A 144,179-nucleotide genomic window follows, 5' to 3' on the forward strand; every position below is an offset into this window, starting at 1 on the left:
TTCCACCTGGACGGTCAGACTCCAAGCTTACATTTTAGACCACTTGATCCCCTACATCTGTCTCTTTCTCTTCATTCTTTTCATCTCTTTTTCTCTTGTGCTACATTTGGAAGAATTTCTTGGCTTATTCTTCCAGCTTGCCTTCAGCTGTGTCCATCCAGCCTCTCTTTTGAGTTTTAGCTTTAAATAATGAACATTTAAATTTTGGAAAAATTTTTTATATGCTATCTTAAACAAATGAAATGCCTCTTTGCCTCTCACTTGATGGTATTAAAGATAATCATTTTAAAGTCCTATTGTGCCTCTCTTTCTCTCCCTCTCTCTCTGCCCCTCCCCTGCGCTCGCTCTCTCTCTCTCTCTCTCTCTCTGTCAAGATAAATATACTTTAAAAAATAAGGGGCTCCTGGGTGGCTCAGTCGATTAAGCATCTGAATCTTGGTTTCGGCTTGGGTCATGATCTCACGATTCGCGAGTTCGAGCACCACATCAGGCTCTGTGCTGACAGTATGGAGCCTGCTTGAGATTTTCTCTCTCTCTCTCTTTCTCTGTCCCTCCCCTGCTCACTTGCTCTCTCTCTCTCTCTCTCTCTCAAAAACAAATAAATAAACTTTTAAGAAAATAAAGTCCTGATGTGTTTGATTTACTAGCTCTTTTCTCATCCATTTGCTGGATTTGGTACCACCTGTTCATGGAACTGGTGATTCCTGGCTCCTGTTAGTGTATTTGTGACTATCGTTGTCTGTTACCCACTGCCAACCTTGAGGGTTTGACTGGAAGGAAACATTACTGCCAGGCTGGCACACTACAGCGTGTCCTCAATAACTGGAGTGATGAACTGCAAGGGAGGTGAGTCAGTGGCTAGTTTCCCAAGAGTGAGGGCTCTGGATCCCCCTCCCACTGCTTTTAACCCATGTGCCCACATTATCTCCTCCTGTATGGTGAGCAGTTGGTGATGACGGGTAGAACAGCCAACCTACTCAGTGCCCTGAAAACCATACTCCAAACCAACACACCCTATTGTCCCAGACCCCCTCCTGCTCAGAGTGCTTACCATCCCCTAAGATGAGGAGCCGCTCCGTCTCTTGGCAGCTACCATCCCCTGTTTGTATTTGCTTCAGATTTCCCTCTTCAATCTGCAATGCATCTTCTAAGGATTTCTCCAAGTGTTTGACCATTAGCCTTTTGTTTTTTCCTTTAATGAACTATTTGTGAATAGTTCTATTTGTGAATAGTCTGCCATTTCTAGGGGTTTGGTGGAGAAGTAGGTTTGGGAATGTTCTCAACCCACCTTTAGAATTCCTGCTAGCTTTCTCTCCCTCTCCTTTCTCACTTGGCCATATTTCCTGGTGACACCAATAACATCTTTGGATCTTTCCATGGAGATTGTTTTTATACATATTCTCCTCAAATTTGTCCAACTATTACTCTCCTCTCTTTCTTCACCTGGGTTGGGCCATGTTTAATGGAATATTTTTAATACCCCTCTTTACTTCTTTCTTGATAGGACTCCTTCTTGATCAGAGCTACAAATGTGACTTAAATTAACAGTTTGCAAATGTGCTCTCAAAGTGAGGAGGCAGAAAAGCAGAGGTGCTGGTATGTTTTACAAATGAGACTGTTTCCTAACATACTTACGGGCCTTATCATAATTAACAATGACAGACCTTTCCTGGCTGCAGCAATGTTGAAATTTCCATTGGTTCTTAAAAAGTTTTGTATTAAAACTCTTCCTATTCCTACACTCCCCCACCTGAGTGAACTTTGATATTTTCTGGCTATTGTATAGCTCACTTCCAACTTAGTTTATGGTGCACTTTGTATGTCTGTATCCTCATAATGTTCTTGTGTTTATGTAAATATAAATATAGAAACCTGGAAACAAAACCCGTGTTGAGTGTGGCTTTTATCAGTCACATTCTTCTGAGGAAAAGCCTTGGAAACACAAGCAGAGCACAGTCAACCTGAAGATTTTGATAAGACTAAATTAAATGATGTCTTTGCTCATTATCTGCTGTCATCTGAAGTTTTAGAGTAGACCGATAGCATTCATGGTTTCTTTTCAAAAACACAAAATAGTTTTTTTTTTAATTTTGCACTGTTGATTGAACATGAGAGCTTGAGAATTCAGACTTCAGATAAAACATGACCCAAATGCAAAAACAAATTCTATCACCCTTCATAAGTACTATTCTTCCAGTACCGTAAGAGTGAAGAAAAAATTATCATGTAAGTCAGATCTTGTTATTGTTGATGTAATGGATTAGCTCTCATCTTCTAGTTTTTAACCAGCCAATAGCAGTGGGTTGTGAGAAAAAAGTCTGAGGCAATCCCAAGTTTACAGTGTGTCATCCCCTTGATGACAGTGCATCCTCTTGGTGAGACCAGGTTTCCCCAGTTCACTCCAAGCTAATGAAAATTCATTTAGCTTCTTTGAGTGTCCAGTTTCTCATTTCTAAAACAAGTCTACAACTTAGGTGGACTTCAAAAATTCTAAATGTTCTGCACCCAAATACATTACTTTAAACAAAGATGCAGGGGCACCTGAGTGGCTGAGTCAGTTAAGCATCCAACTCTTGATTTTGGCTCAGGTCATGATCTCATGGTTCATGAGATTGAGCCCCACATCAGGCTCTGCACTGATAGCATGGAGCCTGCTTGGGATTCTCTCTCTCTCTCTCTCTCTCTCTCTCTCTCTCTCTCTGCCTCTCTCTCTCTCTCTCTCTCTCTGTCTCTGTCCCTCTCTCTTCCCGCTGTCCTTCCCCTGCCAGACACTCTCAAAAAATAAGTAAATAAAAATCAGTCAATAAATAAAAATAAAAGATACAAAACTTGACAAATCTAGAAGAGGTGATAGAATACCCCACTACTGTAGTTCAAGATTTTAATATTCTTGTCTCAGTAATTATTAGAAGAATAACAGAATAAGAATAAATATCAATAAGAATATAGAAGATTGGAAGAAGTCTGTCAACCAAATAAACTTGACATCTGTGGAACTCTGCCTCAACAACCACAAAACATGCCTTCTTTTAAGTGTATGATGGACCATTTCCCAGGATACACCATCTGCTGGGCTGTAAAGCAAGTACTAATACATTGAGAAAGAGTATACTCTCTGACCACAATGGAATTACTTTAGACATCAGTAAAGGAAAGATACCTGGAAATATCTGGGATTTAATTAAGCACTTCTAAATAATCCATGGGAAAATCACAAGAGAAATCAGAAAATATTTTTGAGTGAATGATAATGATAGTGCAATATATTTATGGGATTTCTCCAAGTTACTACATGTGGAGAAAACCATGACTTTAAATAATGGTCTATATTAGAAAAGAAGATTTAAAATCAGTGATCTAGGCTTTCCCCTTGAAAAACCAGAAAAGGAAAACCAAATTAAGCAAGTAGTAAAAACAAGTAAAAGGAAGAAAATAAAGCTAAAAGAATAAATTGATGAAACAGAAAATAAAAAATAGAGAAAATCAGGGGGTGCCTGAGTGACTCATTCTGTTAAACCTCTGACTCTTGATTTTGGCTCAGGTCATGATCTCTCGGGTCATGAGTTCAAGCCCTGCATCAGGCTTTGGGCTGATTAGTACAGAGCTTGCTTGGGATTCTCTCTCCTTCCCCTCTCTCTCTGCTCCTCCCCTGCTTATGCTGTCTCTCTCTCTCAATATAAATAAATAAACTTAAAAAAATAGAGAAAACCAGCAAAGACAAGTTTGAGTCTTTAAAAAGATTAATTAAATTGATGACCTCCTGGCAAGACTAATCAAGAAAAAAAGAATAACTAGACCCAGGAAAAACCTGCAGCTAAAGTTATATCTAATGGTGAAGTACTACTTTTCCTTTGTGATTGATAGCACAAGGAGAATATCCACTTCCACTCAACTTTCGTGCAATCGCATAAGAACCAGAAGGCATAAATATTGGAAAGGAATATGTAAAACTGTCTTTATTTTCAGATAACATAATTATATAGAGAGTAAATCCAAAAGAATCTACAAAAAATGTAAGAGCAATTAAATCACTTCAATAAGTTTGCAGGATACATGTTCAGGGTATAAAAAATCAGCCGTCTACAAACCAGTAATGAACAAATAGTAAATGAAATTAAAAAGAATATCTTTCCCAATAGCATCAAAAGTGATGAATTTATGTGGCAATAAACTTAATGAAAGTATGTAAAATATATATACTGAAAACCTCAAAACATCATTGAAAATATTTACCATCTTCGTGGTATGGAAAACTGGCTATTGTTAAAATTTCAGTTATTCCCAACTTGATCTAGGAATCCAACAATCTCCCAGTTAACATCCTAATAGTCCTATCTTTTTTTTTTATTCCAATATAGCTGACATACAGTCTTTTAAATTAATTTCAGGTGTGCAATATAGTGATTCAGCAATTCTGTACATCAGTCACCCAGTGCTCATCATGATAAGTGTGCTCTTAATCCCCATCACCTATTTCCCCCACCCCCCACCCACCTCCCCTCTGGTGACCATGAGTTCTCTATAGTTAAGAGTCTGTTTTGGGGCGCCTGGGTGGCGCAGTCGGTTAAGCGTCCGACTTCAGCCAGGTCACGATCTTGCGGTCCCTGAGTTCGAGCCCCGCGTCGGGCCCTGGGCTGATGGCTCGGAGCCTGGAGCCTGGAGCCTGTTTCCGATTCTGTGTCTCCCTCTCTCTCTGCCCCTCCCCCGTTCATGCTCTGTCTCTCTCTGTCCCAAAAATAAATAAAAAACGTTGAAAAAAAAAATTAAAAAAAAAAAAAGAGTCTGTTTTTTGGTTTGTCTTTTTTTTTCTTACCTTGTTTCTTTGTTTTATTTCTTAAATTCCACATATGAGTGAAATAATGTGGTATTTTTTCTTTCTCTGATTTGTTTCACTTAACATTATTCCCTCCAGATCCATCCATGTTGTTGCAAATGGCAAGATTTCCTTCTTTTTTATAGATGAAGAATATTCCATTTTGTATGTATACCACTTCTTCATCCATTCATCTGTCCATTGATACTTGGGCTGCTTCCATAATTTGGCTATTGTAAGTAATGCCACAATAAACATAGGGGCACATGTATCTTTTCAAATTAGTGTTTTCATATTCTTTAGATAAATACCTAGTAGTGGGATTACTAGATCATATGGTAATTCTATTTTTAATTTTTTGAGGAACCTCTATTCTGTTTTCCACACTGGCTGTACCAGTTTGCATTCCCACCAACAGTGCATGAGGGTTCCTTTCTATCCACACCCTCGCCAACATTTGTTGGTTTTTGTGTTTTTTTTATTTTAGCTATTCTGACAGGTGTGAAGTGATATCTCATTGTAGTTTTTTTGTTTTATTTTGTTTTTAAGTTTTTATTTTCATTCCAGTTAGTTACCATATAGTGTAATACTAGACTCTGGTGTACAATATAGTGATTTAACACTTCTGTACAACACTTGGTGCTTATCACAAGTGCACACCTTAATCCCCATCATCTATTTAACCCATGCCCCACCCACCTCCCCTCCAATAACCATCAGTGTGTTCTCTCTCACTGTAGTTTTTCTTTGCACTTCCCTGATGATGAGTGATGTTGAGCATGTTTTCTTGTGTCTGTTGGCTATCTGTATGTCTTCTTTGCAGAAATAGCTATTTGTGTTTTCTGCCGTTTTTTAATTGGATTATTTGGGGTGTTTTGGTGTCGAGTTGTAGAAGTTCTTTTCTTTAAAAATTTTTAATGTTTATTTATTTTTTGAGAGAGAGAGAGAGAGACAGAGTGAAAGGGGGGAGGAGCAGAGAGCGAGGGAGACACAGAATCCAAAGCAGGCTCCCAGGCTTGGGCTGTTGGCATAGAGCCCAATGTGGGGCTCGAACTCGAACTGTGAGGTCATGACTTGAGCTGGAGTCAGACGCTTAACCAACTGAGCCACCCAGGTGCTCTGAGTTGTCTAAATTCTTTATATATTTTGGATACTAATCCTTTATCAGATATGCCATTTGCAAATATCTTCTCCCATTCAGTAGGTTGTCTTTTAGTTTTGTTGATTGTTTCCTTTGCTGTGAAGAAGCTTTTTATTTTGATGTAGTCCCAATAGTTTATTTTCACTTTTATTTCCCTTGCTTCAAGAGACATACCTAGAAAAATGTTACTACGGCCACTGTCAGAGAAACTACTGCTTGCGTTCTCTTCTAGGATTTTTATGGTTTCAGGTCTCATATTTAGAGTCTTTTTTTTTTCTTTAATAAAAATTGATAAGCTGATTTTAAAATGCAAAGGACTTTGTATAGCCAAAAGAATTTTGAAGAAGAATAGTGTCAGAAGACTTATTCTACCTAATGTTAATGTTTACTATAAAGCTATAGCAATCAAGAGATATAGTGGTGCTAACATAAGCATAGAAAATCAGTGGAACAAGACAGAGTGCAGCAACAGACACACTTATACAGTCACCTGATTTTTTTTTTAACATCGTTAAATTATAATCAGCAAACAGAATTTTAAGATATTTAAACTATACAGTGTGATGGTTTGATATATGTGTGTATTATGGAAGGACTCTTCCCATATAGTTAATTAACATGTTCATAACCTGACATACTTAATTTTTTTTTTTTTTTTGTGGTGAGCACACTTAAGTTCTACTCTCTTAGCCTATTTTAATTATATAATTCAGTGTTATCAACTATAGGCATCATGTTATACATTAGAGCCTCAGAACTTATGCATCTTACAATCATCAGTAGACCCCTAAGTTGTTTCCATACCTTGGTTATGGTGGTGAATAATTCTGTAACAAACAGAAGAGTACAGGTATGTCTTTGAGATACCAATTGCCTTTTAATATATGCACAGAAGTAGGGTTCCTCAATCATTTGGTTCACCTTTTTTTTTTTTTTTTTAACTTTTAAAGGAAACTTCAGGGGCGCCTGGGTGGCTCAGTCAGCTAAGCTTCCAACTTTAGCTCTGTTCACGATCTCACGGTTTGTGGATTCCGGCCCCACATCGGGCTCTGTGCTAACAGCTCAGAGCCTGGAGCCTGCTTTGAATTCTGTGTCTCCCCCCCACCCACCCTGCTCTTTCCCTGCTTGTATTCTCTCTCTCTCTCAGAAATGAATACACCTTAAAAATTTGAAAAAAATAAAGGAAACTTCATGCTTTTTTCCATCGTGGATATACCAGTTTACTTTCCCACCAACAGATAAAAGAATTCTCTTTTTTCGACATTCTGATCAGCATTTATTATCTCTTACATTTTTGATAATGGCCAGCCTAACAAGTATGAGGTCATATCTCATTGTGATTTGATTGCATTTCCCAAATGGTTAGAGATACTGAGCATTTTTTTCTTGTGACTGTTGTCCATTCATATGTCTTCTTTGAAGCAATGTCTATTTAAGTCTTTTGCCTGTTTTTTGTTGAGTTTTTTTGTTTGGTTTTTGGTTTTTTGCTTTTGAGTTTTTTTTTTTAACGTTTAGTTTTGAGAGAGAGAGACAGAGTATGAGTGGGGAGGGGCACGGAGAGAAGGAGTCATAGAATCCAAAGCAGGTTCCAGGCTCCATGATGTCAGCACAGAGCCCAACGCAGGGCTATAACCCACAAACTGCGAGATCATGGCCTGAGCCTAAGTCAGACGCTTAACTGACTGAGCCACCCAGGCACCCCTGGTTTTTTGCTTTTGAATTGTATGAGTTTCTTGTATATTTTGGATATTAACTTCCTGTAGGATATGTGGTTTGCAAATATCTTCTTTCATTCTGTCGGCTGTCATTCATCTTTGGATGGTTTCATTTGCTGTGCAAAAGCTTTTTAGTTTGAATCATGGCAGAGGTGCCAGGAATATACGATGAAGAAAGGTTAGTCTCTTTAATAAATTGTGTTGGGAAAACTGGACAACTGTATCCAAAGAATGAAACCAGACCCCTATCTGATACCATCCACAAAAATCAACTCAAAATGGATCAGATTTGAATTTAAGACCTGAAACAGTAAAAATGACACATATATAGGGAACCCCCCCCAAATATACTTTATTGGTTCTCTGAAAATTAATGTGGATACCTAGGTGTAACAGATAATTTTCTAGCAAAATATAAATAAATCCATCTAACCCAGAAGACATAGGAAATCTAATAGATAATTGCTAGTATTTAAAAAAAATGTTTTGGGGCGCCTGGGTGGCGCAGTCGGTTAAGCGTCCAACTTCAACCAGGTCACGATCTCACGGTCCGTGAGTTCGAGCCCCGCGTCGGGCTCTGGGCTGTTGGCTCAGAGCCTGGAGCCTGTTTCCGATTCTGTGTCTCCCTCTCTCTCTGCCCCTCGCCCATTCATGCTCTGTCTCTCTCTGTCCCAAAAATAAAATAAACGTTGAAAAAAAAAAAAAAGAAAAAAAAATTTAAAAAAAAATAAATAAATAAAAAATAAAAAATAAAAAAAATGTTTTAATGTTTATTTGTTTTTGAGAGGAGGAGACAGAGCATGAGTTGGAGAGGGGCAAAGAGAGGGAGACACAGAACAGGAAGCAGGCTCCAAGCTCTGAGCTGTCAGCCCAGAGCCTGATGCGGGGCTTGAACTCATGAGGGTGAGATCGTGACCTGAGCCGAAGTTGGATGGTTAACCGACTGCACCACCCAGGCACCCCACCAATTGGTAGTCTTAAAAAAAAACACTAGCCAGACGATATTGCAGATGTGTTCTATTAAATCTTTAAGGAGCAGATAAAATGAATTGTAACTTTCAGAGCATATATATAGAAGGCACTATTTATTAGATTACTACTTTTAAGAATTTATTATGAAATCCATCATTACGTTAATTCTAAAACCTGAAAAATATAACTCAGAAAGAGAGGAGCAATCACAAATGAATATTGACATAAAAATCTAAAATTAAATAGTAGAAGTTAGATTGCAGCCCTCTAACCAACTGATACTCTTGATAGGAATAAGAGGGCTGTATTAGAAACGCAATTAAAAATGTGGATAGTAGGACATCCACTGATATCATTAGGGCAAAGGAAGAGGTGATTAATGAGACAGGTGCCAACAATGTCTTTGATAAGTTTTGACATTCAGTCTTATTAAATCAAGAATGGGTGCCATTTCCTTAAATGCAGAAAATTAACATCTGAGAATCAAATCAGCATGATGCTGACAGGTAACAAATTAGAAGCAGGAATCAAGTCAGGAATAAAACAAACGCTTCATTCTCCTCCTTAGTTAATGTCATTCTGGCTGCATTAGCCAGTGAATGGAGATAAAAGAAAGAAATAGGAAGAATAAAATTTAAAAAGAAGAGGCAAAATTATATGCTTTTTATAGACGACCATTTTACCTTTGGAAAGCTCAAGAGAATCAACTGAAAAATTACTCAGTATCGAAAAATTCAAAAAATTGTGACCAGCTCTTACGTTAACATTGAAAAATCAAAAGCAGCCCTCATAAATAATCATGTGGAAAACAGAATGGGAAAAATATCTATTGGGGCATCTGGGTGGCTCAGTCAGTTAAGCGTCCGACTTCGGCTCAGGTCATGATCTCAAGGTTGGTGAATGTGAGCCCTGCATCAGGCTCTGTGCTGACAGCTCAGAGCCTGGAGCCTGCTTCAGATTCTGTGTCTCCCTCTCTCTCTTCCCTCCCCTGCTTGTTCTTTCTCTCTCTCTCTCTCCCCCCCTCTCCCCCCTCCTCTGTCTCTCTCAAAGAATAAATAAACATTAAAAAAATTTTAAATATCTATTTAGAAAGAGCAGGAATCTACTGACCTACATGATTGGTATAAAGGATACTTCCAAACTCTACCAAAAGTCCTAAAAAAATCTCAATAAACAAAAATGCATCCTATTCTTAGAAAACAAAATCTCAGTATGGAAAAAAATATATATATAAATTTTCAGGAGATTCAGTCATTCATTTATTCAACAAATTATTATTGATTACCTACTATGTTCTAGATAGTAGAATTCTGCTCTCTAGGTAGGCTCTTGGGTATGCCAGAGAACAAAAATAACGTAGTGCCCAGTCTCTCTGCAGACTGAAGTTAGAAATTTCTGAGACTAGTGTGCACGTATGCATTAGGAGTTTTCACATAACAAGAAAAGATTTAGGATTTGTCTTGCACAGTGAACAAAGCATTTATTTAAAAGAAATGCATCCACGTATTTATCAGATGCAAGGGTGGAGGTAGAAATTGATAGCAGTTGGACGTGAAAAAGGAGGCATTAAGTCACATCCAGGTTTTGACGTTTTAAAACTTGCTCCAAACCGATTTAACAGGTGTGGCCGGTAAGCACAGGGAACAACGAAAAGGCATTTATGGCTGGAGGGAGTGCAAAGTGGTGCAAACATTTTGGAGCTCTGTTTGGCAGTTTCCTATAAAGTTAAATACACAGTCACCATATGACCTGGTGCTTCCACTCCTAGGCATTTACCCAAAGGAAATGAAAAAGTTCGTTAAAGAGACAACTTGGACCCAGAGGTACTATGCTAAGTGAAGTAAGTCAGTCAGCAAAAGACAAATACCATATGATTTCACTCATAGGTGGGATTTGAGAAACAAAGGAACAAACAAAGGAAAAAGAGACAGACCAAGAAACACTCTTAATTACAGAGAACAAACTGGTGGTTACACTGGGAAGGGGGGAGAGGGGGAGGGAGGAGAGGGGTGAAATAGACAAAGGTGATTAACAGTACACTAGCCTTAATGAGCACTGAGAAAGGTATACAGTGTCTGAACCATTATGTTGGACCCCTGAAACTACTGTTACACTGTATGTTAATTATACTTCAATAAGTAAATAAATGCCCTATAAATTGTGAAAAAACAAAACCGCTTGTACACAAATATGATTAGCAGCTTTATTCGTAATAGCCCCAAACTGGAAACAATCCCAACATCCATCCATAGATGAACGAATAATCAAATTATGCTATATTCATCCTATGGAATAATACCCATAGAAAGAAACTACTGATATATATATACTTTTTTAAATGAAAGGTGATTCTCAAAAACAGTTATGTTCAGTGAAGTGAGCAGGACTCAAAAGGTATACAATGCATGATCCCCTTTGTAGGACACTCTAGAAAACATAGAGCCACTCCCTACTGACAACAGAGACCACTGGTTGCTTGCAAACAGATAGAGGGAACTTTCTGGAAGTGATGGAAATGTTCCATATCTTGATTTCATGGCTGATAGTTTCATGGGTATACACTTGTCAAAACTCATCAAACTGTAAGCTAAATATGGGTACATTTTCTTGTATGTAAATGATACCTTGGTAGGCTTGATTTAAAAAGAACATTAAGGGGCACCTGGGTGGCTCAGTTGGTTAAGCGTCCGACTCTTGGTTTCAGCTCAGGTCATGATCTCACAGTTTCATGGGTTCGAGCCCCATGTCGGGCTCTGCACTGGCAGTGCAGAGCCTGCTTGGGATTCTCTCTCTCTCTCCCTCTCTCTCTCTGGCACTCCCCCGCTGGTGCTATGTCTCTCTCAAAATAAATAAATAACCTTAGAAGAAAGAAAGAAAGAAAAGCATTAAGTAGGATAAAAGACACCATATAAGATTCTCTGTTTGGGAGGAGATAATTAAAACTACTCACAGTCCTGGCCTCCTCTCAAGAAAAGGAAGTACAAAATTCGAGTGGTAAAATTGGAAATAAGCAGGAGATAAAATACATTACATTCAAATGGCCCAACTCTCCACCAGTAACCGAGGAGCTGGCACCACATGAAGGATGAATTCCTCCATGGCCACGACTGGCTCTGCTTCTGGTCCCGAAGTGGAGGATGTTGGTTTTTCTGAGGTCCCATGCACTTATGGAAGCTCACTACCTACTTACACACAGAACCTCACACATACTGACAGGACACAAAGGGACCCGAGACACAAGACCGTCTGATGTGACTGTATGCAGAGGAAGAGACTGGGGGCCTGATTAATGTCTCCATCTGCTCTGGGCTGGCAAGAGCCTTAGTGAGAGATGTGCTCAGCGGCCCAACTGTGCTTATGATTTGTAAATAAAACGAAGTCAGGCAACTGCAGTCAAACAGTGTGTGGCGTGTTTTCTGCCCAGATTCAACCGTAGAATCCGTGAAGGCCGGGTGTGTTGGGAAAGCGATTGTCTCCGAGGTCAGCATAGGCTTGTAGTTTAGAAATCAAGGACCCTGGTATTCCCTTTGAAAATGAAACTGCTCAGCGTGCAGAATAGGACTTAATATAAATAATGTGGCAGGCTTCTCCAATGCTGGTGGTCTCTAAACAGTCACTGTCTGGCATTTCACGTTGTGTTTCAAACCCAGAATCATTAGAAGCCACATAAATCTGTCACTTCGGTTGAATTTGTACATCGTCAACTCCCCGACTAATTTTTCAAAGATGACTGCCTGCCCAAACGACGTCTAGGCTCTCAGATCCAGTGGACTTTCCTGGGTTGTCATATCACCGATGTCCTAGCTCGTATTTTTATTATGTGAATGAAACTTCTCCAGAAATGTTGGACGGAGGTCAGCATTACAGATACTCCATAGAATATTTAGACAATCAAATTATATTGGAGATTGCTGTAGAACTTCTTCCTTGCAACAACACGGGCAGAAAATCATGTTTCTTCCATATTGGTTGCCACTGTTATCCTAGTTAAAATTGAGGGACAATCTTACTTTGTACTTCCATTTTGGGGAGCATCTCTCCATTCTTTTCCTTGGAGACTCAGATTCTCCTTACTTCCCTCGGGTGATGTAAAAATCTCCTTGGGTCCATCCTTCTGATTTCCCCACTTCCCTCCAGTTAAAAATCCCAGTTTCCTGGATTCTATTACCAGCTACTTGATTTTTTTAATTAATTAAATTATTTAAGTGATCTTTTAAAAGCATTGCACACTAAGGAAGAATTTAATGTTTACTTTTTACTTTTTTTGGCTTTTCTTAATTTTACTTATTTTGCGAGAGAGAGAGACCGTGTGAGCTGGGGAGGGGCCGAGAGAGAGAGAGAGAGAGAGAGAGAGAGAGAGAGAGAGAGACTCCCCAGCAGTCTCCACACTATCAGTACAGGGCCCAATGTGGGGCTCAAACCCATGAAACGTGAGATCATGACCTGAGCAGAAATCAAGAGTTGGACACTTAACTGACTGAACCGCCCTGGCGCCCCCAGAAGAATTTAATTTTTAAAGGAAAGGAGGAAATTTTCCAGTGCTCCATGATTAGTCTCTTGGCTTTTACATTCTTCTCCTCCAGTCACCTCACTACAAGTAAAGAACGTTCTTTAACTCACCTTCACCCTTTCTTCCTGCCATCTTCTTACCCACATAGACTTCAGGCCCCAGAAAATCTACAAGTATGCTGCCTCCAGTGGTGTCTCTCACGTTTTCATAAATAAGTCAACTGTCTTGTTAAATCCCACACGGAGCTTGCTTCTCCTCCCTATTCTTTCTGGCCCCATCTCTATGCCTGCCCTTGGGACAAGACACATCTAAGAAGATGGGCACTGTCTTCTGCCCATCTGCTGAATGTCATTAGTTCCGTCAGGCACAGCTTCAGTACCTGCTGGGCTACCACGCGGAAGCATCTCCGGCCGAGCTCTACTTTCTGCCTCTTCAAGGTGCTGCACTGCCCACGGTATGTATGGAAGGGGACGGAAGGTCTGTCTCTCCTATGTATTGTACTCTGTTGGAAGGCACTTGGTCTAATACCATCCGTGCCTCATTCTCTTAAAAAGTTGTATTGGACTGGCTCATTTGGGTTTCATGTATTATCCCCTCTTCAACAAAGGACTCACACACAGGCCTGATGGCTTACTTGGCTTGACTGAGTGACAGAGGTTCTACTAAACTCACAATGGCCCTACCTGCTGTAATGACTCGGACATTTACAGAAACTTGCACACAGGAGCCTATTTCCCTGGTTTCTTTCTATCTTTAGAAAACACCCTCACTCAGAGCACCTGGGTGGCTCAGTGGGTTAAAGCATCTGACTTTGGCTCAGGTCATGATCGCACGGTTCATGAGTTCAAGCCCCACATCAGGCTCTGTGCTGACAGCTCAGAGCCTGGAGCCTGCTTCAGATTCTGTGTCTCCCTCTCTCTGTGCCCCACCCCTGCTCACATTCTGTCTGTCTGTCTGTCTCTCAAAAATAAACGTTAGGAAAAGAAGAAAGAAAGAAAACACCCTCACTCAAAGGGTTTTCCTCAGCCAAACTGACATCTAGTTAACCTGCAATAGAATTCTGACACGCATGAGTTCTGGGAGTCAGTACAGCTTAGGCTTAAAAAAATGAGGTAGCCATGATCCCTCTGACCAATGAAACTTTAAAAATGTGTGAGTTTTTACTCAAACACATTATGAAATTATCTTGACCCAAAGGTGGGTGATATTCTATTTTCCAACTGCATTTAGCCATTTTTAAGCATTTGAGTAGTAAGACTCATTCTAGGGGTGCCTGGGTGGCTCAGTCAGTTAAGTGTCTGACTCAGCTCAGGTCATGATCTCACAGTTCATGAGTTTGAGCCCCGCGTCAGGTTCTGTGCTGACCGCTTGGAGCCTGGAGCCTGCTTCGGATTCTGTCTCCATCTCTCTCCGCACCCCCACCCTGCTTGCGCTCGGTCTCTCTCTCAAAAATCAACATTAAAAAATTTTACAAAAAGACTCATTCCAGAACTTTAGTCCACATTTGATAATTTTAGTGGGAGAAATCTCAGGATCTCTTTTTGTTCTAAGAGTGATGGGAAGTCTGACATTCTGAAGGCATGGGGTTGATGATATCAGATAGATGGTCTCTCATGGTCTCTCTGGCTGCCTGTGTGGCGATCTGATCGGAGAGGAGATGGGCAAAGGAGGGAGACCAGTCAGGCGGTGTTTGCAGTTGTCCAGGAGCGATGATGGTAGATTTGGCAACAGTGATAGCAGTGGAAGTGGAGAAAAGATCCAAGAAATTTAAGAGATATTTTAGAGATGTGAAATAGACTTCCTGTGTGTTAAGTATCTTAGCTCAGCTGCCGCAAGAGAGTCCCATAGAGTAGGGGGCTGAAAAACAGACATTTCTCTTCTCACGGTCCTGGAAACTGGAAATCCAAGACCAGAGTGCCAGCCAGCATGGTCAGGTTCTGGTGAGAGCCATCTCCTTGCTTGCAGATGATCACTTCCTCACAGTGTCCTTATATGTCAGAGAGAGAGAGAGAGAGAGAGAAAACTCTCTTCTTTCTACTTATAATCTAATAATTCTACTAATCTCATCATGACTCTATACCCATATGGCTTCATCTAGACCTGATTATGTCTTAAAGACTTGATCTCCAGATACCATCACACTGAGAATTAGGGCTTCCACATACAAACTTGGGGTAGACACAATTCAGTGCATAGCAGCACACATCCACACAATGTGTGTGTGCACACGTGTGCATATATAGAGTCCAGACCTGGAGTCATGGTAACCTGAGGAACCACAGACTCTTTACTCATGTAGACCCAGGAGAACTTGTCGTTCAGGTTTGAAAATCAACGTGATGGACTGTGGTGGTGGTGGCGGCTATAGATTCACACATAATTAGCAAGTAAAGGTACCTCTCTTTCAGGTTTCCCATCAGCGGAGTGAGATTCATAAAATGACCTTAAAGAACTTTAGAAGTTGGAAATAGAGTCTACTGAGGGCCTGGTTGAGAGCCTGATATATTGTAAGATATAAATGGATGTCATAGTATAGAGCTGACATTCTGCATGTCGTCCAGAAAATGGGAGAGTCAGAGTGTAAGAATTTATTAGTGTTTACCCAGCATTCTCTGCAATTCACTAGACATGAGTCATTAGAAATGTACTCTGCATTTATACCTGCATAGTGTCAATAGCTTCAGTTTTAAAAACAGCCAAAGCTATGAATTTAGTCATGAGCCATATATATTAATAGCCAGCTCTATGCCAGACAGTGCACTGAGGACTGGGGACCACTAGTATTGAACAAAAACACATGGTCTCAGCCTCCATGGGGCTTCCAGTGCACTTGTGAATCTAGAGTTTGACTTTAGCTGTTGCATGTAAGAGAAGTGGTATGAAAAAGAGGTGGGTGGGAGCTCATAATTCAGGGTCAGGTAAGTCATCTTTGAACAGCAGCCACTGGGCTGAGACTTGAAGAGTGAACAGGGGAGATTCCAGGGAGAAAAAAGAACATTTCTTAAATATTTGGAGACATGACAGTATGTGTCCTTAGAGGAGGTCATAGAAAAACAGTGTGACTAGAGAGTAGGAAAGAGAGAGTGGTCCAGGATGAGGCTGGGGAATTGGATACAGAAGAGAACAACCGAGGGTCTTGTCAACGAATGTCGGACATTTCTGAGGGCAATGAAGAGCCGCAAGCCTGGGATGTCACACGCAGGTGGCTGATTCACAGTCAAAGAAGGGTAGTGACAAGAAGTAGGATAGGGTAAAAACACCTAAGTATCACGGAGAGTGGTGACTGCCTTGGGCCCTGGGTTCTGTAGGGTTGGGACAGGGTCTCCTTTTTTTAAACATATTGCTAGGCAGTGACCTGAAGAGGCAGCTACCAAGAGAGATCAATAGGAAGAAGAGGGAAGAAATTCTGTCCAGATGTAAAGTTTTTAGGACTACAAATAAATAAGACTGACACAAAATCCTATGATACTTTTCATAAGCTACATGGAACAGGAATATTTCTATCAGTTAGAGATCTCTATGTTGACGATAACGGAAAACCCAGTACTCTAACTGGCTTAAGAATAATTAAATTAATGGGCTCAAGTAATTGCAAGTTGCAGAAATAAGGCAGTGTCCAAGGTTAGCTGAATCTGTGGATTCTGTCTCTGTTTCTCTGCATGTGTCTTCATTGTACCTTTCTCTGTGCTGGCTACATTTCCTCCTGGCTTTCCTTCTGGTGACAAAATGGCTACAGCACCACACATCCTCCAGGAGAAGAGAGAGTGTCTCTTCCAGTGGGTCTCGATTAAAAGTAGAGAAATTTATTTCCAAAAAAAATAGAGCGGTCTTTTCCTCGTATGATTCCAATTGGATTCCATACGTGTTTCTTGAAACATTCCCTGTGGTTGGGGGATTTCATGTACTGGTGGTCTTAGACCTGGGCTCTTGCTCTAATTATCCTGGCAAGCTTGATGGGACTGTGTTTGGACAGTCAGAGATAGAGGAGGGTGAGCATCCCTTGGAACACCTGGACTGTATGGGGGAGGGGCGGGAACACAGGCAAATGAAGATCCTGCTGGGAAAGAGAAAGAGAGGAATGGTTTCTGGGTAGAAACCAGTGATCACCAACACCAGGTGTTGGCCAACTTACTCTGTAAAGGGACAGATAAGAAATACTTCAGGCTTTGTGGGCCACATGATCTCAGTCACAACTCCAATCTGCCACTGGAGTAAGAAAGCAGCCATAGGTGATTTGTAAATGAATGGGAGTAGCTATGTTTCAATAAAACTTTATTTACAAAAATAGGCCAGGTTTGACCCTGGACCCATAGTTTGTTGACCCCTGACCCACAATATTCATATTAATCACTACATTTTGGTCCTCTGTAGATTACTTTCCATCTGAAAATTTTCCTTGATGTTAATTTTTTTAAGCTTATTTATTTTTGAGAGAGAAAGTGCAAGCGGGGGAGGGACAGAGAGAGAAGGGGAGAGAGAGAATCCCAGACTCCACACTGTCAACGCAGAGCCCAGTGTGGGGCTTGAACTCATGAACTGAGATCATGACCTGAACCCAAATCAAGAGTCAGACACTCAACCAGCTGAGCCACCCAGGTGCTCCCTAACCTTATTTCATTTATATATAAAAATGCTGGATGTACGCATGTGTGCCGTGGGTAGAAGAGATTAGAATATAGTAAGATAAACAGTGTGTTTTTCCCTTAGGTCCTGTACCCCACGGGTAGGTTCCCTCCCATAGGGATGGCTGCCTTGTCATGCTATGACATTTTCAGATGGTGTTATTTGAAAAGCTTTAAACCTAATCCAAATAAAGAATGTAGACCTCATTTCATATTCATTGCCTTACACACTAACAAAGCTTTAGAAAATTTGCTAACTGTGGAATTGGACATGAGTCAATAATTTTTACTAGTGGAGTCATAGCTAAATTAGAAAGACAAGACACAAAGACATTAAAGGGACATTAAAGGTGATAAATATGATATGTTGCTGAGGCTGAGTGTCCAACATTTCTATATTCTTCCTGATCTTTTTCTATTTTGGAATAGAGATTGGGGAATTAAATTCCAAGAGAAGAAGAGGGATTTACTTTCAAGTTGCAAGAAGGGAAGAAAGGGTAAATGCCTTCCCCCTGAGTACAAAACAGCTCGTTTTCTGGCACTGTGTTTGACAAGAAGTGATTTCTGACTCACTTGCTTATTTCCTTCAGATTTCAACTGAAAAATCTTGGAGAAAGTCAAGATTTGCAAAATGGGTGTTCAGGGTCAAAACAGCAACTAAACCAGGGGGCCAAAATGGGATGGGTAAAAAAGAAAACTTAAGGCAGAAAACCGACTTAAGGTATTAGGTGTTATAAGGTATTAGGAAAACAGTGTTACACATAAAAATGTTACATAGAAAATAAGTTTCCTATACTGATCAGTCATTAGACATCATCATGGGCTGGAACAAATTAGGCTGGAACAAATTAGGGTGACTATTTGAATCTGAAATGTAGCAGTAAAGACTGGAGGGGGAAATCATATTTGCAATCATATCTATGTTTTCTCAACCAATTGACAAATTTAGGCTGGAAAAAAATTACTCTTCAGATATTGCCTTTTATCAGATAACATGGAGGTGCTCTCAATCCAAACTGCATTGATCGAGTCTTTGCTTATACCTGGAGGGCAAAGTGTTTCTGTGTGTGTGTGTGTGTGTGTGTGTGTGTGTGTGTGTGTGTCCTTTTAATAAATAATACAAAGAATTGGAAGTGAGTTATGAGTCCCCAAAAAGCTTTCTTTGTGCCCCTGTCACATTCAGATTTTTACTAAACTGTGTCACAAATAGAAAATGATGTAAGGCTAGCAATCTCCTGTGAATACCTGGATTAGGGTAATAATTCACAATAACACTGAAAATTAAAATCCACAGGATGAAAACTTGCCACAATCTGGTATCCACTGACCTAATTATTAAGCAAATGGAGCCAGACTGAGTAAAAACCCTACCTTGCTCTCAGCTTTTATGGCAAACCCAAGCTTATGAAATGCAGTGTTATCTTTACCAAAAAAGTAAAACGATGCTTTTATATACTTCTCCCCTCCCACTATGTGTCTTTTGTCTCAGGGATCTATGGCCTAACCAAACGTGAAAACAGAATAAGCATCTTTCTGACACCTTTAAGTGTGTTTAAGGGGGCAAGAAAATTATTCTTCCCAATTTCACCCACACCATTCCATGTCCTTGTAAATATATATTTTTTAATCTAGGAAAGTGCTGGGCTGCACAGAGAGGTCTGGGAGTGGCCTTCTATTACCAGGGACACCATCTTTAAGAGTATAGTGACCAAAGGGGCACCTGGGAGGTATCCGTCGGTTAAGCGTCCAACTTCGGCTCAGGTCATGATCTCGTGGTTCATGAGTTTGAGCCCCGCATTGGGCTCTGTGCTGACAGCTCGGAGCCTGGAGCCTGCTTCAGATTCTGTGTCTCCCTCTCTCTCTGCCCCTCCCTCACTCGCACTCTGTCTCTCTCAAAAATAAATGTTAAAAAAAAAAAAAAGAGTATAGTGACCAAAGAGGAGATGAAACCAAGAAGACTGTGCATTTGGGGGATTTTTGGTTTGCAAGTTTTGCATCAGTTCAAAAACCCAGCAGGAATGGAAAAAAATTCCCCCACTGAAAAACTGAAAAAAATGTGTGAAACTCACCCTCCCCCTCCAAGAACCAGGAATGAGATTGGAACATTAAAATACTCTCCAAGCTCCAGAGCTTGGAAGTGGATTTATCACCACCCATTGTAAAGATAACAGGACCCAGATCCACACAGTCATCTAATCTTCAGATGAGAATGGAGTCTGGACAGGTTTCCTCTTATTCAAAGATGTGGAGAGAACTCTCCAAGAGTTTGAAAATGAGGTGTATTGAAAAGATACTCTAAGACGATACACAGGGATAACATTTAGATGGCTAAGGGGAAGCAGTCTGAAGATTATCTAATGTAGAATCCACGTGAAAAATTCGGACAATTGTTTAGTTTTCTCAACTTGGTTAATGATGCCGTAATCTCTGCATTGCATCATAAAGAGACTATAGGCTGAGATAAAAGGGGACTTGAGTTTGGGCAATGAAATTCAAGAAAGAGAAGAAGACGGGATTGCTTTCAAGATGTGGAAGCTGGAATATAGAAGGTCTGCAAGAAATTAAAGATGTGGCAGTAGAATTAAAATTAGCCTCAAAGGCAGTAAAGGGCAAAGTAAAACAATGTCATGGCAGCCAGATTTGCAAATTTCCCAGAAAGGGCATGATCTGACTTGTCCCTCCTTCATTAGCCCTACTTTTTAGCTCTCACCCCTAGCAGCCTAGTTTTCGGTCACGGGTTTTGTTTTCTTTCTTCAAATTCACCAACCTCTTTTCCTTCTTTCTGACCAGAAAGCATTCCTCCCTACTCCTCACTTACCAGGGTTCAAATCCCAGCTCGGGCAATTTACTTGGTTGACCTTTTGGATAGTCAGTCTACTCTCCTGTAAAACCAAACAATAACAGAATCTTCTTCACTCTGTGGTCATGAGAATTAAGTGAGACAGTAAATATAGGGAGCTTAACCTGAACCTGGTGTGTGGTAAGTGTTCGACCCATGATAGGTGTTAGTAACACCAGCAGTGGTGTGGTAGAAATTTACACTTCTAATGACTGCCTTGTTCAGTAGACTAAAACTTGGCTTCAAGAACACAAAGACTTTGACTTTTTTGTTTGTCTTTATGTATTCTGTAGCTAAAAGACTGTGTCTTACAATGCCATAAATGTTATAATGATATGCTAGCTATAATAGAAGGACATTTCTTGAGCCCAAGAATAAAGCTCACCGTGTTCCACTCATAGTCACACTGAGACGAAGTCTAGGAAGCTCTTCAACTACATAGATGAAGAAAATTTATCAAGCTTCTGTATAAGGAAATAATAAGAGAAAAGTAACTCATGAATAAATAGGAATTCGGCTGGTGATAAACTTGTTTAGAGCAACCCTAAAAGCCAGAAGACAATGGGGGACCTCAAAGAAATTTTGAGAGGAAAAGGTGGTGATCCAAGAATTTTATACCTTGTATGCCGGTCTTTCGTATATGAAGGCAACAAAAATGGATCCTCAAATGAAAGCACTCAGAAAATACTAGGCATGTAGGCTTCATGGAAAGAGTTTCTTGAAGAAGTATTACAACCAACATAAAATCAAAATTAAATGTTTGAAGCTGGAAAAATCGTCATAAAATATTGGAATGTGCACTGAAACAAAATTAAGAGAGATCCAAATAAGTGTAAACCTGTCATGAAATTGTCGTGAATGAAAAGTGATCTCACACACAAAAAAACAGATAAAATATTTTAATGCAAAATGGTATGAATAATCTAGATCTATAAAACCACATTACTTTAACAAAACCATCATGTGAATGGCAAAAGAAAAATGTAAAAACGTGTTAATGATTTTGCTTACATGAGAGTGCCTGAAAAGACAGAAGTTCCTTAACTCTAATAATTGTCTAACTATAGACTAAATAATATATTTGAAAAACTCAGAGAAAAGTAAAAATAAAAAACAACAACAACAAAAACCCAGGCTGGTCTGATTAGGAGGAAAAGACAATAACAGAAAAGCTCAAGAAGCAAGAACAGAGAAAAAGGAAAGAAAACGTGGACCAAATATAATACTTCTAAGAGTAACTCTAAATGAGATAAACTTGCTTATTCAGAAAGAGGTCCTCAAATTGGTATGTAATAAAACCAAATCCAGTTATCTTCTGTTGACTAAAGACATACCTAAAGCAAATCCCTATAAAAACGTCTATCAGGCAAATGCAAGCAAAAGGAAAAAATGAGTTATTAATAGCAGACTATATAGAGGTTCAGATTGAGAGCATCGCATGAGACCATGAGTCGGAGGCCACCATTTTATATTGTAAAAACTAAAAGAGGATAAAGCACCATTAACCTTTATGTGCCAAAACCAGTTGATAAAATATATAGGGCAAGCTAATATTCTTAAAAAACACAAGGAGAAATTCATAGACATGTACTTATCTCAGAGGATTTAAAGAGTAAGCAATGATGTAGAAAAAATATTAATAAAATGAATAAACTATATTTAAAGAGTACATTTTCAACTATATATCTTACAGAAATTATACACTTTTCCAGGGAACATGGAACTTTTTAAGTGTTATAAAGCCACAAATCAAATCTCAAGTTTCAACACAGAAATAAAATAAATATGGGGGGTGGGGGGACAATAGCTTTCCCTATTTACTACCAAGAAGCATCTACAAAATATAGTGGAAAAAGATCCTTATCACTGAAACAATCCAAAAATATAAACTGGCTGGGAATAAGCTTCAAAATAAAAGTACAGATGAAGAAAAACTATAAAAGTTTACTGAAAAGCTGAGAACAAGATAGAAGTTCATGGAGAAGTACATTCTCTTTGGGGGGTAGTGGGACCTAATAGTGATGAGATGTCGGTTTTCCCTTCAATAACCTACAAATTTAATGCAATTTCAAAAAAAAAAAAAAATAGGAACACTATTCAGGGGGAACCTGTTTTTCCTTTGGGAAGAAAATTTGAAAATAGCCAAGAAATTTATGAAATGAAAGGGTAGTTAGAAAGGCACAAAGAGAATGACCAACATCTGAGGAAACGTGAACAAGGATTTCTTGAGTGGAAATCAAAGCAAAGATCACAAAGGTGTGGAGAGAAAGGAGTGGGTCTTCAAGAAACATCGCCGGGGGCAGCGGTCGTCTCAGTGTGGTCCCAGGTCTCTCTCTGTATATAGAAATTGTTCATTGTGAAGTTCTTATGACACGTTGGAAATTAAGAGAGTGAAGATGTTCTAGATGACATACTGAAAAGGAGAGAAGAGTAGGGTGAAATCTCATAGAAGAGCAGACTAAAAAGTCTAGGGCTGAAAAGATACTGAGCAGGAACCCCAGTTCTGGGTTCTTATCCTGCTACAACAATGACTTTGGGCTAGTCTCTTCATGCCCCATCTCACAGAATCCCAGATTCCTTAGATTCCTTATCTTTGTGATGCTGGAGTGGAATCTGGTGACATGTGATGTCCCTTCCATCCTGAAGTGCTTCTGAATCTAAGATAAAATCATACATCCATGAAACTCAACTGGACACGTTTAAAATAGACAACCTTATTTTTTTTCTCTAGATTGAGATTAGTTTCTATCATAATCTCCCGTCTCTCCTGCTGGCAAAACAAAACAAACCAAAAGATGTAGTTCTCAGAAAATACATTTCAGTATGAATCACTCAATTCTGGATTTCACACCCTACTATATGATCCAGGAATTCTACTTCTGGGTATATATCCAAAGGAAATGAAAATAAGATATCAAAGAGATATATGCACTCCTCTGTTGTTGCAGCATTATTCATTATGTCAGGTGCCCATCACTTAACAACTTAAGTGCCCATCAACAGATGAATGGATAAAGAAGATGTAGTATATGTGTGTGTGTGTGTGTGTGTGTGTGTATACACATATATGTATATATATATATATGTGTACATATACACATATATGTGTATGTGTATATACATATGTGTATATGTGTATATACACACACACATACACATACACACACACACACACACACACACACAATGGAATATTATTCAACCCTGAGAAAAAAGGCAGTTCTGTCATTTGTGACAGCATGAATGGACCTTGAAGACATTATGCTAAGTGAGAAGTCAGATAGAAAAAAGACAGATACTGTATGATATCACTTCTATGTGGAGTCGAAAACAGCCAAACTCTTAAAAACAGTAAAATGGTGGTTACCAGGGGCTGGGGGGTAGGGAATAGGAGAGCTATCATTTAATGGTACAAACAGGCAACTGATAGATAAGTTCTGGAGATCGAATGCCCAGTATAGTGAATACAGACAACAATATCGTATTCAAAGCATCAAAGTTGCTAAGGGACCAGATCTTAATTGTTTACACAACAAAAAAGAAATGATAACTGTGTGGTGTGGTAGAGATGCTACAATGGCAATCATATTGCAGTATAAAAACGAATCAAGTCAACGTGTGGCACACCTTAAACTTACACAATGTTATATATCACATATATTTCAATTTAAAAAAGTTTAAACTACCATGCTACTGTGTGCTTTCTGTTTGTTCTATTCTGTTGTTTTCTCCCTTCATGCCTTTTTATTGTTCCATTTTAATCTTTCTCTTGGGGATAAGAGTTGGTGCTTATTGGGGTGCTTGTTGGTTGGTTCAGTTGTTTGAGCATCGGACTCTTGATTTCAGCTCAGGTCATATCATCAGGGTCATGTTGGAGTCCATGCTGAGTGTGGAGGCTGCTTGAGATTCTGTTTCTCCCTCTGCCACTCTTCCCCACTCGTGTGTGCTCTCTCTCTCTCTCAAATTAAAAAAGTTAATGCTTATCTTAGAGACTACACCATGTATTTGTAATGTATCAGTGTCTAATATTAATTTGTATTTTCAGCTTTTTCCTAGACAAGGCAAAAAACCTAGAACCCTTTACTTTTATCATCTGACTTATAATCTGTTGTTGCTTTTCCTAATGTTGGTTGCATTCCATTTTCTTCCTATATTTTATTTTATTATTTTTTTAAATGTTCATTTTTGAGAGAGAGAGCGGGGGAGAGGCAGAGAGATTGGGGGGGGGGGGACAGAGAATCCGCAGCGGGCTCTGCACTGACAATAGCAAGCCCAGTGCGGAGCTCGAACTCCCAAACCGTGAGACCCAAGCCGAAGTTGGACGCTCAGCCAACTGAGCCACCCAGCGCCCTTTCTTTCTATATTTTAAAACCCACCCAAGATGTTATTACTGGCTATAGAGTCAATATTCATATAAATTTATCTACGTATTTCTATACATTTTATCTTTAAAATTTTTCCATATTTACATTAACATCTATAGATCCTAGTGATTTGTTTCTTATATAGGTAAATGGGTAAAGTGTGACTTTGAAATCTTTAACAATGTTTCATAATCCCTTTGGCTTTGCAGCCTAGAATGACTTGACATTATAATGGCATTTCCTGAGCAAAAATTCAAAAGCCCAGCCTGACACATGGTTTGAAAATGGGCCACCAAAGTAGTAAAATTAGAATGACTCAGAAAACCAAGGACAGAGGATGGCTTCGTCTGGAATTATTTGATTTTGTTTTGTTTTTTTTTTTTTTTTAATTTTTTTTTTTTTCAACGTTTATTTATTTTTGGGACAGAGAGAGACCGAGCATGAACGGGGAAGGGGCAGAGAGAGAGGGAGACACAGAATCGGAAGCAGGCTCCAGGCTCTGAGCCATCAGCCCAGAGCCTGACGCGGGGCTCGAACTCACGGACCGCGAGATCGTGACCTGGCTGAAGTCGGACACTTAACCGACTGCGCCACCCAGGCGCCCCTTGATTTTGTTTTTAACATGATCCTATCCTCCACCACTTCATACATCCTAATGAAATGTCTAAATTAAAATCATTTCATTTTAGGATTCCACAGCATTTCTTTGAAATGCCTGGGGGCATCTTGAATAGGACAAATTCAAAGGAAAGCATCACAGACGAGATAAGCCAGTCGGCTCAAATATCTGAGTGAAACGCAGTTTTCTGCAGGGGCTCTAAGGGCCATAACCCACTCGAATTCAGCAGAGGGTTGGATTGATAATGAAGAAGGTGTTGAGGGTGGAAGGTGGCGCATCTGTGAGGACAAGGCAGTATGTCTTCTGCAAATTATGTGAGCTGATGCATTCCAGCAACCGGGACCGGGAGCCCAGGGCTACAGTTCGCTCCGAGATAAATGTCAGTGAACGGAACACCTGGATCTGCCCTTTCTGCCGGCACTTGGAAAAGCTGTGTGAGGGCTCTTGAGCTCAGTGCTGTTGTGTCCTCCAGTACAGAACAGGTTGCTTCTCTGCCTCCACTCTGACTTGCCAGAGATGTCTCCCCACCTTCCTTGTTTCAACCTCAGAACAGGAAAAGGTGTTGGGGCGTGAAAAACCCAAGTGAAGTATGTAGATCATGGTATCTTGTCCAACATGGTATTTTCACTGCAGAGAGAATCCTTTGGCCATTCCAGAGCCACTGGCCATCGTGGGGAGAGGAGCATGGTACTTTCCAGGATTTGTGAATTTCTTCTCCTCTTTGTTTTAGAAGAGGGTCTGTGGGAAGGGGCGCCCGGGCGGCTCAGTCAGTGAAGCGTCCGTCTCTTGATCTCAGCTCAGGTCTTGATCTCAGGGTTGTGAGTTGAAGCCCCACTTGGGCTCCACACTGGGCGTAGAGCCTACTGGAAGGAAAGAAAGAAGGGAGGGAGGGAGGGAGGGAGGAAGGAAGGAAGGAAGGAAGGAAGGAAGGAAGGAAGGAAGGAAGGAAGACAGACAAAGAAAGAAAAGGTTCTGTGGCAGTTTAAGAGTAACTGTGGGTTTCATCCACCAAGTCCTACAGTCTGGCTGCTGCCAGAAACTCATTCCTGTAGGAAGACTTGTCTGCACATGATAGCCTGTGGACTGACAGAAAAGTCATATATGCAAAGGTAGACCTTTCCTGCTACCCGTGTTCGCTTTCATCTCTGAACTGCCCAGCGGTTGGGCAGAGCTCCGAGAGTATCCAGAAGAAAGCAGTACAAAGGCAAGATACGCGTTGTTTATTTACTAAAGAAAGTAGACCGTTCTGTGCACATCTGTCTTTGTAGAAGTGGGCTGGGTCCTTCCAAGAGAAGGGATTTCTCTCCTCTCAGATTTTTCTATAGTCCTTGCTTCTTAGGGTTGCCAGAGTTAGCGAATAAAAACACAGGGCACCTTCTTTTTGCATGGAACGTAATTATACGAAACAATTGTTTGTCTTTTACCTGAAATTCAAATTTAACTGGGCTCCCTGTGTTTTATTGGGTGACCATGCCCCACCCCCTAGAGTCTATTTTGGTGTCGTATTGCACTGTTTTCTATTGCTCACTGTTGTGTGTTATGTTTTGCTTTACGAGCCTGCAAACTCTTGGGAATTACTCTAGTTCCTGATAGCACCTGACTCAGAGCTGAACTTGTGGTATGACTGAACTAATATGAGTTTAATTTGGTTTGACATGGACTCCTTTATATCCCTCTAGACAACAGTGGAAGTTGTCGAGAGTATTAGAGGACCCAGCTTGTAGGATCTAAAGATGACTATAGGCACCCAAGTCCAGAAATGCTGCTGTAAGCAATGACTGTCCTTTTGAGCAGTGTGGTTTAGATCAGTGCGGTCCAACAGAAATGTAATGTGAGCCTCACATATAATTTAAAATTTTCTATTTCCCACATTTAAAAGTAAAAAAATAAAAATAAAATAGGTGGAATCAACTTTAATTATGTATTTTCTTTCACTCAACTTACCCAAAATATTGTCATTTCAGCATGGAGATAATATAAACAATCTTTGACAAAATGTTTTATGTGTCTTTAATACTAAGCCTTCCAAATCTGGTGCACATTACACGGTTATCACCTACCTCAATTTGAGTGCGGAATTTCATCAGAAATACTCACTTACAAAGAGAAGATATAAAGTAGCTTCATTCTCTTCTTCATACCCAAGACATATCGGAGTCTTGATGGGGGGAAGGCATGTATTCGAAAACATGTGTTTGTGTTTGCTGATATTTGCAGTTGAAAAAGTAGATTCACACACCCAAGTTATTTCACATATGCTTAAACGTTTCCCAATAAGTGGATTAAGCATTTTTTTACGTTTCTATTAATTAACATATAAAATAAAGAATTAAATCCCGAATTCTCAACTAGCCACATGTCAAGTACCTCATAGCCATAGCACAGGCCCAGATAGTTTTGGGGGCATCTTCTAAAATCCTGTTAACCCAACTTAAGGCAGATAAACCAGCAACCAATGGTATCTGCCCAGCGTCTGCATTCAACACTAAGTGCACTAAATGTGCTAAAATTCCGTACAATTCCTAATAATTCACCTTTGCTGCCACATCTCCTCTGAGTCATTTCCCCTCCCCACGTTGGTGACAAAAATCAGATGATGTGATTTTCCTTGAAGGCCATCGAAGGAGCGCACATCATCCGTTGCTTTGGGGATGATGTTTTAATGAGAGAGCCCGCTTGCAAATCTTCCCGAAGATGTATTATGTTGTCAGCCATCTACAGCGATCTGAAGCAGTCTGAAAATACAAACGCCAAAGCCTGCCCCCGCAGTCCAAACAGTTTGTGGACGATGTCTAAATAGTCTGGTGTGCTAACCACAACTGAGGAATTTATTAGAGCATTAAAGGACTGTAACAAAAATGTTGTCATTCAAAGGCTCGGGGGAGGCGAGTGGCATGTTCCTAAGGCCAGACGCTGGGGCTCTGGCAAGACTGCGGGCAGAGAGAGTGTCAGGAACCCCAGGATCAAAAGGTGATTGAGGGGCATTTAATTGAGGAGTGAAGCTCTGATTATTTGCGGTTTCCTTTCCAGCCCTGGAATTTGGTACAACCCTTTGAACAACCAGCTCTGGGACCCTGCAGGAAGAGGCCCTCCCCCAGGGATTCCTGGAAATTACAAATAACGGGGGTTGGGCTTTTGTCCGAATGTCTCTGGGACCAGACTCATCATTCTTGATTGTCTTTATTCAGTGCAGGACATCCTGACCAGTAGCCAGGATCTCCCAGTGCAATTAAATTTATATCTAAGACTCTGGAAGATGCTTGCATATTAAAAACAAAAAGAAAAAGAAGTGCGCACATGGAAAGAGATCTGCAAGGTTAATGCGATAGATACAAATGTTAGAGTATCACCCAAATCGTTACATGTGCTACTTGTGTTTCCGGTCGTTCCATTTGATGCCTTATGCAAATGTTTCTCGTCAAGCACCTCCCTGCACTGGATTCATTTCCCAGAGCATTTATAGGTGTTCCCTCTTTATTTGGTAGGTCTTCACATTATGCATGGAGGTGGCAAGGGAGTTGAGAGAAAGAGAAGATAGAAAGTCGCTTCATTCTCTCCTTCAAACCCAAGGCAATTTGGAGTCTTGATGAGGACAAAAACACGTATTTGATCATATAACCCACTTTCATTGAACACTTAGGATGTTGGGAGACTGGGGCTCACAAAAATATGGGGGGCGATTTATCCCTACTACAGCTTCACCACCTTGTCTGAATTTAGGACAATTATTTACATTTTTTGAAGGCTCAGTTTCATCAATTTAAAAATGGGGATAAGAAGGGACACCTGGGTGGCTCAGTCAGTTGAAAAGTCCGACTTTGGCTCAATTCATGATCTCACAGTTCGTGGGTTCGAGCCCCGCCTCAGGCTCTGGGCTGACAGCTCAGTTTCTGTCTACCTCTCTCTCTGTCCCTCCCCCATTCACACTCTGTCTCTCTCTCTCTCAAAAATAAATAAGCATAAAAAAAAAAAAGGGATAAGAAGAAGAAATGTGTAAAGGAGAAGACATATAGACTATCCAATAAATGGTGTCTTACAATAATTATTATTAAAAGTGGTTTAATAATAACTAAATTAAAACATCATCCCCTCAACATTCAGTTGAGTTGTCTTGTTGCGTTTTGCCAATTTTGCTTGCCAAAACGATGTTTCCATGCCCACACCACAGGTCGTAGTCATTTAGATTGGAAAGGACTGTTCATGGAGTAACTCACATGCTTGCCCTTTTTAACGTTAAATTGTCTGAACTTCTTGGCTTAACTCCAAAGCCACTCTTACAGGAAGAAAGATACCTTTATATATACAAGGGAAGAAGATAGTATAACCCAGGAAAACCTTTCTTGTGGGAAAATAACCATTCTTGTATAAACTCTGTAGAAATCCAGCCACAGAAGCCTGACAATAGATGATTTGGAAGTAGATGACTTCCAATTAACCTGCCAGGCAATTGGGGATCACTTCCGGTTTCTTGCCAATCTGATTCTTCAGGTCCCTGTGAAAGACAACTATGCTTAGTTTTCTTGGAAGTGTTCTCACTGCATTGAGGCACTGTATCTTCATGTGGTTTTCTTTAATAAAAATTTTTTTCTGTTTTTATTTTTTTATTTTTGAGAGAGAGAGAGAGAGAGACAGAGCGTGAGTGGGGGAGGAACAGAGAGAGAAGGAGACACAGAATCCGAAGCAGGCTCCAGGCTCTGAGCTGTCAGCACAGAGCCCGTCATGGGGCTTGAACCCACGAACTGTGAGATCATGACCTGAGCCGATCTGAGCTACCCAGGCCCCCCCCGTTTGATTTTTTTTAATTGTCATCTTTCCCTTCAGACTACAAATGCAATGTGTGTTTACTCAGAACACCAGACTCCACAGAGATGCACAATGAAAGGCTGATTATCATCCTCCAGATGCTCGTCCCTCCCAACTACAGGTTCACATCTAGTCCCCTTACCAAATTCTCTTATGACCTCCAAACTAGTCTTATATTTTCCCCATGTATAATTATGCCATCTGCAAATAACGATGACTCTGCCTTTTCATTTTCAATATCTACTCTGTCATCATGGCTTTCCTATCCTAGCCCATTAAATAGAAAACTCTAAAACCTCCTATAACAACTGCTTATTTCTGATTTTCATTGGGATAGTTTTATGCATAACGATTTTATATTGTGTATAGTGCTGGCCTCAGGTCAATAGTCATTATCAACTTGAACAGCTTTTGGTTACTACTTTCCTTTAGCGGTTTTATTAGAAATGGGACTTGATGGGGCGCCTGGGTGGCGCAGTCGGTTAAGCGTCCGACTTCAGCCAGGTCACGATCTCGCGGTCCGTGAGTTCGAGCCCCGCGTCGGGCTCTGGGCTGACGGCTCAGAGCCTGGAGCCTGCTTCCCATTCTGTGTCTCCCTCTCTCTCTGCTCCTTCCCCGTTCATGCTCTGTCTCTCTCTGTCCCAAAAAAAAAAAAAAAAAAAAAAAAAAAAAAGTTGGAAAAAAAAAAGAAAAAAGAAATGGGACTTGACAGGAATTATCAATGTTATTGGCTCTACAACACCAGCTTTGGGTTTCATTTTGAATGTCCAATGAGTTTTTCCACAGATCACTAATTTTGTCTTTATTAATTTTCCTCTCCAACTTTCTTTAGGTTATTTTTGTTTGTTTTTTAAGTTTTTTTTAAGTTTGTTTGTTTGTTTGTTTGTTTATTTATGTGAGACAGACCTCAAGCATGGGAGGGGCAAAGAGAACGGGAGAGAGAGAATCCCAAGCAGGCTCTGCACTGTCAGTGCAGAGCCCGACACAGGGGCTCAATCCCACGACCACGAGATCACAACCTGAGGCAAAATCAAGAGTCAGATGCTTAACTGACTGAGCCACCTGGGCACCCCAGTGTTCTTTTTTTATGATAGTTTTATTGTGACATAATTCACAAACCATAGAATTCATCCATTTCATGTGTATAATTGTGTTTTTTAGTATATTCACGGATATGCACACAGTTGTGATAGTCCAATTTAGAACATTTTCATCCTGTTAAAAAGATACCCCTCATGCTTTAGCTAAAACTTCCAAACCCCTATGTCCCACTGAAAGAACCACTAATCTGATTTCTCTATTGATTTACCTATTCTGTACATTTAATATAGTTGGAATCATAACATGTGGTCTTTTGTGACTGGCTTCTTTCACTGTGCATGTTTTCAGGGTCGGTTGGTTTCTGCTATAGCACATGTCAGCACTTGATTCCTTATGGCCAAATGATATCCTTGTTGTGTGGTGTTTACAAGTCACCCAGTTGAATTTTGTGGGGTTTTTAAAGATCTCACTGGATTTATTCAACAACCCATGAATTGGCCAGCATCCTATCTAGCAAATAAAGAGGAGCTCTGAAGAACTGAAAAATGGAAGACTTTTGTAGGCAGAAGGGGGCAGAACAAGGAAGTTACTAGCAAAGAGTGGATTGCTTCAGGTGAGAAGGTCTTCTTTTGGGAGACATCCAGGGTTTATCAGACAGATTACTTCACTAGTGCTGACCAGGAAATTCCGGACTGGCTAGGTAAGATTACGTTGCTGGACTGCAGTTAGGTTAGATGTTAAGTCTTGGTTTAGTAATGTGGGCTTAGCACAAGTGACTCCATTTGGGGCCTGTTGTCTCTTTTTTTAACAACGGATATACAGTATTTGTTTATCCATTCATCAGTTAATGAACATTGGATTGTGGTCACCTTTTGGCTATGATGCTACTATAAACTTTCATGTATAAGTTTTCATGTGGACATACATTGTCAGTTCTCTGGGATAAATACAAGCAGTAGAATTGCTAAGTCATGTCTTTAACCATTTGAGGGACTGCCAGACTGTCTTCCAGAGTGGCTGCACCATTTCCCAGTCCCACCGGCAGTGACTAAGGTTCAGATTTCTCCATTGTCTCTCCAACACTTATTGTTGTATGACTTTCTGATTCCAGCTGTCTTCATGGATGTGGAATACATCTTGTTGTGGTTTCGATTTGTGTTTCCATGATAACTAATGATGTTGAGCATATTTTCATGTACTTATTAACCATTTCTAAATCTTTTTCTTTTTCTTTTTTGGAAAAACTGTGTATTCATTTATTTGTAAGAATTCTTTGTATATTCTAGGTACAAATTCCTTATTAGATATATAATTGCAAATATTCTCTCTCATTCGGTAGCTTGCCTTTTCATTGTCTTGATAGTGGTTTTTGATGAACAGATTTGTTCCGTGTTAATGAAATGCAGTATATCCATGTTTTCTTTTGCTTTTCATGCTTTTGATGTTATTTCTAAGAATCCATTACCAAATTCAGGGTCCTGAAGATTTACCTGTGTCTTCTCTAGGAGTTTTATAATTTTAACTCTGACATGTGGGTCTTTGAACCATTTTGTTTTTGTATACAGTATGATGAAGGGTACAAATTCATTCTTTCATATGTGACTCTTCAGTTGTCATGGAAGCATTTGTTGAGGGGACTGTTCCTTCCCCATGGAATGGTCTTGGCATCCTTGGGGAATATCTGTTGGCAATAGATGTATGGGTTTATTACCAGACACTCAATTCTATTTTCCTGTTCTATAAGTCTTTCCTTATGCCAGCACCACACTGTTAGATGACTGTAGCTCCGTAGTAAGTTTGAAGTCCAAATGTAGGAGCCCTACAACATTGTTCGTTTGTTTTTTCAAGTTTGTTTTGCCTATTCAGGGTCCCTTGCATTTCATATGAATTTTAGAGTTCATTTTGATTTTCTTTTACTTTTTTCCTTACTGTGTCATGCCAGTTCATTTAATTTCAGTTTATAAATAATGGGATCTTTATAAGACTTTGAATTTTTTCCCAAAAAAATGTTAGCTGTAAGCCATAGGTAAAAATACAGCATGTTTTCTTTTTATTAAAAAATTTTTTTATAATTTTAGAAAGAGAGAGTGTGAGCAGGAAAGAGGGGGACAGAGAAAGAGAGAGAGAGAGAGAGAGAGAGAGGAGAGAGAGAGAGAGAGAGAGAGAGAGAGAGAGAGAGAGAATCTTAGCAGGTTCCACACTCAGCACAGAGCCCAGTGCAGGGCTCGATCCCAACAACCCTGAGATCATGACCTGAGCTGAAATCAAGAGTCAGATTACTGAACTGATCGAGCCACCCAGATGCCCCAAGGTGTTTTCTTTTTATCAATTTATATATTGTTGACCTTATTTTTTCTCTAATACAGGAATTATTTGAATTGCATTCCTTAATATCCATGCTCTCTCTCTTTTTTCAATGGTGTCACCTTTTTATGTTAATTACTTCAGGTTTTCTTGTATTATGAATTTAGACTTATCAAACTCTACACTTTGGAATGTGTTAAGGGTTTGTTAGAAACCAAGCACATGATCAAAATTATGTGTTTATGGGCATATGAAAACCATGTACTGTTCTCCATTTGTACATAACAAAGTATTATACTATCAAGCTGGGTGATTGGTTTTTCAAATATTTTAGATATATATATCTTTACTTTTTGTCTACCATCACATTTTAAAAAGTCATATGGACTTATATAATTATATGGAGTCTCATATCTTGCACAGCATAGTTTTTTACTTTTTAGGATTTATTTATATTGTGTGCAACTCTAGTTTATACACCTTCATTGCCAATTAATAGTCCTTAATGACAATAATCTATACTGTTTTTAACCATTTTCCTATAGATAGACATTTAGGTTACACCCATTTTATTTGTACTGATAAGACATTCTTCTTCACATCTCCTGAAGCATAAGAACCTCTCCTGTGTACGTAACTATGAGTGAAAATATTAAGTTAAAGCATTGGTGGTCACAGAATGTAGACTTTTTTTTTTTCTGAGTCTTTGACATTTTTTTTCTTTTTTTTCTTTTTTTAATATGAAATTTATTGTCAAATTGGTTTCCATACAACATCCAGTGCTCATCCCAATAGGTGCCCTCCTCAATGCCCATTTTTTTAAAAAATTGACTTATGGCCTAGTATATGGTCCATTTATGAAAATAAACCATAGGTGCTTACAGAGAATGTACATTTTCTGGTTGTTGGATGCTAAGTTGTATGTGTGTCTGTTAGTTCCAACGTGTAATTTGTGTTGTTCAAATCTGAAATACAGTTATTTATTTTTTTAATCTATTTGATTTGTCAATAATTGAGGGAAATATGTGGCTATTTATGATTTTTCTTACTCTGAAACTTGATTTTTTTTTAATTAACCTCTCAGTTTCTGTGTTTTAGATGAGTTTAGTCCACTTATGGTTTTTGTGATTGTTGATATATTTGAACTACTTTCTGTCATCTTTTTAATTTCTATCTGTCCCAAATTTTTACTAACTTTATTTTAATTTTTATTGTGAAATTTTTGCATATAAAGATTGCACAAAACAAAATAAAATCTATAGCCCAATGATTTAATCTCAAAGTAAACATTTGTAGAACTGTCACAAAAATCAAGGAAAAGAAAAAAAAAAAGAATATTCCAGAAACCTCAGTCATGCCTCCTATCAAATATTGGTTCCTTCCTTCTCTATGAATGCACCAGTATTCTTACTTCTAATGTATTGATTAGTTTTTAGTTTGAACTAATGGACATGAATTCGTTCTCAGATGACTGACTCCAAGTTCAAAGTCAGCAATGGTACATGGAGTTGTTCTCATGCCTCAGTTCCCTCTGACTTCTTCTGATGGCTTTATATTTTTTAATATTTTCATCAGTTTCACTGTGCTGTATCTGCAATTGAATTTCTTTTAATTTTGATCCTTGTTATGTGTAGATGGCTTTTTGAACATCTGACTTATCAATTTTGGAAAAATCTCACCCACTCTCTCTTTAAAATTTTTTTTTTTTTTCAACGTTTATTTATTTTTGCGACAGAGAGAGACAGAGCATGAACGGGGGAGGGGCAGAGAGAGAGGGAGACACAGAATCGGAAACAGGCTCCAGGCTCTGAGCCATCAGCCCAGAGCCCGACGCGGGGCTCGAACTCCCGGACCGCGAGATCGTGACCTGGCTGAAGTCGGACGCTTAACCGACTGCGCCACCCAGGCGCCCCCCACTCTCTCTTTAAATATTGTTTTTGCCTTCTTCCCTATCTTTCCTCTCCTCAGATGCCAACACTGTAAATAACAGATTTTATTTTATTCCATTCCCTATAGTATATTCTGTATTTTCCTCTTTTTTTTTTTTTTAATGTTACATTCTGGCTTTTTTTTTTTTTTTTCAAGAAACAGACTCTTTTTCAAAAAAATTTTTACTGTCTATTTATTTTTGAGAGAGAGACACAGAGCATGATTGGGGGAGGGGGAGGGGCAGAGAGAGAAGGAAACACAGAATCTGAAGCAGGCTCCAGGCTCTGACCTGTCAGCACAGAGAGCGATGTGGGGCTCAAACTTGCAGACTGCAAGATCATGACCTGAGCCGAAGTCTGTGACTTAACTGACTAAGCCACCCAGGTGCCCCCTGGCTATTTTTTTTTTTTTTAACTTCCTATTCACTGATTTCAGCTAAATCTAATTTATCATTAAACTCATCTACACACTCTTAATTTTGATTTCTGTATTTTTCATTTCAACAATTTCCATTTATTTTTCTATTGTTTTTGTTCTCTGATTAAGTTCTTAATCTCATCCTTTATTTCTTTGGTCATATTAAGGATAAGTGTGTTAAAATCTGTATCTAATTATTCATTATCTGGATCCCTATATATCTGTCTTTATTGTTTGCTATTTGTGGTTGTTTTGGTTTTCCAAACTCCCCCCACCCATGGTCTCCATGGAACCACGGACTCCATTTTTGTCTTTCTATTTACAAGAAGATGCCAAAAATCATGCCAAGGCCTTCAGTTCCTCATCCACCATTTCTAAATGGTTAGAAAACTTCTCAGTGAAAAAGTAGTCACTTCTCAGTTCCTTCTTATCCTAGGTTTTTGCCCTAGAATTATTTCCTGCTCCTTAACTCGGAAAACTTTGAGATTTTCTTTATTTTGTTCATATTTTCTGGTTATTCTCAGTGTAAAGACTGATGTGAACTGAGTGAACTGAGTCCACTATTACTTTGTCTTACTTTGTGTGTGCTATTTTTTATGACTTTCTTACTTTTTAAAAAATTGATTGAAGGGTTTCTTATTTTTTCCTGTAGATTTGTCATTCAGTTTGTACTCTACTGGCTTATAATGTTACATATTTTTGAATTTTCTTTTATTCATGACCCTTGAAATTGTGTGACATACGTTTAGCTTAGCAAAGTCTAAAATTAAAATATATCATAATCCTCTCCTGAAAACACAAGGAATAAAAACAATTTTAATTTGATCATCCCTTCCCAACATGCATGCTAGTTTTTATTTCATAGTTTAGTTCTCTTAAGTCCTTAAACATATTGTTATAAATATTACTATTTCTCTAAACATAAGTACTTGGATTATGTATTTTCTGTTTTATCTGCTTTTTCTTTGTGCATTTTAGAACGTGTTTCTGACATCATTTTCCTTCTCTTACAGTAGATCCTCTATAACTTCTTTCAACGTTTATTTATTTTTGGGACAGAGAGAGACAGAGCATGAATGGGGGAGGGTCAGAGAGAGAGGGAGACACAGAATCGGAAACAGGCTCCAGGCTCCGAGCCATCAGCCCAGAGCCTGACGCGGGGCTCGAACTCACGGACCGCGAGATCGTGACCTGGCTGAAGTCGGACGCTTAACCGACTGCGCCACCCAGGCGCCCCACTCTATAACTTCTTTAAGTGCATATCTTTTGGTTGTAAATTCTACTTTTCCCTATATATATTTTTATAGCCACCTGCATTCTTGAAGGTAATTTTTTCTTAGCAACCAATTCTGCGTTCATAGTTATTGTTTTTCTCATCACTTAAAAAATGCTATCCTATTGTCTTCTGGCTTCCATTGTTGCTGTGAGAAGGTGGTTGTCAGTCTTACTGCTACACCCTTTTGTGCCGAGACCTTTCTTGCTGGCTTTTAACTGTCTTTTGTTGTTGCTGTTGCTGTTTTTGTTTCGCCCCGGATATGTATAGACATTCTTTCCTTTTAATTTACCCCTTAGTGGGAAATATTTTGTGTTTGCTGGATTTCTGGGTTTCCTAGTTTTTTATAATGTCTAAAAAAATTCACAGCGATAATCTCTTCAAACAATGCCTGGCCTTTATTTTCTAATCCCTTCCTTTGGGTACCCAATAAGATGCATGCTAGTTTTTTCTTATTCTGTATTCATATTCCTGAACATCTATCACATATTTTCCATCTCTCTATTTCTGTGTTGCAATCTATGTAGTTTCTGTGGAAATATTTTTCACTTCACACTTTCCTTTTTCAGTAATTTCTTATCTGCTATGTAATCCAGCTTTGATTTTTTTTTTTATTTCGACTTTTTTTTTCATTTCTAAAAATTCCTTTCTTGGGGGGGGGGGGGTGCCTGGCTGGCTCAGTCAGTGGAGCACGTGACTCTTGATCTCAGGGTTGTGAGTTTGAGCCCCACGTTGGGCATAGAGCTTACTTTAAAAAAGTAAAAAAAAATTTTTAATTCCTTTTCTGGGGACACCTGGGTGGCTCAGTTAGTTGAGCATCTGACTCTTGATTTTGGCTCAGGTCATGATCCTAGGGTCGTGGGATCGAGCCCTCTGCGGGCTGCTCAATGAGCGTGGAGACTGCTTAAGATATCCTCTCTCTCTCTCTCTCTCTCTCTCTCCATCTGCCCTTCTGCCCAACTCATGCTCTCTCTCTCTCTCTGAAATAAAAGAAAAGTCCTCTTTTTCCTCCAAATCTTCAAGTTCATTTTTATATGTGATTTATAATTGTGTACTGCCCAAAAATATATGGCACTGTTCCCAGTGGTCTCTTTTTGCATCCTTTTCCTTTCTGTAATGGCATCTTTCATTTTTTTTAATATTTAAGGTATTTCTTTTTTATGTTTTGTATTTGACAGTTCCATTTTCTGTGGTCCTTGGGAATCTTCGTCTGTCGTTTCTGTTGAATGTCATTCATTGTCCTTGGACTTGTAGTGTTTGATGATCATGGTCTTGCTGGTGAGTGTTTAGCTTAATTTCGATTTCTGGGAGTTTTTTGGGCCTCAGTTAGGGTAGCTCTTATCCAGAGAGTTTACTTCCACTTCTTCTGGTAGCAAGATTTGAATAATCTTTGTCAGCTTTAGCTCCTCGGAGAGTCTTTGTCCAGAAGTGTGTCTGCCTTGCTGATGGTTAAGGATTTCGAGTACCAGAGGAAATGCTGCTATAGGCAATTGTGTTCAAACAACCACATTCTTCCAGATATTTAATGCTTTGGTCCCAGCTTTCTAACATTTGGAAACCAATTTAGTTAGTTGTTTTTTTTTTTTTTAGCTCCCTTTTCTCTTGATGACATAACTAATACCTCAAAAAATTGTTTCCATTTATGTTACTGTTTTTTGTGAAGTGTGTGTGTGTGTGTGTGCGTGTGTGTGTGTGTGTGTGTGTGTGTGTGTAGGAGGGGGGAATGTCCCTCAAAGCATCTAATCAAGTTAATCATAATGTCCAAAGTTGAAATTTGTTGTATTTTTAATCATGACTCTTATTATATCTGATCTATTTCATCTCTTCCAGAATTTTTATTACCTGCATATTAGATATGTCGTATCTGTCCCCTAAGCTTATCTTCTCGGGTGTGTGGTTTTGTTGTGTGGGGTTTTTTTGTTTTGTTTGTATTTTGGTGTTCTTTGCAAGATCTTTCTTTATTTGAACTTCCAGGCCATTAATGCAACTTCTCAGGAATAATGATTCATTTGTTGCTTTGCATTTTAAATTAACAACTATTTTTGGGGGGCCCTGGGTGGCTCAGATGGTTGCACGTCCGACTTCGGCTCAGGTTATGATCTTGCAGTCCGTGCATTCGAGCTTTACGTTGGATTCTGTGCTGACAGCCCAGAGCCTGGAGTCTGCTTCCAATTCTGTGTCTCCCTCTCCCTCTGCCCCTCCCCCACTCATATTCTCTCTCTCTCTCTCTCTCTCTCTCTCTCAAATACATAAACATTAAAATTTTTAAGAAAAAATGAACAATTGTTTTTAGATGCAGATGTATTTTGTACTCTGTTTTCATCTTGAAAATTCTCACTACAATGTTCTTTTACTGCTTAGCCTTGGACCATTGTGCCTTTAACAGTGGATATGGTGATCAGTTTTCTCCTTGGCTGAAAATGCCTGCTATTGGGTTATTATCTGCTGTTGCAGATTAGAAAATAAAGCCTCTGTGCTTCCTTGCTGGGGGAAGCTGCGGTAATATGAGCAAACTTTGAACCATATAATTCAACCTTTTGACTCCACCTCAAGATTTAGCTGACAGGACCAGCATGTATATGGACCCAAGGGGCGACAATCTAAAGTGTAACCACCACCCTGTGATGTATACTGTCTTGTTACTTAAAAAAAAAAAAAAAGCTAGACAATAGATTGTCTCAGGAAATACAACAAAAATCATTAAAAGACTTTGCCTCTTATCAGAAGAGGCTGAAGTAAGGAGGTTATGAGATACAGCTGACACTGTAGGGAGAGTAATAAACTAAAGCAATGAGCAAAATAAAGCTTGAGTCAGCAGAAAAGCTACCACGTATGATTCCAGGTAGATCCCAGTAATACACCCCCCCTTTTTTTTAAAGTTTATTTACCTTTGAGAGAGGGCGAGACAGAGCCCGAGCAGGGAAGGGGCAGAGTGGGAGCGAGATACAGAATCTAAAGCAGGCTCCAGGCTCTGAGCTGTCAGCACAGAGCCCGACGTGGGGCTTGAACTCACAAACCATGAGATCTGAGCCACCCAGGTGCCCCAGTAATCCCCCTTTTAGTCAATCCTATGGAGTCTTTCTTGGGTTCAAACATACCTCACAAAGTTATTTTCTCCTCCTACTGAGTAGCTGCACAAGATCATTACCGTAACATTCAATGTATTAGTCAGCTTGGCATAGATCTCTGATAGCCACAGTTTCAGACGGGTAGGGTTACTAGATAAACACCATTTATGATCTTGGATTATAAAAACGGGGAAAAGGGGAAGTTTTCCGATTGTTTCTGATCACTGTATATCCTTCCCTTAAATTCAGGCCAAGTCCCTACTGCTCTGAAAAAAATATATAAATGCCGCTTGTGACGGACAGACCATAAGGGAGCTGTCTGATCCCTGCACCTTGGTGTCCTTGCCCTAGTATAATCCTCTCCCCTTGAGTGCAGGCAAAACTTGTGTCTTGCTTCTAACCAATGCAACAAGAATATTGGGGTGTCATTGTCTCAATTGGGTTGTATTATATGGCAAAAGTGATACGTCATGTCCATGATTACACTACTCTATACAGGGCTCCTCCTTCACAGCCTGAAAATAAAGCCTCTCCTTGAGGACTTAATGAAGTAAGCGGCAAGTTGGAGATGGCTGATTGGCAAGAAATTGTGGCTGGGCTGCAGGAAACTGCATTCAGCTTCTAAAATCTAAGAGTGGCCTCCAGCCAGCAGCCACCAAAACTGCTGTGGCTCTGTCACGCGGCCACAGGACATGAAATCTGCCAGCATCAGGAATGGGCTTGAAAGCAGATCCTTCCCTAGTGGAGCCTAGTTGAGAACACAGGTCAACGCCTTCGTCACAACCTTGTGACCCTGAACAAAGCACCCAGATAGACTGTGCCCTGATTCCTGCCCCACAGAAACCAGAAAATAACTGTATGCTGTTTTAAGCCACTAAGCTCGTGGTTGTTGGTTATGCAGTGATACACGTGCACTGGTAAAGGAGCCCAGTAAGAAAGTGCAACATGGAGACATTAACTCCGCCCCCGCCATCTCCCTTGCAGTGCGACACAGCATCAGCAGAGCGATGCCCCGTACAGTTTTCCACTTAGGTTAGTACATTATTTTATGACCCATCCCTCCTTAAGCCTTTGTAAGACTCAAGTGTCTCCCTAGGAAATTTTATCGGGCTAAATTGAAAGTGTTTATTCACCAAGGTAAACTGGTGGTGGAATTTGTTGAATTATACTTGAGTAGAACTTCTACTAGTTTTCATGTGTGTTTACACACATTATCTCAGCTGATACTCATAATCCTGGGAGATGTGTAAGCAAGCGTTTCTTCCATTGAAAATGAGAGATTAAATGGCTTGTCCAAGTATCTTCGTCCATTCAGGCTGCTGTAACAAAACACCACAGACTGAGTGGCTTATAAACAACAGAAGCTTCTCACAGTTCTGGGGGCTGGAAGGCTGAGATTGGGGTGCTTGGGTGAGGGCCTGCCTCCAGGTTGCAGGCTTCTTGCTTGATCCGTGCATGGAAGAAGGGGCTAGGGAGCTCCCTGAGCCTCTTTTATGAGAACATTAATCCCATTCATGAGGGCCCCGCTCTCATGACACAATCACTTCCCAAAGGCCCTACCTTCTAATACCTGTGGCATTGGGATTTCAACATAGGAACCTGTTGGGGAGGTGGTGTGTGTGTGTTGGGCGGGGGGGAGGGAGGGGGAGTAATGACACCAAGTTTACCAGCTAGTAAGTAGAAGAACCAGAAGTGAATGTAAGTCTTCTAAAACCAAAGCCAGTGTTTTCCCTCTACATGAGAACCACCTCCTGTAGAGGTGTCTCCTGTAGAGAAGACACTACCTGAGTCCCAACAATTATATTTAATCGTGGCAATATATTGCCAGGGTTTTTTGTTTTCAAAAATGGAATAAAATTAGAAGCTGGAGATCAGCACTCACTCTAAAATCATGGAGGTCATCTGGTATACAGTTAGGCTTATGAAGGGCATCAGATGCACTGTATATGATGGAAATTTTGTCATCATTAAAGCACACTAACAGGAATGCTCATGCATGTATCCTTGTGTTAGATTCATACCGACCAAGACATTTTAAGAACACTTCAGGTACGGAAGTCCCTTGTGTTCAGAGGTTGGAGGTCAAGCTGACTAGGTCAAAAATCCTCTGTAGGTTCAGCACAGAATGATGAAGTTTTGCTTCTCGTTGAAGGAAGAGAATGCTTCCTTTGACATTCCCAAAAAAAGTTCCATGTCTTGGAAAGCCTCAGAAGCTTAGTACGAAAATGAATATGGCCAAGAAAAATGTTTTGTTACTTGAAAAGTATATTGTCAGATGAAAAAAAAATGGTAAGAAAGAGAAGGAAGAAACTCACTCTCACTTCCAACCCAGTCCAAGGTTTTCAAGGTGGATGAGACTTTTCCTTTTAGAGTAAATTCTGGCTTATGTGGTGAGATAAACGTGTGATTTCGAACCCAGAGGACATCTCACACTAGATTTGTGTCATTGCATTTTGCGACTACCCATGTGCTCTGTGTTTGGTCGGAAGTGCAATGATCTTGACCCATTTTCCAGTGTAATATATGTGGTGACAATAAAACATACACGCAAAACACATGGATACCCAACGATTTCTTAATGTTGACACAATCCTTATTGTTAGAGCTTTCCAGCTAGTAGGTCTGCCTTCTGTCTCTTCCGTAATTACTCGCCCTCATCACTTCCACTGATCACCTTCCTAAAATAATAAATTTACTCATGTTACCATCCCCTGCTTGAAAATTTCTGACAGGTGTTCCCTCCATCTGGGAGAAAGTCGACACGCAAGCCCAGGCACGGCCAACTTCCCGTTCCCCTTTCTGTGCCTCATCCGCCGCCGTTTCACACCCTGCATCATTCGTGCCAAGTTCAAAACTTCCCATTGGTAGGTATACACTCAGGAAACTATGAGAGCTCATTCTTAATGAACTTTTTCTATAGAGACTACTTCACCGAAAAGCACACCCTCTTTCTGTGGCGAATGGAATGGCTCAAATACAAAATCAGATTAATAGACTTGTCAGGGCAGACTTTGGCATAACAAGAAGAATAGAAGAGGAAGTCAAGGGTTACGAATATTGAATTGGGTTGTTGAAAGCAAAATAAATACTTTGAATCGTTTTAACGTTTTTGTTTTTGAGAGAGAGAGTGAGACAAAGTGAGAGTGGGGAAGGGACAGAGAGAGAGAGAGGGAGACACAGAATCCGAAGCAGGCTCCAGGCTCTGAGCTGTCGGCACAGAGCCCGACGCGGGGCTCGAACTCACGGACCGCGAGATCATGACCTGAGCCAAAGTCGGATGCTTAACCGACTGAGCCACCCAGGCGCCCCCAAAATAAATACTTTGGATTATATATCTCTCAGTCTGAACTTCCATATACAAAATTATTTTCTTGCTAACAAAAATGTGGGAGAAGTCAATGAGGGATGTGCACATTTCTTTGTGCGCAAACATGTCTAAATAATTAAAATCGTGATTGAGGGGTGGCTCGGTTGGTTGAGTGTGTGGACTCTTGATTTTGGCTCAGGTCACGATCCCAGTGTCATGGGATCAAGTCCCGCATCAGGCTTCATGCTCAGCATGGAGATTCTCTCTCCCCTGCTCCTCTGCTCCTCTCCCCCGCTTGCTGTCTCTAAAAATAAAAGTTAAAAAAAATTTTTTTTTTAATTTAAAATTGTGATTGAGGGGGAGCAAGTCCTGCTGCACTTTCAAGTTGCCAGAGTTGGGCCACCTGGGTGGCTCAGTCAGTTAAGCGGCCGACTCTTGATTTCAGCTCAGGTCACCATCTCACTGTTGATGAATTTGAGACCCTGTCGGGCTCTGTGCTGACAGCTCTGAGCCTCTTGGGATTCTCTCTTTCTCCCTCTCTCTCTCTCTCTCAAAATAAATAAATAAACTTAAAAAATTAAAAATAAAGTTGCCAGAGTGTGATGGGACAGGTTGAAAAACATGCAGTGAAATAAAAATCCACAGCACAACACCACTGTGCCTTGCTTTCTGCTTTACTCAGGCAATCCAAGCTTCAAACGCAGAGACGTTAACATATATAATCTCTTGCTGAATTTCTTTTTCATGCAATTTTTGTATTCATTTGAGAAAGTAAATGCATACCTGTTTCCATCTACTTCTATGAATATATATGGTAAACATATACTTATATATACTTATATAAATATACGGCAAAGGATTCTCTAAAGCAAGGAACCATCAATGGAAAAAACCACGGGTAAGAAAGGAGAAGGATTAAAAATGAAACCAGGAAATTCAAAAATCAAAAGTAGCCGGACACAAAATGCCATATATTGTATGATTCTGTGCACGCGAAATTTCTAAAGTAGGCAGGTGCATGGAAATGGAAAGTGTGTTAGTGCTTGCCAGTGGCTAAGGGAAGGGGGAGTAGAGTACATCTACTATTGGTAGAGTTTTCTCTGGATGTGTTCTGGAACCACACAGTGGTGGTGATGGCACCACTCTATGGACATACTAGAAAACACTTACTGGACACTTTAAAATGGTGAATTTTATGGTATGTGAGGTATATCTCAATAACAATAATAAAGGTAGGGAAGTCTTCATAGTCATAAGATGCAGAAGGAGACTGCTGAGTAATCATGACGCACTGCCCCAGAAATGACAGGTTACCAAGAGAAGAGAGGCTAGAGGCAATATCAAAAAATAAAAAATGTACAAAAATAAAGAAGGCACCAGTGGAGAGAGAGCAGAGAACAGAATGAGTTGTTGTTGTTTTTTTAAATAGTTTCTTGAACTGGGGCACCTGGGTGGGTCAGTCGGCTAAGTGTCTGACTTTGGCCCAGGTCACGATCTCATGATTCATGAGTTCGAGCCCCGTGTCGGGCTCTGTGCTGACATCTTGGAGCCCGGAGCCTGCTTTGCATTCTCTCTCTCTCTCTTTCTCTCTCCGCCCCTCCCACTCATGCTCTGTCTTACTTCCTCTCTCTCTGTCTCTCTCTCTCCAAAGTAAAAATAAACATTAAAAAAATTAAAATAATTTCCTGAGGGACTCACACTTGACGAAAGACCATATAAAGTTATGGACTCATATGAGGGCAGCAATAAATAGCTAGCAGAAAAACGATTAAAATGTGGGACTCGTGGCAAAGCTTCCTCACAAGCCCCATTGGGTTAGGCCAATGAAGTGATTGAGGCTTATAGTAGTATACAGGGGGTGACCCCGGTCCACACCCCAGCTTTCCCACCTATTTCCTGTGTCTATTCGAGATAGTTCATCTCTCTGGTTTTCAATTTCCTCTTGTGTAAAATGGGAGAATGATAGTACCTACCTCATAGAGTCATTTGTAGAGATTAAATGGGGGGCGATATCTCGAGCCATCTGGAAATCAATTTGAGCTCAGTGCCTGATATATTATGAACATTTAATCCATTGCAGTAGTGATTAGGAAGGATGATGATGGTGGTGGTGGTCGTCGTGGTCGCTAATGCTTTTCTATATTATAAATCTCACTGTTGCCAGGTTACGGGGTCTGTTCCAGCCAAATCGGTCAACTCACCAAATAAGTGTCTCTACTACATCTGGTTTGTTTTTTATTGTTTGATTCTTACTTCCTCGGTTCGAGTCATTTCTTCTTCTTGAAATGCTGCTTTGTGGGGCGCCTGGGTGGCGCAGTCGGTTAAGCGTTCGACTTCGGCCAGGTCACGATCTCGTGGTCCGTGAGTTCGAGCCCCGCGTCGGGCTCTGGGCTGATGGCTCAGAGCCTGGAGCCTGTTTCTGATTCTGTGTCTCCCTCTCTCTCTGCCCCTCCCCCATTCATGCTCTGTCTCTCTCTGTCCCAAAAAAATAAATAAACGTTAAAAAAAAAAAAAAAAAAAAAAGCTGCTTTGAAATGGTACTTCTCTTCCAAGATTCCTCTCCACTGTTGACATTGACCTCATCAGCCCATTCTTACCCATCACACCTCTCCCTGAACTCCCGCTTTCATACTTCCAGTCCTCAACCATATGAATTTTGGCTCATGTGTACAGGGATGTTGGGTCACATCTGCTGCGGATAATGTAAGAGAAAAGAAGAGGAGTCAGGGAAGAGGGAGGGGTGGTGAAGAAAATGGCAAAGCCGGATTGCACTTGTAGCTGAGGCAGGGGAAATAGATACAGAAAAATAAAATAGGATCTCCAAAACGACACAAACAGCCACACAACTGTAAGTGTCTGTCACATAGGTTAGCATCAGTAATTTTGGAATCAGGTGCACCTGGGTGGCTCAGTCAGTTAAGCGTCTGACTCTTGGTCTCGGCTCAGGTCATGATCTCACGGTTTGTGGGATCTAGTCCTTGTGTCAGGCTCTGTGCTGACAGTGCCTGCTTGGGATTCTCTCTGCCCCTCCTACACTTGTAGTCTCGCTCTCTCTCAAAATAAATAAATAAACTTTAAAAATAGTAATGATTTTGGAATTAAATCATTTGAGCATTTACTCATTTGTTCACAAGGCTGCAAATGGTTTGACATGTCCTAAAACCATTAGGATAAAACTATCCTAACCACATCTAAGACCATATAGCCTGGATGCGGGGCTGGAGGTAGAACATGGCAAGGGAAGGAACTTTTTGAAACATACTTATTCATCTCTGACACCCTGACGTGCTTATATAAAGATTACCTAAAATTTTTGCTATTGTACAAAAATGGGATTCAGAATGAGGAGGGGGTCATTAATGAATCATAAAGCCACAAAGACACTGGCTGGTTCAGTCAGTAGAACATGCAACTCTTCGTCTCAGGGTTGTGAGTTTGAGCTCCACGCTGGGGGTAGAGATTACTTAAAAATAAAATCTTTAATGGGCGCCTGGGTGGCCCAGTTGGTTAAGCATCTGACTTCTGCTCAGGTCATGATCTCATGGTTTGTGAGTTCAAGGCTTGCCTTGGGCTCTGTACTGACAGCCCAGAGCCTGGAGCCTGTTTCAGATTCTGTGTCTCCCTGTCTCTCTCTCTGCCCCTCCCCTGCTCGTGCTCTATCTCTCTCTCAAAAATAAATAAATGTTAAAATAAATTTTTAAAAAAGAATAAAATCTTTTAAAAAATCCAGAAAGATACTGAACATTTAGATAGATGTTTAGAAATAAAGATTAACATTCCTCTTAGTATGTCTGTTACCAAAAACAGAGGAGAAAAATAATTCATAAGTTCTTTTTTTTTTTTTAATTTTTAACATTTATTTTTGAGAGACAGAGCATGAGCAGGGAAGGGGCAGAGAGAGAGGGTAACACAGAATCTGAAGCAGGCTCCAGGCTCTGAGCGGTGAGCACAGAGCCTGATGCAGGGCTTGAACACATGAACCGCGAGATCATGGCCTGCCTGAGCTGAAGTCAGATGCTTAACCGACTGAGCCACCCAGGTGCCCCTAAAAATTCATAAGTTCTTATTAAAATTGTGTGGGTGGAAGGTTTTCTTTTTAAATCTGAAACAAAGGATGAGTTAAGTTCAATTTACAATTCTCATTATCCTTGAGAATGTATTTTGAAAATTATCAATTTCTTTTAAATTTTCAAAACATATGGGTACAAAATTGTAAATGGTATTCTCTTATAAGTTTCCTGTCTTTTGCCTAAATAGAGTGGTGGGAATAGAAGCTAAAAGAAGTTAAAAGCCTCAAAACAAGTTTGGCAATGTAACAGATGTCTCTGGGGGCCCCGTGTCATTTTCCCTTGATCCTCACCTGATTGTAGCCACGATCGCAGTGGCTATTTCTGTGTCAGGTCACACTCGCCTCGTGTTTCATTGTGAACAAAGAACTTGAACAGAGAACTGTGAGTAGGCATAGGGTTTAGCCACGTGGCTGTGGAGGTGGGAGGAGCTCTAGGCAGAGGGAAGAGCTAGTCCAAGGTTGTACAGACGTGTGCCAACGTCTCTGAGAAACAGCACACATGCTGGTGTGGCTGGGAAGGGGTGAGGGATGGAGAGGGCAGGAGAAGGCGGAATTAGAGAGGCAAAAGGGCGCCAGAATATGTGTGGTCTTGAAGGCCATTCTTCAGGCTTTGGCTTTCACTCTGAGTGAAATGGGAAGCCATTTCTGGGATTTGCAGAGGAGTGACTTGATGTGAGATTTATTTTTATTTATTTTTTAAATGTTTACTTACTGATTTTGGGGGGCGGGGGGGGGGGGCAGAGAGAATCCCAAGCAGGCTCCACACTCTTCATGGAGCCGGACACAGGGCTTGATCTCATGCCTGGGAAATCATGACCTGAGCCAGGATCGAGAGTCAGTTGCTCAACTGACTGAGCCTCCAGGGCACCCCCTGAGATTTATTTTTAAAGAATTCATACTGGATATTGTTTTTAGAATGGATTTGATTGCACGTGAGGGTACAAGACCAAGGTTGAAGATAAAAATCTGTTAGGAAGCTATTAGGGTATTCCAGGCAAGAGTTGATCATGTTTCAGATAAGGATAGTAGCCAGAAATATGGTGGGTCAGATTCTGAACATATTTTACAAGTAGGGATAGTCTTGGGTTGCCTATAGAGTTTGAGAGAAATGGGAAAGTCAAGGATGACTAGAAGGTTTTTTAGCTTGAGCAGCTAGAACAATGGAGTGTATAGGAATTCAGTTTCGAACATATCAAATGTGAGATGTTTATCCGACATTCCCATGGGAGGAAAAAATGGGTGAATGGATAGTTGGATACACAAGGATGGAGTTTTGGAAAGAGATGTGGCTCTGGTTATGGTTGTGATGACCACGTAAGATATCCAAGAAATTGAGTGAGATTCAGAAGATAAGGGGACCACGAAGGGAATCCTGGATGTGCTGAAATTAAAAAGTGAGGCAGAAGATGCAAACTGGTATAAAAGACTGAGAAGAAACAATTGGTTGGGTGGAGAGGACACTCAGACTGTAATGTCTTAGAAGCCGAGAGAAGAAAATGCATCACAGAAGGAGGGAATGATCCATCACTGAAAATATTGTTGGCATGGCAGAAAAGTGAGCTCTGATTATGAACCATTTGAGTTAGTAATGTGGAGCTCACTGGTGACTTTGGAGTTGACTAGTGACTGGTTTGCTAGGAGTTTTCTCTGCAGTGATTGGGGCAAAATCTGATTAGAAACAGTTGAGACAATGAGAGGAGACACATTGGAGACATGGGGAATGCACAGCTTGTTAGAGTTTTTCTGCAAAGAAGAACAAGAAAATTGGGCAATAACCGGTGAGTGAAGTAACATCGAGGGAAGAGTTTGGTTTTGTGTTTTTAAGAAATAGCGGCATTCAGTATACTGACAGAAACGATACGAGGCTAAGGATGAATGAGAGAAGCTTGGACTGCTGGAACGAGGCTCCCAGGTTGGGTAATAGGGAATGAGATCTAAGTATGAGTGCCTACGTGTAAGCATTGGCTTTAGACGGGAGCATGGATAGCTCTTGTGTAGAACCAGACAGGAAAGCAGAACATGTGAATGCAGACTCTGATAGGTGAGTAGAAACTGGGATGGGAATTGGAAGAGACCCTCTTCCAACTGCTTGGATAATCTCAGTGAAGTGAGGTGAGGTCTGAAGCTGCAAGAATAAGGAGAAGGTCAAGGGAGTCAAAGGTACAAGGGAATATGCACCACAGGGAATAACCGTATTAATCCACCATGGATTTTCAGCTGGGTAAGAAGGAAATAGAACATGAAAGGGGTGAGAGGTCCTCCTGAACTGGATGTCCTGGTGAGGTGGAAAAATGGTGGAGGCCAGGGTGTCAGGTGCCCTGAGTAAGGTCAAAGTAGGACGCAAGAAGTGACAGTAGGGAGGGCTTGTAGTTATTGGTGACCCCCAAGTCTAGGTTGTGGGCAGCTGTGGTATATGAGCTCATACTGATCATTACCTTTCTAAATGCTTTATTATCTTTGCTTTACCTACCTGTTCTCATTGTCATTGTTCCAGTCCTTTCCTTTGAGTTAGTAATCAGGTATTCAAATATTTCAACTTGAGTTATTTCTACTCAATTTTCAAATTCTGTATGTGTGCCATTTTGACAATTTATCCCCTGGAATTCTTTTTCTTCCTCTTTTATTCTTTTTTTTTTTTTTTACTATATGATCTTTGACATATCATTGAATTTATGTTCTTTTTACATTCTTGTAGTATACTTATAATTTGTGTCCGTTTTTTTTTGATGAGGTATAATTAATTTACAATAAAATGTATATAATTTAAATATGTTATGAGAAATGTATACACCTGAGTGATCCTGTTCCCTATCATGGTGTAGTGTATTTATTTTATGCAGAAAAGCCCTGTGTCCCTTCCTGGGCATTCATCCCCAGAAGCAACCACTGGTCTGGCTTTCCACTCAGTACAGTATCTTTCAGATTTATACAGATTGCCACATACCTCAGTAGTAGTATTCCATTGTATGATGTATTCATTCTTGGACTGATGATGATAAAATATTTTCTGTCTGGGGCTACTATGAATAAAGTTGCTCTGAATAGCTTTGCACAAGACTTTCTGTGGACATATGTTTGCATTTCTGTCAGTAAATATAGCTCTTTCTTCCTTAACTTATGATGGAAGTCGACACCTTGGAAAGTTGAACCATCATTGTAAGTCAAGGACATCTGTACCTACAAATGGGATTTCTGGTTCACAGGCTAGAGATATATTTTTTAAACTTCCAGACAGCTTTCAAAGAGATTTTCAATTTTACTGTCCCACCAGGAATGTATGGGAATTCCAGTCAACCCAAATTCTCCCCAGTGCTGGGTGTAGTCAGTTTCCTTTCAGCCATTTGGGAATGGGGCGGTATAGAACAATCTTGTGGTTTCATTTGGCATTCTCCAAATCCCCAACAGTAACAAGAGAGACTTTTCTTGCACTTCTGTCCATTTTTTTCTGTCTTCTTTTGCTCAGTATCTGCTCAAATCTTTTGCTCATTTTTATTAGGTTATATGTCTTTTATTATTGAGTTGTAAAAGTTTTTATATATTGTGGATACAAGCCCTTAATGAACTATGTGTTGGGAATATATTCTTCCAATCTGTAGCTTCTCCATTAATTTTCTTAATGGTTTCTTTGATGAGTCGAAGTTTTAAATTTTTGGTGAAGTCCAATTTATCATTTTTTAATGGTTTAGTGTGTTCTGTGTTCTCTCTAAGAAATCTTTCTATCTCTAGGTCAAGAAGATTCTTCCTCTTATGTTTTCGTCTACAGGCTTTATGGTTACAGTTCTTACCTTTACGTCTGTGATCTGTCTCAAATTAATTTGTGATACATTGTGAGCTAGGCATTGAGATCCTTTTTAACCATATAAAATTCCAGTTCCAACATTATTTGCTGATGCAACTTTCCTTTTCCCGTTGAATTGCTTTAGCATTTTGGTAAAACATTATTTAATTGTACATTAGGTGGGTCTGTCCTGTTCCAGTGGTCTGTTTGTCTTTCCCTTTACAGTACCACAGTCCTGATCATACTCACTTGAGAGTAAATCTTCTTGGGGCGCCTGGGTGGCTCAGTCGGTTAAGCATCCGACTTCAGCTCAGGTCATGATCTCACAGTCTGTGAGTTCAAGCCCCGCGTCAGGCTCTGTGCTGACAGCTCAGAGCCTGGAGCTTGCTTCAGATTCTGTGTCTCCCTCTCTCTCTCTGCCCCTCCCCTGCTCATGCTCTGTCTCTGTCTCAAAAATGAATAAAAACTTAAAAAAAAAAAAAAGCTTCTGAAGTCAGGTAGAGTAAGTGCCCCAGCTCTGTTATGTTTTGTTTTGTTTCTTTTTTCATAATTGTTTTGAGTTACTTGGCCCGTCCATATAAATTTTAGAAGTATCTTCTCAATTTCTACCAAAAAACCCAAAGCCTGCTTGGATCTCCAGATCAGGTATGGAAGATCTGCCATGTTAACAGGATTGAGTCTTCTGATCCATGAACATAGCATATCTTTCTAGTTATTTGGGCAATCTTTAACATCTCTTGGCAGTATGTTATCGTTTTCCAGGTAGAGATCTAATACATCTTTTGTTAAATTTATCTCTAGGTAGGTATTTCACATTTTGAAGTATTTTGTAAATGGTGTTTTAATACATGTTTTATTTTGGATAGTTTTAGATTTATAGAAAAGTTGCAAGACAGTACAGAGAGTTCCCAGATACCCCTCACCCAGTTTTCCTTGCTGTTAACATCTTCTGTTGCCATGGAACGTTTATCATAACCAAGAAACCAACCCTGTACATTAATGTGAACTACACTCCAGATTTTATTCAGATTTCACTAGATTTTCCACAAGCGTCCTTTTTCTGCTCCAGGATACCACACTACCTTTAGTCATGAAGCCTCCTTAGTCTCCTCTCATCTCTGATCATTTCTTCATTTTTCCTTGTGTTTTATGACCTTGATAGTTTTAAGGAGTACTGATCAGATATTTTGCAGAATTTTCCTCGGCTTGAGTTTGTGGGTTTTTTTCCCCCTCACAGCTGGACTGGGGTTGCAGACTTTGAGGAAGGATGCCATAGAAGTCAAGCGCCCTTCATATCTTATCTTATCAGCAGTGTGTGCTATCAACGTGACTTAACACTGGTCATGTTAACTTTGATCATCCAGCCAAGGTCATGTTTGCCTGGTTTCTCTGCTGATAAGTTACATTACTCACCCCTTTGCTTCTGCTTATGCCACTGTTTGGAAGCATACCTCCTGAAGAGGTATCTATAAATCATAGATAATTCTTCTGCAGGGAAGATATGTTTCCTCCTTCCCTCCCCTTCCCTCCTGTTCCCCCCCTTCCCTTCCCTCCTTATGTAGATCAGCATGAACTCATGAATATCTATTTTATTTGAGGATTATAATCAAATATTAAATTATTTATTTTCTTGCTTAAATTGTTCCAGCTTCACTCTTTGAGTACTTTTTCAGGTTGGCTCCTATATCCCTATGACACGTTCCCATCCTTTTTTTGTTTTTGTTTTTTGTTTTGTTTTCCCTTATTTTCCAGCTCTATAAGATGCTCCAGAATTAATTCTACAAGATGCCCCAGGATCAACTGTTTCCCAACGAGCTCTGGTTCCTCAGTTGGAGAATAATAACAGATCTGGGCACTTGGTGTGCTCAGAGCTGCTAGGGTATCACTGCTTCTAGGCTTTCTCAGTGCACAGACCTAAGAAATCCGTGTATGTGTAGTAACCTGTGCATAGACTTTGGGTTGCAGACTTTGAGGAAGGATGGCATAGATTACAGATGTGTTTATAACCATAGGGTGATAGATGTGCCTATAATCATTTCTGTATGTATCTGTCTGCATCTATATGGAGCTAAACTTGAGTCCACAGCGGCATCTCCAACTCTAATCCCGTACAACCTGCTTCATTTCTGCTTCCCCTTCCCCCTTTCTTATAACCTGCCTCCCCAACCGTGGGAAGACTGGCCCCATTCATCCTCCACCCCTTAATTTATGAGTCCAGCCCAGGGTACATGGGACACGGTTTCAGAATTATTAACCACTTCTCCAGTGAGAGACAACATTATCAGCTGGAGTGCAGTGTTTATGTACAGTTGCTTTTGTCTTTAGCCTTCAGGTTTTCAACCAAAATACTGTTTTCCAAGGTGACTTATGTCAACTCCTCCCTCGTCCCCCGCCCCATCCTGATCAGTGAAGTTATGCCATGCATTTGTAATACAGTTAGATTTTTTTTTTTTTTTTTTTTTGTCGTGGTCTGCATTCCATCCCGGGGTTCTCTGGTTCCTGGTTGCTGTGTTTTGTCTTTATTATTTTATCTTACCTTGCCTACATTCAAATTCAGTTTCTGTACTGTAAAGTTTAATGGGTTTTGACCAATGCATAGTGTCATTTACTTCCCTCTCCAGTGCCATACATAATGGTTCCACCACCTTAAAAATTCCCCTTAGGGGCACCTGGTGGCTCAGTCGGTTAAGCATCCTCTTGGTTTCGGCTCAGGTCATGATCTCATGGTTCATGAGTTTGAGCCCCACATTGGGCTCTGCACTGACGGCCCAGAGTCTACTTGGGACTCTGTCTTTCTCTCTCCTTCTCTGCCCCGCATCCGCTCATGCTCTCTCTGTTTCTCTGTCAAAGTAAATAAACTTAAAAATTTCTTAATAAAAAATAGACAAATTTGAAAAATCCTCCTCTTTATCCTCTTTGTAATCAGCTACTCTCCCTTCTCCAAGGTGCTGGCAACCATTGGTATAGGGTTTTCCATCCCTTCAGTGTTACCTTTTCCAGAATGTCATATGAGTGGAATCATGCTATAGGTAATCTCTCAGTTTGGCTTATTTCTGTTCACGCACACCAGAGAGGTAGGCATGTTTTTGGATCAGCCCCATGTTTATGGATTAGTGATAATATAAAGAATCTTTTGTGGCAGGTAGATAAAGAAAAGGCTTTAAAATATGTCTTGTATTTGGGGGCACCTGGATGGCTCAGTTGGTTGAGCATCCAACTCTTGGTTTTGGCTCAGGTCATGATCTCACAGTTTGTGGGACTGAGCCTCGCTACACACTGACAGCACAGGGCCTGTTTAGGATTCTCTGTCTCCCTCTCTCTCTGCCCCTCCCCTGCTCTCTCAAGATAAATAAACATTAAAAAATCTTTCTTATATTTGTAAAATGTTCATAATTTTCAAAGTGCTTATAGTATACCATTTCTTATTTGATTTCCACACCGTCCTGTGGACTGGGGAGCCATTCCTTCAACAAAGAATCTAAGGTTCAAAGAGTGTAGGTGGCTTCTGCAAAGACACAGAGCTGGTGAGAGCCTTGTGGTACTTGAACTTGGCTTTTTAATGCATTGTTTGTATCTGTGCTTTTCTAGAGTGCCTTCAATCACGTGTTGCTGTGAATCCTTTTCAATGAGCCACCAAGTCTTGACCAATGAGTAGAATTCATTGTGAGGACAGTAAAGAGGTACTTGATCTACATGCGTCCCACCAGGGGAGCCCCAGCAGAGGGGGCCGGTGGAGTGGTGTCACGAGGGAAGAGGAGAAAGACCAGATGAGTGTAGCAAGTGAGTTGATGGCCACAGCACTCAGAGAATGCTTGCCAGACAGCAGCATAGGCATGTTGCAGTCTTGAAGATGATTCCAGAGTTTAAAAATGCCAGTGTTTGGCCCAACATGTCCCGTGATTGTAGGTCAACCATGTCATCAGGGCCCAACAAAAGTGATTGGGGTTGTTGGGCAACTGGCATCGCCAGTCCTTTCTTTAAAAGTTTACTTATTTATTTTGAGAGAGAGAGACAGAGCACACACACAAACAGAGGAGGGGCAGAGAGAGAGGGAGAGATAGAATCCCAAGCAGACTCTGCCTGTGTGAGGCTCAAACTCATGAACCATGAGATCATGATCTGAGCTGAAATCGAGAGGTAGACACTTAACCAACTGAGCCACCCAGGCACCCTTGGCATTGCCAGTCTTAAGACTAGAGGGTATATGACTGTTTAACAGGAGGTTGAAGAAACTTTTCAAGGCAGTTTCACCTATCTGGGATTTTTTTCTTACTTGCTGACTTTATGCCCTATACTCGACTGAAAACACAACTCCAGCATTTGCTGGACAGAGAGGACGGGAACACTCCACGTAGAGAACACAGCACTTGCAAAGCAAAGGAGAATCAGGATGTGTATGGATGCTGCCCAGGGACTTCATAAGGTGGTCCCTTTGATTAAAGCCACTTATGGATATGGCACATGCAGTCCTTGGGCTGACTGGTGCAAGGCAGCTAATGACAGCAGAGAAAACATCGGGATGCTTGGGAGGGGCGGGGGTGCTATGCAAATTGTAGGCAAAGTGTTACCACTTGCTCTGTTATCTTTGCTCTTTCTCTCCCATTTCGTGTACTCCTGTTAAAGAATCAGTCTCTTTGGGCAGTGATGTGGTCTGTTTTTCTGGAACATTCTGTCTGGCTTCTTGCTCACTCTTTTCTCATTGCTGGGGGAACCTGGCCACAGAGCCAGGAATTCTTCTCCTTTTCCTCCCGTTCTGGTCATTTCTCATGGGTTTTGCCCACCCACCGTTCTACCTCATGGGGGTCTCCACCCAGGACCTGGCTGGGCCCCTGTTGTCTCCACTGACAGCAGGTCCTCCTGTACCCTGCTCTCCTCCCCAGCTGACATCTGTCTGTCTGGTTGAGTCCTGCCAACAGGTGGTGCTGGAGAGAGAATGACTCTGGAGGACAAGAAGGGAGCTTCATGCTGACCTTGTCAGGGTTGCTCTGGCAGAGTCTTTCCAGAACCTTCTTCGTTTGCCTCTTTAGGGACCAGCAGCAGCCACTGGGCCCCTTTCTCAGAGGTCTGAGCACCTTTTCCTCAGGGGCTGACATCTCCTTTCTTCTGTCCCATTGGCTCCAAAGCAGTAGCTGTCTCCCCAGGGGTCTTCTGTTCTTTCATTATTCCACACCCAAGTAATCAGTTTGTGTACTAAACCCCGTCTGTTTGAAGTTGCTAGTGTGGTTTCTGTTTTCCTGACTGGATCCTGATCCAGGAAACCAGTTAGAAGTCTGCTCTTTCTCCCAGATCTTACTTCTTTAGCAGATGTCTCCTTCAGCACTTCCCAAGACTCTGTATGTTAGGGAAAACCTTCTGTGGATTTCATCACATTTTATCAGTATCAAACACTGAATGCCTACAATGCAGACCCCACACTTTTCCAGAGGGTAGGCATGGCAGGGTAGGATACGAATGGAAGGTGGCTCCGTTATATTTTTATATATGTGTTATGTATGTGTTTCTACTACTTTCGCCCTAAAACAGGGCAGAGTAGAGGAAAATAAATAGACACGGATTAACACACACATACATGTGTACCTACATCATTAATAAGTTCTAGGCTCTATCATTTCTTTTATCCCATCAATTATATATATATATATTATATATGTATAAATTATTATGTTACATATGTACAAATTATATATATACACAAAAAAACAGTAAACAAAAGCAAATTTAAGACTACATTAGCAAAAACACAGAAGTTTTTGTATTTCTAGCTACTGTATCTCTGTTGTGCTTGGGGAATAGGGCTCAAAGTTACCACCTTTTTATTTTTTTAATGTTTATTTATTTATTTATTTTTTTTTTTTTTAATTTTTTTTTTCAACGTTTATTTATTTTTGGGACAGAGAGAGACAGAGCATGAATGGGGGAGGGGCAGAGAGAGAGGGAGACACAGAATCGGAAACAGGCTCCAGGCTCTGAGCCATCAGCCCAGAGCCTGACGCGGGGCTCGAACTCCCAGACCGCGAGATCGTGACCTGGCTGAAGTCGGACGCTTAACCGACTGCGCCACCCAGGCGCCCCTAATGTTTATTTATTTTTGAGAGAGAGAGAGAGAGAGCGTGCACAAGCAGGGGAGGGGCAGAGAGAGAGAGGGAGACACAGAATCTGAAGCAGGCTCCAGGCTCTGAGCTGTCAGCACAGAGCCCAACATGGGGCTCGAACTCATGAACCATGAGATCATGACCTGAGCTGCAGTCAGACCTTTAACCGACTGAGCCACCCAGGTGCCCCAGTTATCACCCTTTTAAACATGAGGTTTACAAAGCAGGCTCAAAGGGCCCCATGACTTGCCTTGTTTCCCTGGCTAGTGAGCACCAGGTCAGCCTGCTTGACTCTTGGCCACCAGACACACCATTTCTTTATTCCCCGACTTCCCTGGCCCCTGAGGCACGTAGCATCTCTGAAAGAATGTGAGCTTCCCCTGACAGCCTGGAACAGAAAAGTTCAGCCCCTGGCTCAGTAACTCAGGACGCTATGAGTCTTGCTGTCTCCTCTTTGACTTTCCCCTCCCCCGAAGAGGAGAGTTATTTTCAACCCTCCATCTGTTTTGTGTTTAACGTGCAGAAAGGTTGCACATCTTCACGGGCCTTGTTCATGAGCAGTAGATTGTACAACAGTTTATTACACAAGTGGAGGTTTTTATTGCTGGCCTTTGTTGAGTTGCCAACTGGGAGAAAGAACATAACGTGCTCAGCGGTCCCTATCAGGAAAAATGAGAAAGCATTAAATATCAGTCAAATCGTCAAGCCATCGAAAAGCGGGTAATCAAATCCAGAAATCCCTGTAGCATGACTAGTGAGAAGGACTTCTCTCACTAATAGTGTTTTTACGTCCATCATTGTTTCTCAAGTCACTTCTATCGCAGGCAGTATCGCGAAGCATTATGTGAGATGTGTGTCAGTAGTGGAGTGCGTGTGTTTGACCTCGAAAGGCTCATCTGTTTCAAAATCTGACCATGGCCAATACATGGCATCAAACATTTAACTACTGGTTTGTCCCCCAGACAGGGGTAGAAAACCTGCACGAAGCATCCTAGGAAATGTTGTATCAGAGTAATACCAACCATAGCACGCCAATCCCAGTGGTAATGGCTTACTCTTGCTCCTTCTGTTCCATGTTCCCCAAAGCTCAGAGCATCACGGAGTCAGCCGGATAAAAGTTGTTGGAGACTCAGAAACGGACCAGTCGCGTAGTGTTCAGTCCAGTTCACATCACGATCACCTGGGGACCCCTGCCCAAGACTAAGTAAAATCTCCCAGGCTGGGCTAGGACGTTGGTATGCTTTTATGGTTCTCCAGGTGATTCTAATATACAGCCTGGGCTGAGCACCCCAGTTGGAATCCAGCTGCCTCATTTTACTGGTAGAAGAGAAGAAACCAGAACAATTGGTGGTCCTTTTTTCTAGCAAGGAATTTTCTACTTTAGGTCCCAAATTTCATAACTGTTTATTTCTCAAAGCAACACATTTAGGGGTCCTGGGTCAGTTAAGCATCTGACTCCTGATTTTGGCTCAGGTCACAATCTCACAGTTTGTGAGTTCAAGCCCCGAATCAGGCTCTGCATTGACAGCCTGGAGCCTGCTTGGTATTCTCTCTCTGTCCTCTCTCCCTGTACCTTTCCTGCTGTCTCTCCCTCTCTCTAAATATAAATAAATTAAAATTAAAAAAAAGGAGAGTCTGGGTGGCTCAGTTGGTCAAGTGTCCAACTTCAACTCAGGTCATGATCTCACAGTTCGTGAGTTCAAGCCCTGCATCAGGCTCCATGCTGACAGCTCAGAGCCTAGATCCTGCTTTTCGGATTCTGTCTCTGTCTATCTCTCTGCCCCTCCCTCACTCATTCTCTCTCTCTCTCTCTCTCTCTCTCTCTCTCTCTCTCCCTCTCTCAAAAATAAACATTTTTTTTAATAAAAAAAAAAAGAGTAGGACAGTTAACCGAATGAGCCACCCAGGTGCCGCAGGAAGCTGCCTTTCAACATGAAGGAGGTACAGTCTTTCCCTCCATTACTCGGCCGTGCTTAGGATCCATGCACATATGAACAAAACCAGTCCTGGTTTATGCCTGAGTCCAGCATTAATTTTGACGGTTTCCCCCCGCACCACCATCATTCCCAAAACATTCCAAACTGGACATTAAATGTTCTGATCACCTTTCTCTAGATGAGTCCCCCCCAACGTCTCGTCCACGCTTTCTCCGAAAGACCCACTTCTCTTAGGCTGAGAAGCCCCAGAACCTGCCTTCTAATTGCACCCTTGTTGCGAGTCTGACAAACACATCTGATAGCTCACGCCCCGGGGGGACACTGGTCAGTAGCCTTGGACTTCTCAGCTTAATTGCCCTAGCTTTAATGCCACTTAAATCAGAATGTAAGCACTGAAAGAATTTCAGGAATCCGATGATATAAATTGTATTTTTAGAGCTGAGAATGAGTTGAGCTAGTGACACAGTGCAGCGCCTAAAGATAGATCTCTTTAGTTTTCCCATGATTTATCACAGGCGAGTTCACAGCAGGTTAAAATAATTGAATGCGCTGATAGCATGCATATTGGCACGGTTTTATGAGCAGTCATTCATAACATATTTGTCACGAAGCATAGCTTCCAGGATGGAACCCTGATCCGCAGGCAGTGTTTTAGCCTCCACGACGCAGTGGAATTAACTCCTCTGTGGAGCCTGGCCACGTCGTCACGGTGTCCGGCCCCCAGCTAGAGCTGCGGGGAGAAGGATCAAGGGAATGACTGGTCCGCCAAACAAACCGTGAGTCTATCATGACGACAGGCACACTTTCCCTGGAGGCTAAAGAGAAAATGTGCTTTCCGGGGACGGCTGTAACTCCGTGCTTATAGACTCAACCTGCACTGACTTCTTTCTTTTCCCTTCGTGGTTCACTTTCCCCTTTTCTCCCAGTGTGATTTTTTCCCCCCTCTGCTTATGGGCTGCGTCCCCTGGGCATGTACTTTTTCCACAATAAAAAAATGACTCTGCGGGGGTCACTGCAGCAGGTGACAGACAATGCGTGTGTGGTAGGTACACGTGGACCCAAGTTCGGCTGCGTTCCTTATTTTTCTGTGAATCTGCTTAGTTCCTGTGTTGAGCCCCGATTTGGCGTAGGCGTGGAGGCACGTCCTCTGTCAGTCCGGATGTCCTTACTCAAACACAAGGTCCTGTCTGGGTGCTCTGTGGCTGGTCTCCTTAGGGGACACTGGGTTTCAGGGCAAGTGGGCGGTGCTTGGGGCTCCCTCCCGGGGACCCCACCCTCCATCATATTGGCTTTCTTGGCTTCTGTGACCCTCCATCTCCCCAAATTTGAATAGTCCCCAGGTTTGAATCTACTCTGGAGAAGGAGTTTCTGAGATCTCCCATCTCCCAAATCTTTAGTTTCTGTCTGGAGCCTGGGACTTGGGACTCAAAAGCTAAACCTGTGGCTCCTCTGTTACCTGCATTTTACTGGTTTTCCCTTCCCTAAAGCACTAAAGACAGACAGCTGCACTGCCTAACGGGGGGGAAAACACGGGGGTTACCAGGGAAAACATACAGGCAAATTTCTCCCAGTAATTTCCCACCGCATACAGCAGGCAGTCAACAAAGGTGACTGCCTGCTTTACACAAGGTAGTGTAGAGAAGCAATAAAGACCACAGACTTGATAGCCAGGCTCCACAAGTCCAAAATCTGGCTGCATGGTCTCCTGACTGTGTCCTTGGACAAGCCACCTAACCATTCTATGCCTCAGTTTCCCCACATACAACAAGGAGATGATAGCAGCACCTCCCTACAAGGTCCTACCTATATAAAGTGCTTGGTGAATTCATTATGCTATTAGTATTACCACTTCTACGAAGCTCTGTCTCTCAAAGCCATTGGTGACCGTAATTGCATTGATGCCACTGGTATACACAGTACATCCCATGCAGAGAAGGTGAAACCACACCTAGTATTTCACAGGGAAAGGAGCTACTATTCCCAGGTGGGAGGCTGGGCTGAGTCTCCTGGAAATGCAGCCCTCTGGGTAAGATGTGGATAGAAATGATCCTAAGGGCTGGGTTAAGAAGGAATCAGCTGACCTCAGTCAAGGCAGTTCTGAGATTCTTGGTGTGGAGAGACGGATTCTTGAGATTCTGGAAGACAGTTCCATGCTTCCAGTCCAGAGGATAAGAGAGTGAAGCGGGGACAGGGGGAGAGGGAACGGAGGCAGGGAAAGGCTGGCTAAGTCGGTGTGAGGAACGTGCCTGGTCGACCACTGCTGGCGGCTGCCGGAGAACAGAACACGCACCGGGCCTCTCCTAAGAGGCAAGTCCTGTGCTGGCTCTTGCTGAAGGAGGTGCCGCTCCTGTGAGCAGAGACAAGAGGGGGAAACGGAGGGGAGACGATGGTTCACCAGTCCCCACGTTACATAAACATCATTCTCTAGCCCATCAAACTGATGAGCTTGAGAAAGAGAACATGGGGGACTCTGGCATTTACACCTGGTCCCCTTTCTATCCCAGAGCTGTTCTGGTCAATGTCCCTATCAGCCCACATGAAGTCAGGATGAGCAAGTCTGCAGGGACAGCAGAAGCAGTGCCATGTCAAGGCTTAGGAGGCCTAGACGCAAGACCCAAGCGTATGACCAACTACCTGTGACCTTGGACATACCTTTCACCTTCCTGGACCAAGGGCCGTCCGTGAAGAGGTAGACACAGATAAAAGCAGCTTCGTTTGGGGAGAGCAACGTAGCATAGTTAAGAATGCGGGTTTCAGAGCCAGAGGGACATCAATATGAGTTGTCTTTGCCATTAACCAGATGTAAATATAGGGCAATTAACTTATTTAATTTCTCTAAGCTCCACTTCCCTCATGTATAAAGATGGAGATAATAACAGCACACTTCTCATGATTATTTTGAAGATTAAATTCAAGAGTGTATGTGGAGTGTTCAGCACAGTACTGCTGAAACACTGTAAGTGCTTGATCGATGGTTGCCAATATCACTATAGCGAGTTTTCGCTGGAACCCAGGGTTCCATCAGGTCACGGGGAGATGGAACTCAAGACAGTGGGCCCTCCTTCATTCACATCATCTTTGATTTTCTATCTGCTTTATCTAGTGTAAAAAATAAAAATAAAAATAAATGTCCCACGCTAAAAAATTAACAATATACTAGATATCACTGGACTAGACCAAGAGTTGGCCTACTTTTTCTGTAAGGGGTCAGGTAGTATCTTGGGCTCTGTGGGCCACATGCGGTCTCAGTTGAATGTTCTTTTAAATTAGTTAGGGTCAGTCTTGGAGCATAAGAGTGTTTGTTAGGATGGGACCACAGCAATGGCACAGGGCCCTCACCCTTGTAAAACGAACATCTCAGTGGCTGCACACAGTTAAGACGTACTTCTTACATCACAGTAGAATGTGAACTGAGCACTGGTCTACACCACAAGTCTTTTGGAGACAAAGAATCTTTCCATCTAGTGGCTTCTCCGTCCATTTGGAGACCTCCGTTGGATGGAAGGAAAAGAGAGATGGGCCCACAGTCAAGAGCTCTTTAAAAATGTAAAATCCAGGGGCACCTGGGTGGCTCAGTCAGTTAAGCATCCGACTCTTGATCTCGGCTCAGGTCTTGATCTCAAGGTTGTGAGTTCAAGGCTCATGTTGGGCTTTGAGCTACTACGCATGAAGCCTACTTTAAAAATTATAATTAAAAAAAAATTGTTAAAACCTTTCTTTGCTCAGGGCCTATACAGTGATAGGCCACGGGCTGATTTGAGCCTGTAGGCCATTGTTGGCACACTCCTGGATCAGACCATTTCTTAGGTTTCCTTCTGCAGATGAACCAAACTTCTCTGTGATCAGCCTTGTTTTTCCCCATCAAAGCAGACTAGTGACCCACTCTGTAAGATCTCACACCCTCTGTCATGTGATGATCTTTTTCACATTTCTAACAGTTGTCAGATTAAGTGGTTTTGTAATGTTACAGAGAGTCCTTTTGTGGGCGGTCTTCGTAGAGATGGTGTATCAGTTCCCTAGGCCTGCCTTTAATAGAATGCTACAAACTGGGTGGCTTAAGGCAACAGAAATTTATTCTCTCCTAGTCCTGGAGCCCAGAAGTCCAGAATCAGAGTGCTGGAAGCCTTGATCTGGGGGCTCTGAGGGAGAGTCTGGCCCATGACTTTCTCCTAGCTTCTGGTGATGGTCACCAGTCCTTGACATTCCTTGACTTGTAGACATACAGGGTCAACCTCTGCCTTTATTTTCACATGACATTCTCCCTGTGTCTCTGTATCTTTCCCTTGGCCATCTTCTCATTAGGTTGCTCCCCAACCTAATATCCTCATCTTAACTTGACCAAATCAGCAAAGACCCCCATCTCCGAATAAGACCATGTTCACAGATAATAGGAGTCAGGGGTTCACTCTATCTTTTGGGGGGACAGAGGTCAGCCCATAACAGGTGGTGAATGGCACGTGGTCATGTATTCTTATCTAGGAACTGTGAAAGGATAGAAGTGATGAGGACTCAGAGGGCTATCCCATGTGGCAGCAGAGATGAATGAGACAGACCAGGTGGCGACGAGCTTCATTTTTACCCATCATTGTAAATTGCTGTACTGTTACAGCTGCTACCTTGAAGAATGCAGAATTTTGCTTTTTAAAGTGTGTGTGTGTGTGTGTGTGTGTGTGTGTGTGTGTGTGTGTGTATGTGTGTGTTTAATATGGACATGGAACAATGAGCTAGAAAATGTGGCACATTCTGTACCCTCCTTCTATTTTCAACTTATAAATGCTGCATTCAAAATACCGGAACAATGTGGCTTGCGGTTACTAACAAAATTAAAAATAAAAGTAAAATGCCCCAAAGCATTCGTGTCACCCCGTGAGGGAAGAGGGACCTGGTGCCCTGGACATAAGGCCTTTCCGGTGAGTTTTTCACCCCTTTCTGCAGAGGTCAGGATTTGAAAATCACTACCAGCTGGTTGGAATTTGGTCCTATTTTGAAACCAATGATTTAGACTGCTAAACCATCGCTGGGACTAAGATTTATTTTCCCCCACTTGGTCTATGTTACAGAGATCCAATTTGCAGAGCGGAGGAAAGGGGCAGAATATTTTCTTGGTGACTCCGCACCGCCTCTGCCAGTGGAAAACTACCAATATCCCACAGCTAACCCATGCGAATTGGTCCACGCGACACCATGTCTGATAATCCAGGCAGGACTTAATGTTCCCCTTCCAAAGTTCCATGGCCTTGTTGTCTTGTTCCTCATCGGTGGCACTCATTATAGGCTGCCATATTTGCAAGTCATATCTCCCCTCCAGAAGTGCAAGCTCTTTGAAGTCTTCCTCTTGTAAAAGAGAGGGGAACAAACCACAAGAGACTCTTTTTTATTTATTTATTTACTTACTTATTTATTTATGTTTTTATTTATTTTTGAAAGAGAGAGAGAGAGACAGAGCATGAGTGGGGGAGGGGCAGAGAGAGAGGGAGACACAGAATCCGAAGCAGGCTCCAGGCTCTGAGCCGTCAGCCCAGAGCCCGACGCAGGGCTTGAACTCATGAACTGCGAGATCATGACCTGAGCTGAAGTCGGACGCTCAACCAGCTGAGCCACCCAGGCGTCCCAAGAGACTCTTCATAATAGAGTACAAACCAAGGGATGATGGAGGGAGGTAGGTGGGGGATGGGCTAGGTGGGCAGTGGGCATTAAGGAGGGCACTTGTGGGATGAGCCCTGGGTGTTATACGCAAGTGATGAATCACTGAATTCTGCTCCTGAAACCAATATTGTACTGTATATCAACTAATTGAAGTATAAATAAATTTAAAAAAAAAGAAAGAAATCATACCCTTTGGACTCAAGGTGGAGAGGAGGAAGCCAGTAGAGAGGGGAAGACTTGAGATGGTAGAGAGCAAAGAAAAGCTTGGGAGTGAATCCTTCAGGATCCAGGAAGGATAGGGCAAAAGGCCAAGCTGGAATAGTCCCTGCCGTATACAGGAACACCGAGTTGTGGAGAATTTCATTTCAGCTTCCCTGGAAGCCGGCCAACCCCTTCTGTTTGGGGTGCAACATCAGACCTAGAATTCAAGAGACTGTACCTAAGGACAAGCGTGTCAAAGCTAGCAGCCCTAAGCAACTCACTTCACTTCCCTCTGCCTTAGCCTTCTCATCTGTATGATGGGCTACATAATGGAATTTGCATCTTGACATTGTTGCTGGGATCAAATGTGATAATGTGTGAAAAGTACTCAGCCCATAGCATAGCACAGTGGTCTGTCCCCCAACTTCCCGCATTTACCCTCTAAGAATTTTGAGAGTGCTTGGGTTGGAGCCTGAGAATCTGTAGATGTATCATGCACAGAAATTTTTATTTTCCAGGAATTTGGGGACACAAGGCTGTGGCAATACTAATGGCTCAATAAAGAGTAGCTGTATTCATTTTACTATGTTCATCATCATTAACATCATCACCATCGTTGTCATCGTGGGGAATTCTATTTTTTTATTTTAATAAACAAGTTTATCTTTAGTAAGCCTATATAAAAACATGAATAAATTTAATCTTTAAGAATGGTTTTGAGGGGCGCCTGGGTTGGTTGAGCGTCCAACTCTTGATTTTGGCTCAGGTCATGATCCCGGGGTCATGGGATCAAGCCCCGCCTTGGGCTCTGTGCTGAGTGTGGAACCTACTTGAGATTCTCTCTCTCTCCCTCTGTTTCTCTTTCCTGCCCATGCTCTTGCTCTGTCTCTCCAAAAAGAAAAGAAAAGAAAAAAGAAAAGAATGATTTTGGATTCGAGAGTACATAAATCATGGATTCTTATTCTGACCCTACCTGAAACAGCAGTGTGACTTACAAAATAGTTAATATCTATGCCTCAGTTTCTTCATCCATAGAATAGGTTGTCACTGGTAAGGGTTGTGGTAATGATTATCTAAAGTAGCTGACACACAGTAGGTCCTTAATCTGTGACAGATTTTCTTTCTTTTAAGCAATGGCTCAAATACTCTTATTATCTAAACTCTGTTTCCCCCATTAGGTCTTATGTAGGGGCCATTATATAAACAGATAAAGACAGAACTCTTTTGGTTCATGGTTAGATGGGGGTCTTCCCGTCTCCCCACCAAATTCCCCTGTTGGTCCTTAAGTTACCGCCACAGAGCACTATGTTTAAAAACAAAATCAAAACCAAACCAAAACAAAAACCTCTGTCTTTAAATCACATAAATGTTAACTGATCTTTAACATGATTTTCCCTAATGTTTAAAGTATCTTTGGAAGAATATATGTCTCACATAGTATGAAAACTTGGCTGTCAAAAATGGACTCACATCATGGGGAATTCTACCTGAGGATAACGTCAGGGGAAGCATTCAGCAATATTGGTGGATTCTGTAGCATAATTGAATCTAGTTGCATCCACCGTGGTCTGACACGGAGACAGATTCATTGTTTGCAGAACTGGTAGGCTTGTAACCAAATCCAAACGACGCCCAGCTTGGAGCTCATGGCCATTTTTTCAATGGTACACGTATTTAGGTGGGAAATGGCCTTAACTTACAATAAACCCTTGGATTTCACTCAATAAATCTATTGGCTATAAATCTAACCCATGATTCCTTTCCATCATTTTCCTGAAATGAAGAACAAGAGAGAGTCAAGGAGGTGCACGTCACCACATTCTGACTGGGGAACTCCCAAAAAGGAAAGAGTTATGAGGTCATAGCATTACAGGGGCAGTAGGGGGAAAAACTCATCGTCCGATACTTTCACATACAGACTTGTGCCCCCTTTAACTATTAAAACCAATGTTTGTCCATTGTTCTTAGACATCCAGGGGCAAAGCCATTTAATAAACTCCTCTCTGTGTTTGCTTGCTTTGATGGTTTTCAAACTCCTTATAATCAGTAACACATGTTTTAATTATTTTGTTTTCTGTCATACAATTTGCTCAGCTTTTCCCAATTTCTGCAATTAATACTTAGGGAGGAGAAACCAAATCACAAAATTCATTGTACTTCAGTATCTAGCATAGGAATTTCTTACTAATGCATCAGTGAAAAGATTCATGAACCGATGGTACCCAATTCATTACAGCGTGTCTTAATTCAAAGTCCTTCATTTTGGTCATACCTGTCTAATCATTTGACTGTTCTGCTTCTCTATATGCTCATTGTTAGATTAATAATAATGATAGATTATAATAGATTAAAGATAGTAATGGATTAACAGTATAATAATAGATTAATAGATCATCGTAATAGATTGATAATTGGGGCACCTGGGTGGCTCAGTCAGGCATCCAGCTTAGGCTCAGGTCATGATCTCACGGTTCGCGGGTTTGAGCCCCGCGTTGGGCTCTGTGCTGACCGCTCGGAGCCTGGAGCCTGCTTCGGATTCTTGTCTCCCTGTCTCTCTGCCCCTCCCCTGCTCATGCTCTGTCTCTCTCTCACTCTCAAAAATAAACAATAAACATAAAAAAAATTAAATAATAGATTGAAAATAGATACTAGTAATAGATTGATTGTAATAATAACAGATCACTCTAAGGGCACATGAGGCTAGCACCTTGTCTGTGGGCCCTTGAAATAACTAAATGGCAGAGGTGTGTTCTCTTAAGGGAAATGTGCGTGTAGGTTATCAGTAGCAAGGCAAAAGGAAGAAACTATTTTTACTGGGTCTCTGGCCCCACGTAGCTCCCAGAAGCTGGGCTGGACAAGGTAGAAATCTTCGCCTACCTCCAGCTACCATCCCCTTATCCCCAAAGCACAGTTCCTGGGTCTCAGAACTTACACTATCGATAAGCGAAACTTCTATTCTGTAGCACCAAAGTGAAAGGACCCAGAAAGACCGAGAGTTAAGAGTGTCGATTACTTAGGACAGAGTAACTCTAAAACAAGCACCTCTAACATCTTAGCGGCTGAGCACGATTCAGATTTACTTTTCGCGTTGCAGTACAAAGTAAGTTTGTGCGGAGGGGAGCTCTTCTCCACATAGTTTCCCGGGGACCTAGAATCCTTCTATTTAATGGCTCCTCCATCTTTTAGGGCTCTTAAGACCTCCTCTTGATCGAAGGAGAAGAGGTACACGGAACATTTTTTGGTTTGACAATAGGCAGGTCGCTTGGATGTACAGTCAAGAACCCAAACACAGGGCAATCCTTAATTATGAGAGAGCTGTATAGCGGTGTGCCTAGGAAGGAAAGAGAATGGTGAACAGAGCCAGTCTCCGTTACAGACAGCAAGTACTTGTCCCCAAAACCTAATGGCTTAGCTGGCCTCAGCCACTTGCTCTGGACAGTCATGGCAAGTGGGAGTTCCCCTGGGAAAATAAAGGGCATTATGTGGGAGAGACTACTTGGTGAAAATCCTGAAATTTTAGTTCCAAGTAAAGATGGCCCATCGGTGTCCCGGGATCTGAATTATTCACCCAGGATTCCATTCTAGAAGAGCAACAGGCTTTTCTAGAAGAGCAACAGAATTGGGAGGTTGTAAATAGGAGAGGGATAAAATGCTGTCTTCGACTAGCAGCCGTTGCTCGATTCCCCTCAAAAACCTGTGCTCTCCTCCTGATTTCTGTCTCCCACTGAAGCACAATCTCTAGAAGCAAAAAACTATTGTCCATGGAGTATTTACTGTTGCTAAAAGTATGAGTTTTCAATACTCATAAAACTCATACTTTGTTATCATGTGTCCCCCCCCCAAAAAAAAGAGGGACGATGTCTTCCATTCAGATAATTTCTCACCAGTTGTAGGATGATGGCGGTGATCGATGATGCCAAACTTGGATCCTCACTTCGTGTCCGACACCCCTCTAAGCACCTTGCAAGTGCTTCCTGCTTAGTTCCTCTAACAGCCTTTGAAATAGGTCTTCAAATTCTGTTCTGCATTTTGCAGCTTTGGAAACTGAAACACCAAGAGGTTAGATAACTTGTCCAAGGTCACACAACCGTAACTGGGGCCAGAATTCCAACAATAACAACAACAAAAAGAACGAGGTCTTAACCACCACATTCAACAGGTTCAGCGCCAAAAGCTGAACATCCCCAAAGTGCATTTAAGTGGGAAACAGATAAGCATGATTTTGCACTCAATTGTTGTTTTTTCTGTCAAAAATAGAATTCATTTAAGTTTATTTAAACAGCAAAGCATAACACCACTGTTACCATGGCATTATATTTTCAAAGATTTAGAGCAAGATATACAAATATAAGTTCCTAGATACGAGTAAGCACCTTCTCCACTAATCTTAACAACAGAACATCTTAACCCTTTCTTCCTGCACTTTCTGTTTATTTATAAAGCACTTTCTCGCAGATGGTACCTTTTAAATCCCTTCTGCTCTTTTGACTTTGTTATATTGCACGGAAACATAGTGTTACATTTCTGAGAATCTCAGAAAAGTATTTACCTCCTTCATTCCCATCTTCTATCTGTATCCTCTTAAATATGCAATAATTCCTGTCAAATTTTCCTTCCGCAAGAAAAAAAAAAATAAGCAGAGCTCATTGGGATGTCTTATGTGTTCCACTCAGAAGAGTTTCCTCCAACTAGCCAATTATTGTTACTTTCATTATACCTTTATGTCATTGGAGAGGTAAAGCTTTTTTGTTTTTTATTTGCCATTTGCTATTGCCATGGCTAGGACATACAGTGTGCTATTAAATAGCAGTGCCCAGGGGGCACCTGGGTGGCTCGGTGGTTAAGCATCCAACATCAGCTCAGGTCATGATCTCGCAGTTCGTGGGTTCAAGGCCTGTGTCGGGCTCTGTGCTGACAGCTCAGAGCCTGGAGCCTGCTTCACTCTCTGTCTCTCAAAAATAAATAAAAAAAATTTTTAAATAAATAAATAGCAGTGCCCAGAATGACAGTTGCTTTGCTCCACATCTTCCAGGGAAAAGCATGAAATGTTTCACCATTAATTGTGTCGTTGTAGGGTTTTTAAAAACATTTTTTAACGTTTCTTCACTTTTGAGGACACAGCACAAGCAGGGGAGGGGCAGAGAGAGAGGGAGACACAGAATCCGAAGCAGGCTCCAGGCTCTGAGCTGTCGGCACAGAGCCTGAGGCAGAACTCAAACCCGCAAACTGGGAGATCATGACCTGAGCCGAAGTCGGATACTCAAATCGACTGAGCCACCCAGGCACCCCTCCCAGAAACAGTTTCAAGATTGCGCTTTGATACTTTGCTCCTGCCATTTCTAGATGAGTCTGGCTCCTTTCACAAGCTTCTCTGGCATTGACACTCGGGCTTAGTTAACTTGGTACCCCCGGTGCCTCCTTCAGCACACTGCAGGGTACTCCTGAAATCACTGAATAAATGACAGCGGGAGAGACAGACGTGAGCTCGTGTGTGCTAACCTCCGAAAGGGAAACTTTTTTTTCTTCTTAGGCACAGAAATGAAAGGGTGTTACCGTTTATTTAATACGGGACAGGGTCAGATCAGTGAACTTCTACAACTCACATCAGACCATATTACTAATCAAACGCACTAGCTTCGTGTACTGTAAAAAGCCAAACAATAAGCCCTCTAAGGACCCCATCCCTTAAAATCTATGTTTGCGACCAAAGTCAGCTGCATCTCCTTGGGCTGATCCTAAAATAACTCTTTTCTCAAAAAGTCGCAGTATCCTGGCACTTCACAATAACACAAAAGGGCCCGAGCCCCGGGCAGCCGCTTGTTTTTATAGGAGCGAAAGCAACTCTTTTTTAATGAGCACAGAGCTCCCCATAGGTTCGGGGATTTTATTCAGCTGTTTTCTGAATCTCTCAAAGCTCGTCTTACTGAAATTTCAGCGAGACCCCATCCACCTTGGCGGCGGGGGGGGGGGGGGGGGGAGGCGGTCCCACCTCCTCTGCCTGGACACCCACCTCAGCCTGCCGCTCACCAACTCTGATGTCAGACAGACACACAGACAGAGGGGCCTTGCTGGCAGGGAGCGGGGCTGCGTCCCTTGCTGTATATCCCAACAGCAGAGGTATTCTGGACCGGTGCCCATGTCCCTGTACTGGAAACAGCACACGACTCTCAAAGGCACAGTCCCTGCCTGATAGGGCTTGGGTTCTGGGGTGGTAGCAGCCGCCGAGGCCACGGAGGGCCCTGCACACCCTTGATCTGTCTGCTGACGTGTGGCAGACATTTAACCACTCCCCCCACTGGAAGGGGAAGCCGGAAGAGCAGGTGTCTGGAACCCCAGAGGACCTCCAGGGTGCGCAGGCCCTGAATAGACATAGCAGGTCATATGGCTGTAACCTCCACGATCCACCTGTCCCCTACCGGTGTTCCCAAAATGCCACTTCCCCAATAGGGTACAACCCATGCCTTCTGGTTTCTACCTGCATCCATGGATGGGTGGGCTCCAGGGGCCCCTGTCCACCTGAGCCGCTGGGCCCATCCACTCCACTAAAACAGAGATCATAAAGAAAGTAGAGAAGGAGGACGGGTTCCTCTCAGGCGGGTTTCAATACAAAACACAGATGATACATGTTCGAGGAGTAAGGAAATCCCTCCTGCCCTGCGTGTCGAATGCTCCAGGCACAAAGTCAAAACCCTGTCAGTGGTGTGGCTTTTTTCTCCACCATCACTAGACCTCTCTGAATCCTGAGTTCATGCGACACCTGAGGAACTTTGTGCTTCCTGAGCATCTCGGAGGGAGGGGATGATTTCCACAGTGTGCCAGCTGCCACGGGCACAGTTAAATCTCCTGGTTCAACATTATGTTTCTTGCAGCCACAGGCTGGAAGTGAGGTACGGAGCTGTGTCTTACTTCTGTACCCCAGAGTCAGTTAGCGTGCGTTCCACGAAGGCCAGAAACACAGTTCCTCAGAATGGAGTCTGCAACTCGAATGGGCTCCCCATGGAAAGCGGAGGCCCACAGCTGTCCCCACCCCGGGGCCCCTTCAGTCTGCAGTGGTTCATCCTGGAGCACGGGCAGAAGGGTCTCCTACTGTCTGCCACAAGCCCCCCAGCAGTGCTGGAGGGTAGAGCGCACTGCAGGAACCACCCCATGGCTCAGTGGGAAATACAGTCAAACCTTGGTTTGCGAGCATAATTCGTTCCAGAAACATGCTTGTCATCCAGAGCACTTGTGTATCAAAGCGAGTTTCCCTGTAAGAAATGATGGAAACTCAGACGATTCGTCCCACAAGCCAAAAATATTCATATAAAAATTATTACAACACTGTAATATGATACAAAACAATAAAGAAAACACAAAATATAAAGAAAAACAAATTCACCTGCACTTACTTTCAAAACCTTCGTGGCTGGTGTGAGGGAGGCGAGAGAGAAGAGGGTTACTGCGTAGGACAACTTTCACTATCACTAACGGAAGTTGACTACAGTACGGTATTAGTGAACTCTTGTCTTATACTGTATTTAGTGTAACTGGCCATAAAGCAGCAGAGGAAAGGGTCTCTATCTGCAGGCAGCCCGACCTAGAATGGAGCACAGCATTCCTAGGCTCGCTCTTGGATGGAAAAGCAAAGGACTGTCCATAGGTGCCTCGAAGTGACAAAAAATACACTAATGCCAGTGGTGGGCACCTTCCAATGTTCTGGAAAATCCTTGATTCAGGTCAAACACCATGGCCTGAGACCAAGCATCCAAGCCTGGGAGATGATCACCCACAATCCCAGGGAGAGAAAGAGAGAGAGAAGAGCCACTGGCTCAGTTGTGATCATGTGACATCCAGTGTCACATACTAGGATTGCAAGACATGGCTCGTTTATCAAGTTAACATTTATTAGCCATGTTTGCTTGTCTTGTGGAACACTCGCAGAACAAGTTACTTGCAATCCAAGGTTTTGCTGTATTTATTTATTCATTCAGCACAGTGGAGCACCTGGGCTGGGCTAGGGACTCCACTGAGCTCTGGAACAGGTAGTTGGAGGTTGGGGGGGGGGGGGTTGCTGCTCCTGGTAACCCTGACCGTCTTGTCCATCCCCACACCTTAGTAGTCAGACCTGAAAGTCTGGTTCACACGTGAAGCACGGCTCTCCCTGGGGCTCACGGCAAAGCCATGAGGGTGAAGAACCCTTCCAACGGAAGCAGGAGGGCACACTGCCATCCTCGGTCAGCACAAAGCTCCCTGTGACCCGCATCCCCACTGCGGGATGCTCTGAGGTCCCCCCGGGGCTTGCTAATCTGGTTCTTCAAGCACCATTACTCGGCCACCCCTTTAGAAGCGGGCTTGTGAGAATATTCAGACATCCACAGACGCAGAAGCAAATGAGGCCCCCAACGAGGCAGGTTCTGAGCGCGGCTAGACCAACAGCCAGAGATTAGGTCCCCATTCAGGCCCCGCCCACCAGTTATGACACTAGAGCGAGTCCCCAGAGCTCAAAGAGTCTCAGTTTCCTCCTCTGGGAAACAGGGGTGGGGAGAAAGAAGGGGGTAATAATTCCTGTCTCCGGTCGCCAAATAAAATGCAGGGTGCACAGTTCACCTTGAGCGTCAGATACATTTGAATGATTTTGAAAGAATGCCCACGCAGTATCTGTCCCCGGTGGTATCTTTTACCTGCTAACTTCGGCAGCCCCGTGCTGGTTATCAGTTAGGGGGGTAGATGATACGGGGCGATGTCTGTAGGCGGTAGTGTAACCTTGAGGAGGATTTGGGGCTGGTCTTGTCTACTTTGGGGCTCCTGGAGGTGGAGGCTGGACTGCACAGACCCCCCCCAATTCTGACACGTGGACACATAGTCGATAAACAGTATGTTGAATGAGGCACAATGATGAAATGATGTTTAGGTGGCATTTCTGATGCCTCATCAGAGCACTGATGAGGAAGGTGGCTGTAAACACTGTGGAGAACCCACCTCAAGTGCAGCCTGAAGGAGGGGCTCCGGGCTGTTCCCTGTCCGAGACAGAAGCAGCGGGCCAGGACTGCTGGGTTGAAAAGAAGCCAGGAATAGCAGTAAAATTGAGCCGGCAAGTTTTCAGAGCAGAGCTCTGATGGTGAATTCGTGACTCAGTGACAACGTGACATTGTCCCCAGATTGTAAAAATAATTGATGCGCACTTGAAAATGGAAAACAGAGGCACCTGGATGGCTCAGTCGATTAAGTATCTTGGCTGAGGCATGATCTCATGGATTCGTGGGATCGAGCCCCACATCAGGCTCTGTGCTGACAGCGTGGAGCCTGCTTGGGATTCTGTCTCTCCCTCTCTCTCTCTCTGCCCCTCTCCCGCTCACACACTGTCTCCCCCCTCCTCTCTCTCTCTCTCTCTCAAAAATAAATAGCATAAGTGGGGAGGGGCAGAGAGAGAGGGAGACACAGAATTGGAAGCAGGCTCAGGGCTCCGAGCTGTCAGCACAGAGCCCGACGCGGGGCTCGAACTCATGGACTGTGAGATCATGACCTGAGCCAACGTTCAGACGCTCAACCAACTGAGCCACCCAGGCAACCCTCACATCGCCACTTTTAAATAAAATTGTCCACTGCTTTTCCTGGGTGCTTTCAAAAAATCTTCAGAATCACTCTTCCACGTTACTAAATACTTCCACAATACTAAACGAATTAGTATTGTTGTGAAACTTATGGGAAATACTTTAAACTTACCTGTTATCTGGAGAGGAATTACATTTATAAAATAATGTCTCTTTCCAGGAATAAAATTTATTTCCCTTTTGTTCCATTCTTTAAGGTATCTTGATAAAGTTTTGTAGTTTTTTTTTTAACTTTTTTTTTAGTTTATTTATTTTCTGAGAGAGAAAGAGTGAGCAGGGGAGGGGCAGAGAGAGAGAGAGAGAGAGAAGGAGGGAGAGAGAGAATCCCAAGCAGGCTCTGTGCTATCAGCACAGAGACCAACACGGGTTTCTGAACCGTGAAATCATGACCTGAGCCAAAATCAAGAGTCAGATGCTTAACTGACTGAGCCACCTGTCAGGTGCCCCTATTTTTTTTTTTTTTACAAAGCCCCTGAATGTTCTGTTCTAGCTATATTGTATATTTTTTTATTCACTTGAATAAATTTCTTTCTCGAAAAAAATACGCTATTTGGTTTTTTGAAATGTCCAAAAGAATCTTTGGGGCTTTTGTTATCCTAGTAGTTGGTGCCTATTTATTTTGTTCTGGCCAACTTTCTGTGTAACTTTTTAGTTTGAATGGATTTTTAGGAGATTCTCTTGTTTTTCCAAGGATAAACATCATCCATCACCTGATTGTCTCATTGCTACTAGTGACCCCTCTTTTTTCGGTTGTTTGTTTTATGGCTTTGGCTGGAACTTCGAAATGTTGTATAAATTGTCGTGACGGCAGGTGCATACACAATTCCATGGAAAACTCTGGCATTTCTTTGATTTGCTAATACTGATATTTGATTTTATCCCATGCATTTTTATGATGATGCTTAAATGATTTTTTTTTTTCTTCTGGGCTATTCATGGAATATATTTTAATGTCCTCATGTTAACACATGCTTTGATTCTTTAGAAAAAAAAAATGCAACTCGGCCACAGAGCATGATTCGTTGACGTCATACCAGATCAAAATTCTAGTATTTTCTTTCTGGTTGGACAATGGGAAAGCAGTTGGTATTTTTTTTTCTCTTGTACTGTGCTTGTCAAATTTTAGAACCAGGGTTAGGATAGCTTTATAACACTAATTAGGAAGCTTTGGATCTTCTTCTGTCCTTTCAAACAGTTTACAGAGTAGGAGAATTATCTGTTCTTCAAAGTTGGAAAAAATTGTTCATGAAAGCGTTGGAGGCAGCGCCTTTTTTGGAGGTGAGCCTTTGACAGACTTTCACTTTCTGCCCTAATTATGTTTTCTATCCTGGCTGCCGGCTTCATCCCGAGTCAATTTTGGTCATTTATATTTTCTAAGAAAATTACCCATTTCATTGAGATTTTCAAATTTATTAGCACATGGGATTCTCTTAGAATGCTTTTAAATTCTCTCTTATCTACAGCATCGTTCCCTTGTAACTAAATCTTGTACATTTGTGTTTTCTTTTATTTTTAGTCAGACTTGTAGCGTTTGTTTATATGGTTGATTCATTTGTGATACTAGGGAGATTCCGATATCAGACTTTTAAAATGAATTTTATTTTTTTTCTCTTTCGTAATGAATTTTTGCTGCTTTCTTCATTATTTTTTTTTCCTCTCTGCTTTCCTAAAGTGTATTTTGCTATTCTTTTCACATGTGGTAGTTGAGCGCTTAATTATTTTCTACCCATCTCCCTTCTTGATAACAATGAAAATATTTAAGAGTGTGCAATTGCCATGAGTGTGAAGTGTGGCAACATCCCAGAGTTTCTCATAGGCAGCTTTCTTGTTCAATATTTTCAAAGTAATTCAAAATTAGATTTTCCCCTCGTAACTACAGAAGTTATTTATATAGCATTTTGTCTTAATTTTATGAGATTGGGTTTGTTTTATTCGGACTGGCATTAATGGGGGCACCTGGCTGGCTCAGTCGGTGGAACATGTAACTCTTAATCTTGGGGTCGTGAGTTCAAACCCCACATTGGGTATAGAGATTACTTAAATAAACAAACTGGCATTAGTAGTTTATAGTTTTTGTTGTTGTCCTTACAGTATGTTTAAATCATGCTAGTATAAAATTTTTGCTTTGAGGGGGCTCCTGGGTGGCCCAGTCAGTTAAGCGTCCGGCTTCAGCTCAGGTCATGATCTCACAGTGTGTGAGTTCGAGCCCCGCGTGGGGCTCTGTGCTGACAGCTCAGGGCCTGGAGCCTGCTTTGGATTCTGTGTTTCCCTCTCTCTCTCTGCTCCTCTCCCCCGCCCTTCCGTGCATGCACTCTCCCTCTCAAAAATAAATAACAACAGGGACGCCTGGGTGGCTCCGTCGGTTAAGCGGCCGACTTCGGCTCAGGTCACGATCTTGTGGCTTTGTGAGTTCGAGCCCCGTGTCGGGCTCCGTGCTGACAGCTCAGAGCCTGGAGCCTGTTTCAGATTCTGTGTCTCCCTCTCTCTGACCCTCCCCTGTTCATGCTCTGTCTCTCCATGTCTCAAAAATAAATAAAACATTTTTTAAAAATTTAAAACAATAAATAAATAAATAAATAAATAAATAATAACATTTAAAAAGATAATCTAAAAAATAATAAAGTAAAATAAAATTTCTGCTTCGGGGGCACTCAGGTGGCTCAGTTAGTTAAGCTTCCCACTCTTGATTTCAGCTCAGGTCATGATCTCATGGTTCGTGGGATTGAGCCCCACATTGGGCTCGGTGCTGACAGCACAGAGCCTGCTTGGGATTCTCTCTTTCCCTCTTTCTCTGCCCCTCCCCTGCTTACTCTCTCTTTCTCTCATAATGAATAATAAGCTTAAAAAAAGTTCTGCTTTGGGCAACATACATCCTAAGGTTGATTTTGTGAGTAAATATATGGTCAGTTTGTAGGACCATGTCGCGGCATTTTAAAATAAAGTGAATTCCATTTTTTTAGGGCTCAAATTTAATATATGTGTATTATTCTCATTAGCTTGCATACATTAATTTGTTATGATCTTAATTATTTGTGACTTCCTACATTTATGGAAGGACAAGAATGGTATATTGAAGTGTTTTATTTCTGGTCATTTCTCCTTGTATTTTTAGTTGGTGTCTTTTATGGACTTTGATAGAATATTAGTTAGTCATTAAGATTAGTTATATTTTTATGGTGAAGTGCGCCTTTTGAGATATAGCATGACATAATATGACCGTCTTTCTTCTCTGTAAATTATCGTATCTTTCATTTTACTTCAATGGAAATATTTTCACACATCTCTCTTTGTTTGTGGGTAAAACTTTATCAGTTTTACCTTTAAATTTTGTGAGTAATTTCAGTTAAGATGTATTGTGTTTAAAAAAACAGACTAATTGGGGACCTCTGTGGCTCAGTCAGTTGGGCATCCGACTTCGGCTCAGGTCACGATCTCACAGTTCATGAGTTCAAGCCCTGCGTCGGGCTCTGTGCTGACAGCTTGGAGCCTGGAGTCTGCTTGGGATTCTGTCTCCCTCTCACTCTCTGCCCCACCCCAGTGCTTGCTCTGTCTGTCTCTCTCTCTCAACTATAACATTAAAAAAATAAAAATATAAATAAATAAGTAAACAAAATAAAAAACAGACTAATAATACCTACTTCTTAGTTTTAAGGATTCAATGAGATAATACAATTAAAATAATCATTGTAGTTTTTGGCATATGGAAAATGCTCATTAAGTACCAAAGAATAATAGTACCAAATAGCATGCATTAAATTTTTTAAACAAAATTATAATTTAAGAATTGTACCTAAGGCAGTAGCCTATTTGCTTTTATTGCCAAAGGTCTTATTTTAGGTATTACTTTTGACATTTTGTTTCATATTTTCCATTTTTTACACGCCCGTTGCTTTTTCCTGGTCTGTTCACCACTTTCTCACCAGTGAGTTAGGCTCTGTGCAAAGTGCTGAGATGCTATTGTGAGCAAAGTGTACCTGGTCTGACCTCAGGGGGCTTACATTCTGGAAGGCAGACAGGAATCAAACCAACATTCAAATGATATGTGTGATTATAACCACAGTGTTTTGATGGGTGTTAAGAAGGTGAAACGGTAACCACCATGTTGGATTCATATAAAGTGTTGGCAAAGCACTTTCCATACCTTATGTCAGATGAGGACCATTATGGTGGTCTAACAGGTGTCCCTCAATAGCATATGATTACAGGGTAAATGGTTAATTCCTTCATAATAAACATTTCTTGCATAAAATGTCACAGCTCACACTGGAATCTCTCATCCTGGGAAGACAGATAAATGTTGCCCTCCAATGGGATTCTAACATTTCTGGGGAGAAAATAAACAGAACGTTCCTTTCCTTTTTTTTTTTTTAATTAAAAACATTTTTTAATGTTTATTTTTGAGAGACAGAGAGACAACGGGCGTGTGAATGGGAGAGGGCAGAGAGAGAGGGGGACAGGGGATCAATGCGGGCCTTGGACTCACAAACCCGTGAGATCGTGACCTGAGCCAAAGCAGGATGCTTAACTGACTCAGCCCCCCAGGTGCCCCCAGAATGTTCCATCTCTTAGGTAAAATATCCAAGGTCCCAGGCTGCAACTCTACCACATTAGAGGGGGAACGAAACCCTACTGAGTCATTAGGTATTTAATAACATGCACTGTGTGTCTTCTGTGTACTAAATACTATGGTAAGCATACAGGTACATGGTTCCTGCCTCAAGGAATTGCCAGCTGTAGGAGACGCACCATAAGGAGGAACATGGACAATAGATGACTCAGAAATTGGACGTCGTGTTGGGGGCAATTATACTCCAAATATGCAGGACAACTACAATTCTTTTTTTTCCAGTCAGAGCAGTCTAACCATGGGATGAATTTCCTCATAAGGAACTATTCCCACACCCCAACTGCCTCCTTTTCGGAGCTCTCACACTCTAGGCTACTATCCACCTGTCCTGATCACTGCAGGGCCAGGTACCAGACAACTAGGGACAGCCCTGTGTCCCAGAGCCCACTGAAATTATTAAACTCGCCAATCCTAGGGGTGTCTGTGTAGCTCCGTTGGTTGAGCGTCCGACTTCGACTCAGGTCATGATCTCAGGGTTCGTGGGTTCGAGCCCCGCATGGGGCTCTGTGCTGACAGCTCAGAGCCTGGAGCCTGCTTTGATTCTGCGTCTCCCTCTCTGCTCCTCCCCCACTCACGCTTTCTTTGTCTCAAAAATAACATCAAAAAAAAAAAAAATTTAGCCAGTCTTAAATCTCCTTACCTTGCTTTACCTGTTTTTTTTCCAATGGAAACCACAGTAGAGGCTCATGTCCACAGTTCCCTCTTCTGTCTCCTGACTTACCCCAGTGCTTCCCTGTGTGGCCCTCCATACGTGGTATGCCCCCTTCTCTTGAGAACTGTGAGTAATAGACTATCTTTACTATGGCAGTTGTTTCCTGACCAGTTGGCCTTACCGCACCTCAAATTTTCTATTAATGCACTTAATTTTATTTTATTATTATTTTTTAAATATTTTTTTATAACATTTATTTATTTTTGAGACAGAGAGAGACAGAGCATGAACGGGGGAGGGTCAGAGAGAGAGAGGGAGACACAGAATCTGAAACAGGCTCCGGGCTCTGAGCTGTCAGCACAGAGCCCGACGCGGGGCTCGAACTCACGGACCACGAGATCATGACCTGAGCTGAAATCGGCCGCTTAACCGACTGAGCCACCCAGGCGCCCCTAATGCACTTAATTTTAAAGCAATTGCCAAGTAACTTCTGGTGCAAAATTGCCCCAGATCTTTAACCTCAACTCTGGACGTCTGTGTTTAAAAAAAAAAAAAAATGATCTAGGTGAATTAAGGTCAACAAGATTGGGAAACTCTAACCTTTAGACTTTGTGCACAAAGATTTGACACTGGCATTCAAGGCCTCATACAATCTGACCCCATCAAGCGCAAATTCTGCCTCCCCGCCTCTATAACCCTTTGTTGCTCTGGGGCTCTGGTTTTGCAACCTGATTCTTGGCTACATGCTGATCCCTTTTTCCAAACCTTGGTTCCAAATGCAGACTCAGCATTTCCTAAGGACCTCTCGGACTTCTAATCTCTTACATATTTTTTTTTAAATAATAAGTGTTTGTTTATTGGAGGAATTAAAACTCACCACTTCTTAGATGCATCTGAAGCTGTTAAAACACCCCTCTCTTGCCAAATGTTTGACAAACTCTCCTGCAAATATGAGGCAGTAATTGCAAATTATCTCATAACCACTGTCAAAGTACTTCTCACCGTTTAATTTTCTATCTGTTTCTGTCACTGTTTGATACCTGCCTCTCTCTCTCTCTCTCTCTTGAATTAGAGACTTCACAAGGTCAAAGATGAAGTCTACTTTTGCTTATCGTAATGTCCACATTACTTCACATCGTGTCCAAGAGTAAATGTTTGGTGAATAAATGAGTAATTGATTAATTACTTACCCAATTAATTAATTACTAGGTTGTCTTGCCTTTTCACCTTGATGCTAGGCTTCCGCACATTATCATTCCCATTGTTTCTTTCCGACCTTACGAATATACTTACATTAAAACAGTACCTATTGAAACAATAAATGACAACTATTATCTGAACTCCATTAGTGTTACCAGTGGTGCTGCACAGAGACCCAGTGACAGATGCCAAGGACTCGTTTGTTTTATTTTTAAAAATGGGCAGCCTCCCTTCGAACAAAAACACAACTGCCTTTGAAAACAAAAATGATGTTATTTGTGGCAATTATGTCGTCACTTATCCAGGAAGGACAGATTTCATTAATACCGAATGCCGGTTCCTAAAACCAGAAGGTGCCCTTTACAGATGACAAGTGTCATTGTTCTAGGATGCTTCCGAGCACTGGGGAGGATTAACAGAGCTCACTCTTTGCCATCTTTATTTCTGTTTTGTATACTGAGATGCCCTGCAGCCCAAGGCGGGGGGAAATGCTGACTTGGCAGTTCGCTGTGAGAATTCCTACCCTCAGTCCAGGGTCGGGTGGTGTCTTGGGGCTCCTTGTAGTCCCCGCCACCACTCTCAGGGGGCTTCTGAGGGTTAAGGGCAGGTGTCGTCCACAGGTTCATTCCCCAAAACTTTCTCACCATGCCTTCCACCACCACGGTCTTAATGCAATTAAGATCTTGGGGCGCCTGGGTGGCGCAGTCGGTTAAGCGTCCGACTTCAGCCAGGTCACGATCTCGCGGTCCGTGAGTTCGAGCCCCGCGTCAGGCTCTGGGCTGATGGCTCGGAGCCTGGAGCCTGTTTCCGATTCTGTGTCTCCTTCTCCCTCTGCCCCTCCCCCGTTCATGCTCTGTCTCTCTCTGTCCCAAAAATTAAAAAAATAAAAAAAGTTGAAAAAAAAAAAAAGATCTAATCGTTTCCGGGGCGCCTGTGTAGCTCAGTCAGTTGAGCATCCAACTTCAGCTCAGGTCATGATCTCACAGTTTGTGAGTTCGAGCCCTGCATTGGGCTTACTGCTGTCAGCACAGAGCCCACTTGGGATCCTCTGTCCCCCTCTCTGCCCCTCTGCTGCTCATACATTTCTCCCTCTCTCAAAAATAAATAAACATTAAAAAAAAAAGATCTAATCATCCCCCCCCCAATTTGGGATTTAATTTATATGTAAAGGGCTTGACTCCCCCAAATAAAAGGCTGCATTTTGGAGAGAGCCTACAGACATGTTAGAATGGGTCAGACCTCTTCTCTCAAAGAATAAATATGAGGCACCCTGACGGCTCTTGAGTGTCCAGGGGATTGTTTTGACCATAGTTTGTGTAATAACTGCCAGCACCGAGATCCAGAGAAAACTCTCTGTTCTTTCTGAGAGGTGGAAACCTTCGAACTTCCTTGAGAAAGTAAATCTGCACTTCAAAATTTATGTTCGAAGGTTGGACAACAAAAGCACGCTTGCCGTTTCTCAAAACAGAATGGTCATCTTCGAGATGGTTCCAGAGGTGATGGTTATCCCAAGAGCCCAGAGAAAAGCCCAACAGCTTTGCTGTCCCCACCGTCTGTGCCGGGGCAGTTCACTCCAGAGAGTAAGGTTTGTCTCAGGTCCATGAAGGGCTCCTTGCTCTTTCCTACTCTCCCCTGTTTCTTCTTCCACGGCCCCTCCGTACTCACCTCTACCCCCACTGGCTCTTTCCCTTCTCATCCCCTGATGCTATCCCATCTCCTTACCTTATGTCCCTGTCACCCTCCTTTTCTCCCCTTTGCCCCCGCTCTTTTCCGAGCCCTGCCGTGAATCCTTTTCCTGCTTTTCCTCCTTCCTGACTTAGAACTGCCTGCATCCCTGTTTAAGGTTTGAATCTGCCATAGATCCCGATAAAATTAGATGCGCTAAAAATAGACGCACAGAGGCACCTCAGAGCCAAAGTCAGAGGAATCCAAGAACCTTTCTCTGTCCCGATATTTGAGCCTTCGTCAATGTTAACAGTGGCTGCTTAGACACGTGACAGTGGATGTACCATGTGGTTTTTTAATGTTTATTTATTTTTGAGAGAGAGAGAGCATAAACAGGGGAGGGGCAGAGAGAGAGGGAAGGGGACAGAGGATCCAAAGTGCTGACAGCAGGGAGCCAAGCACAGGGCTTGAACTCATGGACCATGAGATCATGACCTGAGCCTAAGTCAAACGCTCAACCGACTAAGCCACCTTCCCAGGCTCTGGGAATCCAAGATGGAACCACCCCATCAACCCGCTCGTCTCCCCTGAGCTCATACACACACTGTAACAGGAACTTGTTTCTCCAGAGAACACAGGAGACCAACTGCAAACCTGCAAAGAAATTCTCTAGTAGCCGAGAAAAAATGGCAGCACAATCACCCGGTTTGGTTTAGGAACTAATGACTTAAATGGAGAAAGAGTGGGGCGCCTGGGTGGCGCAGTCGGTTAAGCGTCCGACTTCAGCCAGGTCACGATCTCGCGGTCCGTGAGTTCGAGCCCCGCGTCGGGCTCTGGGCTGATGGCTCAGAGCCTGGAGCCTGTTTCCGATTCTGTGTCTCCCTCTCTCTCTGCCCCTCCCCCGTTCATGCTCTGTCTCTCTCTGTCCCAAAAATAAATAAACGTTGAGAAAATAGAAACCAAAAAAAAAAAAAAAAAAAAAAAAAATGGAGAAAGAGTGAGCAGAGAGAGCCAGAAGTAGGGGTTCAAGCCCAGGCTTTCCCAGCCAAGAGGAAGTGAGCCACAGCCCCCAGACGCTCCACCGATGAATGGAAGCCCTGCTCTTCCAAGGCTCTCCAGTCCCCACGGCCGCCTCTGCCTGGCCTCTCAGGACCCTGCATCCAGGAACCCAATCTGGTCTTCTCTGCTGCGTGCCTGCCCGCTGGACCAGCTGGTGGCCATAGTCCTGTCCTGTCTTCATCTCTCTAGGGCACAACCCACGTCCTGGAAACCTACAGCTGTTCTGAAGAGGACAGGAGTCTCAGCAGCGTCACTAGCTTTTATCAGCACCCTTCCCTGCTGACCAACCACCAGCTAGAGAGGCAGGGCCTCTGTCTGGTCAAGGCCACTGATGCCTACCATGCAGGGGCAAGGTGGGAATTAGCTAACCCTGAAGGCTTTTTAAAATTACAGTTCTGGGAGCCTGGGTGGCTCAGTAGGTTAAGCAGCTGAGTCTTGATTTCCGTTCAGGTCGTGATCTCACAGTTCATGAGTTTGAGCCCCACGTGGGGCTTTGTGCTGACAGTGTAGAGCCTGCTTGGAATTCTGTCTGTCTCCCTTTCTGTCTTCCTCTCCCCTGTTCGTGCTCGCTCTCTCTCTATCAAGAATAAACAAACATGAAAAAAAAATTTTTTGGATCACAGCTGTGAGTGATGCCACACTCCGTAAAGGATCACTCCACTTTCTCTTTGCTTGCTCCTATTTTCTTTCTTGCTTTTTAAAAATTTTTAAATGTCTATTTATTTTTGAGAGAGAGAGACAGAGCATGAGCGGGGGAAAGGCAGGGAGGAAGGGAGACACAGAATCCGAAGCAGACTCGGGCTCCGAGCCGGCAGCCCAGAGCCCAACGCGGGGCTCGAACTCCTGGACCGCGAGATCGTGACCTGGCTGAAGTCGGACGCTTAACCGACTGCGCCACCCAGGCGCCCCTCTTTTTATTTTTTTACATTTATGTATTTTTGAGAGACAAAGAGAGACAGAGCATGAGCAGGGGAGGGGCAGAGAGAGAGGGAGACACAGAATCCGAAGCAGGCTCCGGGCTCCGAGCCGGCAGCACAGAGCCCGACGCGGGGCTCGAACTCATGGACCGCGAGATCGTGACCTGAGCCGAAGTTGGCCGCTCAACCGACTGAGCCACCCAGGCGCCTGCTCCTGTTTGCTTTTGTGTGCTTCCATAACCCAGTTTATGGGTTAAAGGCATTCCTATGCTTTTGCTGGTGGAAAAATGCTATAGAGACCAGAGCCCTTCCAACAGAATCTGATTATTTTTTTCTTTATGGAAATAAGAAAAAAAAAAAAAAAGCGCAGAGACTGTTGGTTTGCACGCAATTCAGAATCATTCAGGTCACAGACCGCCGTACTGGGAGACATACACCTGTTTTTAGGAACACACTTTGTGGCATTTCAAAGATGGTTCACATCCAAATATCAGTTTATGAAAATCTCGTAAATAAACATATGGGTGTGTGTGCGTGCGTGCATGCACATGTGTGTGTTTTGATGGCAGATCACTTAATAAGACAGCTTTGAGGTGTAATTGAAATTCTGCAATAAAGTCAAAACTGTAAGTGTACAATTGGGTAAGTTGTGACAAGTGTATACAATATAAAACTAACATCGCGATGAAGAGGGTGACTATATCCATCCCGCATCAAGTTTTCACTTTGTTTTTTTTTTTTTTTTTGGTTTTTTTTTTTTGGTTTTGTTTTTTAGAGACTTTCTTTTTAGAGCAAGCAAAATGGAGTGGAAGCTACAGAGGGTTCTCAGTACCCTCTATCTTCATACACACACAGCCTCTCCCATGATCAATATTCCCCACCGGAGTGGTACATTTGTTACACTGATTAATCTACACTGACACATCATTATCTCCAAACACCATAGTTTACCTTGGGGTTCACTCTTGGTGTTGTAGATTGAATGGGCTTGCACAAATGTACGATAACGTGTGTCCACCGTTACAGTATCATACAGAGTAGTTTCCCTGAACAAAAAATACTCTTGTGAGAGGGGCACCTGGGTGGCTCAGTCGGCTGAGCGTCCGGCTTCGGCTCAGGTCCTGATCTCGCGGTCTGTGGGTTCGGGCCCCGCATCAGGCTTTGCACTGACAGCTCAGAGCCTGGAGCCTGCTTCGGATTCTGTGTCTCCCTCTCTCTCTGCCCCTCCCACACTCATGCTCTGTCTCTCTGTCTCAGAAATAAATAAACATTAAAAAACATTTTTTTTAATTGTTTCATTTTGATTTGGCAAAGTGAGCACCAGTATCATTGGGTAGAATGTAAAAATAAAAAAAAACAAAAACAAAAACAACCTGAATCCAAATCTGTTTTCTTCTGAAGTTCTCTGGTCATTCGGGAGTCCCTCTTTGTCTCTTGCTCTCTTAAGGAAGTTTTTACTTTCTAATGCACAGTTAGAACATAGAGCTTTGTTTTGTTTTACCAGCAGTGCCCTGCATAGTGTGGGAGAAACACCATTAGTTTCAAAGTAATCTGTTTTACAGGCGGACACCGTCGTAATTGACAGCATTTGATGTGGCAATATGAGTTCAATGCATTTTCCTTCTTCAAGGCCTGTGCGATTCCTTTTCCTTTAGTCTTGGATGCTTTTCTTCCCCATTCTTTGCCTGGATATTCTTTCCTTATCTTTTAGATATTAAATAAAATATAATGTCCATTTTGCAGCTGGCCCTGACTTAACTACCTCTCTGTTATTCTGTCTTGTAGCATCGTGTCCTTTCCCTCTAGATTTGTGCTGGCCAATAGGTAGCCACTAGCTGCAGGTGGGTATTTAAATTTAAATGAGTTAAATTGAAATAAAATTTAAAATTCAGTCCCTCAGCACATTACCCACCTTTATTTTATTTTATTTTTTTTTCCAACGTTTATTTATTTTTGGGACAGAGAGAGACAGAGCATGAACGGGGGAGGGGCAGAGAGAGAGGGAGACACAGAATCGGAAACAGGCTCCAGGCTCTGAGCCATCAGCCCAGAGCCCGACGCGGGGCTCGAACTCACAGACCGCGAGATCGTGACCTGGCTGAAGTCGGATGCTTAACCGACTGCGCCACCCAGGTGCCCCTACCCACCTTTATTTTTATTTACTGATTTTTTTTACATTACCCACATTTAAAGTGCTTAATAACCACATGTAGCCAGTGGCCAGTGTGGTGAACACAGTGGGTATAGAACATTCCCATCATCTCAGAAGTTTCTACTTCAGAGTACTACATCTAGATCAGTTATAATTTCTTTTTTATCATTTATTATTTATTTTGAGAGAAAGAGAGAACGTGAGTAGGGGAGGGGCAGAGAGACAGAGAATCCCAAGCAGCTCTGTGCTGGTAGTGCAGGTACGGGGCTCAAACTCACAAGCCATGAAATCGTGACATGAGCCAAAACCAAGAGCCAGACGCTTAACTGACTGAGCCACCCAGACCCCCCCTAGATCACTTATAATTTCTAATTTTACGTTATTTGCACAGAATTTTTCAATTGGTCATTTGATGTTTGTCTCCCTCTAGGCTTATACTTCATGAGTGCAAGAATTACAAAACATTGGTCAGTGCTCCGGCCCTAAGTAGAAGCTCAGTATTTTTTGAATGAAAGAACGCAGGAGTCAGAAAGAACTTGCTGGAGCCTGTGAGTGCAGGGCACAGTGTTTGGGCACTGGGAACAGCCTGAGTCCTGTTTCATGCCAGATTGTCGCACAGGAGCTGGGGCAGAGACATATATTACACAGACGTGTTATCTTTGTGGAAAGCCGGTGGCTTGGATGGCAAGGTGAGAGAGGTAGCAGTCATTATTACATGAAATGAAATACACATTAAATCTCCTCCCTAAGTTATCTCACACACACACACACACACACACACACACACACACACGTGAAATATACAGTCATTCTTGGTAGAAGAGGGAAAGTGAGCTCGTCGCGGAGGCTCGCTCTACTACAGTTGACGGAAAAGTGCTTCGTGCCCTATATAATGTCCTGTTGGACTGCTCATCCAATGGTTCAGCAAATGTTTGACCCAGAAAAAAAACCTGCCCCCATTTAGAGATACGTAATAATCAGACAAGAGCCAGCCTGGGAAATAAGCATGGAAGGAAGAAACATACCACACCAAAACCACTAGAGAATTACCTTGCAAAGCAGAACAATAGTACAAATGAGCACCTGCCCACAGGGTCAAAGAATTTTTTAATGGTGTTGGTGCAACTCCAAGCTCAAAGAAAAAATACAGGAATCAAGCAAGACGAGACGAGACCACAGAAAGAATGGGAGCCGGGTGACCTCCAGGGAAAACGTGGAAGAGGAAAAAAAAATAATCTCAAAACCTAAAGTGTACTGGAATGGGCAAAAATTAAAATCAATATTGCTGACAGAAAAAGACATGGAGGCTAGTCTTAGGGGAAAAATGAGCAAAATATGTGAAAAGCAGTAAAAGAGCTACAGGGAAAGGAGACATGGTGGGTAAACATGGCGGTGATGGGTGAACCCCCAAGAGGAAACTAATAAATGAAGTAGATACTAACATACAAGAGAAGAACCATCTAAAAAACAATTTTAATGTTTTATTTATTTTTTAGAGAGACAGAGAGAGACAGAGTGCAAGCTGGGGAGGGGCACAGAGAGGGAGACACAGAATCCGAAGCAGACTCCAGGCTCTGAGCCATCAGCACAGAGCCTGAGGCAGGGCTCGAACTCACAAACCGTGAGATCATGACCTGAGCCGAAGTCAGACGCTTAACCGACTGAGCCACCCAGGCGCCCCGAGAAGAACCACTTTATATAACAAAAGTGGGTATTGTCTTATGGAAGGGCACTCCGTGTCCCATGAAAAATTGGCATAGAATGATCAAGCAACACGTACCAATTTTCTGCTTTTCCATGATTACAGATAGTACCGTACAACACCCACCTCTCAACACCTCCCTCATAAAGAAAGAAAACATAGATTTTAAGGATTTTGAAAAACATTCAAGCTGAGTTCAAAATTCTCTTAAGCAGCACATGTCTACAACCCCTCAGATAAGAAATGAGACTGATTTTTTTTATACCAAAACAGACATGTTCAAATATGCAAAAAAAAAAAATAAACAACCTCCATAAACCCTTCCGGAAAAAAAAAAAAAAAAAAAACCCAAGGATTTGATAACTGAACTGAGATTTCCAGGAGATGAATGGGGGATGATGTGACTAAAAAGACAAGAAAGTGTTTCTTAAATCAACTTAAACAAAAACTGGGAAATTTACCATTACAGGAAAACACACACCAATTTTTAGTAATGTTGAAAAAGTAGGAAGTGTAATATAATGTTCTGCTTGGAGGGTACCCTGTAAGGTGAATTATCGTGGGGCACCTGGGTGGCTCAGTCGGGTAAGTGTCTGAATTCAGCTCAGGTCATGATTTCGTGGTTCCTGAGTTCGAGCCCCATGTCAGGCTCTGTGCTGACAGCTCAGAGCCTGGAGCCTGCTTCTGATTCTGTGTCTCTCTCTCTCTGCCCACCCCCCCCCCCCCGACTTGCACTCTGCCTCTCTCTCTCTCTCTCTCAAAAATAAATACACATTAAAATTTTAAAAAAATACAGGCCCAGAAGTAAAAATGCAAATTTAACTTCCAAGTCAAGGATTTATGAATTGTTTGGCTCATATAAGTTACCCAGCCCTTTTTAATGCATTTCCCCTTCTTCTCAGAGGGTCGTTTTGAGGCCGTACGCGGATAATCCATGTCAACTATGACTTTGAAGAGTGCCTAGTATGTGGTGCCCAGACTGTCACTGTCAGGAGGAAATGGTAAAAGAAGTGAAAATGGCCTTGGATGTAACAGGGATCACCCAAAACCAAATGACTCAGAAGGACAGCAATGTTGGAAGGACTGGTGTCGTGAGAGTATAAGAGATGTGGTCTGCAGAGTAAGAGAAATAGTCTCCAAGAAGTGATATTTGAGCTGAGACCCCCAAAGGATCATAGGAACCAATCAGGTAAAGGGCAAGGCGGTGAGCGGAAGATTAGAAATCCACTGGTGCCTGTGTGGGGGAGGGGGGAAATAGCAGCAGAAGCAGCAGGTGTGAGCAGATGATAAAACAGAGAAACGTCAAGTACACAACCGTGGAGAACGGTATCATCTCATTGCTGTGGCAGACGCTTGAGTTAACAGATACTGCAAAAGGAATTTTTGTCATGCGTCCATTCAATTCACTGAACAAATACTGAGCTAAGCTTTTATGTGCCAAGTACTAGGTCAGGTGCAAGGGACAGAGCCTGGATAGGCAGAACCCTTGGCTTCATGGAACTTAGGGTGGGCGGGGGGTGGGGGTAGTTTTGAAAAACTAATCGTCAGTGCACTGGTTTTACTATTTAAAAAAATGACGGAACACTACAGAAGCATATGACTCCCGATTTAATTTGGCATCAAGAAAACTTTCCTAGAGAAAGTGTCTTTTGGAAGATAACTTGAAAGAAAATTGATAGCTCTTTAGGTATGAGGTGGGATGGTCAAGGCGTTCGTGAAGGTATTGAAGTAAAAAAAACGTGTTGAATTTGAGTATCCACAAGAAGTTGAGTGTGTCTGAAACAGAGAAAACCAGAGAGAGGGAGAAGAGAGAGAGAGAAAGAGCAAGAAGAGAGAAAATCTGGAGAAGTATGCAAGGCATAGTAACCTATGATAAGGATTTTACTTCCTAATTCTACAAAGAATCATTGAAAGAGGGTTGACCAGTACGTTTTATGTGTTTTAAAAGATCATTCTCTTTATTGTTCAGAAATTGTTCAGAGCGGCCAAAAATGAAAGTCAAGGGGACCAAGTGTATTTGTCACTGCAGTTCTGAGTTGTAGAAAATTGTTCAGAGCGGCCAAAAATGAAAGTCAGGGGGACCAAGTGTATTTGTCAGTGCAGTCTAAGTTGTCTTATAGTAACAAACAACCGACCCCAAATCTCAGTGACTTAAAAATAAATAGGCTTTTCTCACTAGGGCTGCACATCTTTCACAGACCGCCCCAGGATTCTGCTCAACATGGCCCTTGTTCAGGAATGCAGACTGACAAAATTTCCACGTTGGGGGATTATTCGCCACTGCAGGGAGAAGTGAACAGGGCAGACCACTCAGCAGCTCTTCCCAGAGTGGAATGTGCTGTGTCATTCCTGCTGACATTGAATTGGCCAAAGGACATACTTAACTCCAAGGGGCTGAGAGGTACAATCCTACCATTTGCCTGGATGAAGGGGAATAAGATAGTTGTACACATCTTATAGGCTATTACACCAACTAAGAAGATTCGACGGTATTTCTAGGTTAGCAAGTGACACATGAAGAGTTAAGAAGAGATTTTATTTTAAGTTTTATTTATTTGGAGAAAGAGAGCATGGTCGGGGCGGGGGGCGGGGGGGAGAGAGAGAGAATCCCAAGCAGGTCCCATGCTTTCAGTGCAGAGCCTGACGTGGGCTCAAACTCACGAACCTTGAGATCATGACCCAAGCCAAAATCAAGAGTCAGACAGTTGATTGAACCACCAACTGAACCACCCACGCACCCTAAGAAGAGATGATAAAATTAGAATTACTAAAACTCATCAATTGGTTGGATGTGGGAGGTTGAGGGAGAGGGATCATTGCCCTGTGAGAGATAAAGCAACTATATGGTTGGTTGGTGGTGACATATTCCAAGTTAGTGACCCCAGAAGGCACATGTTGCAGTAGGAGGAAACGTCTGGAGATGTCATTAACATCTTGTTGATACCTGAAGCCAGTGGAACAGAGGAGGTTTTCAGAGTAGGGCAAGCAACTTCTCTTCCTTTGGGATTTGCTCAATTTTAGCACTGTTCTATGTGACAGGAATGTCTTCAGGCCCAGAAAGACTGACCGCTGGTCACCCTGTGAGAGAGAGAGTGAATATAAGGAACGCCTATGACAGATTCTTGAGGAAGACAGCATGTACTGACTGGGTGGGTAGAGAGAGGAGAGCTGTCAGATGATAATACTAAGAAAAAGAGCCATGAAGGTAGAAGGCAAGTCAGGAGGGGTATGCGTCCAGAAACTTGGGAAAGAGGTATTTCAAGAAAGAGAGTACTTGTGGTCAACAGAGACAAGTAGTGTCACAAAGTCAGGTAGGACACAGGTTGGAAAGTGCCCATTGCTTTGAGGTTGGAAAAGAGCTGAAATCCGAGTCCTTGATATTTATACCTCCCAAGCAGAGAACCAAGAAAGAGTGAAGGGCTCATCCAGACACGGGGGCGGGGGGGGGGGGAGCTGACACATCAGGGAACAGTCTGGACCTGTCCCTGGTGTAGTGACCAGATGGAGGAGATAATATGGCAACTTCTCACACAGCAGAGAAGATGTGGGGGCAGATCAGGTGTTCTAGACCTATGCTTCTCTCCACACCTGCTCAGGAATTCAAAAGGGATCCATTTAACACACAAGAGGAATCAAAAATGACTCTCCTTAATTGTACAGATGTAAGATACAGATTTGTACTCTCTCATTCAAAGATACATAGACAGAAAACAGCCAGTTTGGGCCTGTGAAGGATTTCTAAACACAAAGATGAACAATAAAGAACATAAAATTTTGGTAAACATCTGATTTTTTTTTCTCAATAACATTCAGGAAAACCCTGATTCTGTAAACAGATGAAGAAAAAGGAATCTAGAATTTCAATAGCAAGTTCGAAATTTTATTCTGCACTCTTACTGGTCAGTGTAGGCTAGCTACTGAGACATGGGAGAAAACAAGCCTCCAAAATTCAACTGACTAAACATAACAGAATTCTGATCATGAAACAGCAGAATGCTGTTACCATGTGACTCATAAAACTGAGGTCTTTTCCATCCTGTGGTTTCAAGGGGGGACTTTTCCTTTTTCCCCTCTAAATAATCTGCAATTGTAACACAGCACCGATGAAAGCTGCTATCATTTTTGGAACTGAACAAAGTAATTCTAATGCTCATTTTTTTTTTAATTTTTTTTTTCAACGTTTATTTATTTTTGGGACAGAGAGAGACAGAGCATGAACGGGGGAGGGGCAGAGAGAGAGGGAGACACAGAATCGGAAACATGCTCCAGGCTCTGAGCCATCAGCCCAGAGCCCGACGCGGGGCTCGAACTCACGGACCGCGAGATCGTGACCTGGCTGAAGTTGGACGCTTAACCGACTGCGCCACCCAGACGCCCCTCTAATGCTCATTTTAAAGAAATACAATTTTGAAAATATTATGGTTGCATATTGGACCTCTAGAAATTACAATAAATTAGAATGATTTTTTCACCTTATTTTTTTCCTATTTGTTATTAAATAATTATAAATTCAATAGAACGTTCAAATAGCACAGAGAGGTCACATGTACCTCGCACCAAATTTTTCTCAATGCCCAAGTTGGGAGCTTGACCTTGTACAATGGTGTGTACCTAGTTCTGTGTCATTTTACGACATGTGGGTTTGTGTAACCACTGTCACAATCAAGACACAAACATTTCATCATTGCAAAGATTCCCCCTTGTGTTACTCCTTTATAACCACATTCACCTTCTCTCCTCTCCCCCATCTCAAATTCCTGGCAACCATGCATCACTTCTAGCTTAATACTTTTGTCATTTCAAAAATGTTATAGAAATTGAATTATACACTGTGTAACCTTTGGAGATTGGCATTTTTCACTCAGCATAGTGCCCTTGAAACTCATCCAAGTTGCTGCATGTTAGGATAGTTGGTTACTTTTTATTGCTGAGTACTATTCCATGGTGTGGATGTATTGGAGTTTATTTAACTGTGTACCCACTGGAGGAAATTTGGTCATTTCCAGGTTTCGGTAGTTACAAATAAAGCAGCTATGAACAATCATGTATAAGGTGTGTGTGTGTGTGTGTGTGTGTGTGTGTGTGTGTGTGTGTATAAACATAGGTTTTCGTTTCTCTGGGATAAACACCAAAGATGCAATTGCTGGGTAGTATGATAGTCGCATGTGTAAATTTTTAAGAAATTGCCAAACTGCCTTCTAGAATGGCTGTACCATTTTTTTTAAATTCACACCAGCAACGTATGAGAGATCTAGTTGACTTACATCCTCTCCAGCATTTGGTATTGTCCCTCTGTTTTACTTTAGCTGTTATAATTGACATATAATGATATCTTGGTCTTAATTTGCAATTCCCCAATGGCTAGTGATGTTGAAAGTACTTTCTTATTTTCCCACCGTATGTTCACTTTGGCAAAATATTTTTTCATGTCTTTGTTCATTTTCTATTCTGATTTTTTTTCTTCTTACTGTTGAGTTGAGAGTTCTTTGGATATTCTAGATACTAATCCTTTGATGGATATGTGGTTTGTAAATATTTTCTCCCAGTCCACAGCTTGTCTTCTTTTCCTCCAAAAAGGTTATTTACAGAGCAAAAGTTTTTAATTTTGATGAATTCCAATGTATTAATTTTTCTTTTTATGGGTTGTGCTTTTGGTGGCATGTCTAAGAACTCTTCACGAGGCCCTGGGTCTTCTTTTTATAGGTAAAGTACAAGTGTAATTATCATCTTGAGACTTTTCCTCTTTTCTAATGTATGCATTCAGCACTCTAATAAGTTTCTCTCTTGGAGCTGCTTTCTCTGCATCCCACAGATTTTGATAATGATGTATTTTCATTTTCATTTAGTTAAGTGTGGCTATTTATTTTCCCTGAGACTTCTTCTTAGACCCATGAGTTATTTAGAAGTGTGTTCATTAGTCTGCAAGAGTTTGGAGATTTTCCTGTTATCTTTCTGTTATCGACCTCTGATTTGAATCCACTGTTGTTGGAAAACAGATTCTGGATAAATTTCAATTTTTTCACAATTTGCATTATTGTTCAGAGTTGAGTTTATCTTGGTGTATGTTCTGTGGGCCCTGGGAAAGAACATGTATTCCCCTCCTGTTGGGTGGCATATTCCATGAATCTCAATTTGATCCTGCTGGTTGATGGTGTCGTTAAGTTCTTCTGTATCCTTGTTGCTCTTCTGTGTAGTTATTTTTTCAGTTTGGGGGGAGGAAAGGCATTAAAGTCTCCCACTTTACTTGTGGTTCTGTTTCTTCTCTTTTCATTTGTTTTTGCCTTGCATATTTTCTCTTTCTGGTGTTTGGTGCCTATACATCTAGGATCCCACTATCTTCTTGGTGGGTTGACCTTTTCCTCATTATTCAATGATACTCTGCACCCAGTAATTTTGTTGTTGTTCTGAAGTCCACTTTATGATGTTAACAGAGCCACTGCCGCTTTCTTTGGATGCACATTGCACGATAAATCTTTTCCCATCCTTTTTGCAACCCGAACACATCGTCAGATTTGAAGTGAGTTTCTTACAGACAGCATAGAATGGGGTCTTGTCACTGTCGTTATTGTTTGGCTTGTTTTTTCTGTTTTAATCTACACTGTCTTTAATTGTGTGTTTAGATCATTTACATTTAACACAATTTTAACTGTTGATATGTTAAGGCTTGAGTCTGCTATTTTATTTTTATGTTTTCTGTTTATCTCTATTCTTTCCCCTGCCTTCCTGCAAGGGACTTGCACATTTTTTTTAGAATTCTATTTCGAGTTGTCTATAGTATTTTTTAATGTATCTTTTTATACAGCTTTTATAATGGTTTCTTTGGGTATATGTTTAACTTACACAGCTTAATGCGTTGCCTTTTCCCAATTCTAGTGATGTATAGAAACCTGACCTCTCTTTACACGGCTTTACTCTCCCCCATTTATAATATAAAATTGTCTTGACTATTTCCTATACATACAAGGAAACCCACACTAGACAGTGTTACAGCTTTTGGCTTCAACTGTTGAACATAATTTAGAAAACTTAAGAAGGAAAATGTATTTACCTATATTTCTTTCTCCTGTGTTCTTTTTCTCTTTTTCTTTTTTAAGTTTTTATTTATTTATTTTGAGAGAGAGAGAGAGAAAGCATGAGCAGAGGAGGAACAAAGAGAAAGGGAGAAAGAGAATCCCAAGCAGGCTCTGCTCTGCCAGCACAGAGCCCGATGTGGGGCTCAAACTCAAAAACCATAAGATTATGACCTGAGCCAATATTTAACCGACTGAGCCACTCAGGTGCCCAGCCCCCTTTCTCTCTTTCTGACGTTCTCAGTGTCCTTTCATGTTTCCCTTTCTGTCTGGACAACTTCCTTGAGCCATCATTTTAGGGTAATCTGCTGGTGACACATTCTCTTAATTCTCCTTTATCTTGCAATATCTTGATTTTCTCTTTTTCCCTGAAGGATATTTTCTCTGGATATAGGCAGGGTTTTTTGGGTTTGTTTTTTTTTTTCTTTTTCTTTCAACACTTGAAAACTATTCTGCCATGTCCTGTCTGGTTTCTGACATGAAATTACCATAATCCGAACTGCTTTTTCCCTATAGCTAATGTGTCATTCTCTGGCTGCATTTAAGAATTTTGCTTTGTCTTTAGTTTTTATGTTTGACTATGATGTGTCTTGCAGTGGGTTTCTTACAACTACACCTTTATTCTTGTTTCTTTTTTGCCAACTTGGGAAATTTTCAGCCATTATTTCTTCAAATTGTTTTCTAGCCCCACCCCTTTTCACCTTTTCTCCTTTTTTTTTTTTTATGTTTACTCATTTATTTTTGAGAGAGAGAGAGAGAAAATGAGCAGGGGAGGGGCAGAGAGAAAGGGAGAGAGTCCCAAGCAGGCTCCCCACTGTGAGCACAGAGCCTGATGGGGGGGGTTGGATCCCACAGAAGCGTGAGGTCATGACCTGAGCTGAAATCAAGAGTTGGAGGCTCAACTAACTGAGCCACCCAGGCACCTCTCCTTTTCTTCTGAGACTTCCATCTGTTGTTATGGTCCCACATGTCCCTGGGGCTGTTTTCTTTTGATTTTTTAACATCTGTTTTCTCTCAATCATTCAGACAGGAAAATTACTGTCCTTCTGTCTTCAAGTTCTCTGATTTTTTTATGTCTATTTTCTCTCGATCATTCAGACAGGAAAATTACTATCCTTCTGTCTTCAAGTTTCTTCTCTCCTTCCAGTTCTGCTGTCAAACCCATCTGTTCACTTTTCCATTTTGGTTCTTGTTTCAGTCATAACATTTCCATTTGGTGCTTTTTTATATCTTATATTTCTTTGCTGTAGTGTTCTGTCGTTTTATGGAAACGTCCTGTATTCTTGGTATCATGTGTAATTTTTTACCAAAACCAGGACATTTGGGATATCATGCTATAAAATTAAATCCTTCTCTGATACTACTATGGTGAATGAAGGGAGGGAGGGGGATGCCACCTCACTTCTGCCAGGTGGGTGGGCTTAGAAAGTCTAGCTTTTCTACTAGGCTCCATTGACACCTGGAGGTTGGAAGGAAAAGTTCCTTGTCACTGCTGGGTGGGGGTGGGAGTTGAGGTTCCCATTAGGTATTCTTTAACTCTATCTCAGCAAAAATGGAGTAGAACACCATTCCTGCTTCCCATGAGCACCCAGTGATCTCCACTGACATCACAATGGGTAGGGGAGTGTCTTGTTACCACTAAGTGGCAGTGAACATTCAGACTCTCCACTAGACCTCTTCTGACACCACCTGGCAGGGTTATTAGGGTATCTCGCTCTAACCTGGCAGTGATGGAAATCGGGCTTCCCCATCTGTTCTTCGCTGCAGGGTTCCAGATATAGCCACAGCTTTCTGTGTGGTATTTGGCTGGAGTGAGCCACTGTGGTCTGAATGTTTCCTATCTTGCAAGATGGCACCTTTCCTGATCCTCGGTTACGGAGAAGAGGCTTTCGTTGGGGTCTTTTTTTTTTTTTTTTTTTTTTTTTGTCTGTGCCTAGTGGTGTTTCTGGGTATAGGTCTTTTCAGTTCTAAGTGTGGGATATATGAGGGAAACAGAAACCCAGAAGACTTACCACCATGTTGTTCCTTGGATCTTGTGGTACCAAAGCCAATTCATCATCTCACAACCTTTGAGAGTCTTCTTAGGTTTCTTTTGTATAGAATATCTAGGATTTTTAGTCGTGCTTCACGGGAAGAATAGGAAAATGTATGTCTACTCAGTCTTCCTAGAAATGGATACAAGCTCTAATAACTTGAAAGTATAAAATGTGGAAGTGTTCATTGGTATAATAGGAATGGACACAACAGTCAAATAGACAAAAACCACTTTAAAAAATCAATAAGATGGGGCGCCTGGGTGGCACAGTCGGTTAAGCGTCCGACTTCAGCCAGGTCACGATCTCGCGGTCCTTGAGTTCGAGCCCCGCGTCGGGCTCTGGGCTGATGGCTCAGAGCCTGGAGCCTGTTTCTGATTCTGTGTCTCCCTCTCTCTCTGCCCCTCCCCCGTTCATGCTCTGTCTCTCTCTGTCCCAAAAATAAATAAACGTTGAATAAAAAATCAATAAGAATTCTCAACAAATGTTGAAAATTCCTGGCTAACCAGAGAAAGCAGAATTAGATAGCTGTGCATATAATGATCCCAAATAAATTCCGGATAGATTAATTGTATAATTAATTAGTTTTAAAAGTGCAAATACATGACAGAATATAAGTGCATTGTATAATCGGGGTAGGAATAAATTTATAACATTCTCAGCACTAATGATAGCTGTCTTTAATATATGAATAATCCTTGAAAATCATTAACAGAAATAGGAGTACTATAAGTAAAAACTAATTACAGAAAGGCCCAGAGAGGTCATTTGCATAAAAAATACAAGTATTGCTAAGAACTAGTAAACAACCGAAGATCCCAACATTGGTATATCCAGAGAAGAGAATGCCACAGGGCTCTTACAAACCATGTTGTACAAGAATATTTAATGCCATGGAAAAAGGCTCATAATTCGTCCTTAAGTACAAAACAAAAAGCAGATTACAAGGAGGTTAAGACACTCATGCTATTTTATTTTAATAGTTTAAGACGTTCAGAGAAATAGCATATTAAGAGAACTATTAGGTATTGGGGCTCCTGGGTGGCTTAGTCAGTTGGGTATCCGCCTGTTGATTTCGGCTCAGGTCATGACCTCAGGATTCGTGAATTTGAGTCTCGCATTGGGCTCTGTGCTGATAGCGTGAAGCTTGCTTGGGATTCTCTCTCTTTCTCTCTCTCTCTCTCTCTCTCTCTCTCTCTCTGCCTTCTCGCCTGCTCATGCACACTCTCTGTCTCTCTCAAAATAAACAAGCAAAAAAGAGAGATAGAGACATTATGTATTAGTACTTGAAAATTAGCCATTGGAACTATGATTATGTTTTCTTTTTCATCCTTGTATTTTCCTATTTTCAAAATACATTTTTAAAAATTTTTTTTTAACGTTTATTTATTTTTGAGACAGAGAGAGACAGAGCATGAACAGGGGAGGGGCAGAGAGAGAGGGAGACATAGAACCCGAAGCAGGCTCCAGGCTCCGAGCTGTCAGCACAGAGCCCGACGCGGGGCTCGAACTCACGGACCGCGAGATCGTGACCTGAGCCAAAGCCAGATGCCTAACCGACTGAGCCACCCAGGCGCCCCTTCAAAATACATTTTTAAAAAAGCATACTTTTATACTTAAAGTAAACCCCTAGATGTATGTTAGGGAATCTCTAGCTGTTGGAGAAGACTTTCACCGCTTGGTGATGCCATGTGCCATCATTCACCGTGCCATCCTCGACGTGTTGGGTTTCATTTCCATGCTTGTTGCTCCCTTATTACAAGATGGCTAGTGTGCCTCCGGGAGTTGCACCAACACTCCAGGTGGATACAGGGAGGAAGACAGCCCACCTCCTGCATCATCACCCCCGTCTCATCGGTCCCGTTTTCCAGAATCCCCCTTCAGCAGACTTCCTTACATCTTGCATGGCCAACCAAGGAGAAGCCAAGGAGTGAGCAGGCAATTTTCCAGACTCCAGCACAGATACGGCCAGAAAGAAGGGGCCAGGAATGGATGCCAAGTGAGCCAACTGTGATTTTCACATAGTATTTTTATGTAGAAAATTAAGAGCATATTTTGTGGAGTGCATCGATCGAACGCAGTGACAACCAAAATATGCAGAAAGTATGTTTTGCGGGGCCCGTAAAAAGCATTTGTGACATCTGACCGTTAAAAGGAGTTAGGGGATGTACTTACAAACTATTCGGGTCCTGATCCCTGCATTGCAGGGGTGAGACACTATAAATTACATGCCTCTACACTGAGAAAAGATGAGAAGGCTGATGTTGGGCGTGCGTATCTCTACCATAAACTCTTTTACAGGCACTTCGTTGTATGCGGCAGGCAAGAGTGCTTTCAAGCTGTGTTTGCTTACATGAAACCTGAGTCAGCCATCCAGCGACTGCAAAAAAAAAAAAGAATCATCAAAAAGCAGGATCGATGGTACGACTGAAGGCAGCAAGCTGTCGGACAAAGAGCAAAGGCGGGGGGGTCAGGAGATCTGAAGGCTCCATCACGCTCTGCTGCTAAGCAGCTGTGTGCCCTTGGACACATCATTAACATCGACCAACTTCAGTTTCCTAATCTGTGAGATCGGGGGGCAGTGTGCGGATGAGACCACATAAGCCCTTGGAGCACGAGATGGCCGTATCTGGTATCCCGAGATCCTGGTATCTTCTGAAAATTAGTAACTGCAAAGGTAATGAATCACGCTAACCCTCTCACTGTGGGCCGACAGAAAGGAACACAGAGAGAACTAGAGGAACAGAGATGTGAGAAGGCTTTGGCTCCGTGTCAGCTGCCATGAAGCCCACAGGGGAAATACAGCAGATATAAACCCTGAGCACCCAGTGAGGCTCATCCACATTGTTTTTATATGATTGGAGAAATGGCTTAGCAGTGTACCTGAGCCCACATCCCCCATTCACGACTTAGAGCCCTTGTTGATTTCATTTCAAAAACAAGAAAGAATATACCTCGAGGGTGAAATGAATCACAGTGCCCAGGAAAAGGTCACTGGTAGCTACTAAAATCTTTCAGTCCAGGGATCAGAGGCCATGCAAGCAACCTTACGTCGGTACCATCGGAATGTAGCAATAACATTCAAGTTCAGATGTCAGCCACGGCTGTCAGCACAGGCTGTGATGTGGTTGGACCCCTCACTCCACCACTTACCGCTGTGTGACATTCACCAAGTTACTTAACCTCTCTGTGCCTCCATTTCTCATCTGCATAATAGGGGACAGTAATTGCCCCCGCTCCTTAGAACTGGGTGAAAAGGAAAAATTTTAGTCCAATGCCTGGTCTCTAGATAGCGGTTAACAAAGAGGTAAGTTTTCATTCTTCAAGTAAATCGGTAAACTTGCAACTAAGCTTATAAGCTGTTACGTACTTCGTAACTCGTTGTGGATTTCTTAACGTGGGGAATAGAGTTTCTTTATCGCAGAAAAGGCAAACATGGGGAGTTTACTATAAAGCTTGGCGAAACTTTTAATGATATACATTCCAAAGGATGTGTGCAGTTTTGCAAACAGTTGTTGCCTGGAATCCTGAACCTGTTCTCTAGTGCAGGTCAGGTGCCTCTCCTACTGGGGACAAGGTGTAAAACAAGAGAGATGTAAGGTCTGGGGGACAGACAGGAATGGAAATGTATCTTTGGATTTGACTTGGACTGTGTTTTCCAGAAGAAACTGACAATTGAACTGGAAGTGGTCATGGAAACAGAATGTGTAAAAAAAACTATTTTTTTGTGTCTTCTTATTTCTCTTGCTAGAAAGTTCTCCTGGACCCTTAGCCGGTGATCCACTTGAGGTCTGTTAATAATGGGGTGTTAGAATAGAGTTTCAAATCAGTGGGGAAAGGACTGGATTGTTCATTGAATGGTTGGGATAGCTGGCTGACAATTTGGAAAAACAAAGTTAGAACCCTATCTCAAACCAAAATAAACCACAAATTGGGCTAAATATTTAAAGAAACAAGGAGATGTGCCAGCCTCAGTAGAAAATACAGGTGATTAGCAGCAGAACTGTATTATGGCAAAAGACTTTGTGACTATAACACTCACAGCCAGAAATTCTAATAGGAAACATGATTGCTGATTGCATAAAAAATTTTATTTTTTAAATTTTTTAACATTTATTTATTTTTGAGAGGTGGGGGCAGGGACAGAGAGAGAGAAGAAAGGGAAACACAGAATCCGAAGCAGACTCCAGGCTCTGAGCAGTCAGCACAGAGACCGACACGGTGTTCGAAGCCATGAACTGTGAGATCATGACCTGAGCCGAAGTCGGACACTTAACTGACTGAGCTGCCCAGGCGCCCCTGCATAAAAAAATTTTTAATGTCCCTTTATAAGAAATACCATAGACAAAATAAGGAGAGCAGTAACTTAAGAAAAATAGCTTCATTACATCAGGTGAATCCTCAATACAGAAAAAGCTTTTATAAATAGACTAGGGGAAAAATGACCTATTCTGTTCTTTTCTCCCAACCCTAATGTGGTAGTGGCCACAGATGGGACATTTGGAAAAAGAAGAGAGACCTATGGCTAATAGTACATAAAGAAAATACAGCTTTACCTGTAAGCAGCTACTTTTCATCTATCAAGTTGTCTAAGATAAAGAGCAAACACGTCCATGTTAGAGGAAGCATTGGTCAAGCCATAGGCAATTGTAGATTGCAAATATAAAAAAATTTTTTTGGAGAGCTAGTGGGCCATGTGGGTGATTTTTTTAGCGAAGAGTCTTTGACAGCCTCCAATATTTTTCCTTAGAAAATTATCACTGACCAACCTGGAGGTTTAGACCAAGGGTGTTCATTCAGCGGATTTGGGAAATCTCAATATAGAAAGTTCAGGAGACATCCATCATCTGAGGCTGGCTGATAATCGAGGTTGAGTTTCCACAGTGGAATACTATGAAATTATTTCTTAAAAAAAAAAAAAAAAAAAAAAAAAAAAAAAAAAAAAAAAGAATGTGTTGAGGCAGAATGACATCGCAATGAAAACAATTATAAAACAGGACTGTAGTATAGGTCATATTTATATCAAAATTCCATACCTTGCTGAGTTTAGCGTGGGAACACACGTACAGGGAAGAATATTAATAAATGGTTAAAACCAGTGTCCCCAGGCCATTAACTCCTCAGAATTGCCACAGTCATGAAAAACAAGGAATGACTGGGCAACTGTCAGACCAGAGGATTCTGGGGAGGCCATGAAAGCGAAATGCAGTCGATCTATCCTGGATTATTGGATCCTGGAACAGAAAGAATACATTAATGGAAAACTGATAAAAATCCAAAAACAGACTGCAGTATAGTTAAGAACCACATATCGATGGGGCGCCTGGGTGGCGCAGTCGGTTGAGCGTCCGACTTCAGCCAGGTCACGATCTCACGGTCCGTGAGTTCGAGCCCCGCGTCGGGCTCTGGGCTGATGGCTCAGAGCCTGGAGCCTGTTTCCGATTCTGTGTCTACCTCTCTCTCTGCCCCTCCCCCATTCATGCTCTGTCTCTCTCTGTCCCAAAATAAATAAACGTTGAAAAAAAATTAAAAAAAAAAAAAAAAGAACCACATATCGGTATCAGTTTCTTGGTTTTGACAAACGTACCACAGTATTGTAAGGTGTGAACAATGAGGGCCACTGGATGAGGGCCATATGGGAATGCTCTACACGATCTTTGCGGCTTTTATGAAAATCCAAAACTATGCCAAAATACAAAGTGTATTAAAAACATGAAGACATTTTTTTACCTGTTGCATTGGAGTGACTGAAAGACCTGAAGACTTTCAGATCCTGTGTATATAATTTTTTATGGTGACTTTTCATATTATACAGTGGAAGATAAACTGATTTAAAAATAAAATAGCACAAGAGTATATGTGTGACCGTGGAATAATAAGAAAAACCAAATTATAATACAGCATGATCCTACGTAAATGTTTCTTAAGTCGGTGACTTGTTTTTGCTCCCTTTTCTAATTTTAAAAACAAACACAAAGTACTTGTAAGATGAAAATAACTAAAGTTTCAAACATCCCTGAAAGTGGGCACTGGCAGGTGAATTTCTCAAATCTCCAGTCCTGCATGTCAGAATCGGGAGTTTCTTGGTCATGTTTTGAGGCCACCAGAAACTTTGTCTCTTTCTCCTAGTGATAGATTTCAATAAATATTCCTTTACTCTAATTGTGACTCAACATATCTTTTCTCTGCTTAGTTCAGTCCCTTCAAGACAGAAGGATAAAGATGGGAGTCTCAATACAAATAAAAAGACACACAGAGAGAAGACAGTTTCACACCATGAACTATTTTCCGCTGGGTGGGTTATTTTGAAATACAGTTTTCAGGGACTCCTGGGTGGCTCAGTCGGTTGAGTGTCCAACTTTGGCTCAGGTCACGATCTTACGGTTCTGGGTTCGAGCCCTGCATCGGGCTCTGTGCTGACATTTGAGAGCCTGGACCCTGCTTCGGATTCTGTGTCTCCCTCCCTCTCTCTGCCTCTTTCTGGCTCGTGCTCTGTCTCTCTCAAAAATAAACAAACATTTAAAAAAATGGGAAAAAAATGAAACCCAATTTTCAGAGAAAACGACAACCAGCTGATGAGAAAAATACAAAAATCACTCAGCGTGAGTGCTGCCGTTGGAAAACTGAAGACAGAAAGTAAACAACCATTTTGCCTATTCCACGTGTAACCCATAATCACAGCACTACCATATTTGGAATAAATAGCCAACATTCAAATGTAGATACGACTGACATTTATCGTAATATTTTGGACATGTGTCCACATAATGCAATCTTTTCATGTGCTTGTCTTACCCAGAAATGAATTCACTGGATGGTGTCCAAGCTGTAGTTTGGGTTTCTAAGAATGTAAATACCACATTATAACTGAGGTTCCCAGTAGCTTTTAAACTCATGGAGATTAGACAATGGGAGTGGCTTCAGAAGCCCTGGGGACATGTCTGCCTACGTCACCTCCCCCGTGGGCCTCCCACTGTTCTGCCTCCTATTTCAGAATTCATTTCTGCAAGCCTCAGGGATGTGACGGTTTTCTAGAACCTTCCTCACAAATGCAGCGGCTTATGCCTGCTGAGAGTTACCAACTCCAAGAGAGTTACCACGTTAAGGAGGATGGATTTTATCTCAGTGGTCTTAAGGGCTGAATTGTGGTCCTTCCCTCCCAAAATTCATATGTTGAAGTTTGGTTTTCTTTAATGTTTATTTTTGAGAGACAGAGTGCAAGTAGGGGAGGGGCAGAGAGAGAGGGAGACACGGAATCTGAAGCAGGCTCCAGGCTCCGAGCTGTCAGCACAGAGCCTGACTCAGGGCTCAAACCCACCAACTGTGAGATTATGACGTGACCCGAAGTTGGACGCTTAACCAACTGAGCCACCCAGGCGCCCCTCATATGTTGAAGTTTTAATCCCCTGTACCTCAGAATCTGACTATATTTGGAGACAAGGTAGTTAAAGAGGTAATTAAGTTAAAATGAAGTCACGAGGGTGAAGCCTGATCCAATGGGTCTGGTGTCCTTGTAAGAGGAGATTAGGACACACAATGAGTAGACGGCCATCTTCCAGCCAAGGAGAGAGGCCTCCAAAGAAACCAACCCTGTGATCCCAAGAGTTCCAGCCCCCAGGACTATAAGAAAATAAATGTCTGTTGTTTAAGCCCCCTAGTCCGTGGTATGTTGTTATGGTGCCCAAACAGAGCATTTTGAGTAGCAGGGGGAGGATGGTTAGATTGATCTTCCTGAACCATCTCTCTGGCTGATGGACCAGAGACCCTAGGTAAAGGGTCTCAACTGCTGTGGAGGCCTGTGCAGACTGCGCTCAGCACAGACATGAGGGGCACCTTCTAAATAGTTGGTAATTCGAATAATGTGCCCACAGATCGTTTATTAATACACAGTTTGCACACTCATGAGGGAACCCTGATGACAGAGCGCAGATAAAGGGATTAGAAAGAAGCGAATAGATTTGAAAGAGATTTAGAAAACAGAGTCAGTGGTTTCTGAAGACCGGTTGGCTGCTACTAATGACCGAGGGAGAAGAAGGCAGCGATAAGGCTGCCTGTGTTGGCTTCGAGTTTGAGGAACCGAATGGAAGTGTCCAAGTGGAGATTTTCAATAGGGACTTGCAGATAGGAAGATAGGGATTTTGATACGCGTCACAATTTAAGGCCCACTATTTTAAATTTTTTTAACGTTTATTTTTGAGAGAGAGAGAGAGAGAGCGAGGGAGGGGCAGAGAGAGAGACAAAGGCAGAGGACCGGAAGCAGGCTCCGCACTGACAGCAGAGAGCCCGACGCAGGGCTCGAAGCCGCAAACCATGAGATCACGACCCGAGCCGAGGTCGGACACTTATCCGTCTGAGCCACCCAGGCGCCCGCCCCTAAAGTTCACTATTTTAAACTACAGGACTTGGAAAGAACAGAAGGGATAGTGTATGAAACAGAGAAACAGCATAGAAGAAATAAAAAGTGTTATGTCTGTGATCCAGGCTCTGAAGCCGGAGGCTCGTTATGGGGACGTGGCAGCAAAATAAGAAAAGTGGTTCCTCCTATTTCCTTCCCCTCCTCCGCCCACCCCCTGATTCCAGGCACAGCCAGCTTCTCACATCCAATTCCTTGGGTCTTGGGAGTGCCCTGGATACAGGGATGATGGCTTCATGGATTTCCCTATTCATCCGGCAAATACTAGTACCTGTGCTATGTCATGTACCGTGCTCAGCTTCTGTTGGCCGGTGAAACTCCTCACGTTCCCCCCATTCTCAGAACAATGCAGATGCTTGGTCTGTTGCAGCCCCCCTGCCCCCAAACTGTAATTCTACTGGCAGTGTAAAAGAGCAAGGCTAAGTTCTTGCCAAGTGCATGGCTGAAGTTGCTTTGAGAACACAGGAAGATTTGGAAAGAGGACCAAAGCCACTGGTCCTTCCCCTTGATTGTCATACCTGGTCAAGAGTTGACCATATCGCAGCTGAGGGTGGTACTTTATATTTGGCATTAGGTACGCCGAAGTTCAAATAGGTCTGCTTATTACACATTCCCCAGATATTTTTTTTTTTTAATGCATCAAGTGCCTGAAGGCCTTTGTTTAGTTAGATGGGAAGATGGGTTTAGCCATTAGCTTTGCAACAGGACAAGCCGAGACAGAAGAGACTTCATGGAGACCACAGCCAACTGCCTAGTTTGTGCATTACCTGGGAGGAACCCTCTTGGGACCACCTGAAAGTAACTGATGAGCGGGAGAAGGGGATTTACTCTTGCTTGGGCTCCAAGTATTATCATTTGGGCACAGATGTAAATGCAACCCCATTACTAGCCCCAGGGTGGTGAGGCCCAGAAACATTTGAGCAACACGAGACAAGTAAACACGTATTCAGATCCTTCTGGGAACCTGGGATAGGATTGTCTTGCTTTTTTAGAAAGAATACTTGTAACGTGAAATAATCATTTATGTTGATATTTGACTTAAATGGCAGTTTGTTCAGCTTAGTAAGTCCGTCAAGAGCAAAAACTTCATATGTAGGAGATTATGGGAAAGCAGAAAGCTTTCGTCTTTTGGCAGAAGGGAAGGGAAATAAAATAGCTTTGACCAAGAAGTCAACAATCCTTAAGCGAGTTGTAAAACCCAGGCTGGAAGCAATGCGGAAATGCACCATCAGCCAATCACGTCCTCACGAAGGGATGGTGACACCACGGGGAAGCTGGACTCTGATGGGAGAAGATATTAGAAGGGATTTCGCCCAACTCTGCTCAGCTTTGATTCTAGAGCATTCCAAGAGGCCATTCCATGTCCTTTTCTTGCTTCATTCTTGTTCAACATACTTGCAGCCCAAATGAGAAATCATCAGGGCCTAGCAAGTCTTTGGTTATAGAGATGTGAGAGCTCTAACAAAATTCTCTCCAGTCAGTAGGGAGAAGAAATCCACAAGCGGAAATTAATCCTGGGAAACATACTCTACATATAGGTGGATGTGCCCCCCCCCATCCAATGTTCACCTGCCCTTGTCACCTTGACAAGAAGTCATGCTCCAACAGAGCCAAGCTGTCCCAAAGTAGCCAGAGGACTTTACTGAGTGTACTGAGATGCTACATGCAGTTTCTAGAAACCCATTATGGGGAAGGCAAACCTGACTGTCAAAAGCCCGTTAGCGGTGGACATACTCTTCTTTGGCAACTGTTCGAGCAGTGCTTCTCAACTGCAGTGTGCATACAGATAGTCCAGGAGGTGTTGTTAAAATACAGATTCTGGAGGCACCTGGGTGGATCAGTTGACTGAGTGTCTGACTCTTGATTTTTCGTCTCAGGTCATGATCTCAGGGTCATGGGATCAAGCCCCTCATTGGTCTCCACACTGAGTGTGCAGCCTGCTTAAGATTTTCTCTCTCTCTCCCCTTCTGCCCTTCTCCTCTGCTCACACCCATTCTCTCCCTAAGAATAAAAATTAAAAAAATTTCTTAATTTTTTTTTTTAATTTTTTTTTAACGTTTTACTTATTTATTTTTGGGACAGAGAGAGACAGAGCATGAACGGGGGAGGGCCAGAGAGAGAGGGAGACACAGAATCAGAAACAGGCTCCAGGCTCTGAGCCATCAGCCCAGAGCCCGACGCGGGGCTCGAACTCACGGACCGCGAGATCGTGACCTGGCTGAAGTTGGACGCTTAACCGACTGCACCACCCAGGCGCCCCAAAAAATTTCTTAATTAAAAGAAATACAGATTCTGATTCAGAAGGTCTGAGGTGGGGTCTGAAACCTTATACTTCCAAATAGCACCGATGCTATTGGTCCAGATACTGCTAGGAAAAGTTGACTTTTCCAAGAACATTCCCTAGATGGATAAAAATGGCATTGCCTTTTCCACCTAGCACTGCAAGAGAAAACCATCAGCCACAGATGTGTTCGGCCTCAGTTGAATTCTAGGCTGCCTGCACTTAATGAATGAGCCTCACAGATAATCACCAATTCAAAGGAAAGAGAGATTTATGTCAACGCTTGTAAGCTTTGTTATCTGTCACCATTACGAAACATCGTATCATGAAATACTGAATTTACATACAACTCCCCCAATTACTGGCAAACTGTCCACGCGAAACATCTAATTTCAACTCTGCTCAGTTGAAAAGCATCGTCATTGTACTGCATCACTTCATGGAAGAGAGAACCTGCCCAGGGATTTAGAAGACTTGAAATCCTCGCTCTGTCATTCACCTGCTGTGTGATTCTGAGTACTGCCCTCCGCCCCTCTGAAGCTCAGATATGAAATGAGTAAGACTGACTGCATGCCTGTAGAGATCCTTCAGCTGTAAGGTTCTCTCTGCTGTGTAACATAAACATCATTTAAGTTCTCATCAATGATTAGGAAGGTGCTGGGTGTGGAGGTGGGAGGCTAGTCATCAGTGTAGACACCCTTGGTTTCACATCAGTGAGAACAGGACTGACAGCACAGTGTTTGGGGCACTGGCTTTAAAGTCAGACAGAGATGGGCTCCAGTCCCGCCTCCCCATGTTACCAGGCTCATGGTATTTCAGAGAGGACTGAGTTCCTCTGAGTTTCAGTTAGATCATCTAGGACTCATCCGCTGGAAAGTCTAGTGCTATACTAATCTGTATAGATAATCGGAGAGCATTCAGTAACCAAATTCTCTTCTTCTTCTTTTTTTTTTTTTTTTTTTTTTTGCCCCACCAAATTCCCCTCTTACAGCCACTTCTCTCCAACTTGTTCTGCTTTTGGAGTTTTGCTCCTGTTCCCTTTCTTCCCATTCTCTGTCCACCTGGACCACCCATTCCAATGGGCTCTAGGTTCCAATGAACCAGCCACAAAGATCAGCATTCTGGTTATGGTTCCTCAACATCAGTTCCTCACACTCCTTGTCTTCAGTTAGTCTTGGTGTTCCTCTCCATAACTTCTGTGGTTTCCATGTTAAAGCATGTTTCTCTATCCAGTGGAAGCCTCTTCACCTTCATCCCTGATCATGTGTGCCCCTACACCCTGGTGTGTCCAGGGAAGTTTTGGCTTACACTGCCGTCCCAGGTTAGTAGTTAGCCGAACCCACTTTTACTCTAAAAAATGTCCTGGTTTGGAAGATAAACTATGTAATCATACTCTCTAGAGCCAGCCTCCAGCAGGATGAATGAGTCAGCCATGCCAGAGAGAGTGAAACATTCATAAAAATAGTCAACACTAGTTAGGGTTTGAGGAGGAAAGTCACCCAAAGAAATACAGGTAGAAGGCTAAAATCATGTTGAGGAGTATGTGCTCCTGGGCAAGACTTCATTGCTTCAGGGTAGAAGATGCCCCAGAGAATAAACTTGTACTTTATGGGTAAGACGGTGAGTTGTACTTCTTAAGAAAAAGAAAAAAGTAATATGAAGGGGCTTATTACCAAGCAAGTAGATCATCACCATGAACATCCACATCTCCAGTTTAGTAGAAGCCACTGGAGACAAGGCTCCTGTAATGGAAGGTAGACAAAAGAATGGCCTCATGGAAAGAACTTGGGCTAGGGGCGCCTGGGTGGCGCAGTCGGTTAAACGTCCGACTTCAGCCAGGTCACGATCTCACGGTCTGTGAGTTCGAGCCCCGCGTCAGGCTCTGGGCTGATGGCTCAGAGCCTGGAGCCTGTTTCCGATTCTGTGTCTCCCTCTCTCTCTGCCCCTCCCCCGTTCATGCTCTGTCTCTCTCTGTCCCAAAAATAAATAAACGTTGAAAAAAAAAAAAAAAGAAAGATCTTGGGCAAGGGATAAATCAGACAGGAATTAGGATATTGGCTTTTTTTCTAATGGTGTAACCTTGGGCAAATGGCTTACTGTGTCTGGACCTTCGTTTCATCGCTTATGAAAGGAGAGAGTTCAATTAGCCATTGGTTTTCAAGCTATGCTCTGCAGAGATCAGGAGCCTTAGCAAACTTGTGGAGCCTTGGGGGGACAGGGACAGCTCAAGATTTCCCACCACTGCTCACATAAGAGTTCTACTTACATCATTTTTATAGCAAGCAATGAGTTGTCTTAAGAGTTCTGAAATTTGATTTTGAGATCTTGACGTGTTTGGAGATTTTGGTGCTAAAATAAAATGTGAACACTTACGGACTAGACCCCTTCTCAACTCTGGTCGATGTGGTTATGAGGCCTCAGGAAATATCAGCAGTTAGTGAGCCTACAAATGGAGATAGACAGAAGGTTCCTCTAATGCCCTCGAAGAGCCGTGGTAACTTGATATTAAATGCAGACCACATGTGCACTTATGTGTGTGTGCACTAGTTTGTTAGGGACGCTGATGAAGACAGGTGTTTCCAAGGATTGTGTGGTTACAGACATGTGAAGGTGTGGCCAGGAAATGTTTTCTCTGGAGAGGAACTTTCTAGGCCTCTGAAAAGTGTTCCTAGCAGTGTTCTCCGTTACTCCTAAAGACCCAGAGATTCTAAACTAGTCCTAGGCTGATTCTAGATAATTAGGAGAAAGCCTGGCATCTGAAAAGTATTGCCAGTATGTTCAAAATTCTTAATTATTATAATGATAAAGTCTGTTGTGTCCTAGCATCTTAGGGATTGGGCAGCACATCTAAATTTAAAGAGAAAAACATCCTTTCTTTTGCAATGAAAATCAGAAGTCTAAACATGTAGGTAAGATACTTTAACAAGGACAAAGTGGGTCAGGGAACCATGGTCTGTTTCCCACTTGCTGGATATTCCTGGAACCAAGAGGAAAAAAGTAGGCTAATGGTGAGGGTAGGACAGAATTGCTTGCTTTTACTGACCTGAAAGAAAGTTCAGATCTTGAATCATAAGGAAAAGATTGGCCAACACTGGGGGGGCTTGGGTCCTTGCTACTTATGAAACCAGGTGTACCCTTGAGAACCAAAATGTGAATCTGGGACACTTGTTTCCTTCTCTTCATAAAAGCACCAGATAAGTTGTAGCTTAACATTGAACTTGAATGAAAATCATCTGCTCTCTTTTTCATCATAATCCAAAAAAATGAGATTTCATCCATTTTACATATTATTGGTCTCATATCTGAAACACTTATTTTTTCTTTCTTTTTTAATGTTTATTTTTGAGAGAGAGAGAGACAGAGTGTGAGTGGGGGAGGGGCAGAGATAGACAGAGACAGAATCTGAAGCAGGTTCCAGGCTCTGAGCTGTCAGCACAGAGCCCAATGCGGGGCTTGAACCCACGAGCCAAGAGATCATGACCTGAACCAAAGTCAGACCCTTAACCAACTGAGCCACTCAGGCGCCCCTCATACCTGAAACACTTTTAAATTTTGGTCTGGATTTGGAATTCATTTGAATCGTCTTTTTTTTTTTTTTTTTTTAATATATGAAATTTATTGTCAAATTGGTTTCCATACAACACCCAGTGCTCATCCCAAAAGGTGCCCTCCTCACTACCCATCACCCACCCTCCCCTCCCTCCCACCCCCCATTAACCCTCAGTTTGTTGTCAGTTTTTAACAGTCTCTTATGTTTTGGCTCTCTCCCACTCTAACCTCTTTTTTTTTTTTTTCCTTCCCTTCCCCCATGGGTTTCTGTTAAGTTTCCTCGGATCCACATAAGAGTGAAACCATATGGTATCTGTCTTTCTCTGTATGGCTTATTTCACTTAGCATCACACTCTCCAGTTCCATTCACGTTGCTACAAAAGGCCACATTTCATTTTTTCTCATTGCCACATAGTATTCCATTTGAATCTAGTCTTTTCTATACTCTGTCATTCCAGAATGACTCGCGTGGTTGCTGTTTCTTATTTCATTGAACTTCCGATCATGCCACAATACGATGTTTCAGATTATCCGATGGATTCTACTCCTTAAGGGATAAAGCCCCAAGTCTTCGTATGCTGGACATTCATTATTGCATACCAGCCTTCCCTTCAGGCTTGTGGCTTGTGTCTTTATGATCCAGAGGCACCAGACTGGTCATTAGTTGCCAGACACAACCTGTACCTTCCATTCATTTGCCTTCTTCATGAAGCTTTCCAAACAGTAGAGCCCCAGGCAGGAAGAATCACCTTCCTCCACTCCCAGAATCCTCTGCGCCCAGATTCCTCTGTGCCCATTGTTGGCTCAGAGAGCCATATGTATGACTCTCTTTCTGTGTAGACTGTGAAAAGCATGCCTGTGCCTTTCTGTACCTCTGGCATCTAATAGAGAACTTGGTACATGGTAGGTGCTCAAAAAATCTTTGTAGAAAAATTTTTTTTCAATGAATGAATTCCCAGTCGTGTCTAGAAATGAGAGGACTGAGCCATCCTCTAAATGGCGCGTGCTTCTGTGGTCTCTTTTAAATGTGTAAGCCTCTTTTACTGGTTGTAAAATGAAGGGAACTGGAAATCTTTTAAAACTAAACCTTTTCCACTTAGAATGACTTGCGAAGCACATGTTTTTAATCCCCCTCCCCTTCCAAATGTCTGTAGAATTGCCATTCTCCCATTAAGACAAATTAGCCAAAAGTCTGCATTGGCTTTGAGAAATTGGAAAGGGCAATATCCACATGAAAACAATTCTGAGGAATTTCTGTTTAACATAGTGCAGCTAGGAGACATCAGATGGAGCCCACCCACAGTTTAAGACACGCATCGCAGCCCCGACCTGTGCAGTGAATGGAGAACGCCCTTGAGATGAGCCGCTCTACAGTTCTGTGGCTCAGGGCTTTGATGGGACAATCTGTGAAGGGTGTTCAGACATTGCCATAACAAAGGGGAAAGTTGAGGCCACTTAACCACATTGAGGAAATCTTTAAGAGGAGATTCAGATGGGGACACCTGGGTGGCTCAGTCCGTTGAGCAACGTCTCTTGGTTTCAGCTCAGGTCATGATCTCACAGTTGGTGGGATCGAGTCGGGTTCCTCACTGACAGCGTGGAGCCTGCTTGGGATTCTCTGTCATCTTCTCTCTCTGCCCCTCCCCTGCACTCCCTCTCTCTTTCTCAAAATAAATACATTTTAAAAAAGACTTTATTTTCTAAAAAATTTTTTCTTAATTTTTTTTTTAGAGAGAAAGATAGAGCACAAGTAGGAGAGAGGCAGAGAGAGAGAGAGACAGAATCCGAAGCAGGATCCAAGCTCTGAGCTGTCATCACAGAGCCCGATATGGGGCTTGAACCCCTGAAGTATGAGATCATGACCTGAGCCAAAGTCAGATGCTCAACCAACTGACCCACCCAGGCACTCCTAAAAAACAGACAGACAAACAAACAAAAAACTTTAAAAATAGGAGGTTCAGATAAAGTCTACGTGAAAAAAAAATTACAAGACAGGGAAAATTGCATACAAACTGGATATTTAATGATTGCAAGTAATTACGTTAGATTTTTATTTTTTTAAGATATAGTAATGGGACATGTAGTTCAGTGATGCTTTTTAGAAGGTTTGTATTTGCCTGTACAGTTGATCCTCATTATTTGTGGATTCTGGATTGGGGAATTTGCCTACTAGCTAACAGTTGTTGGTATCCCCCCAAAACTGATACCCAGGGGGCTTTCGCAGGCATTTGAGGACAGAGCACAGCGGTGAAGTATGAGTCACCCAACATCCTCCTTCCTCTTGAGGTCAACAAGGTGACACTGTGTTCGTGTGCCAGCTCTCATAATGTAAACCAGTATCCTTTTCACGGTCTATGCAATGTCATGGTTTTTTGTTTGTTTTGTTTTTTTGCATTTTTTGTGCCTTTTGCTCATGAGTTTATTGTTTATTTTTTTTTTTTAATTTTTTTTTTCAAACATTTATTTTTGGGACAGAGAGAGACAGAGCATGAACGGGGGAGGGGCAGAGAGAAGGGAGACACAGAATCAGAAACAGGCTCCAGGCTCTGAGCCATCAGCCCAGAGCCTGACGCGGGGCTCGAACTCACGGACCGCGAGATCGTGACCTGGCTGAAGTCGGACGCTTAACCGACTGCGCCACCCAGGCGCCCCGAGTTTATTGTTTAATTTTTTTTTTCAACGTTTATTTATTTTTGGGACAGAGAGAGACAGAGCATGAACGGGGGAGGGGCAGAGAGAGAGGGAGACACAGAATCGGAAACAGGCTCCAGGCTCTGAGCCATCAGCCCAGAGCCCGACGCGGGGCCCGAACTCACGGACCGCGAGATCGTGACCTGACTGAAGTCGGACGCTTAACCGACTGCGCCACCCAGGCGCCCCCCGAGTTTATTGTTTAAAATGGTCCCCAAGCACAGTGCTGAAGTGCTCTCTGGTGTCCCTAAGCACTGGAAAGCTGTGATATGCCTTACAGAAAAAAAAAAATAACCATTAGATTCAAGCTCCATCCAGGTATGAGTTATGATGCCATTGGCCATACGTCCAAAGTTAATGAATCAACAATATATATCAACTAAGGTGTATTTTATCAGGTGTAGTTTATAAATACAACGAAAAAACAGGTGTATTTATAAAGGTGTAGTTTATAAATACAACTAAGGTGTATTTATATCAACAAGGTGTGTATTAATCGGTTGACCAAAATGTTGTGACCAGAGGCTCTCAGGAACGCAACCCTGTATTTGCTCGAGAGCAATGATTGGGGATTTGCTATTTCAGTGTTCGCGAAACTTTAAAGAACCTTAACTACCACAAATAACAAGGATCAGCTGTAAACAGGGATGAATTGGTATGTGTCTGAAATTTGCTCCAAAATAATCTGGAGGACTAGAAGTGGAAATAGAAATGAAATAGTCTTAAGGGGCACCTGAGTGCGGTGAAGCGTCTGTCGGTGAAGCGTCCAACTTCGGCTCAGGTCATGGTCTCGTGGTTTGTGAGTTCGAGCCCCATGTCGGGCTCTGTGCTGACAGCTCAGAGCCAGGAACCTGCTTCAGGGTCTGCTTCTCCCTCTCTCTCTGCTCCTCTCCCACTCATGCTCTGTCTTTCCCTCTCTCAAAAATAAGTAAACATTAAAAAAAAATGAAATAGGCTGGCCATGAGTACATTGTTGGAGATGTGAGACAGGTATATGAGTATTCACTCCACCATTCTGTCCACTTCTGTATATATTTGAAATTCCCCATAACAAAAAGGTTTTCTTTTTAAAAGGGAGAGAGAGAATAGCATCGCTGAAACACAAATTTGGCTTTTCTTCAGGCATTAAAAATCATTTAGTATATTATATAAGGAAATCTAATTATTTAGAAGTAGAATGAATTGAATTTCACGTGAAGTATAAATGATCCAGTGGCGGGGAAAGTTAGTATATACAAAACGGCAAACACGAAAGATAGTGCACGAGTGTGGGCTTTATAGATTGGAAGGTGATACCGAAACTGACATGTCGTTTTTGGAAGGAAAAAGGGGAAAGCAAGAGACATGGATGTAACAGACTACCTTCTGCCATTTCACTGGAATAAAGCTCCGTTTCTAATCCTCACTTTTGTTTATCCCGTTCATAAACCTGCTTCAGGCGCCTGGGAGGCTCGGCCCCCTCTGTCCCGGCTCAGAGTCTGAGAGTCCGAAACAGGTCATGTGCAAGGGCAGAAGCCCTGCTTTATCCCCACAGGTTTCCACAATGACCTCTTCTTGCTCTCAGGCCCTCTGACATTGATTCAGCAGTGGCTTTTCGCCAAGCTAAAGCCTCTATATCGTTCTTCGCTTCCTCATCTCCTGCAACATTTTTTTCCAAATGTCTTCCGAGTGCTCTTAGAGCTCCAGAGAGATTTCCCTGGGAGCACGGAGGCTGGGGTAAGCCCGAGAGCTGCCCCAGCAGGATCGGGCGACGCCACTTTGATCCGCTCCATAACTCGGGTTTTGCAAAAAGATCTTGCAAGGGCGAAAAGATGATTCTGCTTCTTAGGGGAAAAAGAAACTGCACAAGCCATGCTTCTGGGACACACTTTAGGAGGAGGACGGAGGAGGGCTCGATGTGTGCACAGGGCGGCTGTTCCTGATGACCCTGGCTCACTTTGGGCGAAAGATTCACACTTAGTCGGCATGTTTCCTTCTGTTCTCTCAGAGAAACCAGACTCCCGTGCAGCCCAGATCAACACAGCTTCCTCTGGAATCCTTAGCACTGGCCAGGTTTTTTGCACAGAGCCATGTGTCTGGCCTTTGGGTCTTCAGCTTGAGAAAGATTTGGAGAACCCCGAGAGTTTTTTGAGTCATCACCCACATCCTCACTACTATGTCTTGAGAGCCCGTCCGATGCCATTTTGCACAAGTTACTTGGCATTTATTATTTTATTTCACCCTCTCCGCAAGCTTGCAAAGCAGGCGGTGGCCTCCTCGTGTCTGAGTCACACGCTTTTACAGGCAAGTGACAGACACACGCTCTCAGAAGCTCGCAGAAAGCAAGTGAAGGAAAGGCCCAAACCCAGGGCTCCAATTCTGAAAGGACACCCGTCACCTTCTCTCCTCTTGGCTTCCGTGTTCACCTTGGCTTGCGCTCCGCAGAAGTGGTCACTTCACGTGCTTTGCACGAAAGCGGGGGCCGTGCTTTTTCACTGCAATAGTCCCAGCAGTAGAACAATGCCTTGCACGTGGAAGGCACTCAGAATACATCTCCTGAATGAGTGGATGGGATGAAAACACAGTATGGATTTTTCTAAGTCCCTAACTCTCTGTGCATACCAAAGACACTGTGGCAGTTGCTCATGTACAGTGCATCACAGTGAGCACTGAGCAAGCAGATTGCCATACACTAGCCTCTCTCCAGCCAGCCTGCAGAATAATGGCCTCCATTAATAGATCATTACTCCTTCTTTCTCACTTTTAGCTGAGTTATTCCAAATATATTTGTACCTGACACATGTGAACCAAGAGGGAAAACAAGACCAGAACGTTCTCTTTCTGTGAAGTATATGGGCATGTGTATACACAAGGCTGCCCTTGACTTTGGGTTAGAGTGAAGTCACTGCCATTTTTTTAGGAGAAATCCCTCTTAGCTATAGTGAACCAAATTATTTCATCACGCTTATATAGTTTTGTCTCAGAAAGAAGCACCCTCCCATAGGCTGGGCACTAAAGAGAGTCCTCAACCTCAGATCTCCAAACACAAAATGAAATGTTTGGGCAAAAGGTTCAAGTAATCTGGTTCATTCCAGACTTCCCATTGCTAACCTCACACCCACCCTTGGGCTTAGCAACTGTCAGTATTTGTTCACTACTTGGGACCAAATCCAATGTGTTTGCCTCTAGTGGGGATCCCAGAAGATGCTGTACGTCTCCTACGTCAGTCTCAGGAAGCAGTCCAATATTGGTACCTAGGAAAATACAGCGCCCTTGTATACAAGGAAACAATAAACAAATGATGCAAAGTATTGATGTTGTTTGATACAGACTTTATTAAAATTTATAATGTAGGTAGTAAAAAGGTGAACATATAAAGCCACACTGCCCAATAGCTGCTTTTCATTTCCAGCTGTCACATTAAAAAAAAAAAAAGTGGGGGAGGGCACCTGGGTGGCTCAGTTGGTTAGGTGTCCAACTCTTGATTTCGGCTCAGGTGTTGATCTCACAGTTGGTGAGTTTGAGCCCCGCATCGGGCTCTCTGCTATCAACATGGAGCCCACTTCGGATCCTCTGTGTCTCTCTCTCTGCCCCTCCCCTGCTCTTGCTCTCTCTCTCTCTCTGTCTCTCAAAAATAAACATTTTAAAAAATTCTTGAAAAAGTAAAAAGAACTTGGTGAAATTAACTTTAATATATATTTTGTAAAACCGAATATATCCAAAACACGATCAACATGGAATGAATATAAACATTGTTTGTTTTTTTTTCATTTTCAAATTATTCATTCAGGTCAGCCTGAAAATTCCAAATGGCCTTCAGAATACTTCTTAAAGTAACGTTTCCCCATGTTTTACGTTTGCTGTGTTTTTTTTTTTTTAAATGTTTGTTTTTGAGAGAGAGAGCATGCGTAAGCAGGGGAGGGCAGAGAGAGAGAGGGAGACACAGAATCTGAAGCAGGCTCCAGGCTCTGAGCTATCAGCACAGGACCCGACACGGGGCCTGAACCCACAAACTGTGAGATCGTGACCTGAGCCGAAGTCAGACGCTTAACCGGCTGAGCCACCCAGGTGCCCCTACATTTACTGTTTCTTTAATTGAAACATAGTTGCTGTACAATATTATATCACTGTCAGGCGTGCAACGTAGTGATTTGACATTTATATACATTACAAAAGGACCACCACGTTAGATCTGGTAACCATCTGTCACCGTGCACAGTTATTAAAATATCACTGGCTGTTTCCCCTCTGCTGTGCATCTCTGTGACTTACTGATTTTCTAACTGAAAATTTGTATATCCTCCTCCCCTTCTTCTCGCCCCCTCCCTCCCCTCTGGCAGGCACCAGTGGTTCTCTGTATTTACGAGTCAGGGGGCATCTGGGGGGTTCAGTTGGTGGAGCATCCGACTCTTGATCCCCAGCTCGGGTCTTGTTCTGAGCGTTACGAGTTCGAGCCCTGCCCTTGGGTCCGTGCTGGGCGTTCATGTGTTCTTTTAGATTCCACATATTAAGTGAAATCCCATGGCATGTGTCTTTATTAAATGTACCTCAAATACTTGAGATAGTTTTCAAGATCGTTTTTTTTTTTTCATACTAAATCTTCAAAAGTCATTAAGAATTCTGTGGCGTGCAAATGTATGTTACATCCATTTGGAGGCTAAATTTTGAAAGGCTTCACGTCCAATCTATGGTCCCACAAAACAATACGGTTAGCTACCAGGAAAATCTTTTATACTCCTTCGGTTCTGAAGTTTAAATTCAAGTTACAGGCAGTTAAAAATTCAGTGGCGTTAGTCACATCTCAAGTGCTCAATAGCCACGTGTGGCTGTGACCGCCACATTGGGCAACAAAGTCTTAGGCGACTTGGGGAGGGAGGAAGCTGTTTTAGATACAGAAATCAGGACGATGTTGTGCAAAGATGACACTGGGGCAGAGACACGCGCAGAACGAGAGAGGGAGTCCGCCGAGATGTGAGGGAACAGCATTCCGGGAAGACAGAAACACGAACGCGTAGGTCCCGGAAGTGGGATCGTCAGTCTCCCAACGCATGTGTGACCTTCAGCGTCTTGACCTGGGGAGTCTCTCCACGTGTTCTACGGATGACACATGATGCAGTGTCTCTCCAGCGCTTAGGGCGCCAAGTTCCCCAATTATGCCCGGTTTCCTGTTTCCATTGTTCATTAGAACAAAATATGAGGTTCGTCTCCACGATTAGAAAGAAGTAAAGGGGGGGGGGCCCTGGGGAGCTCAGTCAGTTGAGCGTCCGACTTGGCCCAGGTCATGCTCCCCCGGTCCGTGAGTTCGAGCCCCGCGTCAGGCTCTGTGCTGACAGCTCAGAGCCTGGAGCCTGCATCAGATTCTGCGTCTCCCCTCTCTCTCTCTGCCCCCCAGCTCACACTCTGTCTCTCTCTCTCAAAAATAAAGAGAGGAACTTTTTTTGTTGTTTTTTTTAACAAAAAGAAATTACAAGAATAAAATTTCTGGGTCATATCTGGCAGCAAAGCACTGCGTGCCCTCACCCCACCCTTGTCCTTGAGAAAGGTTCATGGTGGCCATCTGCATTTAGCTAATCTCAGTGTTATTTTCTCTCGGCGGGTTTCTGGACAGCTAACACCTTTGACAACGATATCAGAAGTAGGTTTCCAAACAGCACTATCCAGAGCCCATTCAGAGAAATCTGAGCAAATGGATTAAAGCCTTCCTTATCTTTGCTTTTTCTTAGGCAAGTTAGACCGAGGTGTGTAAGTAAGCAGCTGAGTAATCTCAGCCGGGGACAAAAAGTCTAGGGGGGACCAAACAGCCAAGAGCTGAAAGGCCTCCCTGTTCAGGGAGCTCACAGGGCTTAGGAGAGAAATCAGGGAACAGATTCTTTCTGTATTCACACTTCTGTATCCCTGTGCAAGAAGCAAAATACTCAAATGTGCAGTATCGCTGCAGTGAATTAGGTCGAAAGGTTTAAGATGACAAAAACAGATTTTGTTAGGGTGATTAGTTGAAAGGTTTTGGGTTGGGTTTTTTTTTTTTCCTTTTTTTTTTTTTTTTTTTTTTTGAGAGACAGAGACAGAGAATGAGCAGGGGAGGAACAGAGAGAGAGGGAGACACAGAATCCAAAGCAGGCTCCGGGCTCCGAGCTGTCACGGGGCTCGAACCCACGAAGCGTGAGATCATGACCTGAGCCAAAATCAGACGCTTCACCGACCCAAAAGGGTTTTTTGTTTCTTTCATTAAAGTTGTCGTTAATGATTAATAGTAATTAAAAGTTGTAACACAACGAAAAGCTGCCCAACATCACTCATCATCAGGAAATTGCAAATCGAAAGCGCAGTGAGACATCACCACACGCGTGGCCGAATGGCTGTCATCAAAAATGACAAGCAATTAACACATGCTGGTGAGGATGCGGAGGAAAGGGAGCCCTCGTGAGCTATTAGCGAGAATGCAAACTGGTGCGGCCACCGTGGGAAGCAGTATGGAGGGTCCTCAGGAAATGAGAAGTATAAATACTACGTGATCCAGCAATCCCCGCTCTGGGCATGTATCCAGAGGGGATGAAATCACGATCTCAGAGAGATACCTGCACTCGCCTGTTCACAGCAGCAAGACCAACGCTGTGTCATTTCACTTCCACGTGGAATCTGAAAAAGCCGAACCCCTAGAAGTAGAGTGAAGTAAGGGCCAGGGGGTGGGAGAAAGAAGATACTGGACCAAAGGTACAAACTTCCAGTTGGAAGGTGAGTCAGCTCTGGGGATCTCCTGTGCAGCATGGGGATTACGGTTAACAATTCTGGGTTATATCCTTAGCAGTTGCCAAGAGAGAGTTGCTTAAATGTCCTCACCGCTAATGCTGTGGCCGTAATAATTTTGTAATATATGTGTCCCAAATCAGTATGCAGTTTACCTTAAACTTACACAGTGTTTTATTTATATATATATGTATGTATTTAAATATATATAATATCTAAAAATATATAAATATATTTGTGCATATATAAATATATATTTATAGACATATATAAATATATATTTATAGACATATATAAATATGTGTATATACACATATATATTTATATATGTATATAATGTATATTAATATGTATATATAATATAATAATATAATAAATATAATATAATATAGTATATAATATAATATATAATATTTTTATATACATTATAATATTATTAATATATTATATTATATAATATAATTAATATAATATATTAATATATTATATATTAATATATTATGTATTATAATATATAATATATAATATAATAATATATAATAATATAATATAAATATAATGTATAGTTATTTATATGTATATAAATATATATGTGTATATACACATATTTATATACATATATAAATATATATGTGTATATAAATATATATGTGTGTGTATATAAATAAATAAATATGTGTGTGTGTGTGTGAATGACATCTCAATGAAGCTATGGGGAACACTGAAAAACAAAAAAACTTGCCACTTTCCATTTAAATTTACTCCTGTCCGGTTTTTCCAGCTCTGTTGGCTTTGAGGAGGATAAATCCACACAGATGCTGAGCTCAGGCTTCACTCCCCACACCTCCCCTGAAATCAAGTCCCTTGAGCATGAGTGCTCCTATCTTGCTCACTAGGTACAACCCCAAAGCCTCATACGGAAGAAATGCTCCGAGAACATTCTTTGAACACAGAAGAGACAATGTCATGTACGAAGTCATTGCCCAGCTTATAGGACAGAAAATGTGACCCCAGGTGCGCCTGGGTGGCCCAGTCGGTTAAGCATCTGACTTGTGATTTCAGCTCACGTCATGATGTTGTGGTCTGTGGCTTCGAGCCCCACGTCAGGCTCTGCGCTGGCCACATGGAGCCTGCTTGGGATTCTGTCTCCCTCCCTCTCTCTCTGCCCCTCCCCTGCTTGAGCTCTCTCTCTTTCTCTCAAAATAAGTGAACATTTTAAAAAAAAATTAAAAAGGAAAAAGAAAATGCGGCCCCAAAAGCATTTCGGGAGTCAGCTGAGGAAGGAGGGTCCAGGAGTGTAAAAAGTACATCACGTAGCTCTAGGTTTTTATGTCCAGGGACGCAAGAGGCTAGGGGTGCGATTGCACCTGCTCTCAGAGGTTCAGGGCACTTTGATCAGCACGTGTGTCCTCCTGAGGTTTGGAAGGTGTGGTAAATCAGGTGCTAGACTCCACCCCGTGCCCTTATCGACCATCGAACGCTAGAGGTGAGCCCGTGACCCTTGTCACCCAGACAAGCCACTGTGGTGCTTGTCTCCTCACAGCCTCGCCTCCTCTCTGCCCTCAAGGGAGAGGCCAGAGAAAGGTGGGAAGCAAGTGATTTCTCCTGACCCTCCAGCCCGTCCTCTGGACTCCCGTAATTACATCAGAAGTGTTGTCAGGAAGAAGGAGAGCAGACTTCCCTTGCCCCTTCAGAAGGATGATTGCAACTGAGTCCGAAGGAGAACGTCCAACCGTCAGAGCGAAACAGGCTGCCTCCCCAAGGGAGGTCGAGGGACCACATGGGTGGCATCATCGAGGGAAATCTCCACTGGAGGTCGAGCTTCAACTTGAGGACCTACCTCTCTAATAATAGCACACCTGCGTGAGCACAGCCAGCACCCACGGCCAACGCCAGCGGACCCGGAGCGGGTGCTGTCATCACCCCATTCCAACCTCTGAGCTGAGTCAGGGCCACAGAGGCAGGTGGCCCTTTTATCCCCTGGAAGCAGGGCGCCCCTACGATCTATCACACAAACTAGGACGCTCTTACAAATGAAAGGGGACGGTAATAACGTGGCCTGACAGGGCAGATCGGGAGCTGTGGTGCTCTACGTAGAGGGCGCCATTAACAAAAAGGCGTGGACTCTTGGTGGGAGCCATAATACTGAACCACAGTGTTCATTAATGGCCTAACAATCTGCCTGGTGTGGGGAGCCTGGGTGGCTCTGTCGGTTGAGCGTCCGACTTCGGCTCAGGTCATGATCTCACGGTTCGTGGGTTCAAGCTCCGCGTGGGGCTCTGTGCTGACAGCTCGGAGCCTGGAGCCTGCTTCCGATTCTGTGTCTCCCCCTTTCTCTGCCCCTCCCCTGCTTGTGCTCTGTCTCTGTCTCTCAAAAATAAATAAATGTTAAAAAAAAAAATTTGTTTTAAATCTACCCGGTGCTGGGGCGCCTGGGTGGCGCAGTCGGTTGAGCGTCCGACTTCAGCCAGGTCACGATCTCGCGGTCCGTGAGTTCGAGCCCCGCGTCGGGCTCTGGGCTGATGGCTCAGAGCCTGGAGCCTGTTTCCGATTCTGTGTCTCCCTCTCTCTCTGCCCCTCCCCCGTTCATGCTCTGTCTCTCTCTGTCCCAAAAATAAAATTAAAAAAAAAAAAAAAAACGTTGAAAAAAAAAATTAAAAAAAAAATAAATAAATTCAAGCCTACAGTGTAGTATGGTTTCAGGAGTAGAACCCAGTGGTTCATCACTTACAACACCCAGTGCTCATCCCAACAAGTGCCCTCTTTAATGCCTATCCCCCATTTAGCCCATCCCCCACCCACCTCCCCTCCAGGAGCCCTCACTTCGTTCTCTGTTTTTTAACAGTCTTTTATGGTTTACCTCCCTCTCTGTTTTTATCTTATTCTTCCTTCCACAGATACTTTTTTTTTTAACATTTATTTATTTTTGAGAGACAGAGAGAGGCAGAGCATGAGCAGGGGAGGAGGAGGAGAGAGCGAGAGATACAGAATCTGAAGCAGGCTCCAGGCTCGTAGCTGTTTGTTAGCACAGAGCCCGACGTGGGGCTCGAACCCACGAACCACGAGACCATGACCCGAGCTGAAGTCGGACGCTCAACCGACTGAGCCACCCAGGCACCCCCCTATAGATACTTTTAAACACCCTTAAAATAAGACTAAAAAAAGCTTCAACTGCTTATGCCAAATTATATGATTTTTTTTCTTTTGTTTGCAGCAGTTTGGGGGTGTCTGGAATAGAATTTGGGGGGAGCAAAAATCTCCCTGCCGCATCCAACCGTGCTGGTATTGCCACGTTTTACAACCATGCAAACCTCGGGTCCTCATCCATAAAGCCAGCCCCGAGACCTCTGCCCCCGGGACTCCATCCAGCTTGGCCCTCTGAGACTTCACACTCCTGCTGAACTTGGACATCAGGCCAAGCCCCGCAGACCCACCAGGGTGATTCACTTAAAAGGGTTAGCAAATAACCATGACTTAGTAATGCATCAGTGTGCACACCTAGGAGTCATGTCTGTCCAAACAGTCTCCCCTCTCCAGGGCTCCTAAAGACTCACGCTGGAATAGCTTGCAAATTCCCGTCTTTTCTGATTGGGCCCATTGAATGGGGCCGTCACAGTGTCTTCACAAATGGCATTTCCATTAACATTTTCTATTTCTGTCCACTCGGGGCACCTAAAGATTTCCCACCAAGATTTACATTGACTATTTTAAGAAAGTGCTTTTAAAAAGCCAACGCGTTGGCTAAGTTTAAATCTGACTTTCTCAAGGGATGCTTAAAAGAAATATACTAGGCTTTTTTTTTTTTTTTTCAAGAACCTTTGTAAGTTCAAAATAACATTCCAAAAGGAGTCACTAGAAAAACATTCAGGGTAAGAGGGAAAATTTTTCTTTTTTTTTTTTGCAGACCTGGCTACAGCTTAATGTTTGTTCTCTGTTTGTGTTTTTTTTTTTTTTTAATTTTTTTTTTCAACGTTTATTTATTTTTGGGACAGAGAGAGACAGAGCATGAACGGGCGAGGGGCAGAGAGAGAGGGAGACACAGAATCGGAAACAGGCTCCAGGCTCTGAGCCATCAGCCCAGAGCCCGACGCGGGGCTCGAACTCACGGACCGCGAGATCGTGACCTGGCTGAAGTCTGACGCTTAACCGACTGCGCCACCCAGGCGCCCCCTCTCTGTTTGTTTTTTGACACAGAAAAGTCAAATAGCTAGAAGAGTCAGATAATAACTGGGAAAAAAAAATGGGCTGTGCTTCTCACATCCAGAATATTTACAAAAGAGGGAGGAGTCGATCCATTGAATGTCGACATCCATTATTCAGTAGGCCAGGTAGAAAGAGAAGATTTTTGACAAATGGTGGATCAAAGGCAGAGCTTTGGAGATTCTCTTAGATCTTACAGTAGCAACGTCGCAGCCATATTTGAACTGTGCCAACTGGAACTTTCCATCGGGCTAATGACCCACGACCTTCTGATGTCATTGCCTTGTGGAATGCCTGATATGCTCTGACAGCTGCCAGTCAGGAAGATAAACCATGGATGATTACTTCAACAAAAAACATAGAGCTGAAGGGATTGTCTCCCTAGGCATAGGGACAGATCTCTGCTGGCAGAGGAGGGCGAATGATGTCTCAGTGAGAATCGGGTTTTGCTGATAAAACTAAAAAAACCCTCATCCTAGTGGCCAGGGGGCCAGGGGGAGGCTTACAGCTGGTGGGGCAGCACCACAATGTCATCAGGGACCTAGACCTTGATGGTTTCCTCTGCCACTTTGAGCATATGGCTTCTAGTCTCCAGATTCACCTCATGGTCCTATAGAGCTGCCAGGCTACCGTCCATTACAACTGCATCCCAAGTAGGAGGGGAGAGAAAGTGGGGGAAGTGTGGTCCTTCTCTTTTGGACGATGTCCCAGGAATCCTAGATGACACTTCCATTCTGTCTCATCGGCCAGAGTGTGGTCACGTGGCAATTATCAGCCACAACAGAGGCTGAGAGTTGGGTGCCCAGGGGTCTCTTTCATATATCCAGCCTACAGTGTGCCTTTTCTTATCTTCCAGCGGCAGCAGCTCGCCTGAAGTCAGCGTTGTAGCCTGGAAAAGGCTGGATGAGTGTTTGCTCACCACTGGACATAAAAAATAATCTGCATGTTTGAAAAGGATGCGCTGAACTCGTGACCTGTAATAAACGGTTAGTGCTTAGTCTTTAAAATGCAGGTAAGAGTCTTCTCCTGTGCTTTTTCCAGAAATGAATAAGCCAAAAAAGCCCATGGTACAAGTCTCATAATGATGTGGAGTCTTCAAGTGACTTTTTCTTTAAGGTTTTATTTTATTGTTAAGGAATCTCCACACCCAACGTGGGGCTCGAACTCACAACCCGAGATCAAGAGTCACACACTCCACCGACTGAGCCAGCCAGGCGCCCCTCTTTCAGTTTTTAATACATGATACTCAAAGGGGTTCTTTCACACCAAAATCTATAATGATGAAAATGAAGGAGTTATTTGGGAATAAGTGTGTCCATTATTTATGTACTCTGGAAGGAAATGCATGCTGGTCACAAAACCATTGACTGAAGCCACTGTCAACAACAAACTCTAATAATATGGCCCCGGTAGGGTTTTTTAAGTGTTTTTTTTCTCTCCCCCCAGCTTTATCGGGGTATAATTGACGAACAAAATAGTGAGATATTTAATGTACACAGTGTGATCATTTGATAGACGTTTATGTTGTGAAAGGGATTCACCCCATCCAGTTAAGTAACACATCCCTCTCATTTATTTATGATTTGTTGGTGAGAACATATAAGTTCTATTCTCTTAGCAATTTTCAGCGGTGCAATACAACATTATCCACACAGTCATCGTGTTATACATTAAATTCTCCTATCTTATTTATCTTACAACCCTCTCTCCCTACCTCCCCCCTCCCTGTCCCTGACCACTTTATAAGCCTCTGTTTCTGAGCTCAGCTTTTTTAGGGTTTTGTTTTGAGACTCTTCCTACTTTGCACTCCCTCCAGTAGGCAGATTCTTTTTTTTAATGTTTATTTTTGAGAGATAACACAAGCTTTATTTTTGAGAGAAAGAGAGAACACAAGTGGGGAAGGGGCAGAGAGAGAGGGAGACACAGAATCCGAAGCAGGCTCCAGGCTCTGAGCTGTCAGCACAGAGCCTGACACAGGGCTCGAACTCATGAACCCTGAGCTGAAGTCAGACGCTTAACCGACTGAGCCACCCAGGAGCCCCTCCAGTAGGCAGATTCTTGATGTCCTGGAAGGAAAGTGTCTTCATCTTGGGTTTTTCCACCTCCTCCTCCTCACCCTTATGCCCAGAGGCATATAACCTGATGTGGATAAATAGGTTCAGAAACCTCTGGAAACTGCATGTCAACTTGTGTGTACTTGCATATTTGCAGTGGGAGCAGGACGCTCAGCAGATTCTCAAAAAGGTCTGTGCTCCTTAAAACTGCTGTCCTGGTGGTTTGTGCTTCAGCAATGCAGACACCCACCCCCAGGCCACACACATAGGGTTATCTTGTGCCTCCAAGTCTACCAGGGGACAAGGAGAGAAGGCATCCCGGGTAGAGAGAAGCACCGCGAATCTGGTAAACTCCTGCTTTGCTTCAATATTTCAGCACAAAACCTGTCTTCTCTGTAAAACTGACTCCTCCAAGCAGATGGGGGGTTTCTTTGTTCAGCTTAAGCTGCCTGCACCTTGGTGCATCATACTGCATTGTCACTGTTTGCCTGTGTTGTGATTGACTTTTCATATACGTATCACCTATGACCACAACTGGCACATTCCAGTGAGTTTCCAGTGAGTGGGCATATGGATGATGGATGGATGGATGGATGGATGGATGGACGGACGGACAGATGGATGGATAGATGGATGAAGGATAGATGGATGATGGATGGATAGATGGGTGGATTGATGGATGGATGGGTGGATGGATAGACGGACAGACTAAAGGATAGATGAACCTTCTCTTCGCATTGCCGCTTCAGCATTAGCCACAGATCCATTCTGTTCCCTATCAGATCAATCATTTCCCTAACTCGGGGCTAACATTAATAGCAATGCCTGAAACTGCTGAAGGTTTAGGCTTTAAAATACACAATCCTGGGGCGCCTGGGTGGCTCAGTCAGTTAAGCGTCCAACGTCAGCTCGGGTCACGATCTCACAGTTTGTGGGTTCGAGCCCTGCGTCAGGCTCTGTGCTGACAGACTTCAGATGCTATGTCTCCCTCTCTCTCTCTGCCCCTGCCCTGCTGGCACTTTGTCTCACTCTCAAAAATAAATAAAAACATTAAAAAAAATTTTTTTTAAATACACAATCCTGATTTATTGAACTTCGGTCCACCCGTGTCTGTTTTCTCCGGACGAATCCTAGAGCCGCAGCGATATTCTTTAAATGGGCTCCGTTCCGCTCCTTAACCAATAGTATCTTCTTTTTGACGGGGACTGCTTCGTAACTCTGCTTTTTTGCAGAAGGAAAAGGAGCTTCCGGGCTCTGGCGGATCTGAATGTAGCACCATTTTTCACAAGTTGTTTTCGCTTTAGCAACTTTACGTGGCTCTCTGTCAATCGCCAGTCCCCACCCTCGACAGTAACTGGATTTTTTAAAAAAACGGTCTATTTGGCTCCTTCCTGGGGTTTGACTGCGTTTTAAGTTTGCGGTGCTGAGTGGCATGTTTTAGACGTGCTTGCCCCCGGGAGCTGATGAACTTTGCCTTCCACGTCGACAAACCACGAAAGACAGAAGAACCGGGAGAGGCAAGAGTTACTGTCTGGCGAGCCCAGAGTCTGCCTCTGCCTGGAGCGGCGTTTTGGATACAACTCATTATTTGTGGAAATGGTGTGTTCCACAGGCAAAAATAGCTTTTTAAAAAAAGAACCAATCTGTACCCTCCTGAAGTCATGTCAAAATGGATGCAGGGTTTCTCATGGAAAGGAGAACCATTTTATTATGGCCTAAAGGGTCCTCGTGTACTGGGCCTTGCCACATGAAGCCTAGTCTAGGAGGCTTTAGGGTCCAGAACAAGCGAATAGAGGCTTAATGATGAGATAATGAGAGCAGAGGTCACGGGTGGGAAACAAGTTTTCTATTTGCAGCCACACAGCCATGGGAAAGTCTCACCCAGAGACCATCAACTAACGGAAAAAAAAAAAAAAAAAAAAAACCATTGAAAACGGAGAAGAATGTGGGAACTTTCCCTTACCTGATCTTAAGCACAGAGGGACACCGGACTTTAAATAATAAAATCAAACCGTAGAGGTCAGCTTCATATGAGAATCAGCAAAGGGAAACACAAAGAGGAGGGGAAAAAGAGGGGAGGGAGTAAACGGAGAAGAGGGAGCTTTTGTAATTGTTTTAATCACTGGCCTATATTGTTACTCTCCGCAAAGACATGAAGCACAGATAGGTTGAGTAACCTGCCTAAAGTCAACACAGCTAGCTGGGAGAGGAGCCGGGATTTGAACCCCAGCAGCCAGGCTCCAGGGTCTGCCATGATGGGGGTGTGAGGGAGGGCTTGGGAAAGCTGAGTGTTCCAGCTCTGACCCCCATACTGCAGACTGACTATTTGTATCCCTTCAGGATTCATGTGTTGACAGCTGACTCCTGATGGGAGGCCGGGCCTTGGGGTGGTCAGGTCACGAGGGCAGAGCCCGCACAAATGGCCTCAGTGCCTTCCGCCATGTCAGGACACAGCGAGAAGGCAATTCAGATATGGAATCTTCCAGTGCCTTGATCTGGGACTTCACAGCCTCCAGAACTGTGAGAAATAAGTCTCTGTTGTGTCTAAGCCCCTCAGTCTATACAGTGTTCTGTTTATAGCAGCCAGACGGGGCTGAGAGCCCACAGAGCTCCCATTCCGAGTCCCCTTCCGAGTCGAGCTGCCCACACTCCACTCACACCACTGGCTCTTGGTAGAGCACCTCTGAATGCCCAGCTCAGCTCATCGCCCCTCACCCAGGGATGAGCCCGGCCTAACCCTCCCAACCTATGTGACCTGGTGTCCTGTCCCCGGGGGGCCTGGTGCCCCATGTCCAATGGGAACATCCAGGAGTTCTCTGCCCACAACTGCCGTCAACACACCTGGCCTGGCGCTTTGATCAGTTCACGTCCACGTTCCTGTCCTAAGCCGATGGAGTCCCTGGCGGGATATAGCGAGAGAAACACATCCCGACTTGGATCTCGGCACTTAGGGTTCAACAGAAACCAGCGCTGAGAGAACGTGTTGAAGATCAACGGAAACGCAGCTAGTCCTCAGTGAGGACGTGCACAGTGGGGTCAGAGGCCGATGCTGAATGGACTCCGTTCCAATCCCATCGCTGTCGAAACCTAGAAGTTTCGGCCAAGCCGATAAACCCTGCGGGACGAACACTCCAGCCTCAGTAACGGCTGGATGTCTGCAGGTGGAAACAGCACACAGTGACTTCTTGACTAGATGGAGGGATGTTTCCAACCTGAACATCTGCCTTGAGGAGACTCGACTGTATTGGGAAAATGTTGTTTTGTAGATGATACACTGTAAATCACTTCTCTGCCCGAAAAGTTCTAATCTAATCACAGGCTTTGCCTCTGGTTCGGAAGACGCGGTCAGGGAGAGGCCTGGGTTTGAGTTAAGCTGTGCTGAGGAGTGGAGTGGATACAGTGCTGGAACATCCGGACCACCCCCCCAGCTCCTGGGAGCATTGGGGGCCGGTGGGATCTCAGCTGCATATCATTCAGGCATTTGCTCCCGGCCGAACAGAATTGCCCATGGTTTCATACGCTCCCAAGGGGCCCGTGTGTTCACTGCCTGCTCCTTGGAGACAGGGGGGATGAAAAGGCCTCTCAACGCAGGACAGCTTTGGAGGAGCACCCCCATTCCAGAGCGGGCTGGGGTTCAGGACCAGGAGTAAAGAGAGGAAGCCTTGGTTCGTCTCGGGTACCATATTTAAGGGGGTGCCAAAGATCTCAGGAATCAGGGTGTATACGATTTCAATGCGCCGTTTTCCTTACATAATGCAAAAAACATCCATGATAGTTAGCAAAATTGCAAACCCAGGCTGACCTCAACAGGGCCAGGATTAGGGTGAGGAGACTAAAGTTAAGTCCTACAGGTGCACGGTGAAATTCAGACTTCGTTCAAACTTGGTGCATCGTGGATTATTCTTTTTAATACTAGCTTAAAGCTATTTAAACGCTGTCTTAAAACCTTACGTATCTTGCCTGCTGAGTTTTCTGGCACCCCTTACATATTACCCCCAGGCAAGACTTCGTCACCCTGGTCCCCGGCTGGGGTCTGCTGGTCCCACGTCAGGGTAACTGCCCCCTGCCCCCATGCTGCCTGCTTTCCTGACTCCCTGTAAGATTTGGGGCGCCCGGGTGGCTCAGTCGGTTAAGCGGCCGACTTCGGCTCAGGTCACGATCTCACGGTCCATGGGTTCGAGCCCCGCGTCGGGCTCTGGGCTGATGGCTCGGAGCCTGGAGCCTGTTTCTGATTCTGTGTCTCCCTCTCTCTCTGCCCCTCCCCCGTTCATGCTCTGTCTCTCTCTGTCTCAAAAATAAATAAAACGTTAAAAAAAAATTAAAAAAAAAAAAAGATTTATTCCTAAGCCACACCCAGTAAGCCTCCTATATCCACACCTCACGATGTCTAGGTCGGTTTCCTGGGGATCCTGACTGAGAATGAGGAGACAGCTCGGTAGCATAGAAAACTTATACAGTGGGCAAAGCCAAGTTCGAGGCTCAGCCCCACAATTCACTGAAAGTGTGGTCCCAGGCAAGGCAAGCTGTTTTCCTCCAGTGCAAAATGAGAACAACGATGCCTGTCCTCCATCTCATCCTGGAGCACTATGAGGAGTACACGAGCTGATGTAGGCAAGGAATTTCGTTCCTTGTCTGGCAGATAACAGGTGTTTGGGAAACAGGACTCCCCCTCCCTGGTTTCATCCTCACCGGCCCTTAAGCAGGCTGAAGAGATCATCAACATGACCCAGTGCAACAAGACTGAAAACTTCGGCAAAGGGATGACAGCGTCTCACTGTGTGTGTGTGTGTGTGTGTGTGTGTGTGTGTGTGTGTGTGTTTGCCAAACGAGCCTGGGTGCATCCTTCTCCAGCTAAATCAACGCGCTTCATCCTTTTGGCTGCTGGTAATCTGACCCAGTGCTTCCCGGTGAGATCCTAACGTGTGAGGTCTTGCTTCTTAGTCGTCTCGAAATATCTGTGATTAGGGACCATTAGGGACTGGGGTGCCTGCCATTCTCATTACGGCCGAGGAGGAAGTCCCCATGTGCCACTATCAGGGGTGAGACGGCATCTGTCAGCCGCCACAAATCCGCAGGCTCATTCAGACCCAACGCCAATCTTGCGGACTTTATCTCCGTTCCCCCAAATGCCTCAGACTGTTTGCTTCTCGCTGATAGGGGAATCTGGAATCTCATTTTCTCAATGGCCAGATGATTCCTAAATAGCAAGAAACTGAGATAGGTGTTACGGAGTGTCAAGGAAATCAGGAAAACCAAACAGAGGATACAGCCCCCTCTTTGAAGGAGCTTCCAGCCTTCCAGTAGGGGAGAGAGAGTAAACAGACGTGAGACCAGCAAAATCCACAACCGTCTCCCCACATGCTGCCTGGCAGAACCCTTCAGGGGGCTCATGTGACGCCTCCGCCCAGCTCTCCTGCACCAGCCCCTCCCTCCACCCCAGACAGAAGTCACTTCTTTCTATTTCTGTAGCTAATTGCAACACTATCACGGTAGCATATTAGCGTATACAAGAACACACACGTAAAAGCATCTTGAAATGCTATTCCCATCTCTAGAAGCTTTACTTCAAATGTGATTGGCTACACCTACTCTTGTGCATCTTTTTGTCTCGTCCATGGTATTTGTGCAACATGGGTGCTCAGTAGATGCTGGCAAAGGAATGGTACCTCTAGGAAAGGCGAGAAACCCCGAGTGAAGAAAGGAAGAACCTGTTTCCAGGAGAGGTGAATTTTTTTTTTTTCTGAGACGGTTTTTTTTTTTTTTTAATGTTTATTTATTTTGAGAGATAGTGAGCAGGGGAGGGGGAAAGAGAGAGTGGTGGGGGGTAGAGACAGAATCCCAAGCAGGCTCCCCACTGTCAGTGTGCAGCTGGACGTGGGCCTTGAACCCACGGACTGTGAAATCATGACCTGAGCTGACATCAAGAGTCACGCTTAACCGACTGAGCCACCCAGGTGCCCCTCTGAGACACCAACATGTTCCTCTGGAGTCAGAGTTACAAACCGGAGCTCTAAGGGCCACATTCAGCCTCCGTACACATTTACTGGGCTGGCAGGGCGTTGCGAGGTTTGAAATCTAAATTGCTAGCAGACCCATCCCCCAACATTTGCCATCCTTCCTTGTCTGTCCTCTAGGCCTGGGACAGATACCTGGCTCCCAGGGCCATCTGACTTCTCCTGCTCTGCAATAGCCTGTCCACAGCCACTTCCCTCTCTGGAGGTAGACCTGTCTGGCCAAAACACCTGGAGCCTTAAGTTAACTTTTCCTTAATTTCTCAGCCCTGTCCCTAAACGTAAGTAGGGTAAACACTCCTCGTTCCGAGCCAAAACCAGAGCTGGGGAGACCAGGGAGGTAGCCGTGATGGAATGCAGACCAGAAAACAATGCTGGTTTGTTGGTTTGTTTGTTTTTTTCCTGTGAATCCTGACAGCCACCTTGCGATGAGTTCTTTATCCCCATTTTACAGATGAACAAGCTGAGGCTCAGAGAGAGGCTATACACTTGCCCAAAGCTACAAAGCTGGGAAGTAGCAGAGACACGTTTCAGAACCACATCTGCATGGAGCCCCCACCCCTAATCTTATCCCACTTGGAGCTGCCAGGGAGAGAGGCAGCCCCAGGGCAATGGGGCAGCCTCCATTAACAAGGGCAGAGTTGGGGAGGAGGGTGACACGTGTTCTGAGCAGCACGGGGCTTTGCATGCAAGTAATTCCTGTTTATCTGCAGTAAGGCAGGCCCGTCATGTGCAGATAATCCAAAAATAGTTTCTAATTTTTCTTGGGATAAATATAAATTTTTTTGGCAACAGACACCCCCTTCAAAGCGTGTTTTGATTAGAGTTACACGAAAAGGGGTTCTTATTCTCTGAGGATTTGCCAACTCACGGGCGAAAGGGAATTGAGAAGCATGCCGGCCGCTTTCTCTCCTGCCCACCAGCAAGTCTGTGGACAAGACGCACAGCTGTCCATGAAAGGCCACCGGGTGGAAGGAGGTCATGGGGGCTGCGTGTCTGCCACTCTTGAACAGGAAACCCAACTCAACCTTCCTCACTTCGCAGACGTTTCTTAGGAAACAAAGATCTGGTTGGGAAGCATCTTGGCCAAGGTCACAAGGCAAGTTTGCACGGAATTGGAACTTAGAATGTAGAGCCCTTGGCTTTTCAGTACTAGCCCTCCTCCCTGATCCTAACGTTGGACTGCTCCAGAGTGAGGAATGACCAGGAATTGGGGTAAAGAGGTGTCTGTCTGCATACGGTTCAAAGCATGGGCCCAAAATAGGAGGGGCAGAAAATGGCGGGTGGGCAATGCTCTGTTCTAGACCCGGAAACCAGACTTCCTTGAATACCCTACTTCTGAAAAGTAATGAGCCACTTGGAGGCAACAGTGAGGCAGTTTCAGTAGTGTGGACGGGGCTGAAACTTGGAGTCCAACAGACCTATCTGATGTGGGGCACAAAACCTATCCTGGCTTTCCCTCAACTACAAAATTCAGTTACCATGAGAACTCCCAGGAGTGCCTGGCGGTCTTGAGGGTTCATGTAGCCCCTTGTGGGTGCATCTGGCTTCTGTCAAGTGAATTAGGGATTTACTGGTGGGTCACTTTTCCTTCATCCAAACATCTCCAGTAGATGAAAGGGAAGTTAATAACTTGTCCCACAGAAGAAAAACAACATGTATCCTCTGTGTCCCTCAGACTCCAAACCCATGCTCTTCTGTGCCACCATTAGATGGTGATGGCAGAAGTGGTGACAGAGATGGACAGGGGACATGGGGAGAGGAAGGAGCAGGAAGTGAAGCCACCCTCAACCATTGTTTTCTGAGTTCACATGCTCTAGTAGACCAACGTTGACCAAAGTCATCCAAGGCAAACAGGAGGACCATTGTGACTGGAAGCGTTAAACCAATGGGTGCCATGTTTCTGTCTCCACGATGGGATCTGAGAAAGCCAGGAGTTGACCATCAACGTAGTCTTAACTCTCAATTACTTGATCTAAGTTGATTCTCAGGAATAACCCAGGAACTGGTCAGAAAGGATTCAGTAATCCCATTTGGCAGATAAGCAAATTGACATTCAAAGAAGTTAAATGATTTCTCCAAGCAAACAGGGCATGTATGATAGAACTGCTGTTCTAACCTCTGGTGGACTGGAAGGGGCTGTTCACTCACCTCATAACTGCTTGAGGACAGTCTGTCTCTCATTTATCTTTGTGTCCTCAGTGCTTAGCGGACAATAGGCAAGCATTGGTTGAGGGAATGGGTTTCCTATATATCATGCTACTTGCGTATATTTGAAGAATCCACTATAACGAATCCCCACGCCTTGTCATCTCAGTAGCGGAAAATCTCTGTGTCTAGAAACTGAGCCAAGGATAAGTCAGTGTGACAAGTCTTTTTTTAGCCATATTAAAGAGGTTTAGTACAAATGTTCTTACCTAATCATAATTCCTCAATCATTTACAAAGTTATTATTTGCCCACTTTCTAAATATAATCAAGAGGCCTGAATTCTCTAATTTCCTATGGGAAATGGAAGTAACATAGCATCACCCGATGACATAATTTCGATGTATTTAGGTACAACAGAACGAGAAGCTGAGTGAACCGGGCATGTCTTTGTAATTAACATTGCCAACTTTGGGGTTTTATCTGGAGCCCCCCAGTTTCGTAGTCCTGTAAAATATCATATTTTGGAAAAAGGAAGTTCCCTTCAGGGGAGAAAAAAAAAAGTCCTGTGTTTCTTATTTCAAGATAACTCTGCCCTCCAACATCTCTGAATGCATTGCCTCTGGTCTTTGGCTTGCATTCTTGCCTATGTATGATGCGTCCCCCTGTCCATTCACTTTCTTGCCAGACCGTCTATGTAGACAAGAACTCTAAAGCCAAGTGTAGGAAGACAAGAGGAGGGGAGATGTCAGTAGTTTCGCGCTATGAAGGAGCACTGACCTGACCCCTGAGTCTGAACTCTTTGACATCACCCACTCAACATGGAAGCTGATAAGTAGGAAGCAGCTGCATGCCATGATTCTGTGCCATTCTGTTAGGTGGGTTTTAGAGGTGGCATTCCAGTGAGGAAGAAGGCAGGGGGGAATAGGAGATAGTATAGATTATCAGAGGGAGTGTCTGAGTTTGCTGGGGCTGTTACAACAAACTATGACAGGCCAGGGGGCTGAAACAACAGACATTTACTCTCTCACAGTTCTGGACGCCAGAAGTCTAAGATTCAGGTGGCCACAGGGTTGGTTTCTTCTGAGGCCTCTCTCCTTGGCTTGTAGGTGGCCACCTTCTCCCTGTGTCTCCACTTGGTCTTCCCTTTGTGCATATATGCCCCTGGTGTCTCTCTGCATGTCCTAATCTCTTCTTTTTATACATACATTTTTTCTTTAATTTTAGGTAGCACACATGCACAAGTGGGGGGGGGGCAGAAGGAGAGAGCTAGAGAGAGAGAGAGAGAGGGAGGGAGAGAGAATCTTAAGCAAGCTCACACTCAGCGCAGATCCTGATGGAGGGCTTGATCCCATGACCCTGGGATCATGACCTGAGCCAAAATCAAGAGTCAGACGCTCAACCAACTGAACCACCCAGGTGCCCCCTAACCTTCTCTTGTTTTTTTAAAATTTTTTAATGTTTATTTTTGAGAGAGAGAGACAGACAGACAGACAGACAGAGTCGGGGGAGGGGCAAAGAGAGAGGGAGACACAGAACCCGAAGCAGGCTCCAGGCTCTGAGTGGTCAGCACAGAGCCCAACATGGGGCTCAAAACCACGAACTGTGAGTTCATGACCTGAGCCGAAGTCAGACGCTCAACCTACTGGGCCACCCAGCTGCCCCCTAACCTCCTGTTCTTACAAGGACACCAGCTGGTTGGATTAGGGCCCACTACATCAACCTTGTTTGATTTAATCACCTTCTCCAAAGACCATCACATTCTGAAGTACTGAGAGTTAGGCTTTAACATATGAATCTTGAGAGAATACAGTTTAGCCCATAACAGGGGGATGTGTACATACACCAAAGTCAGGCTTCATCTTCACCAATTTTTTCAAGGCAGATTTAGACATTGGACCCAGGAAAACGAAAAACAAAATATGTTTTCTAAGAGCATTGTACACTGGTAAATGTTTAACAACTGTAGGTCAGGCAAAGGGGAAGCCACGATTTGTAGTGTTTGTCAATTTCTGTGGTGTGACCATCCCTACCTCCATATATTTCAAGTTAGCACTGTGGTGTCACTGAACACAGGGCTGGGAAGCAATTCAAACAAGCAAATCTCACCAACACACCTGTTAATAATGGGAAGGGGAAGTGATGCTGTGTTGTCCTGGCCAGCTTCCTTCTTGCTGTAGTTGTGTCTGGCTCAAAGTCCTTCCTTACTCCCTATAAGCTACTGGTTCTCTCATTTGGCAAACTGGAGATCTATATATCTAAACATTTCCCGTTTCCCTTCATCTGGACCTGCAACATTTTAGTATCGATACACAAAATCCTTGATAGAACCCATCTCAACTCTCACTACTGGACAAGCCATCTCTTAGAATGATCATAGGGGAAAGGTGGCAGATGTAAGAAAATGTTCAACAATCTCCAAAAAGGGAATTGAACTGATAAATCAAAGGAAATGCGCCTCCTTTCAGTAACAGTTACTGAAATAATCATAGGCAACCTAATCTCTAAGGTGTATTTTCAGTACTCTTTAGAGAATTTTACATTTATGAGGCTAGTCCTGAAAAGGAAGCAATCTGATGTTAGAAAATACTTACTAGCAATTAAAAAATGATAAATGCATTTTAAAGTAAAATATATGCTGTGCATAGCAAATTAATGTAATTATAGTACAAGTTCCAAAAGCTTCCCCATAACTTGGAGTATAGGAGAGAAACATGATAAAGTGTTAAAAAGATGACACGCATGGGAGGAATGACCCAGAAGCTCCAGTATTTCTGTGGAACAAGAATTCCAGAAAGAGAGATCAGAATGTTCAAAAGATTAATACTGAAAAGAAATAAGAAAAGAAAAAAATTATTCCTGAACTACAAAAAAGACACGAGTCTTTTTACCAAGTTTCACATCTAATGAATGGAGACACACATCAAGACATAACTTCTTTGTATTTTTTTTAATCGACTAGTGGGGAGAAAATCCCATGAGCACTCAGATACTATTTAAAAACTACCCACAAAAGAAAAAAAGTCAATTCTACATCAAACTTGTCCTTTACAACATCAAAAACTAGAGGTCAAGTTTACAGCTTTTGGATGAGAAAATACAGTGACAGAAATGTTCTTCAACATTCAGGCTTTAAAACTATACCAGTGCACCCATCCCTGCAAAGTAGACCAGAGAAAAACAAATAAATAAAATAGAGATAATGCAAGATTGAAGAAGGCAATATACAAGTAAGTGGTGGTAATAAAAACAGTAATATTTAGACTACGGTTTCATAGTTTTTGTTAAAGTGATTTTGAAACCAAATGCAAATATAAGAACAATTCTTGCCAAAAATACTGTATCATGGAAAAGTAAATAAAGCCTAATTATCTTCTACTGGATTTAATATTCCTGGTCATTTTAACAAAAGCTAGAAGAGGGAGTGTAGCAGAGGCTAATTTATAATCTAGTTTGAATCAGAGAGGGGTTCCCAGGAGCACCATTTATCTAAGTTCTTGCAGAATGTCTAGGTGATAAAAAGGAGAAGATTGTTCTTAACATAGGGAACATGTAAATGGAAGTCCAGGACATTAACAGAGAAATACATGTTCAATTGCTTTTTTAAAGAGATGAGGTAGTAATAAAAGACTAAGATATAAAATTTGAAAATCACTATAGGAAAGAAAAACATAAAGAGAAAATTATGGGGCACGTGGGTGGCTCAGTCTGACTTCAGCTAAGCGTCTGACTTCAGCTAAGTTCATGATCTCACAGCTCATGAGTTTGAGCCCCATGTTGGATCTGTGCTGACAGCTCAGAGCGTAGAACCTGCTTCGGATTCTGTGTCTCCCTCTCTCTCCCTGCCCCTCCCCTGCTCATTCTCTCTCTCTCTCTCTCTCTCTCTCTCTCTCTCTCTCAAAAATAAACATTAAAAAAAATTTTAGTTATGAGATGAATGCTTTTTTATTTTATTATTTTTTTAGATTTTTTAAATTTTATTTTTTTTAATTTACATTCAAGTTATCATATAGTGCATACAAAATTTTTTAAAGAGAAAATCATTGTGGAATCATAGAGAAGCAGAAAACATAAAACAAGATGAAAGAAGTAATGTTCACAAATAATTTATCACAATAAATATTAATGGGTTAAACCTCCCCCATTAACAAAGACTCTGAAATGGAATCAGATTGAAAATCCAGATTGTGTATGTTTATTAGATAAGTACCTAAAACAGCATGGCATGAAAAGGTTAAAATAAAAAGATGTACAAAGTTGTAACTTGCAGGAGAAAACAGAAAACACAGGGTTAGTAACACTAACATTAAAGAACTCAAGGCAAGAAGTATTTAATGGCACAAGGTTGTGTATCTATCTGTTGCTGTTTCCTTGGTATAAAATGGGGAAAGTAATAAGAGATAATAAGAAAGTAATGGAGAATATTATAAGTCCCATAAGAATACTAAGTGAGATGTTGCTTAAAAGTATTTAGAACAATTCTGCCTGGTACATAGAAAGAGTTAAATAAATGATGGTGTAGAACTTAAGAGACATCGTTAACCAGTGTCTTCAAAATTCCTTCATACCACACCTTTGCTCTCTCTACAACCCTACTATAGTCTGTCATTATACTTCTGCTGGATTACAGAAATAATCCCCTAACTGCCCTCCCTGTCTCCAGTCCCACACACTTCAGTCCACCCTGCACAGATTAATCCTCTTAGAACACTATTTTTAGTATGTCACTCTTTGGCTCTAAGGTTATACCCAAGAAGAAATCCAAACTTTCCAGCCTGTTATTCCAAGCTCTCTACAATCCTCTGTGATCCTACCTTTATTTACAGGCTTATGTTGTATATTTTCCATATGAACTCTCCGGGAACATTCACCTTTCCAATAGCCCCAAAACATATTTTAATCACTTCTGTCTCTGCGTCTTTCTTTGTTCACACTTGAAAGCTCCTTACATTTATCTCCAGGTTGGCCTTCTCTTCTGCCAACCAACCCCAGTCCCAGTCTCTCTCTAAAGGGGGAGTCTAGCCTGTTCCACAAAGAAATTTTCCTCTTCCGATGACTCAAGAAATTCGGTCCTATATTCTACCACTTAAATAAATCCTCCCTTCGATCCTTCCTTACCATAGATCATCAAATTTAAGACTGCTGATTATATGATAAATCATTATTGTATGCACAAGAAAGAAAAACGATGTGTCAATTACCATGTGACAGTCCATTGATTTTTTTTTTTCAACGTTTATTTATTTTTGGGACAGAGAGAGACAGAGCATGAACGGGGGAGGGGCAGAGAGAGAGGGAGACACAGAATCGGAAACAGGCTCCAGGCTCCGAGCCATCAGCCCAGAGCCCGACGCGGGGCTCGAACTCACGGACCGCGAGATCGTGACCTGGCTGAAGTCAGACGCTTAACCGACTGCGCCACCCAGGCGCCCCAACAGTCCATTGATTTTTAAGAGGCATTACTTCTTTGGTGATAGTGCAAAATGGGAAAATGTGCATCTTAGGCTGAGTAAAATACGGTAGGTGTTTCATTCATTCATTCAATAAATATTTTCTTATTGCCTACCGTATGCTCAGCATTGCACAGATGGTGTCGCCAAACAGTACCTCACAAGGCACGTACATTCAAGTTTATACTCTTTGCACACGTCTTTTACCACCCCCTGCTCCCCAAAAAGTCCCAGGCCAAGCAAATGAACACAGAGGATTATTACTGTGCGTTATTTGCACTGCTTTATAAAATTACTGACTTCCCAGTTATTTTGAATAACAGATCAGCAGATCCTTGTCTCCTGTTGATTTCAGATTTCTGGATTTTACTGCTTTAGAACCCACCCTGGAATCCATGATGGCCACCAGGCGGGGGGCGGGGGGCGGGGGGCGGGGTGGTGGTGGTGAGGGCAGACATCCAAGGATTCTGGAGAGATTGCAGGATATCACTCTGGGAAGCTCCTACTCTTGGAGCATAGTCCTTGGAGAGTTGAGTGGGGAAGAGGGCGCCTGGCAGCCGACAATCCTCATTCAGTCAATCCGCAAACTTGTAAAGAGATTTATAATGTGTGAGGCTCAGTATGAGACACACATTAGAGCACGTGCAAAGAGGGGTATGCTCTGAAATGAATACACTGCTCTCTCAAATGAAGCCAGTCCTTTAGGGGACTTCTGTACTTTCAGTTCTGTCTCGTTTTCTTTTTTGATGTTCATTACCACCCAGTGAAATAGCCAGGCCGCATCTCACTAGTCCCATTTTACAGTGATGAAAGTGAGGCCCAGAGAGGTTCAGAGAACTGCCCAAACTCAAGTGGCTGAAAAGGTTTCCCAAATTGTAATTCACAAATGACAGCTCTTGACTGTAAATCTAATGCTCTTTGCCAGATTATACATGTAGAGAGTTAGGGATACCAATGGGGTGAGTGGATTTTCAGATAATTCCACAAGTCCTGATGGTATTCCAGAAACATCACCCCCATCCCCTGCCAACAAACACAAAAATCAAAGAACCATGCCAAAGAGTACCGACTGAATTGAACGTCTGAAGGTCCAAATATGAATGACGCATAGAAGGTCTGTGCAAACCAAATTAGCAATGGAAGGTGACAGAAAATTTCAAATGTCCCCATGTTCTGTTTAACCCTCTGCTCTTGTCTGTGGCTTGGTCCTGACCGAAGAGCTCCAGATGGAATGGACAGTGTCTGGGGCCAGGCTTTGGGGTGTGCTTTGACGGTAAGTTGGCATCTCGCCAGGCTGGGCCTTGACCATGTCCTCCACCCCCCGTGATCCTGGCCCACGTTGGCTGGCTGAATTATTTAAATATTGTCCATTACTAGTTAATAGACACAACATATTGAAAGTTTTACAATCAAATATTTATGCTGCCAGAAAACATTTTACATTATCTTTAAACAGCCATGTCATCTATTTATTTTCATTCTGTGATCTTTCTGTTTTGTATCAGAATTGGAGAATTTAGCCTATTTACGCCGAAGTAAATATTATGATGAAAACATTGGATAGCTCAAAAGTAGACTTTAGTAAAGTGCAGAAGTATTTTTTGTTAGGGTCAATTGCACAACATCTCTTGCATGGAAATACATCAAGAAATTTCCTTGGGATGCTTGAAACATGGAGATTAATATTTCATGGCTAGACATTGCCTCGACCTGCCTTTGGTCCCCCTTGATGGAGCATCCTGACCCTTCTAGCCATTCATCCCTTTTCCGACCTGGAGAGAAATGCTTCTAGGGCACAGAGAGGGCATTTGCACGTGACTCTGGTCAAGGAAGTACATTTCATACCTAACCTTGGGCTGCAAGTAAGCGTTATTACCTCTAAAGTTACCATGGTCTGAAGCCATCTGTTTGGGAATCAAAGGCCACACACCCCTCAGCTTGGCCTCCTCTCTTTCTGCCAGATGCTCCTACCTTCTGAATGCTTCTCCCTAACTCTGTCCTGATTTGCTGCTTTATTAGGCCTCCAAAGCTAGTGACCCATGTTTCAGGGCCAACTTACCTCTGCCCCTAGAGAGGGACCAGCCAGTAAATTCTTCCCATTGCTGAGTCAGAAAAAAGACCTTCCTTGAATATCAAGTGGTGTGTGTGTGTGTGTGTGTGTGTGTGTGTGTGTGTGTTTTCCATGTCATTTTCAAAGAACACTCTCAAAGGCACAAGAAAGGTGCCAGACCTTCAAAGGGCCAGAAAGCACCAACTTTATGATGAGCCTTGACTCCCCGTGTCTGACTTCTGGCATTCAAGAGCGAATTTCAGCCCCTAAATTGGCCCTTTCGGATCCTACTCCTTGAGTGTCACTTCTTCACCCATATCTGATTTCTCAAGCTCAGGCTGAACTCCCAATAGAGTGATAGCTGTCTCACGCCTCACTTTGGAGTCTCAGTTACCTGCAGACTTTCCAGGAGCCTCACCAGACTTGAAGAGGGTGTAGGGAGAATGAGGCACATGTCGGAATCTATGCCACATTCCCAGAAGC

This window comes from Puma concolor, chromosome E1 (assembly GCF_028749965.1).
Source record: "Puma concolor isolate L17-30 chromosome E1, mPumCon1.1.hap2, whole genome shotgun sequence".
Lineage (NCBI taxonomy): Eukaryota > Metazoa > Chordata > Mammalia > Carnivora > Felidae > Puma > Puma concolor.